Below are 144,179 nucleotides of genomic sequence, written 5' to 3'. Positions count from 1 at the left end.
TAGTTCACTGATTACTAAGATGTCGATTCTCAATCTTGCCATCTCTTGCTTGACCAGATCCAGTTTACTTTGATTCATGGACTTAACATTCTAGGTTCCTATGCAATACTGTTATTTACAGAAGACTTTACTTTCACCACCAGACACATTCATAACTGAGGCATTGTTTCTGCTTTGGCCCAGCTTCTTCATTCTTTCTAAAGCTATTATTAAGAGTAATTGTCCTCTGCTCTTCCCCAGAAGCATATTGGAGACCTTCAGACCTGGGGGTGTAGACCCTCTTCTTCTGATGTTATATATATATATATATATATATATATATATATATATATATATATATATTTGTCTTTTCATACTATTCATGGGATTCTCCTGGTGAATACTGCAGTGGATTGCCATTTCCTCCTCCAGGAGAAGAACATAGCTCTCTGTAAACCAAGGATTGAACCAGCTGGCAACTTTGTCTTAGTTTCTAAAGCTGTGGGAAATAAATGTCTATTGTTAAGCCACCCGGTCTATGGCATTTTGTAACAATGACCTGAGCTTACCAAAGGAATGAGCTAATCTTTGTAAAGGCTGATAAGATGTGGAAACCTCTTTGTCTCCAATTTTGTTTTCAGGGGGAAAAAGCATGTTTGTTAGATTAAACTAGTGAAGTCAATGGGGCTATACTACACATTCTCTAGAAGGAATCATGAGATCTCACATTCTAGATTACTTACTTAGGTGGAAGAAACCCACTCTGTATTCAGAATTTTCATTGTTTTAATTTCTATGGGAATTTTTCAGGTCTGAAATGAAGTGAACTGCCTTCATTCTTTTTTCATGGACAAACACCTGGAAAATGGTGTCTTTGACAAATACTTCTGGGCTAAACTACTTGGTACTGAGCAAGTGGATTCTGAGCAAGATCAAATTTATTGTAAAAAAAAATAATTGGTATATATGCTTGTGGTTTAACTATTGGTAAAAGAACTTGACACAAATTGAGATATAAAAAAAAAAATTTGGCACTGCTAATGTATAATGTTAGGATATTTCCCTGGTGACTTACATGGTAAAGAATTTGCCTCCAATACAGGAGACCCAGGTTCAATCCCTGGGTCTGGAAGATTCCCTGGAGAAAGGTATGGCAACCCACTCCATTATTCTTGCCTGAGAAGTCCCATGGACAGAGGAGCCTGATGAGCTGCAGTTCATGCAGTCACAAAAAGTCGGATACAACTGAGTGACTAGTGCTTAACTAATGTATAATGTTTGAGAAGTGGGATTCTTGGTTTAGTTGATTGGTAGCTGGCTGTTTTCTTTTATACTATGGTGCAATTCAGCTTTTTATAAGAACCCAGATTGTTCATATTTTCTATAACCCCTGCTATGTGTGTACATAGCCTAGTGTTGGCATTGATAAAATTAGCACATGGAAAAAGAACAAGGGAAAAAAATTCCAGTTCTAGGAGGAGTAAATTATCAAAGAAATTTTATCTCTGATTGAATTAATTCTTGGGGTAAAAAAAAATACTATTAATAAAAACCTGATAATAAGGCCTAAATAGAATCAAGTCACAGAATGCAATCAAAATACTAGGATAAATGAATTAATGCTAAACGGATATATCACCAAGGAAAAGTCTCAGGTCATGAGGAGTGTGATTTAGGGATGAGAAGGGCAATCATACACTGCACTTCAACAGTCATCTTCCTTTCTTTTTCCTCATTGACCTGCATGGTGACTGAGTGGAGTTGTAAGTGCTATTTTGGAGCACTTTCTGCTTCTATAGATATTTGGAATTTTAAAGTTTTGAAAGTAGAAATGTGGAACAAAATAAAGTTTACAAGACTACACGCAGTATTCCAGTTTTACCCACAACACTGGGTTATTACTTCTTAAAAATGAGAAAGGTGATAATGGATGTGGATAATTGTGGAGAAACTGTACTCACCAGACTGCTCCTGCTATTCTATCAGTAACTAAGGGGCTAAGAAAGGTCGTGGGAGGACTAGTGGACTAAAATCACTTATCTTGGGGATGTGGTCCTTAAATACATGATAATAAAAAGAAAATCTTACCTCTTTTTAGGGGAAGTATTATCCCTATGAAACACACATGAGATCAGTGAAACAAAATGTGAAGTTTTCTTTGAATTCAATTAATTACTTTGAATTCAGTAACACTCAGAAAATTAATGACAACAGGCTAGGATGAAATCTTGGAAAATACAAGGTGTGAAACACAGGTCATCAACCCACATTAATTAGGAAAATCTTTGTAAACATTTTAAGTAAATATGAGCACATCTACAAATGTTTATTGCTGACTAGTGGCTGGCTCTTTTATTTATATCTCAACCAGTAAAAAAAAAAAACAACAAATGATGTGTGGCCCTAAGTCCTCACCCTGAGCATATTGATATTGATAGATGCCCACCTTTAGCACCACAGCTAGTTTCATGGTGTCACCTGCACAAAGACTGTGGTGCTTCAAATAAGAAAATACAGTTTGAGAGAGAATAATTTTGCTGTGACTGTGTTAGCATATAAAATTATTTGAACAGAATCACTGAGTTCATAGAAATATAGTTGCATGGTCCAATAATTTAAAAAACGAAGACAGTTTATTTCAGGTGGAAACAGCTTTTTCTCAAAGAATATCTCTTCTTAAGTGTCCTTTAAAACACATTCTAAATTCAGAGGAGAAAATCTGCAGCAGAAATTTTACAGAGTTACTTAGGCTTAGCTACACATACACATGCACAGAAGAAACAGGAAAAGAAAGAAAAGACAACAACTGCTTCCGTCAGAAAAAACAAGCACTTTTTCCCCCCTTGGTGTCATGTCTTTTGGATATGTACTGCCTTGGGAGAAATGTATAAATCATTTTTATACATGGAACTGTCTTAGAAAACTAGAGATTTTAGTACAAAGAAAATCAATTTGTTGAAAGAATGCCCATGTGAGTACTCTATATACACAAGAGAAACTTACAAAGATCCCCTGTTTTACAGTTACTGATGTACATTAGCAAGTGGGCTTACAACTTCTCCAGGCCTGAGTTACACTTAGTATTACAAATAATATTATAACAATGCTGAAAATACTGATACAAAACCAGCTTTAAGATGATTATTTTCCAAAAAAATATCCTTCCTTTTAAAATTGAACTGTTTAATCCAAGTTTTCTTTTTGAATGTTTCAGCTTTAAAAAAGGTTTTTTCAAGAAAATACTAGCATTTAAAACATCTCTTAAAATGTCTATTAAATGACAGATTTTCTTAAATAGATTATTATTTTTACAAAGTATAATTCAAAAGTCTATCTTCCAGGAAAGCAAAACTATAAACTGCCAAAAGTCCAAATCAAAAACATTATTTGTGATACATAGTTCTTCCATATCCTGGGAAAAAATCCTTGATTATTTTACCGTGCTAATTTATTTACAGACTTCAAATACTCTAGTAACACACACCAACTTTCAGGACAAATGAAGCTGAATTCCACAATTAATAATCATTAATTTTTCTATCATTTCATAAATACTGTTCAGCCCAAAATGCCTATCTGAATGAATTATTATAACGTGTAAAAGTATAGCTGCGGAATTTTAGGATTGGCAGTGTCATTAAGCCCCAAGCAGACCTGCCAGTGTGCATTATTCTCTTTTGGGCAGAATTACAAATACACAAAAGAAAGAAAAACATTTGGCAAACATTTGTCTTGGATGCACATGTGTTCTCCTTTGGAAAACCAAAATTATAAGTACAGTGTATCCACTAAACTCCTTACTCTTATCAATTCTAATCAAAGTTTGAAAAGTGGTCAGAATTTAATAGTTAAAGCTAGCAAGGGGATATCTAATGCCTTTTCCCCAGAGCTCAAATACACTTCTGCTTTAGGAGATGCATTTCAGCATAGCTTTAATTTTAGCAGATTAGTCAGATGCCATGCTAAAATGGCTATCCCAGTCCCTTTATTCATTTCATGAATTCTGTCTGTTAGAGTGGCAAGGGACTCAGATCATGCAGTAGGTATGACAATTTCAATTTACATAAACTATGCCCTACTATGGATTCAGTAATTAGCTTTTATCTTTGTGTAAGAAAAACTGCTGCCCTGATTCCTACTGCGTCATTAAATAATTATTAATTTATTTATATAGCTTCATATAGCTCTACTAATTAAACATAAAGAAATTATTTATCTCGTGCATTTGCATATAAAACATTACACCTTGTTTGTTAAAGAGACATATTTTGCCATCAAATGAGTTCAGTATTCCTGTCAGAGATTTATTTCTAAGATCAAATCACCAAAGTTTCCACATATTTTACTTTTTCCTGTAAGTCTAGATGACTGAGTATACAAAATAGTGTAAACTGGGCTACCAAGAAACTGACTTTCTGTTCCTCAATTCATCATGTGGTCATTGATATGGGTTAATGGTATATAAAGCAAAACTGGACACAGATAAAAAAATTAAGTGAAAAATACACTAATACAAGGAAGGTGAAGTAAAATAATTTTCTTAGAGTGTCCCTTTCCTCACATTGTAAAAAAAACTAAGGTGATAGAACCAAGACAGTGACTTAAAGAGTGTAGCATGTCATGCTTTCTGCATCATTTGACAAAATTTAGCCAACATTCCCACCTCAGTGTCCTTATGTCATAGTACTTCAACATCAATAGCCAAAAACTAAAGGCAAATTTTTTCAAAGATCAGAGCTGTCATCCTCTATTTGGCTAGCAATTACTCAGTCTGAAATCCTTTGTGAACTAGTGTGAACTAAACATTTAGAGGATAAAAGAAAAACTATTTTCCCCCATAATCGTATGGCAAGATAAGCTTGACTGTATGTAATAGAGAGACAAATGCATCTCTGGGTTACATGCAAGCAAGCTTCATTCTTAAATAAATACACTACCAAATATAAGACTTTAAGATCCCTCTTTTTCTCTTTCTATTAACTATGTAATTTAAAATTTCTTACAATTCCTTTATCTATTTATTCCTCACATCTATTTTCACAGTAACACCATTAAGTGAACAGAGTGCTATTTGATATTACCTTCTGAAACTTCAATGCATATCAGTGACTGATGAAGATAAAAGATAAATTTCATGGCCTGTATAAAACAGCGAGATGGTCTCATTTATTTTACATATAGATAATGTCTCCAAAGCTATTAAACCTAATTCAATTCACATGCTTGAACCCTCATTCTAAAAAAAAAAAAAAAAAAAGTACAATTCTTTGTTTATAACTAAAACTAAAAAGTAATAAGAAATACATGAAAATATGAACATGAGCTATGCACGAGAAACACTAACCATCTTATCCTACCCGGAGACAGGAATAGGGGGATTTCATTACCCGTCCTGCTGGCCCAGAGTCTGCAGCTCAGTTGTGTGTAAATTGTGATGGAGGAAAACATTTTTCCTGCTGTACATGTGTAAAGAGATTGGCCCTCTTGGCGGCTGTCCAAACCTTCCTGTAAAGGTTGAATGCTGCCGGGCTGCAGCAGCTTGGTCCTTTGGTTTCTCTGCGAACGTGGCGAGCCCTTCCGTCTTAGCTGCTGGCTTCATAGAGTTCTGCCCTACAGTGGCCCGTACATTCTGGGCGACTTCTGTTGTGAGGGTTTCATAAGTTCCTCTTGAGTGTTTGATAACTTCAACTAGTTCTTTGTCCTTCAAAAGACTGCTGAGACATAAACTGGGGAGTTGGCAGGCCTTGCTTTTGTAGGGGCTTGCCTGGTCCGCCGCTGGGTATCTAAAATGGTCCTCGGTGGGAGTATGCATTATTTTTCTGTCCCTTGTGTTGAGATTTTGGCTCACAATTCGATTTCGATATGTAGCCTGTGGTAAAGATATGGAAAAGAAAAGATGCCTTCAAAAAAGTACCTTCACAGCATACACACAGAATACAGAGTGGTTTTCACATTTGCTTCCAAAACCCTAAGTTTTCAACCAGACTTTGAAAAACACCAATAGAATTATCTTCTCTTTTCCATTAGATTAAATTTCCAGGACAATCCTACTATAAATAGTGGTCACATGAATGATTTAACCACTATTAATTATCTTGGCTCTAAGAATCATTTATTAAAATACTTGTTTAAACAGCAGTTTTAAGTTGGCAACAATACTGAGAGGAAGGTATAGAGATTTTTCATACACCCTTTGCCCTCATCACATTCATAGCTTTCCTCATTAGCAACATAATGGTGTTACTTTTTACCAAGGGTGAACTTACATCATAATCACCCAAAGTTCACAGCTTACCTTAAGGTCCACTCTTGGAGTAATACATTCTATGAGTTTGGACATATTTATAGTGACATATAATCATTATTATATTATCATACAGAGTATTTTCACCACCTGAAAAATCCCCTGTGTTCTGCCTACTCATCTCTCCCCACACCAATGGCAACCACTATCTCCACAGTTTTGCTTTATCAGAATGTTATGTACTTGGATCATACAGTATGTAGTCTTTTCAGATTGACTTTGTTCACTTAATAATATGCATCTAAGGTTTCTTGATGTCATTTAACACGTTGATAGCTCATTTCTCTTCAGAGATGAACAAAAAGGCATTTTGAAATTTGTTTACATAATTTCCTAAATTTATTCAGTTTTCTCAGAGAATACATGTTATTTTAATAAGTAATGAACATCAATATATAAAGCTTTGCATCTTTTGCTGGATTTAACATACTATATTTATATGAGTGTGTGCTCAGTGTTTTAGAGTTATCAATATAATAATTTGTATCAGCAGAGTGATAACCTAAAAATTTAAGAAACTAATGAAAGGTCACTCCAATGACCTACAGAAAACAGTTAAAAGAAATCTCAGCATGTGTTTCATTTAGACTTTTGGATGCATTTTATTAATCAAAATCGGGTGCATGAGTATACATCCATCTTCCTTCTCACAAGAAGTTTATACTCTAATGATAGGAATAAGACATAGCTTATCAAAATCATGTGGTAAGGGAAGCAAAGATTACAAGCTGGCACCAGAATTCCTCATGAAGAAAGCACTGTCTTCGTTTAGGAAAATATACTCAGCTAGAAACTGACTAGCTGGATTACTGCTCTGGGGCAAAAACGAAAGATTTATTGTTGCTAAAAGAAGGTGGGGAAAGTGGAGAAAGAAGAGAGAGAGAGGAAAATAGGGCCCAAGGCAATAGGCTAGTACAAAATATGCTGAAGGGCCAGTGAAAATCTCTGTGTACTTGACCTCTAAATGGCATGATTTTTCGGTACTCAACTTTTCATTGTTCCCTAGAAAGCCATTTCTCCAAACCTGATCTCTACTTTGAGCCCTAATTTACTTATTGAGACATCATCACTTTGGCTAATTAACATTCCTAGTCTGACACACACACACACACACACAAACTTGATCTTGACTCTGCACCTTATTCTTAACCCAAAATTCTCCTTCTCAATAATGGTATCATTATCAGGCCAATACCTATAAATCACCTTTGCTTTCTGTTTTTCCTCATATATCCTGTAATTCAGTCCTTGCTGATACACCACAAAGAGGGAACCTCAGCTCAACTGCTTCTCCTATATCCGGTCTAAGCCTCCTGATCCAATTCTCTGGTATATATTAAGCATTTAATAAATATTTGCTGAAAAAATTTTCTCTGCTTGATATGTTTACAGAGGATGTACATAAATATGTAAGTTCATGAAAGAATGGAACAATCACACATAAGCTATAAATTACTTCTTGTTCCTATTTATATATAGTGCTTTAATTACTGCATACTTCTTGGCTCAAGGAATAAATGACTTAGAAATAATTTTCACTCTACCCAAAATTCAGTAAGAAATATGGTTTGGTACAGTGGTGCTTGTTCAAAGAAAGACCTCAATGTGACATTGCTGCTGAGGTTTAAGAAAAAATGTAAGGTAAGCTGCAAGGAAAGGACTTTAAACCTTTATTACAGGAGAGGGGTTTAGGTGCAGGAAGTTTTTGAAATCCAAAATACAGTTTCCCTAACTGCTATAAATACATCCATCATTTCTTCACCACCCCCATATGGCAGTGACCTTGTAGGAGAGACGGAGTGGAAAGAAAAGCCTATTTCAGGAATGAGGAGTTGGCTGTGGTCTGTAACAATCCCTTCTCTTTAACCATTTCCTGGGGACTAGGAAATATTCTATTAACACTGATAAATATGATTAAAAGTAACTATTCCCATTCCTTTATTTTGGGCTAATTACTTTGCACCCATCTCATTTAGTTTTTCTAGCAACCCTATGCCTTAAATATTATAATAATTACTATCTTATAGAACTAAGTCTCAGAAACTTGGCCAAGGTCCCACAGTGAGTAGATGTAAGAGCAGGATTCAAATCAAGCTTGCTAATTCCCATGCTGGCTCTTGTCACTGTAATCCTTTGCTGCCACTTGCAGTGGGTAGCTCTGTAGCCAGGAAGACAGACCAACTGCATTAGGCTTGTCATCTTAGGACACTCCACATATCTTAGGATCCAGCCATGTCAGCCTCTCAACTTTGCAAGCTCAGAAAGCCAGTGTTATGTATGTGTCGCTCATCCTGGCATGAAGTAAACTATTGGCCCTGTGCATACCCAGGGAGAAATCTAAGATCACATGAGGGAATGTGCATACAGACAAAACCTGCAGGTCTCTGAAGGGGCAAAAGACCTGGGAAGTCACTGAGACTGGAGACAGGGATATAAAAGCAGGACAAGAGATGTCCAGTCAATGCCAGGGATTCTAGCCGTGTATTGAGAGCCACATAATGAAGTGGATAAGCTTTTCCAATAGCCAGACAGATGGCAGCCTGGGATAGAAAGGCCTATAGGAGCATTGGCATCTCTCACTTGGGGAGAAAACAGCCTGTGCAAGTCTGGAGGACAGCTGGGAGGTAAAGGCAAGCTAAGCTGGGGATGCAGGAGCAAAAGCAGGCACAGCTCTTTGAGGTGCATTGACTGACCAGCCAGGCAACTGTACTAGAGACTTAGCCACAGCTGATTGGACCATGTGACAAAAGGAGCTGGGCAACGATCAATCAGACTCTCTGAATTCGACCTAAGAAACATAAAGAGTGGCTGGTCAGATGCCACATGCATGCAACTATCTGAAAGGTTATTTAGAGGGTGGGTCAGAGAGTCTATAAGTGCCGCACATGGCCCAATTTACAGGAGAGCACATGTCTAGGACACAGCAAAGGAAGCCCCAAAGAAATGAACATGGCTCTGTCTCCTCAGAGAGAGATGGGGCGGGCAACTCATATTACGATTCCCAGTGAGGATAGGTTATATCTTGCAGTTAAGTCTCTATGACATTCCTCTCAGTCTTGATATCAAAATCCACTTTTTATGAGCTTCTTAGAGTAGATTTCTTTTCTTACTAGCAACTTCTGACTCAGGTACTGATTTTTGAATAAGAATGCCATTGTATTCATGAACAATGGAACAATCCTTTCCAACAAGACTTCTTCTGTCCACATATTTGGAAAATGGACTTAGTAATCAGAATGTGGCTTTGTGATCAGGGTATCAGAGCCCAGGGTGTTGGTCATCTCATATCGGCTCAGGCTAAGGAAGCAGATGGAGAATGCTCCTTCCTCAGGAAACAGAGAGAAATGAACAATCTTTGAGCACCTACAAAGGGACTGTTAGTTGTTACATAGCATTACATCATTTAATTCTCACAACCTTATTATTTACTTACAGAAAGAACCTGAAGCTCCAGGAGGTTGACTAAACTGCCAAAGATCAAAAAGCTAAGAAGAAATTCAGCTGGGAATCAAAATCAGGGCACTTTTCCTTTTGAGCACCTTATCTCCCAGGGACCAAAATACTATTAGCCACTCGTGACAGCCCTGGACTCTTCGGGAAGGGTGATGGCTAATGTTATGTGTCAGCTTAGCTGGACCAGTGTTTGATGGTTGAGCAAACATTATTTTGTGATGGTGTTTTTGCAAGAGATTTACATTTAAATCTTTGGACTTTAAGAAAAGCAGGTTGTCCCTCCATGATGTGGGTAAGCCTTATCCAGTTAGTGGAAGGCTTAAATAGAGTAAAGACTGATCTCTGAGCAAAAAAGGAATTCTTCCCTCTGATAACCTTCACACTTGAGCTGCACCATTGGCTCTTTCCTGGGTCTCCAGCTTGGCAGCCCACCCTGCAGATGTAACTATATAAACCTAGCTATAGTTAACCTATAGATATAGATATTGATCTATCTCTCCTATTGGTTACATGTGTCTGCACAACCTGAACTAACATGGCAATGATGAATAACTACTGCTTAGATTCACTTTTTAGTCTGTATGAGTTCGGCCATTTCTTCTACCATTTTTGGGCTCATTAGAAAAGAGCACTCCAAACCACAAAACAGGATATGTTACAAACACTCCCTTCCCTTGTATATTAAATCTCATTAGGTCCCATGTTAAAGAGTGACTTTCCTGACCTTGTCTTCAGATTCCAGCTTAGCTCAGTGTTTCGAATAGTGGGAATATATAAATTCACCAGGATATTACTTGTCATACTTTAACACCAGCAATAATAAGTACTGATTCTGGACCTATATTCTTCAACACCATCGCAAATCTCCATAACCTCTATCCACACACAAATGTCACTGATACTTGCAAGTGCCAGAGAGGAGATGCTAATTTGAAAACTTTTATTGGCCGTAATTTGTCTGAAGGTGATGAGCTGAATTACAAATCAACCTAAAGGTGTGCTTCAGCTCTCATAAGTATACAAAACTGTTGGAAAGATATGGGGAGGGTGAACTGATCTGAAATCTTATATATATTCTATTTTGAAACATTATTTTCAGTCAACCAGTAACTCTTTTGGAGGGAAGACTGAAGAGTATATGGACAATATTTATTAAAATTATATTGTGACTCTTATAACAGTGATATTATTTTTGACAGTGATATTATTTAGACTACAAGAATGCCCATGTTTTAATAAGGTAAAATTAGTATTAATAATAATAAAATAATAATTTCATATATTTCAAAATAAAAGGCAAGCTTACAAAAACTTGAGTGATATAGTCAAACAGAACTAGAAGAAATACTGTACTATATGGTGGTTTACATTGGGAAAAAAAAGGGGTGGTAAATTAATAAGCAAAGTGTTTAAGAAGGTAGAAAAAGGGTAATAGAATGAACACAAAAAGAAGGGAAGGAAAAAAATTTTAAAACAAAATCAGAAATTACTAAAAATAGAAAACATACAATCAAATGACCACAAAACCAAAAGAGATTCTTTGAAAGGCTAATAAAAAGATAAACCTCTTGCAGTCTTAATCAAAGAAGTAAACAGAACAAGAAAAATAATAAGTGAATATTATATCGTAAATGAATTAATGGAAAGGATGCGTGAGTGCGTGCTTAGTCACTCAGTTGTGTCTGATGCTTTGTGGCCTCAAGGACTGTAGCCTGCCAGGCTTCTCTGTCCATGGGATTCTCCAGACAAGAATACTGGAGTGGGTTACCATTTCCTCTTCCAAGGGATCTTCCCGACCCAGGTATCAAACCCAGGTTTCCTGCATTGCAGGTGTACTCTTTACCATCTGAGTCACTTGGAAAAGGGTGCTGCTGCTGCTGCTGCTAAGTCGCTTCAGTCATGTCCGACTCTGTGCGACCCCATAGATGGCAGCCCACCAGGCTCCCCCGTCTGTGGGATTCTCCAGGCAAGAACACTGGAGTGGGTTGCCATTTCCTTCTCCAATGCATGAGAGTGAAAAGTGAAAGTGACCTAACTATAAATCCAACATAGATTTCAAAACACATTGAGAAATAATATGAATGAATATCATGCCAATAATCCTGAAAATACACTTGAAAGGGAATTTTTTTCCAAAAAAAATGTCTAGAGAAAGATTATAAATCCTAATTAGACTAATAACAAATTTTTAAAATTGTGTCAATGATCAAAAATTGACCCCTCCAAAGCCATGAGGCCTAGATTTCCTAACTTTTACTTTGAAATAATCATGGATTGCAGAAAAGTTGTAAAAATTGTTCCTGCATAATCTTCACTCAGCTTCCCCTACTGCTAACAATTTACATCACTACAGTATAATTATCCAAATCTAGAATTGAACATTAGTGCAATACCTAAAAAGGTATAGACTTATGGAGAACTTTACTAGTTTTCCCAGGAATATCTTTCTGTCTTGGGATTCAATCTAGTAGCCCATATCACATTTCAGTTCAGTTCAGTTCAGTTCAGTCATTCAGTCATGTCCGACTCTTTGCGACCCCATGGACTGCAGTATGCCAGGCCTCCCTGTCCATCACCAACTCCCAGAGTTTACTCAAACTCATGACCATTGAGTCGGTGATGCCATCCAACCATCTCATCCTCTGTTGTCCCTTTCTCCTCCTGCCTTCAGTCTTTTCCCAGCATCAGGGTCTTTTCAAATGAGTCAGTTCTTCACATCAGATGGCCAAAGTATTGGAGTTTCAGCTTCAGCATCAGTCCTTCCAGTGAATATTCAGGATTGATTTCCTTTAGGATGAACTAGTTGCATCTCCTTGCAGTCCAAGGGACTCCCAAGAGTCTTCTCCAACACCACAGTTCAAAAGCATCAATTCCTCGGTGCTCAGCTTTCTTCACAGTCCAATTCTCACATCCATACATGACCACTGGAAAAAACCATAGCCTTGACTAGACGGACCTTTGTTGGCAAAGCAATGTCTCTGCTTTTCAATACGCTATCTAGGTTGGTCATAACTTTTCTTCCAAGGAGTAAGCATCTTTTAATTTCATGGCTGCAGTCACCCAGTTCGAACTGTTGCTTCCTGACCTGCATATAGGTTTCTCAAGAGGCAGGTCAGGTGGTCTGGTATTCCCATCTCTTTTAAGAATTTTCCACATTTTGTTGTGATATATTGCATTTAGTAACCATATCTACTTAGTCTTCTCCATCTGTGACATTTTCTCTATCTTTTCTTGATTTTTATGACTTTGATATTCTTAAAAAGTGCTGGTAAGCTATTTTGTAATATGTCCCTCAAATGAGTTTGACTTGTGTTTTCTTGATCAGACTGAGCTAATGCTTTTGGGGCAAGAATATCCCAGAAGTCATGTTCTGTCTTTTTCAGTCTACCATACACTGAGGGGTGTGTGATATCAATACGTGTTATTGTTGGTGACTTACTACTCACTGTTGCTGGGGCAGCTTTGGCCCTTGAAGCCTTCTTGATGGCTGCAGGATGTGGCATTGTGGTCCTGGCAGACTCTGGAGAAAGACATTCTTGCAATCACAGGATTTCCTTCTTCCCAGAGCAGAGTGGTAAATGCCACATTCTGCAGCCATCAGGAAGGCTTCAAGGGCCAGAGCTGCCCCAGTGGAGTTAGGGTGCACCCAGAGGGAGCGAGACAATGAGTAGAAAGATGTCAGTGCAGTGCCAAGATGCTGCTGATTGGCTGTGATTCAGGGGTCTTTTGCAAAAGGGCTGTCAACTGTTCTTCCAGAGGCTGCATCAAGAGCCTGGGTGCCAGAGTTAGAGGTGGCAGTCAGAGGAACTGTGGCAGCCAAGGGGAACCAGAGAGAGTGTCACCTTCCATATGCTCAGCCACCAACACAATGCCTGCCTTCATCAGGATGCTTGTCCATGTGGCTACAAGAGACAGAAGAGAGAGGGGTACCAGAAACAGGGTGAGCAAGAAGTCCAAGCAGGCCTAAGGGAGGGGGCACTGGATGCTGTAACCCTTCACTCCCAAGCATCAGCTCTCAAGAAAAGTTCTTATGTACACACAAGAGGACATGTTAAAGAATGTTCACATCAGTATTGTTTGTCAGAGAAAAAATACACTTTAGTCGTGTAATAAAAAACAGATGGCACTGGTATTTGAATGAATTACAGCTGCACATATTAACAAGAAAAAAAAATCTCCAAAAGATTAAAATAAAAAGTAAGTTACAAAAGGCTACTTAGAGTATGATGTTGATTATATAAAGTTTAAAATCTGCAAAATGAAACTACCATTTTGGATGTATATATGACTAGTAAAAGCATAAAGACTTACCTGAGAATGATAGACATGAAATTCAGGATGATGGTGTTTTGGCAGAAGAAAAACAGAGGGGAATGGGGTCAGGAAGGTGCCAACTGTTTGTAAGATTAAACCAAGAAATGGGCGTAGTGAGGCTCTTCATATTCTTTTAATGCCTTTTTATATATATAAAATACATTATTTTTCAAAAAAGAAATTTAAAGGTTTATAGTTTATTATTCTCTCTACTTTTCTGGAATTTGGAGTTTCTTCAAATTAATAAAATACCATATTTTAATATATACTCTATATGCATCACTTCCCCTTTCATGTCATCTGTATTTTATTACTCATATGAGTTGAAGGGAAAATGGAATTATTTCAAACGTAGTGAACCAAGGCCTCCTCTGCTAAGAACCAGAACTTGAAATAAATTAGGTTTGGTTCAGTCTGGAGTATTAATTGGATTTAATTATTTATAAGCTAAGTGTCATATGGGTCCATGAAATTTAAAAGAACTAATCACATTTCAAAGGGCATTGAAAACCATAGTAAATGTAATAAAGCTGTACAGTCTAATTATCAGCACATTATCTGAGAGTCTGTGGAGAAAGTGGCCTATTTGACATTCTAGATACTAGCTCAGACTTTTACATCAGACTGTGTAATATCATTTAATACTCGTGGAGAAGAAACAAAGATTTTACACACACATGCACACACACACACATACTACAACACATATTTCATAAGGATACGTTCATATTTAAAGACATATCAGATGCATTTGTGGATGATTATCTGGGGGTGAATAAAGATGAATAGGTAAAAATAAAAAAGTATAAAACTAGAAAGAGGCCTCATGTGGACTGGTAATAATTTGCTATGAATGGAGTAAAATTGATCCAGCTCTCAGCACTTGAGATAACTGAAAAAAAAAAAACAAAACACACACTTAAAAAACACAACCAAAAAAAACCACACACACACACACAAAGCGACCTGGACCTTAAGTTACTTAAAATATAAGAGAAAAAAATATTTCATAATATAAATGTGATAGCTTGTAAGGTGCTAAGCACTTCTGAATTCTTAGTCAAAGAAATAGTAATTGCTCATTACTACATGCTTCAATACTTTGGCCTCAGATAGCAAAGAGCTGACTCATTGGAAAAGACCCTGATGCTGGGAAAAGATTGAGGGCAGGAGGAAAAGGGGTCAACAGAGGATGAGATATTTGGATGGCATCACTGACTCAATGGACATGAGTTTGAGTAAACTCTGGGAGATAGTGAAGAACAGGGAAGCCTGGTGGGCTGCAGTCCATGGGGTCCATGGGGTTGCAAAGAGTCAGACGTGACTTAGCGACTGAGCAGCAACAACAATGTCTCTTTAATGCATTTGTTGACCCTAATGCATTTAGTAATTTGGTTACCAAACATTTTTTTTCCCAAAAAGGGGGAAAGACTATCATAACACATTCAGTGGAAGATATATCATAGTTTATACCATTCTTCATGCATTTATCTCTTTTGAATGAATGTCACACTTGGCTCCAAGTGAAGAACCAAGGCACACAGGTTAGAGAGAAGCTATGGGGAGAAGAGTGAGCTTTGAGGAAGGATGTTGCAGCCCTGGCATGAGTAAGCAGGAACTCCTCTTTCATTTTGGTGTGAAAAGAATGTAAAGGTAAATATCCAAGTGATGCTACACGTGACATGTAAGGATACAGGTTGCATGAACACCTGATCCTAGTTATATTAACCAAACAGAGTATTTAAACCAAATCATTTGGTTAATGTGATATGACACTAACCGTCTGAAGGGATACTTTGGAGATTTCTGTGTTAAAATGTAGGTTTGTTTTCAACAAGACAGAACAGGCTCAATACAGTGAAGTTTTATTCATCACTTATAACATGGTCCGGGGTCTCGGGCTGTCCCTTAACAGTTTCTCTCCAAAGGGGGACCCAGAGATCTTAATTTCTTCATCTAGAACACATGGTATCCAAGGGAAGAGAGAGCTGGAGGGTTTTTGGAGGACATTTTAGGACCCAAAATGAAGGTGGCTTCCATTGCGCCCCCTGCATTTTACTGGGTAGAAGCCAGTCGTAGACCCCGCAGCATAACTGCAAGGAAGGCTGGGAAAAGCAGCACCCCCACTCCCCCAGCATCCAAGAAGAGCAAACAGAATGAGGAATGCCCTTGCTATCTCTACCAGACAAGTGGTATCAGGAAAATCATTGAAGAAATCAGAAATCACCACCTTTGGATGCTTGTGACCATATCTAATACGTGACCACTTATTTATAGACACCAATGTTAATCATTAAAACAATTAATCCTGATTTTTCAGGTTGATCTCAACAGCAAGTCTCAGCATAGAAAGAACAAAAGTCCAGCCTAATTTCCCCCTAGTCGTGCAGAGGCTCAGGAAAATGGTAGAATTATTGGTGCTCCTAATGAGCCTGATCTGATAATAGTAAATAAACCTTATACTACAGTAAGGTCCATTACTCTGTATCTCTTGAAGTATAGTTTTAAACCCAACGAGGTAATCTCATTTAGTTGAAACAAATTCAAAATTCAACCATTTATTTTGATATGAATTTTAAAAAGAAGAAAGAAAAGGAGCAAATCAATTTTATATAACAGCAAAACTGAAAAAAAACAATACTACTGCCTGGCCTCCCTTTGGCCTCCATAAACCTCAGAGAAAAAAAATAATCAATATATTAGGAATTCAAAATGGCCAGAAAACCAAAAGAACATGTATTTCAACAATATCTGCAAAAGCCCCGTGAGTCAGGGAAGTGCCCTCACAGCCCTCCTCACTTACAACAACTGACCAACCTAGAGTCAGAGAGCCTCACCATCGAGGGTGGTGCTTCTTAACCCTTTTGGCTTCATGGATCCCTTAGCATTACTGCTGCTGGAACTAATATCACTACACTTATGACTCCTGTTCCCAGCTTGCATTTATTGATTGAGTGCACTCTGCTCTGCACTTACACAAACTCTCTATCTTAATGCTCAAAACAGCCTAGTGTGAAGGAATATCATGATGTCCTTCTGTTTTAATTGGAGGATAATTGCCCTACAGAATTTTGTGGTTTTCTGTGATACATCAGCAAGATTCAGCAAGATTCACCTATGTCCCCTCCCTCCTGAAACTCCCTCCCATCTCCCTCCCCAACCTCCCTCCCATCTCCCTCCCCATCCCACCCTTCTAGATTGTCACAGAGCCCCTGTTTGAGTTGCCTGAGTCATACAGCAAATTCCCGTTGGCTATCTGTTTTACATAAACTTCCATGTTACTCTCTCCATATATCTCATCCTCTCCCTCCTCCCCTCCCACCATGTCCCTTGGTCTACTCTCTATATCTGTTTTTCCATTGTTGCCCTGAAAATAAATTCATCAGTACCATCTTTTTAGATTCCATATACAATATTTATCTTTCTCTTTCTGACTTATTTCACTCTGTATAATAGGCTCTAGGTTCATCCTATCTCATTAGAACTGACTCAAATGTGTTCCTTTTTATGGCTGAGTAGTATTTCATTGTGTATGTGCACCACAGCTTCTTTATCCATTCATCTGTTGGTGGACATCTAGGTTGCTTTCATATTCTAACTATTGTAAATAGTGTTGCAATGAACATTGGGGTACATGTGTCTTTTTCAATTTTCGGTTTCCTCAGGGTATATGCCTAGGAGTGGGATTGCTGGGTCATATGGTGGTTTTATTCCTAGTTTGTTTTTTTTTTTTTAAGTTTTATGTATTTATTTTTATTTTTCAGCTGTAGTGAGTTTTTATTGCAGCACATAGCTTTCTCTAGTTGCAACAAAAGGGGGCTACTCCTCATTGTAGTATGTGGGTTTCTCATTGTGGTGGCTTCTCTTATTTCAGAGCAGGGACTCTAGCTGTGGGCTTCAGTAATTGCTGCATGGGGTTCAACAGTTGCTGCTCAGGGGTGCTAAAGCACAGGCTCAACAACTGTGGCTCAGGGGCTTAGGTGCTCCAAGGCATGTGGAATCTTCCCAGACCAGGGATCAAACCAGTGTCCCCTGAATTGCAAGGCAGACTCTTTAACCACTAGACCACCAGGGAAGCCCCTATTCCTAGTTTTTAAAGGAATCTCCACACTGTCTTCCATAGTGGCTGTATCAGTTTACATTCCCACCAGCAAAGCAAGAGGGTTCCGTTTTCTCCACACCCTCTCCAGCATTTATTGTGTGTAGACTTTTTGATGACGGCCATTCTGACTGGTGTGAGGTGGTATCTCATTATAGTTTTGATTTGCATTTATCTAATAATGCATCACTACGAACAAAGCTAGTGGAGGTGATGGAATTCCAGTTGAGCTATTTCAAATCCTGAAAGATGGTGCTGTGAAAGTGCTGCACTCAATATGCCAGCAAATTTGGAAAACTCAGCAATGGCCACAAGACTGGAAAAGGTCAGTTTTCATTTCAATCTCAAAGAAAGACAATGCCAAAGAATGCTCAAACTACCGCACAATTGCACTCATCTCACACACTAGTAAAGTAATGCTCAAAATTCTCCAAGCCAGGCTTCAGCAATACGTGAACCATGAACTTCCAGATGTTCAAGCCGGTTTTAGAAAAGGGCAGAGGAACCAGAGATCAAATTGCCCACATTCTCTGGATCATCGAAAAAGCAAGAGAGTTCCAGAAAAACATCTATTTCTGCTTTATTGACTATGTCAAAGCCTTTGACTGTGTGGATCACAATAAACTGTGGAAAATTCTTCAAGAGATGGGAATACCAGACCACCTGACCTGCCTCTTGAGAAACTTATACGCAGTTCAGGAAGCAACAGTTAGAACTGGACATGGAAAAACAGACTGGCTCCAAATAGGAAAAGGAATATGTCAAGGCTGTGTATTGTCACTTTGCTTATTTAACTTCTATGCAGAGCACATCATGAGAGACGCTGGGCTGGATGAAGTACAAACTGGAATCAAGATTGCTGGGAGAAATATCCAGAACCTCATATATGCAGATGACATCACCCTTATGGCAGAAAGTGAAGAGGAACTAAAAAGCCTCTTGATGAAAGTGAAAGAGGAGAGTGAAAAAGTTGGCTTAAAACTCAACATTCAGAAAACTAAGATCATGGCATCTGGTCCCATCACTTCATGGGAAATAGATGGGGAAACAGTGGAAACAGTACCAGACTTTATTTTTGGGGGCTCCAAGATCACTGCAGATGGTGACTGCAGCCATGAAATTAAAAGACGCTTACTCCCTGGAAGAAAAGTTATGACCAACCTAGATAGCATATTGAAAAGCAGAGACATTACTTTGCCAACAAAGGTCCATCTAGTCAAGGCTATAGTTTTTCCAGTGGTCATGTATGGATGTGAGAGTTGGACTGTGAAGAAAGCTGAGCATCGAAGAATTGATGCTTTTGAACTGTGGTGTTGGAGAAGACTCTTGAGGGTCCCTTGGACTGCAAGGAGGAGATCCAACCAGTCCATTCTAAAGGAGATCAGCCCTTGGTGTTCTTAGGAAGGAATGATGCTGAAGCTGAAACTCCAGTACTTTGGCCACCTCATGCGAGGAGTTGACTCATTGGAAAAGATTCTGATGCTGGGAGGGATTGGGGGCAGGAGGAAAAGAGGACGACAGAGGATAAGATGGCTGGATGGCATCACCGACTTGATGGACGTGAGTTTGAGTGAACTGTGTGAGTTGGTGATGGACAGGGAGGCCTGGCGTGCTGCCATTCATGGGGTTGCAAAGAGTCGGACACGACTGAGCCGCTGAACTGAACTGAACTGAATGGCTACTGATTTATCGCCATATTTCCTTCAACCATTTTTTTTAAACACCTTTAAGTCAAAATAGAGGTGTCATTCTTTTTTTTTTAACTGCTTAGTTGAAATATAACTCACATACCACATAACTCACCAATTTTAAAGCCTATGGATTCAGTGATTTTAGTACCTGCACAGAGTTGTACAATCATTACTACTATCTAATTTTAGATTATTTTTGTCTCTCCAAAAATGCTCCACAGTACTTCCCTGGTAGTCCAGTGTTAAGAATCCACCTGCCAATGCTGGGGAAACAGGTACAATCCCTGGTCCGGGAAGATTCCACATACCAGGGCATCTGAGCCTGTGGGTTGCAACTGAGCCCTGACGCCACAACCACAGAAAGTCTATGCACAGCAACAAAGACCCAGCACAGCCAAAAATAATAGGATAAATTATAAATAAACAAAGCCAGCCTTAAAAAATGCTCCACATCAATTCCCCCACCCTCCTACCTCCTGGCTATGGGCAACCACTAATCTAGTTTCTGTCCCTACAGATTTTCCTATTCTGGGCATTTCATATAAATAGACTCATACAATATATGGTCCTTTGTGACTGGCTTCTTTCACTTGTCATGATGTTTCCAAGTCCATCCATGCTGTAGAATGTATCAGAACCTCATTTCTTTGAGTCATGTTTCATGATATGCATATACTGCATTTTGTTATCTAGGCATCTGTTGATGGATATTTAGGTTGTTTGTACTTTTTGCTATTAAATATAATGCTGCTTTGAACATCCACATATGGTATTCTGTGTGGACGCACATTTTCATTTCTCCCAAAAATGGAATTTTTGGCTTATAAGGTAAGTAATTAAGTAAGTGTTAGTCTCTCAGTAGTTCCCGACTCTTTGCGACCCCATGGACTGTAGCCCACCAGGCTCCTCTGTCCATAAGATTTTCCAGGCAAGGATACTGGAGTGGGTTGCCATTTCCTCCTCCAGGGGATCTTCCCAACCCAGGGATCGAACCCGGGTCTCCTGCATTGCAGGTAGATTTTTTACTGACTGAGCTACAAGGGAAGAGGCCGGCTTATAAGGTAACTCCATGCTTAATTTTTGAGGAAATTCTAAACTGTCTTTCCAATTGAGTGTACCATTTTACACCTTCACCACAACGAATAAGAGTTCTAATTGCATCACATTCTCAGCAGTGCTAATTGTTGTCTGTCTTTTTATTATAGCCAACCCAATGTAGCTCACTGTGGTCTTGATTTGCATTTCTGAATAACCAGTAAGGTTGAGCATCTTTTCATGTCTTATTTGCAGAAATCTATTTAAATCCTTTGTCTGTTTTTAAAATTGGGTATTTCTTTTTATTGTTGAGTTATGAGTTCATTGTATATTCTGGATACATTTCTTTTATCACATATCTGATTTGCAAATATTTTCTCTCATTTTATGCTCATTTTTTCACTTTCTCAGTGGTATTTTTAAAAAAACAAAAGTTTGTAATTTCAGTGAAATCCAATTTATCTTTTTTTTCTTTGGTTGCTTGTGCTCTTGTGCTTTTGATGTCATGTATAAGAAGTTCTTGCCTTATTTTTTATAAAAATATTTTTAAACAAACCAGAATCATATTAGAGGAAGCATTTTGTGTCCAGCTTTTTTTCATATTATACTTTCTCATGTGTATTTTCACCTAAAATTTCCCCCAAAATTTTACTTTAAGATTATGCTATAAAGTTTTATCAAGCCTTCAGAGATATTACAGGATTGGAGAAGACACTGGAAAATATTGCAAAAAACACTTCAAACTAGCAAGTCAAATCTCTAATACAAAAAGTTTAATAACATTTATTTTTAAAGTAATATAATTATGTTACAAAAATGTAGAAAGAAGAGAAAATAAAAATAGCCTTCTCGCCCTAACAGCCCCATCATTATCATTTTAATGCAATTTATTCTGGCACTTTTTAAAAAGCATATCTCTGAACAATTACAATCATACAGTATACATACATTTGCATTCTACTGTTAAAATTTAACACACCATAAGATTTCTTCCATGTTTCTCCCTAGTTTTCATAACTGTCATTTTTACCAGCTGCAGAATATATCAAATGAATGTACTATATAATCCACATAACTATTATTTTATTAGATATTTAGCATTTTTTTCTGGGACATCTACTTCCTTTTTTCCCCTATTATGAGTGATGCCTAGAATTAATGTTTTCCTGTTTATAGCTGCTTCCATGCTTGGGATTATTTTCTTAGGATACATTCCTATAACTGGAATTGCTAAATTGAAAGTTATACTTTTTTGTGTCTCTTAACATTATATTGCCAGATTACTTTCCAAGAGGTTTGAATCACTTTGAAATGCTTCCAATTGGAAGGACTGATGTTGAAGCTGAAATTCCAATACTTTGGCCACCTCACGCGAAGAGCTGACTCATTTGAAAAGACCCTGATGCTGGGAAAGATTGAGGGCAGGGGGAGAAAGGGACGACAGAGGATGAGATGGTTGGATGGCATCATTGACTCAATGGACATGGGTTTGGGTGGACTCCGGGAGTTGGTGATGGACAGGGAGGCCTGGCGTGCTGCGGTTCATGGGGTTGCAAAGAGTCAGACACGACTGAGCGATTGAACTGAGTTGAACTGAACTGAAAAGAACTTTTACATATCAATATGTATTCTAGTAAGAAGGAGCTTTGAATTCTTTCCATTTTATACTACAGTCTCTATTTTGCTCTTTAAAGTAATTTTACATGTAGCCAATAAGTCTCAAGGAGTTCCTTTAGATAAGCTATGAATTTTAAAACTAGCCCACATTTTTATTGTGCTACAAAAATACATGCTAAAGGATTTTCACTGCGTGTTTTCATGCCTTCACGAAGTACTTTTCTTTCATCTGATTATTCACATGCTGTTTTCAATGAATACCAACGACTTCTATTTGGCATTCTATTTCTTAGTGAGAAGGTGGAATCACCACATCCTAGTTATCATTATTATTCCATTAAACAGGTAGTCCTTGGAGACCACAAGGATTTGTCCAGTTACCTGCAGTTACGGTCAATCATCACACCCAGAACTAATGCACAATTAAGTCAAGTCATAAATATTCTAATTCAGATGTCTATCTTGAAAAACTGAAGTTAAGAAGGCATTTGGGGCAATTTCAGAATACATTTTTTTCCTCATTGCTTTTTAAAAGAGCCCATCAAAAGTTTACAAAATGTTATCCACTTACTTACCACTTAACTTTGGGTATTTTTTAGAAATTTAGGACACTCTGAGGGGAGGCACTTATTTGAATCAAAATGAGGGCATTTATCGGTTCCACTTCTCCTCCTCCATTATTATATTCATCCATCACTGTGGTGGGTTTCTTCTTTCTCTCCCTGATACTCTTTTAATCTCATCCAGATCTCTGTTTCTACTTTATTCCCTCCTTTTGGGTGCCCTTCCTTTTATCTTGCCCTGACCTTTCTCTGAACACCACCAAATGTCTAGCTGCACCTCTAAGTTATCTTACTTTTCATATTAATGTTTGTTATCTTAATTTTCATTGCTTATCAAAATAATTCACTCCCGTGATAGAAACTGGAAAAACACAAAAAGTAAGAAGAATCGAAAACCACCAGTTCTTCCAACAAGTAACTACTATTAATTCATCACTACATTCCCTTTGTCTTCTTCTCATTAAAAAAAAAAAAAGGACATTAGCGGCTTCTCTGGTGGCTTTTTCCAGTAGTCATGTATGGATGTGAGAGCTGGGCCATAAAGAAAGCTGAGCACCAAAGAATTGATGCTTTTGAACTGTGGTGTTGGAGAAGACTCTTGAGAGTCCCTTAATCAGTTCTGAATATTTGTTGGAAGGACTGACGCTGAAGCTGAAGTTCCAATACCTTGGCCACCTGATGCGAAGAACTGACTCATTGGAAAAGACCCTGATGCTGGGAAAGATTGAAAGCAGGAGCAGAAGCGGCCGACAGAAGATGAGATGGTTTGATGGCATCACCAAGTCAATGGGCATGAATTTGAGCAAGCTCTGGGAGTTGGTGATGGACAGGGAAGCCTGGTGTGCTGCAGTCCATGGGGTTGCAAAGATTCAGACACGACTGAGCGACTGAACTGAACTGGTGGCTCGGTAGTAAAGAATTCGCCCACCGATGCAGGAGTTTGATCCCTGGTCCAGGAAGATCCCACAGCTGCAGGGCAACTCAGCCCTGTTGGCCACAACTATTGAGCCTGCGCTCTAGAGCCAGAGAACCGCAAGTGTTGAGCCCACAGGCTGCAGCGACTGAAGCTCAGTGCCCTTGAGCCTGTGCTCTGCAGCAAGAGGAGCCGCTGCAATAAGAAGACTGAGCAATGTGATGAAAAGCCCCCGCAGCAGCAAAGACCCAGCACAGCCAAAAATAAACAATGTTTTTAAAAAAGAACATTAAATCAGGATCTTATTAGCTATATTTTCTGTCTCACTTTTCTTCACATTTCATCTACAAGCATTTCACCTCTAATTTATCTAAAATGGAAAACAGCATTGAAGAGAAATTGAAATATACAGAAAAGAAAGAGGAAAATGAAAATCACTCAGAGATGATCACTTTTAACATTTTGATCTATTTATTTCTTTACTCTTATGTACATTATTACAAAAGCTGGATCATACTTTATATATATTTTTATAAAATACTGAATTTTGTGTGAAAATTTTCTATATTTCCTCAACAAACATTCGTTGAGTACTTAGCATGTCCTGGTTGTTGGCCAATATAGAGGAGGGGACAGAAAATGTTTTTACCTTCACAGAGCTTACATTCTAGTGAGGAGAGAAAAAAGACAACAAGCAGACAAATAAGAATAGATATGACATCCTGAGGGACAGGTGCTATGGAAAAGAAAGCAGAGTGAGGGGATGGAGACCAATATAAGGGTGCTGCCTTCCTTGTAAGGGGTGGTGAGAGAAGGAGGGCCCCCCCCCAAGGAAGATGATATTTTAGAAGACACCTACATAAACAAAAATAAATAAAAAATATAGTGTTGTTATTTTCACTTTGCCGACCAAGGTCCATACGGTCAAAGCTATGGTTTTTCCAGTGGTCATGTACAGATGTAAGAGTGGGACCATAAAGAAGGCTGAGCGCCGAAGAATTGATGCTTTTGAATTGTAGTGCTAGAGTAGACTCTTGAGAATCCTTTGGATAACAAGGAGATCAAACCAGTCAATCCTAAAGGAAATCATCTCTGAATATTTGTTGGAAGGACTGATGCTGAAGCAGAAGCTCCAATACTTTGGCCACCTGATGCAAAGAGCCAACTTCTCGGAAAAGACTCTGATGTTGGGAAAGACCGAAGTCAAAACGAGAAGAGGGTGGCAGAGGATGAGATGGTTAAATAGCATCACTGACTCAATCAACATGAACGTGAGCAAACTCTGGCAGATAGTGAAGGACAGGGAAGCCTGGTGTGCTGCAGTCCACAGGGTCACAAAGAGTTGGACATGACTTAGCGATGGAACAACTATAAATTATTATTATTCTAGATTTTTGTGTTATTTGTGGCGTACTTAAGCTTTTTAATTATTTAACTTGAGATTTTTCCTTTACATTCTAAATAAATATCTGCCTTTATCCCGACTTTGTATTCTTTTTCTTAAAAAGGACCCCTAAATTGTATGGGCACCCGTGCTCACAAACTGCAGATCTGTGGTTGGCAGTGCTCTCTATGAGGGAGGCTGGCAGACATAACTCTTTAAGGGAGAATGGGGTTGGGCACCAGTCCTTAGACTGTCATACTGGTGGGTGGTCACTGACTTCGCAGACTACAAGCCCAGCTGGCAGTAGAAAAACCCAGAAGCAGGTTCACATTACATAATTCTGGGCAGGTTTAAGGTCTGGACTGGGAATTCCCTGGCAGTGCAGTGATGAGGATTCAGGGCTTTCACTGCTGTAGTCCAGGTTCGATCCCTGGTCAGAGAACTAAGATCTTGCAAACTGTAGGGGTGTGGACAACATAAAAAGATTTGGGGCCACAAGTATATCTGAAAGTGATGCTGAAAACAAAAGGACGGGTTGAATATACACATACAGCAAAAAGTTACAGCCACCTCCTGCATCACCCCAGCTGACGGAGCTTACTCAGTTCATTCTCTGAGCTATTGCTATCAGCAATTCACCTTCCTCAGACACCTCTGTATTTTTTTTTTCAACACATCAAAGTCTTCTGAAAACCCAGTGTCTGCTTGCATTCAGATAAGACCCTCTATGCCTTCATGTGTTAGTTTATTTCTTGACAGAAGAATTTTGAAACCCAGACCAATTTTCTTCCATGCCACAGAAAGCAGAAGGTTTGAAAGCATCAGATGATGACAGGAATTAAAGTCTGAGTCTGCCGAGGTTTTAACATCCTGTTAGAGGAGACATTTACTTGGCAGACTCCCAGTCTGGATGCCACGCGGAACTCTCAAGTGATACAGCAGCCTTTGAAACATGCTCTGCATGTGCTGCTTATTCTATGGTCTGGAAAAATAGAGTGCTGGTATTATTACTGTCACTTACTTTGCTGCCTTTGAATATTAGAGCCACTGTTCTATTAGCTACACGGATCCTGTATTGCAGTGATAATGTGGATGGATTTACATATATAGCTCCCTAGAGAATGTTTTTTAGAAACAATTTTCAGGAGAGTTAAAAGTAGTAATAGATGACAAGCAACTTGATTACTTAATCAAAATGAAAAATGACCAACATTTTGGAGAATAATGTTGTTTGAAAAATGTCTTTCCCTTGATTTTTCCATTTTCCCAGGCTTGTTTCCATTCATATAAAAAATAAACACCACACTGCTGAAGCCTGTAATACTCAGCTCATTTCTGAACTCCAGCTGCACTTTAGAACAATCTGGAGCTCTCTGCAACCTATCAATGACAGGACTCCATCCCCAGAGACTCCAGTTCAGTTGCTTTGGGGTGGGGCCCTGGCTCTGATAGCTTTCCAAGCTCCCCCAAGTTGTTAATCAAGTGTTCAGGATTGAGATCATAGAACCTGGGATAAGAGGGCATGAATGGTGATCTACCTTTTTCCCAAGAAGTGAAATAGCAGAAAATCCAGGTGATTGCAGAGAACTTAGCCTCAGGGGTTACCAGCTTCCAATGACAGCATGCTGATGTCATCTCTTTCTTCCTTTTCCTCATCATGACATACTTAGGGTTTGAGGTAGGAGGGTATCTGGGGTCCATGGGGCACAACACTCAGCTCAGGCTGTGAAGGTGACTGTCATAGAAAACATGCCCTCCTTCTAAGCAAAATACTCAGAGTAAGAAGACAGGGACCTGAAACTATCACAACTATCACAACAAAGTGGATTGGCTACACACCAATACAAAATGTTTGGGGAGTTAAAAATTAAATTTAAATTAAAAAAGAAGAAGAAGGCACAGACCAAGGCTTTACTGTTAAAAATGATGCCGTGATAAGAAAAGGAAGGTCTCCATAAAAGAATCCGGGCAGCAGGGCGGGGGTAGGGGGGTGGGAGGGGGCGCATTTCACTGGGAGGAGGACTCAGGTCACAAAGCACAGGGAGCAAGGAGGATGCACGAAAGTGATCCTGAGAAGAGTTCCTGGAAGTCTAGCTACTGAGGCTTGCAGCGAAAAGCTACAACGACAGAAAGGGCGGCTTCAGTTAAGTCCAGAGTAAGAGGTTCCAGGAGGGAGATCTGACCTGGGCTCATTACTTGGAGACAACTTCATAATGTTGATGGATGAGAAAAGAAAGTGAAACTCCACAACTTTTTATTCCTGTTTATTCCATTAAAGGAGGTAATCACTGTACTGAAAAGGCTAGGCTGACTTTGGGTTAGAAAGAACTGAGATCAAAGATAGAAAGTTTAACTGAAAAAAACAGTCTAAGCAGCTAGGAAATTTCTATTCAAAAAGAAAGTAATTAAAATGGAATTTTAAAAATAAAATAAAACAGGAATAAATGGATTGGTGGAATCTGGCAGAAAAGTAAGGCATCTGAACACATTTTGAAATTTACCATATGATAAAAGTGGCATTTCAGTGGAGAAATGGTAAATTAATCAAAATGATGTCGGGGCAAGTGGCTAGTCATTCTGAAAAACAAAAAGCTGGATTCCTACTTCATTCCTTATGTTAAAATAAACTTGAGATGTATTTTTAGATACCAGAAAAGCAAAAGTAAAAATGATGATCTTGGAGAAGAAAAGAATTTTCTGAATCTATATAACTATATGGGGACTACCCTGGTGGCTCAGCGGTAAAGAATCTGCCTGCCAATGCAGCAGACACAGGTTTGATTTCTTTTTTGTTGTTGTTGTTGTTTTTAGCTGTCTCATTTAATATTTGCTTTTCTTTATTTTTTTTAGAAGTCTAAGTAATACTTTATTTTTAAAAATATAAATTTATTTATTTTAGTCAGAGGCTAATTACTTTACAATATTGTATTGGTTTTGCCATACATCAACATGAATCCCCCACGGGTGTACACGTGCTCCCCATCCTGAACCCCCCTCCCACCTCCCTCCACATACCATCCCTCTGGAGCCTATTATACAGAGCGCAGTAAGCCAGAAAGAAAAACACCAATACAGTATACTAACGCATATATATGGAATTTAGAAAGATGGTAACAATAACCCTGTATGTGAGACAGAAAAAGAGACACAGGTGTATAGAACAGGTTTGATTTCTGATCCAGGAAGGGCCCCTGGAGAAGGGCACGACAACCCACTCCAGTACTCTTCCCTGGAGAACCCCATGGACAAAAGAGCTTGGTGGGCTATAGTCCGTGGGGTTGCAAAGAGTTAGACACAACTCAGTGAATGAATACACGCACACACATGTATCTGTATACACATACTTATATACATATACATACACACATAAAAAGCATGCTACATGTCTGTTTACAAACCAAAAAATCCCCTAAGAAAATGCTTGGCAAGATACATATTATAGTTAACAGTTGTTATTTTGGGGGCATGAAACCAGAAGTCAATAAAGTGAAACAGTTTCTCTTCTCTCTCTGTTCTTTTTCTATGTATGTATAATATATACACACACACACACACACACACGCACACACAAATATATATATACAGAGGGAGACATATAGGTAGACACAGATACACTAAGTTCATAACTAAATACATATTTTATCTATAATATAATATATTTAATATGTATTTAGGTATTAGTTGATTTAGTTTTACAGAGAAGTATAGAATTTTTAAAATTGTAAAAAAAATCAACATTGGTCAAGAGTTTGAGGGAAAGCAGTTGCTTTCTCTAAATAATTTCGGATTTTTTTGGCCCAGACACGTTTGCCCCCAGGTTCCTGAAGGAATGGGTGAGTGAAGTCACTCAGTCATGTCCAACTCTTTACGACCCCATGGACTGTAGCCTACAAGGCTCCTCTGTCTATGGAATTTTCCAGGCAAGAGTACTGGAGTGGGTTGTCATTTCCTTCTCCAGGGGATCTTCCCGATCCAGAGATTGAACCCAAGTCTCCCGCATTGCGGGCAGATACTTTACCATCTGAGCCACCAGGGAAGTCCAAAGAATGGGGGACATGGCTAAATGATGATCCAGGAAAGGGAAGACTTACTGAGCAGGCATTATGCTGGGGAGTTTGATACTGACTAATGGGACTTAGAAAGGAAGCCATAATTGCTAGAAGCAAGGATCACCACTAAAAATTTTGTTGGTCATGGCAGAAAGTAAGGAACCGTGGGTCCTATCTGAGCTGTGCTACTTACCACCTCTGTCAGCCTTTATACATTACCTAAACTTCCTGAGCCTCAGCCTCCTCATTACAATATCATGGAGTTGTGTGAATGTTGTATGAAATGGTTCTAAAAACGCTTCCCATATGTAAGGGACTAGGCACAGGTAAAGGATTATTAGACTATTTCATCAGAGGAATGTGGTAGACACAGCATACCCAGACCTCAACAAAACATCTGACAGTATCTTCCACTGCATCTTTTAGGAAAGGTTGGAAAATACGAGCTGGGGGCTGGGACAAGTGAGGAACTTGCTGGATGGCTGTACCTGAAGAAGCTGAACTATTGGATTGATGGGAAATTTCTATTGGCCTGATGCAGCAGTCTAGGATACACTCACTATCTTTTATAGTGTTTTAATTCTCATCAGAGCTGGAAGTGACATGAAGTTAAAGAGAGAAAACTTGTCAGAGACAGAAACGGAATATAAAATGTCCTCATAGGCTAAAACAAAGAATTTTCAAGATGGAATGTAACTAGGACGACTGTGCTTTACAGTTACACTCGAACTTTAAACACCTGGGGGATTAAGGGCACTGACCCTTTGGGGAGTCGAAAATAGCATTACAAGATTGTCACTTACAGTTGGCCCTCCACATCCTCCAATCCTCCATATCTGTGATTCTGCACCCATGGATTCAGGAACCATGTGGATCAACCATGTAGCACCTTAGTATTTATTATTGAAAAAAATCCATGTATTTGAACTGTGAAGTTCAAATTAGTGTTATCAATGGGTCAACTGTACATCAAAAATAAAATGTGCAAAGATCTTTTAAAAATATATAAATCCCAGAGCTAGCAAGTGTTGGGAAAACAGATTACTTCAAAAACTCTTGGTAAGAGTGTAAAGAGGTATGCTACTAAAAGAAAATTAACAATGTATATCACTGGCCTTTAAAAAACAGACTTTTAAAACAAGTATATTCTTAGACTCAAAAAGTCACTTTTGAAAATGTGTAAAATATATAAAATAACAAAATGAGAAATGTCCATCCCAGCATTATTTATGATAGAGAATAGCTATGTATAGCATACATTGATACATTTAATGGTATGCTATATAAAGGATATATAAATAAAGGGTAGTATTTACATAGGATAAAGTACTATAAAGCAGTGATTCTCCCCTGGGGATAATTCTTCCCCCAGGGCACATTTGGCAAAGCCTGGAGATATTTTTGGTTGTCACAACCTGTGGGGAAGGGGAGATGTTTCTGGCATTTAGTGGGTAGAGATCAAAGATATTGCTAAAAATCCTACAATGTATAGAAAATTTCCCCACAATAAAGAATTATATATTCCAAAATGTCAATAATGTCCAAAAATAGTGTTGAGAAACTCTGGTATATGGTCTTTAAAAATAATGAGGAGAAAGAATATCTAATGGTACAGGAAAATGTTTAAACATCTTCTAAATATTTTCAGTTATAAAATACTAAGAGATTTCATTTGTGTGTGATTTAAAAAAATGGAAGATGTAATCAAAATAATCAGTAGTAACTGATGAACAGGGCTATGAATGATTTAAATTTTCTTTTGCATGCTTTTCTTCATTTTCAAAGTTTCTTATAATACATGTAGTATCTTGAAAATAAAGAAAACTATTCAATGAAAATTAACTATCAAGGTCTTTTCTGTGAGCGATGTGAAAAAGTTTTGATGGTGTTTGCTGACAGTGAGTCTGCAATTTTAGACTAGATTAATGATATATCCTATAAGATCTGGAATAAGGGATTCACGGTCCTCTCATCGCTGTGCTGGCCAGGTCTCACCTGGACTCTAGGTCCAGGTATCACATTTTGTCGGGAATGTGGAAGATGTATATTTACACTGCCTATTTATAGAGGGAAATTGTGTGTGTGTATTTTTCTATTGATTGATTTAGTAGAACTGGTGATCTCAGTCTGATCCAATAAACTGAAACTTCTCCTCAGGTAGCTCTAGGGTGACTCCTTAGATAAATATTCAGTCTTTCAGAGGCCCCCTTCTTCGTGAGGCATGGACAAAGTGAAAACCAGGCAGAGGGACCGAGATCCACACCAGGTCCTGCGGGTCCAGGCGCCCCCTGCTGGTCTAGGCTGCACCTGGCATGGCGGCTGCTGAGGGGCGCGGGGTCCTGCTCTGAGGTGTTCTGTCGCTATCCGCTCCGGAAGCTTTGGCTCACGGCACCTTCCTTTCTTTTCCAGTCCTTCCTGGGCACCACCTCGTTCCTGCTGGCGCTGTGGACCCCTGAGCTCAGTCTGTAAATCTCGCTGAGGTGACATTCTCTGGCAAGAGCATCAGCCAGACTCAGCCCACTTCTATACCCCTCAGCTGGGGACACAGGAGAAATTGGTCTCAGCCATAAAGGACACAGGGCTGCCTAGAGAGAGTTAAACTCAGGCCCTAGTTGTTAATCTGGGTCACTAAATTATGAGACATGGTTGATGTAATTTCAAACTTTTAAAATTGTAAGTTACATTATACCCTTTACCTAGATTTACCAGTTATTTACCTTCTGTCTCTTTAGGCTTATCTGTGTTTGTTTGCACATATTTATTTTTTTCTGAGTAATTTGAAATATTAAAAATCTAAGAAAAATTCACATATAGATAAGATTATTCTAAAATTTGTATGAAAAGGTAAAACAATTTTGAAAAAGAAAGGTAGTGGGAGAAATCAGTCTACCTGATTTCAAGGCTTACTATATAGATACCAGTAAATAAGACTGTATGGTGTTGATAGACACAGATCAATGAAACAGAGAACCCAGAAATAGAACTCTGTTAGCTGACTTTTTACAAAAATGTAAAAGCAATGCAGTGGAGGAAAGGTGGTCTTCAACAAACGGTGCTGGAACAACTGGACATAGGTAGGTCAGAAATGGATCCTGACTTGAGTTTCACATCTTTTCTGAAAAATATTTATTTAATCTATTTATTTGGCTGCACCAGGTCTTGGCTGCAGCACACAGGATCTTTGATCTTCATTGCAACATCTGGGTTCTTAGTTGTGGTATGTGACATCTAGTTCCCCAATCAGGAATTGAACCTGAACCCCCTGCATGGAGTTTTAGCCCCTGGACCACCAGGGAAGTCCTGAGTCTTACATCTCATATAAAAATTAACTCAAAATAGATCACACATTTAAATGTAAAACCTTAGGGAAAAACATAGAAGACAATCTTGGGGAACTAGAGCTTGATGATGAGTTCTTCGATATGACACCAAAAACATGATCCCTGAAAGAAAAAAAATTGATATATTGGACTTCATCAAAATTTAAAACTTAAAGACCCTGTTAAGATGGAAAAAAAAGAAAGATATAAACTAGGGGAAAATATTTACAAGGACTAGTATCTAGAATACACACACACACACACACACATACACAAAACCTCTCAAAACTCAACAGTTAAAAGAAAACAATCCAATTAGAAAATGGGCAAAAGACACAGATAGAGATTTCACTGAATACGATACACAGATGACAAATAGATAGATGAAAGAATATGCAGCATCACATCTTTAGGGAAATAAATGTATAGTAAGACCATAATGGGAGAAGGCAATGGCACCCCACTGCTGTACTCTTGCCTGGAAAATCCCATGGATGGAGGAGTCTGGTGGGCTGCTGTCCATGGGGTCGCTGAGGGTCAGACCTGACTGAGTGACTTCACTTTGACTTTTCACTTTTGTGCATTGGAGAAGGAAATGGCAACCCACTCCAGTGTTCTTGCCTGGAGAATCCCAGGGACGGGGGAGCCTGGTGGGCTGCCATCCATGGGGTCGCACAGAGTCGGACACGACTGAAGTGACTTAGCAGCAGCAGCAGCAAGACCATAATGAGATACTACTACACACTAGTTAGAACCGCTAAAACTACAGTAACAGCAACAACAATAATACCAAATGTTGGTGAGGATGTGGAGAAATTGGATCTCTCAAAATTACTGGTGACAAAGTAAATGATACAGTCACTTTGGAAAAGTATGGCAGTTTCCTTAAAATCAAACACACACATGGCCCAGCAATCATACTCCTGAGTAATTACCCCAGAGAAATAAAAATTTACATCTATACATAAAGCAGCTCTATTGTAATGGTCCAAAATTGGAAACAACCAAAATGTTCCTTAATAGGTAAACGGTTAAACAAACTGTGGTACATCCATACCACGGTATCCTGCTCAGCACTAAACAGGAAGAAAATATTAGTACATGCAACAACTTGGATAGCCCTCAAGAGCATTACACAGAATCAGAAAAGCTAATCTCGAGAGATTATATGTTGTGTGGTCCCATTTTTATAACATTCCCAAGTGGCAAAAGTACAGACAGGGGAAAACAAGCTAGTGGGCACCAGGCTTTAGTGGCGAGAGGGAAATGGAGGAAATGTGTGGACATCAAGTGATATAAGAGAGAATTTTAGTGGAGCAGTTCTGCATTTTGATTGCAGTCCTGGTGATGCAAATCTACACATATGATAAATGGCATAGACATAAGGAATTTCAAGGGACCTTAACAGCCAAAACAATCTTGACGAACAAACGTGGAGGACTCACACTTCCTGACTGCAAAACTTACTACAAATCTCCAGCAAGCAAAAGAGTGAGATCGCAGCCTAAAGGCAGGCACACAGACCAATGGGCTAGAATACAAAGCTCAGAGGTTAAATTCTCACATACATGGTCAAATGATTTTTGATTAGGGTTCCAAGACTGTTCAATGAGGAAAAGATAGTTTTTTCTACAGATGGTGTTGGGGAAACTGGATATTCATATGCAAAACAATAAACCTGGACTCATACCTTACACTTGACTCAAACTGGATCAAAGTCACAAAGGTAAGACATAAAACTCTCAGTAGAAAACATAGGAGAAAAGCTTCAAACTCAGCAATGATTTCCTAGAAAAAGCACAGACAACAAAAGAAAAAATAAATCAGACCACCAAAATTAAAAACTTGTGTGCACTCAAAGACACTATTAAGAAAAGCAAAAAGAAAGACGATCCACTGAATGGAAGAAAATATTTGCATATCACATATCTGATACAGGATTAATATCCATAATGTGTAAAGAACTCCTACATGGAAACAACAATAACAAAACTCCACAAACAATCCATTTCAAAAATGGGCAAAGAACTTAATAGGCAGTTCTCCAAAGAAGATACACAAATGGCCAAAAAGCAAATGAAATATGCTCCGCATCACTAATCATTTAGGAAATACAAATCAAAACCACAATGAGATACCACTTTTCGGCCATTGTTGTTCCGTTGCTAAGTCGTGTCTGCCTCTGTGTGACCCCATGAATTGCAGCACGCCAGGCTTCCCTGTCCTTAACTATCTCCTGGCGTTCGCTCAAACACATCCATTGAGTCAGTGATGCCATCCAACCATCTCATCTTCTGTTGCCCCCTTCTCCTCTGGACCTCAATTTTTGATGGCTATTATCAACACACACACACAACCCCAGAAAATAACTTTTGGCAAGGATGTGGATAAATTAGAACCTATGTGCATTGCTGGTAGAAATTTAAAATGGTGCAGCCACTATTGAAAATAGTACTGTGATTCCTCAAAACACTAGACATAGAATTACCATGATCCAGCAATTCTACTTTCCAGACGACTGAAAGCAGGGACTCTCAGACAGATGATTTGCACAATTTTGTTCACAAGAGCATTATTTGAAATAGCCATAAGGCACAGATAGCATAAATGTCCATTGACAGGTGAGAGGATAGATGAAATTTGGTGTATTCCTATGATGGAATATTAGCCTGCCTTAAAAGGAAGGAAATTCTGACATATGCTATAACATGATGAACCTTGAAAACATCATGCTTAGTGAAATAAACCAGACACTGAAGGACAAATATATGCTCTAGCTTATATGAGGTACGTAGAATAGGGAAATTTATAGAGACAGAGAGTAGAACGGTGGTTACTAGGGGCAGGGAGGAGGGGGATATGGGAAGTTCTTGTTTAATGAATATGGAGTTTCAGTTTGTTGTGATGGAAACGTTCTGGAGTCGGATATTAATGATATAATGATATGAGTCCGCACAACAATGTGAATATACTTAGTGCCACTGAACTGTATAAACTTGAAAAGGGTAAATTTTATGTTATATATATTTCATAACAAAAAAGGCACTCACACACACACTTCTCAGTTGCAGTAACCACATTCCCAATACTCAATAGCCATATGTGGCTAATAGCCACTATGTTGGACATTCTCAGCCTAAAAAAGGATTTGGGGGCAGGCATGTATTTGGTAGGAACATAACAGTAATTTGGTTCTCACATTTAGCTCAAGGATATCAGTTCCATTTTTCCAGCCTTAAAATAATAAAATAATTGTTGTTCAGTTGCTAAGTCATGTCTAAGTCTTTGTGACTCCATGCACTGCAGCACGCCAGGCTTCCCTGTAACTTCACCATCTCCCGGAGCTTGCTCAAACTCATGTCCATTGCGTTGGTGGTGCCATCCAGTCATCATCCTTTGTTGTTCCCTTCTCCTGCCTTCAGGCTTTCCCAGCATCAGAGTCTTTTCCAATGGGTCAGCTCTTTGCATCAAGTGGCCAAAGTACTGGAGCGACAGCTTCTGCATCAGTCCCTCCAATGGATATTCAAGGTTGATTTCCTTTAGGATTGACTGCTTTGAGTAAACAGCAAAAACATACCTGCAGGGAGCTCAGTTCTAACCAGCAATGTCCAGTCACTGTACCTGGGAGCCTCTTGGGAACAGGACTGGCCCCTCCTCCATTCTGTGTGATTTGGGCAAGCCATGTGAGCCCCAGGCTTCACCTCCTGGTGCTTTCTAGATGAGATTACACATCTTTGCACCTTGGAGGAGCAAATCTGTTCCTGAACCCAGAGTGCCACCTGCCTGTGCCTGGCATAGAAGAGTTTCTGGAAGCCAAACATCTCTAGAAAAGGAGGGTTCCACATGGGGAGATGGGAAGGGCTGGGGGGCCAACCCTGGTTAGTGCTGATGGGCAATCACCTATGGCGAGAGGCACAGGGGGCCACAGGGTAAGGCAGACCAGGAGGGAGTGGACTGGAAGCAATGACCCAAAGGAGAGAAACTGAGGTGAAGGTTATGCCAAAGCCACCAGAATGAAGACTGGAAATCCATTTTTTCCTAACTCATACCCTTGCTTTTTGCAGAGAAATCATCCAGCGAAGGTAAGATCTAGGGAAACTGAGGGGATAATGGCAGGTCCTTGAGTGAGGGTTAGGGAGTGGTCTGGGCTGAAGATTGGGTTCCCCAGGTGGTTCAATGGATAAAGAACCTGAAGACCTGGGTTTGATCCTTGGCTTGGGAAGATCCCCTGGAGGAGGGCATGGAAACCCACTCCAGTATCCTTGCCTGGAGAATCCCACAGACAGAGGGGCCTGACAGGCTATGGTCCATGAGGTTGCAAAGAGTTGGACATGACTGAAGCTACTGAGCACACACGCACACTGTACTGAAGACCAGTGAACCCCCAATGAGCCAAGCATGGGAATGAACCAACCATTGGGAATGGGACTAACCCAGGGGCCATGCTCTAACCAATCTACACAGAGCTCAAGAACTGGGGCATGGGGGGAGAGGCAGGGGGTGGGAGAGTGGAGGAAGGGAGCTCTGTCTGCAGACGCAGCTGCCCAGAGCTGGGCTGAACTTGCTCCAGTCATGCCCAAAGTCATAGCAAACACTAGACACTCTGACAAGGGCTCCATAACTACCAAATCCTGCAAATAAAGAGTGAAAAGAATGCCATTTCCTGATGCTTTCAAGTTCTCACACAGACGCCAACCCAGACTGTGGAATAAGAATGAAAGAAAGCCTTGTGCTTTGAATGTGAGCACCAGTGGCCGTCAGCCAGGGCGTGGCTTTTCTCAGGTATTAAAAAATGCAGTTAAAAACATTTTTGGAGACACAAATACGTTTCTCCCATGAATACTCCAAACAACTGTTAAGCATGCCCATACGCGCACACACTCTCACAAGCCCCTTGCAGGAGAAGGTATATGACATTCAGCATCAGGATTAAATGGCTCCTTGTCTGATAGTGTATGGCACCAGGGGAGATCAGTAAAGATAAACATGTGCTTCTTTCATATCCGCTCACCTGGAGGGAAACCAGGGGCCACTTTAAAAAGTGGGTGCTTAAAGAAAATAAAAGGTGACCTGGCAGTGGGTGGACTGGGAAGTTGGGACACTGCCCCAGAACAAGGGTTTTCAAAGCCTTCGGGCTCACTTAATAGCACTATGTGCAGTGTCAGCTCGTCAAGGCTCCCATCCCTTACTGGGGAACCCATCAGCAGGAAAGCAGGGGCTGCAAGAGAGGGTCTGGTCCAGGAAATAGGACTGTGCCCACAGGCTAACTCCCCCATAAGGCCACCAAAGTGTGCTGCCCAGTGTTGCAGCTCCGGAGACGCCACCTCTGAACCACCCCGAGGAGTGCAAGACCGCTGCAGAACACTGAAGTCCAGACAGCGGAGCGAGGCTGCTCTGCTTCCTGTGGAGAAGGACCATGGCTCTGGCAGAAGTGCTAAGCTCAGGGCTGTTGCTACTCATGCAGGGATACAGAGAGCAGGCCTAGTGGGAAAGACAGTCAGGAGAGAGATATGAGAGTGTCAGAGTGAGGCCTGGATGGTGCCCGTCCATGAGAAGCATGCTTGCAAAGATTTGGAGGTTGCTGTCGTGGGGCGAGGGGAGCTGGTTTACAGACCAGCATCTGCACACTGAGACTGTGCCCCCACATCCCACACACCATCCCTTCCAGCCAGGGTGAGGACCAAGCTGCTGCACAAAGCGCCCCCCTGCCCATGCTGGACACTCCCCAGTCCACTCTAGATGCCCTTCCAGCCTGGGCTTGACCATTGCACCATCCCCTGGAGTGGAGACTTAGTCTTCTTTAATGGGAGAGCTGGGAGGGGATGGAGAGAGGAAGACAGTAATAGTCAGAGAAAGAGAAATATGCAAATACATTCCAGGAAAACACACCCAAACTAAAACCACAATGATCCAGAAAAAGCTAATGCTTGGTTCCCATAAGCTTCACAATCCCATTTTCCTGACCATCCTAATGCATTTCCTTCCCCTCCCCCCCCAAATCAGTCATTGTCCAACAGGCTATCTCGTGATCCGATTCCCCTGTTCTGCTCTCCAGTGGCTGACTGGGGCCAGTATCCCTGCCTCCCTCCTCACCTGCCTGCTGCAGGGTCTCTCCTGGACAGACGTGACCGAGGAGTGGGGCTCCCTGTCCCCCAGGAGAGGACAAAGAAGGAGACAGGAAACGGCATCCACCTTCGGGCTCCGCAGAAATAACCCACACCACCAAACAATCGGTTGAGTTTTATTTCAAAATTGTACAAAACGGCCATACGCGGCTATAAAAAACTTCGTCTTCAGAACACGTGGAAATTCAGAAAGAACAACAAAACAGGTATCGTTCACAGTGTAATGGAAAAGCTTTCTCTGAGGCAGAAATTACAACTCTTCCTTCTTCTTTCCGAGTCTCTCATGGTCTCCCTCCCGGAGCGTTCGGATAAAACTGGTAAATCCCAGCTCCTGTAGGGAAGGAGGAGAGACGAGGACCTGTAAACTCCTGTAAGGCCCTCCCCTCCCGCCCCTTCCCTGACCCTCCATGTGCTCACACTTCTGGACACAGAGAGGCGCCTGAGGGGGTGGCCGGGGCCATGTGGGCAGCATTGGCTTGACTATGGAGAAGCCCTGAAAAGTGGGAGAGGAAATTCTCCCCGACCCTGGAACCCTGGAATTCTCCTCTGCCCCTACCCTGCTCTTGGGCCAGGACTTGTACGAGAACCTCTTGGGATACCCTTCCAGCTGGGCTGAGCCTCGCCTTCTTGGCTCTGAGCGTTGCAGCTGACTGTGCTATCTGGGAAGCCCCTCCGTGGCTGCTTCCCTGCCCCTCAGCAGGCAGAGCTCGGGGCAGTGCCCCCACCATGACTCACCGTCGGATTGGTGTCATACTTCTCCACAAACTTCCCATAGTGGTAGTAGTGGAAAGTGGGGTAGGCCTTGACAGCCTCCTGCTGACACAAGTCCTTGTTCTTCTCTTTGACGCAGTCAATAGCGGCACAGGCGATCTGCAGGGAGCAAGAATGCGAGGCTCAGCATGGGGGTCTCCAGTCTGAGCGCTGAGGCCTGGACCCTCTGTGTGAAGGTTGCACCCGAGGCCCAGATCCTGTGATTTCTGAGCTCCTCCCCAACAGCAGGGACACAATGAACCAAAGCACCCCCAGCCCATGCTCCACTGAGGCCAACAGCACTTGGCTTTTAATTTTCCAGGCAGACAGGTGAGGAATGCCCTCAGACTACCCTTTAAAATCAAGAGTACAATGTAAAGGAAATTAGGACTTGAAAGCATCTGTAAACACTACAAGTTTGTGATACTTTCTGTGAGGCACTGTGAGACTTATTCATTCGTCAGCTAATATTTCCTGAACATCTTTTTGGGGAGGCAGTGTAACACCAAGGTCAAGAATAAGAGCTTCGAAGTCAAGTTTTCCATGTGTAAGTCTTGGCTTGGCTGCATATTAACACTTACAGGAAGTCACTTAGCATCTTCATGCCTCAACACCCTCATCTGTAAAATGGAGATAGTACCAATACCCCAGCTATCAGGATATCCTGAAGACTGAGTGAGATAAGTCAGGGGAGGTAAAGGGCACATGGTCAGAGGTCAGTACACACTAGCTGCTGTTAGAGGCACTCCTACTGGCCCAGGACACTGGCTCTGTCCCCAACAGGAGCTCAGAACCTGGTCAGGGAGCTGGGTAAAGGGGCAAATCCAAGACATGGCAGGAGGTGTGTGGAGGTGCTCCACGGTGCCAGGATGGCCTGCAAAGGGGTTCAGAAGCATTCTGCAAAGTTTGCCCCCTTGGCAGAGGACTGATGGAGGGGGAAAAGCAGATTCCATCCTGGGGAACACATTCCAGAACCCAGGACAGAGTTCAACATGACTAAAGCAAACAGGTTTTGGCCAGAAAGAGATTCCTAAATTGGCCACTGCCTTCTTCTTGCCCATTTAACAAATTCCACATGCTGGGCAGTTTTTCCTTATTTATTGCTCTTTCCCTATAAGAGGGTACAAAGCAGACATGGGGAACTTTTCTCCTGTTGAGGGTCACAGAGCAGCGGGGGAGAGAAGGCTGATTAATGGCAAGAGCAATCCACAAGCGTTACAGAAGAGGGGTGGGATTGATGAAGCCAAGCCTGCTCTGGATGCTACGAGCACAGTGGTGACCTTGACAAAGTCAGCCATCGAGCAACTGACATTCTTACTACAGGAAGGCAGCACAGACACATAACCAGAGAGATCACTGTGGAGTCCAAAGGATGCCCTGAAGGAACTAAGAGGGTGCTTGGGTAGACCACGGCCAGAGGGGCTGCCTTCCCCAGGATGGCCCGGGAGGCCTCTCCAAGGAGCTAACATTTGATCTGAGCCACCAGTGATAAGGCAGCCAGCGGCACGAAGGCCCGAGGGAAGAGCACCCAGCTAGGACCAGCCCATGCCAGGATCCAGGTGAGGAAAGGGCGTGGCGCCTTGAGGGCCAGAACGCACTCAGGAGCCCACACAGAACTATGACTGTGCTGGAGCTTTAAAACTGCTGAACAGCCGTCACTCACAGGGTTCTCTGGCTGCTGGTTATTCACATTTGGATGGAGGCCCCCTTTCCAGGCAGGAGAGCCCTGCAGGGCACCAACAGTCATGCTTATTTACCTGTGCCCAGGCGAGCAGGGCTGACAGACAGCGAAGAGCGAGCCTTGCATTCTGCTTACCAGTCACTTATCCCCCACTTACCCACCCTCAAGCCCCCTTCTACCTCCTCGGCTACACAGCATTCTATACGATGAGACCTCTTAGAGCAGACTCTGCAAACTCTGCCCACAATCGCTATTTGACTCTCAGTCCTCTTCTGTTTGGCCCACAGGGAAAAAAAAAAAAAATCTCACTCAGTCGCCAACCTAGAGAAAGAGCCCAAAGATTTTCATATAAAGTTTGGCTTTCCAGCTTTTCTCTAAAAGCCAAATCTGAGGGCACTTGCCCTGCATTCCCATAGGCAATATGTGGCTAGGAGAGTGGGGCAGCTGTCTCCTTCAGGCAGGGTCAGCTTGCTGCCTGTCTGTGTCCACACGTAGCAGCAGGCTTCTGAGAATTCCAGCTCATCCCCTAAAGCCCTTCCTGACTTATTTAGCAATGTGAGGCAGAGGCTCCTCTGGCCATCTTCAGGGCTCCGTTTCTCCGGGCAGGAGCTGAGCGGCCGGCCGGGTGGGAACCGCGCACCCGGGCAGCCCTCGTCTAGGGGCCGTCGCTCCCCTGCTAGGCTGTGAAAGTGCTTAATGAGCTTTGCTCCGGGCCGCTGCTCTCCCTGCATCTGCTTTAAATTATGAATTTAATTTGTATACATTCCCTGGAGCTGTGGGAAATGTAGTGTATGGTTTTATAAACTGACTAAATAAAAAATGGGTACTTATTCTGAATCCCCTAATATAGCTGCCAGTTACATATCCAAAGTGCTTCTTCCAGCTGCAAAGGCTCCTCAGCTCTCAGTCTCTATAGCAGAAGGGGAGACAAGCATGAGCCCTCTACAGGAAGTGGCTTAGACTCTCTGGAAAGAAGGCAGCAAATAAACCTCTCCACATCTATCCCAATTTCACCTCAGTGCTGCCCCCCTTATACCCCCTCAAGATTTGCACCCACTCACCCACAGCACTGAACGCACACTAACTTCTAGATTTGTTCCACAGCAGGTGGCTGTCGGTGTCCTACAGCGTCCTGTCCGTCCAGCACAGAAATGATGGAGAGGCTTGAGGGCACCTCGCCTGGCTTCCTCGACCTCCGAGGGGGGCAACTCTGTCCCTGCTGAGGTCTCCAGGGACTGAGCCTAGTTAGCCATGCAGTGATTTGCTCCTTAACACACCTGCATTTGGCTTCCCTTCCTCCGTCCCCTCCACTGCTCCCCAAGACCACCTGCCCAGAAAGCCCCTGCACAGGAGTCCAGGCCTCAAGTCCACTTCTGGGAGACCTCTGACAATGCCTATACATTCGGTTCTGATGCTGCCCCTTTCCATCTGGTAGCTTTGGGCTAGTCACTTAACCTCGCTGAGACTCAATCTCCTCATCTGTAAAATGAGAGAGTAATAATACCGAGGTGACTAAACTACTGTGAGGACAATGTAACAAAAGGCTTCAAAAGTAATATCAGCAGAAGAGGAGGAGCACTTAGGAACTATCAAACATGCTACCCAGGTCCTTCATCCAGTCAACATCTACAGAGATGTCAGGCGTCGAGGCTGGGGGGATTCAGGCGCAAATGAGGTCTCTGTCCTCAGGGAGATCTCCCTTCTATGAACTCGAGGGACGACACAACACACACCACACAGCCAGAGCTAACCTAGCTTCGCCAGCCAATCACAGAGGGGCTCCCGCTGCTCCAGGGCCTGCTCCTGGGATGACCTTGCACCTGGCCGGGAGCTGTGCTGAACTGCTGACCCCTCACCCCCAGGCTGGGACACTTTGCTGAGCCGTGAGAGACAGGCCCCACTTTGCCAGGCCAGTGGTCAGCCTTCCACTTGAGATCCTTGTCCTAACGGCCACCTCCAGAACGCCTCCTGTTCCAACACTAACACTGTGTGGCCCTTTCTCCCCCCAGCACGTCAACTGCTGAAGTCCCCAGTAACCTCCTGGGAGGGGAGGCTCCCCAGTTAAAATATGAGCTGCCTCATGTGGCTTTATTGATTCAGTAAAATAAATCTCTGCAGGAGCTAATATTGACTTTAGCTATGAAAATGGAAGTGAACAACCAACTGCATATTGATTGGGGAAGGAACAGGGACAAGCTTCTGGGTGGAAAAAAAAAAGCAATTCTGCCTCACAGGTGGCAGCACGGGGTGTCAGGAAGAATTGGGAGTCAGGAGACCCACTTCGGGCTGTCAGTGACACACAGGGTGTCCCTGGGCAAGAGACACAGCTCCTCCTTTCTGGGCCTTCATCCCTCAGGAGGAGGAGAGGGCTGGACAGCCCAGCAGTCCCTAAACACCAGCCTGTGGTCAGCACAAATTCCTGGAGCCATCCCCCGAGGCTCTGATCTGATAGTTCTAGGATGGCACCCAGCCATCACGGCACCAGCGCCCCTGGCTGAAAACAGGATGCTTCCTGCTGGTACTGAGAGCCGTCTCCAGGAATGCTGGCCTGCCAGCTGCCTGGGACAGAGAGCTAAGTGTCTTCCTGAAAATGAGTGAGGGCGATGCCTGGCTTGGAAGGAGAGACAAGGAATAACAGGGGGAATAACTCTAGGAAAAGGTCAGCAATGTTACTGGCCCAAGTTAAGATAATTAAGCAAAGGCATATCAGTATCTCAGAGAAGGAGGGGGTCACCATGGAAATGAGACCCCTGTGCATCAGCAGGGGGGATGGAGAAGAGAAGGAACAGCCCTCAGCTGCCAATGGCGGGCACAGCCAGCCTGGTCTCATGAGGACTGGTGTGATCCCCTCATGGGCCCTGGAGACCTGAGCAGCCAAGGGGCGGGGTGCCCCCACTCCGGTCACCCTCCTGTGTGCCCAGGGAGCCAAGTGTTCTGGGTAAAAAATGATGGGAGCTGTGTTGGAGAGACTGCCAGTCCAGCTCTGGTCCTGGGGAGTAAAGGCCTCCCTGAACCAACCCACGCCCAGCCCTGCAGGGATGAGCAGCCTGGGATGAGCTGGAGCGGCCAGACTGGGAGCAGCCACCCTGCTCAGGTTGAGGGTGGCAGAAGTGGGTGGAGGGGTGAGGGAGACATAAGACAGGAAGCACCTCCCTGCCGTGCCCCTCTCAATGCAAGCCAAGTGGCAGGGAGAGGACAGAAGTATTCTGGTCCTTATATTCCTGCTTGATGGTGAAGGGTGCCTCAAGGGCACAGGCAGGGCTCGCAGGTGACCATGGGGCTTCCTGATTCAGGGACGGTGTCTGGAGCCTGAGTCCTCCCACATGTGCCTGGCTTCCTCTGACTCACTGTTCCTATACAGCTCTCACCACCCCATCACTGCCATCCTGGGGCCAATGCAAGGCGATCTCAGCATCTGTATCCCACCTGCCCCAGCTGCGCCTGACAATTCCACCTGGAAAAATAAGGCAGAGATGTACTGGACTTTGGATTTGGGTGTGTGTGAGTGTGTTTGGGGAGCATTTCAGGGGACAGGTTCCTACGATGGAGTCCCAGGCTGGGAAGAGTCTTTGAGACCATCTAAGCACTGTGACTTTAGAAGAAGGAAACGTTGAGACCTGGAGAGTCTTACAGCTCACGCAGCTTAGCAGCAGCCCAGATGCACCAGCCTGAGTTCCGGGGTCTTCTCGCTGCCATATGCCCCCACAGCCTCGGAGTCTGCCTGGTCTGCTGGAGCTGCCTGGGGGAGTGCCTGGGGCCCCCTCCCTGTGCTCTAAGCCGATCTGCAGCTCTAGCTTGTTAATTTTCTGCTTCATCAGTCAGCAGCTGCAGGAGCCTTTCACTTAGGCGGGATGAGGCTCCGTTCCCATGGCCTTGCTCTCCTCCACCTTGGCCGCCTCCAGTTGACTTTTGTGGGATATTTTTATTTGTACTTTTAATTACACAAGTAGTGCATGACTACAAATCCTACCGTAAAAAGATGTGAGCATTAAAAAAGAATGAACAAATGACCCCTTTACCACCCCCTCCTTCAAGGAAGGGCTGTAACGGTTCAGTGTATCCCTTTCAGTCGATTTTGCAGCATAAATGCAGCCAGCTCTATCCTGCCTTCTAAAAAGGATGTCCTGGTTGCCAGAAATCCCTCTGTCTCAGCAGAAGCTGCTTGGGGAGGGCAATATGAACAGAAGGGAGGAAGGTGTGGGCACTGGAGTGGGAAGCTGGAGGCGGGACAAGAGACGAAGAGGAAGGGTGTCCTTACCTTACGGTCATCTTTGAAGGCATCAGCAGCGGCAGTGAAGTGTGGAATGGCCTTCTTACAGTGCGGGCACCCTGTGTGAGAGGGAAGGAGAGAGCCTTGCACATGGAACTTCCAGAGAGGCCTTTCCAGGAGTTCCTCTCCTCCCAGCAGACTTCAGGGTTCATCTGACTCCCACCGTCGCACACCCACAGTCAGGGTTCAGGTATCAACCCCACCACTGAACCCTCCATGGTGCGTCTGCTGTCCACACGAGGTCTCTGCAGGAGGCCTGTGCCAGTGTGAGATTCACACTGGCCTGGGACCTCCCACTCCATGCCCACCCCCAAGGCTGGGGGTGGGGGACACAGACACTGTGGTCTTGCTCTGCAAGCTCCTTGCACGGAGGGCTGCCCTCAGGGTTCAGAAGAGCCTGATCCAGGGTGCAGCGGGAGCTTCGGGCTTCGAAGAGAAGGACACGTGCTCTGGCTCTTCGGAGCCTGTTATGAAGCTCCTTCTTGTGCCCCAGTGACAATGGCAGAGCTCGTCACTTCATGACTGAAAAGGTGCATGTGGGAAAGTGGAGGGCGGGAGGAAGCTCTCTGCCTGACTCAGGCAGCTCATAAACTGCTGTCGAGCCCCACATTCCCCCCAGCCCTCACCCCCGGACCGAGGACCCCTGGTTGTCATGCTGTCCTTCCACTCCTGCCCTAGAGTCCGCCTGAACTCTGGATCCAGGAACGGGAGCATCGAGGTCAGGCTAAGAGGAGGAGAAGCTGCTGGATCCCTGCCGCTTCTCAGGGCCTGGGTTCCCGACTTGGGGACGAGGACCACAGCTCCAGAGGCCCTGAATGGGACAGTGGCAGGTGTGCTGCCTCGAGCCCCTCCGGTTCCAGTGACAGGTCCCCGGCATGGGGCCCACCTGCGTGCAGCCTCTTTCTTCTGTCTCAGCAAGCCCGGGACACCGTCCTCCAGGAAGGAAGCCCAAGAAACTGCAGGCTGCTCTGGCCCAAACCTGCTTTCCTGGCCTTCCCCTCAGCTTTGGTCCATTAAAACCCAAACCCACCTCTCCCTACCGCTCTCCAGACACTGAACCCAACTGCCAAGAGAACAGAACTGCTTTGAGGGAAGGAGTTCCCTGACTGTGGTAATTAATTCTGATCAAATCACAGGTGGGAGAGGCCAAATGCCCCCTGGGGAGCCCGGGCTCCAGCCAACTTCTTGACCGACAGTCGGACCAGGCCTTTGGGCCCTCCCACGGCCTTGGGGAAGCCAAGGCAGAGAACAGAGACAGCCTGGCTCATCTGCTCTCTCTCTTTTTAAAATAAGGTAATAATGACTGACATTTCAAAGGGTTTTGTGAAACCAAATTAAGGCAGAGCTACAACTTTGATCTGAATTTAGCACCTGAGCTGGTTTCTGAGACGGGCAGAACCACCCATATGGCCTGGCTAGTGGAGTGGCCAGCTGGCCCCAGAGCAGCATGGATGGCGGTGATGGGAGGATTTTCCCAACGTCCATCACAGGAGTGGAGAAGCGAGCTGGGCTGGTTACAGTTACACCACAACTGAGACAAAGTACTGAGCACAGCCTAACTCATGGCAGATGCCAATGGCAATTATAAGAACATGGTACTAATCTGACCCAATAGAGAGAAGAATGGCTCAAATTCATGCAAATATCAATACTACAAAGGAATGATGGTATAGAGCTTCCAAAACATTTAAAGAGAAAAATATACTGGTCGAGAGTTCATCAAAGTGTGCCCTGCAGTACCTAGAGGTCCCCTGTGAGTGGCACGTGAATGCCCACTAAGACATCAGGCTGGCTGGAAATAAGCTACTCCCTTCCCCCAAATCTGGTATCACTAATTTCTCCTTTTTAACTTCTCTGCTTACTGAAAGCATAAAGGTCACTGTCAATTTAGTGCAAATTCCTGCTACCATCAATTTAAAGCATCCAGGCCTCAGATTAATAGCCTTCTGCTACATCTCATTTTCTCATTATCCAAAAGAAAGAGCATGGCAGATGAATAACTAGAGGGGAGGTTGTTTTAGAAAGGGCATGAAGATGTTCCCCAGACATGTCAGGTGGGCCAGAAGAGGCATGATTTTTTAATATGGGCTCTTTAAAAAGGCACCACCTCTGTGTTGCAGGAAACTAAAGCAGCCTCCCAGAGTTGGGAGAGAGAAACAAAGACCAAGGACAGGACAAAAAATTCCAATTTCAACTCAGCCAAGCTGGCTTAAGAGGGGCGGTCACCATGACCAGACCATTCAGAGCCAACAGAGGGGCCTGGAACAGGAGAGAACAACCAAACAGCAGGAGCTGTGCAGAGACTATGGAGGGAGGATGTGAGGGGAGGTGGGATTGGGGGACAGGGCAAATGGGCGCCTGCTTTTTACTTTACACCTACCTTTATCAGGTACGTGACCTTTCTGCAGTATTTAGATTCTTTACATACAAATTAAGTATATGTTGCAGTCCATGGGGTAGCAAAGAGTCAGACACGACTGAGTAACTAACCCTTTTACTTCACTTCACTATACGCTACCTATAGGATAAATAAGAATATATTATTTTATTGCTATTTTATTGCCAAGAAAAAGAAATGCAAAAAAGGCAAAATAGTTGTCTGAGAAGGCCTTACAAATAGCTGAGAAAAGAAGAGACGCTAAAGGCAAAGGAGAAAAGGAAAGATATGCCCATTCGAATGCAGAGTTCCAAAGAATAGCCAGGAGAGATAAGAAAGCCTTCTTCAGTGATCAGTGCAAAGAAAGAGAGGAAAACAACAGAGTGGGAAACACTAGAGATCTCTTCAAGAAAATTAGAGATACCAAGGGAACATTTCATGCAAAGATGGGCACAATAAAGGACAGAAATGGTATAGACCTAATAGAAGCAGAAGATATTAAGAAGAGGTGGCAAGAATACACAGAAGAACTGTACAAAAAAGATCTTCACAACCCAGATAACCATGATGATGTGACCACTCACCTAGAACCAGACATCCTGGAATGCAGGCCTTAGGAAGCATCACTACAAACAAAGCTAGTGGAGGTGATGGAATTCCAGCTGAGCTATTTTGAATCCTGAAAGATGATGCTGTGAAAGTGCTGCACTCAATATGCCAGCAAATCTGGAAAACTCAGCAGTGGCCACAGGACTGGAAAAGGTCAGTTTTCATTCCAATCCCAAAGAAAGGCAAAGACAAAGAATGTTCAAACTACTGCACAATTGTACTCATCCCACACACTAGCAAAGTAATACTCAAAATTCTCCAAGCCAGGCTTCAACATTTCCTGAACCATGAACTTCCAGATGTTCAAGCTGGATTTAGAAAAGGCAGAGGAACCAGAGATCAAATTGCAAACATCTGTGGATCATCAAAAAAGCAAGAGAGTTCCAGAAAAACGTCTACTTCTGCTTTATTGATTATCCCAAAGCCTTTGACTGTGTGGATCACAACAAACTGTAGAAAATTCTGAAAGAAATGGCACACCAGACCACCTGACCTGCCTCCTGAGAAATTTGTATGCAGATCAAGAAGTAACAGTTAGAACTGGACATGGAATAACAGACTGGTTCCAAATCAGGAAAGAAGTATGTCAAAGCTGTATTTTGTCACTCTGCTTATTTAACTTATATGCAGAGTACATCATGAGAAATGCCAAGCTGGAGGAAGCACAAGCTGGAATCAAGACTGCCGGGAGAAATATCAATAACCACAGATATGCACTACCCTTATGGCAGAGAGCAAAGAAGAACTAGAGAGCTTCTTGATGAAAGTGAAAGAGGAGAGTGAAAAAGCTGGCTTAAAACTCAACATTCAAAAAATGGAGATCATGACATCTGGTCCCATCACTTCATGGCATATAGATGGGGAAACAATGGAAACAGTGACAGACTTTATTTTCTTGGGCTCCAAAATCACTGCAGATGGTGACTGCAGCCATGAAATTAAGATGCTTGCTCCTTGGAAGAAAAGCTATGACCAACCTAGACAGCATATTAAAAAGCAGGGACATTACTTTGCCAACAAAGGTCCGTCTAGTCAAAGTTATGGTTTTTCCAGTGGTCATGTATGGATGTGAGAGTTGGACTATAAAGAAAGCTGAGCGCTGAAGAATTGATGCTTTTGAACTGTGGTGTTGGAGAAGACTCTTGAGGGTCCCTTGGACTGCAAGGAGATCAAACCAGTCCATCCTAAATCAAATCAGTTCTGAATATTCATTGGAAAGACTGATGCTGAAGCTGAAACTCCAATACTTTGGCCACCTGATGAGAACTGACTCCTTGGAAAAGACCCTGGTGCAGGGAAAGATTGAAGGCAGGAGGAGAAGGGGACAACAGAGTATGAGATGGTTGGATGGCATCACCAATTTGATGGACACGAGTTTGAGAACGTCCAGGAGCTGGTGATGGACAGGGAAGCCTGGCGTGCTATACAGTCCGTTTGGTTGCAAAGAGTCGGACATGACTGAGTGACTGAACTGAACTGATTTTATTGCTGAAAACATTTTAAAGATTTTTTTCCATTAGGTAGTCCCCTCCCCCCTGCCCCTGTCCAGTGATGAACACACATCTCAAAGCCTGGAGCAGAGCTCAGGGCAGGACATGGCAGCAAGGGAGATGGGAGACTCCAGACACCAAGCCCTCTGCCAGCAGCTGAGTCGCTCAGCAACAGGCCCTGCATGGATCACATTTAGTTATTTCTCATTGGGAAGGACTGTGAGACTTTTGAGGTGGGCAGGGACCAGGCCTCTTTCCCAGGTATCCTGGGTCCCAGACATGAAGCACAAACTGTTACTTCAAGGAGGTCATTAGCACCCCAGCAGGGTAGGTGTCCCCACTGAGGTCTGGGGGCAAGGGGAGAGAATTTGGGGAAAGTATTCAGTCTGCAGTACTCTCTCAAGTCCACCCCATGGCTGGTCAAAGACTCTTTCTCCAACCAGGTTCTCACCAGGTGCTGGGAAGTAACTACCATCTGAATCAGGATTGTGACTAAGGCAGGGTATCAGCCCAGGCCGCGAGAAGGGCTCCATCATCACTAACTTGCTGCCAAGCCTCAGGCAAGTCAGGCATCTCCTGGTCTCAGTGCTGCACCCCCAACTCTGCCTGGAAGGAAGACAGCTCCTTAAGATCTACAGTCTTCTGGACTTACTCTCAGGACAGAGGAGGACAGGAGGAAGCTCTGCAAGGAACTGAAAGAGCGCAAGGCCCACTTGCAGAAGAAAAGGCACAACCAGAGGAAGCGTCAGCCACAGGAGGGCGGGGTTGAAGGCTAGGCCAGGAGGTGACCTGCCTGGACAGTGAGAGCTGAGCAGCCCTTCCTCACTGGAGAGGAAGGGACGGGAGGCTAGAACTAGACTGAGCAGCCTGCTTCTCTGCGGAGCGCAGCTTTGTTATCCCCATTCCATTACACTAAGCTGTAACGTGGGGGAGAAAGGGCAGAGCAAGAAATTCAAGAGCTTTTCCCTTACGAATCAGTGAACAACTTTAAAATGGGAACACACACAATTTGAGATCACAAACACCTACATCAGCAGACACGTCATCCCCTCAACTTAAGCTTTGATTAAAATGGGGATCCTGGTGGGGAGCTCTGAGCGAACGTGACTGAACTTCCACCACAGCTTCAACCCCATGGCTTCCGAGCCACTCAGGAAGGTCAGGGAGAGGAGGCTGGGCTGGCGGTGCTCAGGAAGACAGGGACACAGAGGCCTAATGAGGCGGGCTGAATTCCCAGCTAATAAGTGCCAGGGTTCAAAGGTGAAGTCAATGGCTGGAGGGATGGAGGGAGCCAGAGGGGAGGGAGTCCAGGGACGTGAGGTGGCTGAGTAATCATTAATACAAGGCAGGCCCCAGGCACAGGCAGAAGCAGAGGGCTTTAGGACTATTGTGAGAACAGAACCCAACCGAGCTGGCCCTGGATTCTGAAGGACCTCAGCCAGGAATGAAACTAGAGCCCTGCTCACAGCAAAAATGGCCCAGAGTTGGCGTGCGGCTGCCCAGGTCCCTAGGAGATCCCTCACCCCATCCTTCACCCCTCGGTGAGCGCCCCAGCGACTTACATGGGGCGTAGAACATGACCAAAGCGTGCTTCTTCCGCTTCAGGCTCTCCCGGAAGTTGTCCCCAGCCAGATGCAACACGCTGGTCTGCTGCTCTTCCCAGGCGGGGTCTGGGGGTGGCGGGGACTCGGGGCTAAAGGAATTGGAATGGTGGGGAGACAGTCACTGGGGGAAGTGCTTCCACCACTGCCCCAACCCCCAGCCACTCAGGGGAGCACATAAGAGAAAATCACTTTGCGTCCTTTCCAAAACTGAGTTCAAATCCTCAGGTTAAACAGAAAGAAAAGTGAACTGTCTGCAAAGATTCCCTCCAAGGAGCCTCTTGAGAAGCCATTTTGTGAAGGTGTGAAGGACCTGAGCCTGCTCTGGGGACAAGGAGTCTCTCCAGTCGTCTCCTCGCCCTGGGGAGAACCCCAGCACCTGGGCGCCCTCTTTCCCCGCTCCTGCCTCTTCTGGTACCCTAAGCACTCCACGATCCTCTGCTCCCGGGCCTTTGTTCTGGTGGAGAGAGCATGAGCCACAGAGTGAGGTAGGGTCTGCGTTCAAATCCAGATTACCGATCACCTGTGTGACCTTAGGTTAGGTTACCAAACCCTTCTGAGCTTCCATTTTCCTTTCTGTTAAATGAGTACAACGATACCTACTTCCTGGGGTCCTTAAGAAGAGCAGAGACAGAGAATGTAAAGCACCTAGTCGGTCAAGCAACTAACAGTCGCTAAGAGCCTGTAAACGCTCATAAAGGACAGGCATTCGAGAAACGTTCACAATTTTTCAGTCTACCTTTGTCCACTGGTTCCCTCCACTCTGCCTCACAGAAGTATAGATCTCTAGGGTCTTTTAAAGCCCTTGCTGCCCTTGACCCCCTTCCTACAATCGTGCTTCTCTCTCCCTTCTCTGAGAAGTGGCTCTGGGGAGTGGTCCAGAACCCACGCTGCCACATCCACTCCCTGCCTGCACCCCCTCTTCTCCTGGTGCCACACAGCTCCTGCCCGCCGGACCTCAGGCCTCGTACCCAGCGAGGGCAGCACAGCGCAGTGTCAGCTGCCCCAAGTTCACACTCACCTTTCAGAAGCCCTCCTTCCAGGCACCTGCAGAGACCCCACCCACCTTCCCCAAAGCCCGTTCTCTTCTTCTGGTTCCATCTCCACGCTCCTGCAATTCTCAAAAGGTTTCATCCATCTGCGTGGCTTCCATAACCCCCTAAGCTCAGGATGACTCGAGCCCTGACCTCTCATCCAAGCCCATTTCCAGGTGTTTTCCCAGTATTTCCACCTGGAGGTCCAATCCCAACAAGATTTAGAACTGTTCCCCTTCTTCCACACCTCCCAAAACAGTTTTCTTCCCCACCTTCTTCATTTGGTTAATGGCACCCCTGCTCTTGTGACCAAGACTGGCCCCTCCCAGCCTTCCTGTCTTGCCCTGTTCTTTGCCCTCCAGATCTCCTCATACACCCTGGGTTCCTCAGCTGACACCACCCACCAACCCTCTGCTCTGTCCCAGGATCCTGCTTCCCTGGGCTGGTCTGCTCGTGGGCACATCTTAGTCACCTGATTGGGTCACTCGTGCACAAGCCTACAGGCACCATCAACCTAACCCGACACCATCTGCTCGCCCTCCTGCTGGTGGCCTCAGCTCCTCATCATCTCAAAGCATCTGCTGTTAAATGATGCTCTGCCTGGTGGATTCTTTTGAGCTTCCAAAGAACCACAATTCGTCCCGAGGAAAGGCACTTTACCTCTCTGAACCAAGGAAATAGGGATAGGCTTCGGTAGGATCTGAGTATAAAATGGGGCAACAGTTATACAAGCATGCTGCCAAGGCTGGGAGGTTCCAGCACTTAGGTGGTAGCACCATCAGTTACTGCACCACATGAGAACTGGCATCAAAAACAAACAAAGCTTCCTCTGAGTATTTCCACACACCATGCACAATAATCCAATTTAATTCTCTGAACAAGTCTATGGGAAAAGTATTGTCTCCACTTTACAGATGGGAAGCTGGGGCTTAGCAGGGTCAAGTAAATGGCCCAGGGTCATGATCTGAGTGCAGGGTTCTCAGACTCTGAAGCCCATGCTCTTACCCTAGTGCTTTTTCAGGCGGTGGCTAGGACAGGAAGGACAGAGACCCTCCATGCTCACTATCTGTGTCCAGTCCTCTGGACCAAGGATTGGCAATGATCAATCCTCTGGTTCCCCCAGCCCTCTAACCACAGTGCAAGCACCAGGGACCTCACCTGAGCCCCTGCCCTGCTCAGACCTTCCCAGGGAACTAGCCCTGGCAGCAGAGCAAGGCCAAAGAGGTAGGTGTGAAGAGCAACCTGCCTCCTGCACCAGAGGACCAGCAGAGACAGCATCTCATTCCTCTTGGAGATGAACCCCTGCTCCCTCTGGTCCTAAGACAAGGCCTGGCTACTCTGAGCATCTACCCCTAGCGACCAGCAGGAGACTGGAGGGGCTGAGACCAGGACCTGACCTGTCCACTCACCTCTTGCCAGGAGCCTCTCCTAAACTGAGTGGTAACTTTGCTCCTGTTCCATAAGCTGGTGTTTCTCAAAACCCCATCACTGATTTCTTTCATTTACATTTTCCGAATCAAGGGTTCAGAATCTGCACTTCAATAAGCATACCAACACCAGGTAATGTTTACACACATCCAAGTTTGAGGACCAGTGTTCTGACAAAGTAACTGCCCCTGGATGCTGCTATTTCGCACAGTTCTCGCGTCACTGGGTGACTCTCACTCAAGTCTTGGTTCTCATGCAGGCATGATTATGCCACACCAGGGACCTCTGCAAAGGCTGGAGAGTGTCTTCTTTGACTTTACCTTTCCGTCAGTGCAGAAATGGGGCGGTATTCTCAAATATTCAAGTTACGTATGGGTGTGTGTCCCCGGGGGAGGGGTGAGGATAGGAGAAAGCACTTGCGTGGTGGCGGGGGGAGAGGCTACTAACTGCAGGTTCCAAAGTCCTCGAATGAATAATTGCAAGGCTCCTCAAGATGTTTTTTTGGACTTGCAGGCTGCCATGGAGTAAACTGTGTCCCCTACCCCAAATTCTTATGCTGAAGTCCTAATCCCAAATACCCTAGAACAGGACTGTATGTGGAGAGAGGGTCTTTAGAGAGGTAAGTTAAAATGAGGTCATTCAGGTAGACTCTCATCTGATCTCACGGGTGTCCTTTAAAGATGAGGAGATTAGGGCGCAGCTGGCGGAAGACCATGTGAGAACACAGGGAGATGGCCACAGAGAGGCCTCAGGGAAAGCAACCCCCCCCCCAGCCGCCGAAATTTTATCTGCTCTCTAGAATTGTAAAAAAAAACAAAAAAGAAAAAAATTAACTCCTGCCAGTAAGCCACCCAGCCTGTGGTCCTGGCAGTGGCAGCCCTCACAAACTAATACCCAGACAGAGGGAGCTCTTCAACCCTTTCTTTTCAACCCCAAACCACCATGGGCCACCCCAGGGACACTACTGAAGGCCCAGAATTGGGCCCCTGGAGTCCAGCTCTGGATGTGAAGAGCTGGGTTTCCTTTGTTCACTCACAAGGAAAGCAATAAAGTGTATATGATGAAACCTGGGGCTAGCACACTGGGGAAGTCTGTCCTAACAGAGAAACACATGGCTTCCTGCAGCTGATGCCACCACACCTAGAAAGGTTACTGTAACCTGCTGGATGCAGACATGGGGTCAGCACACCCAAGGTGCCCTAAGGATTGGGAAGCCCTATCTGTCTTGGCTCCCAGGCCCTGAGCCAAGGTCAGCGGCTCCTAAGTTTACTTCATCTCCTCAAGGCCCTGTCCAGTGGCCGACAGCCAGGGACCAGCATGTGCTATCGAGACCATCAGACTCACTTTCGCATCCACTCAATGAAGCTCTTCTTTGTTCTGAGCGCAGGCACGGCATGCTTCTCTCCATTCTTAAAATATTTGAGCGTAGGAAACTCGGAGATGTGGAATCGTTCTGCCAGGGCCTTGTTGACGGTGGCATCGACAGCTGCAAGGACACCAGAGCTCTGGGACGGGGGAGAGGCCAACCATGCGTGACACCCTCAGACGCGGTGCTGGCAGAAGAGGAGCCCGGACGCCGGCCCCAGCCCACCCCGGGCCTGTCAGAACCTCACGGGGCGGGAACTCCACACATGTCCACCCGTCTCATCTGTGGCCTGAGATGAAGCCTTTTTATCACCCCCATCAACCAGGTGGAGTAGACTGCGGCTGTTCCCAGTAGGCAAGGTCCCACAGAAAAAGAGCCATGGGGCTTCATCCCAGAGCCCAGGGCCTTGGCAGAGGCCACCTGGATGGGTACCTCCAGTACATTTCTCTGAACCAGACCCCATAGTCCGAGCATGCTCCACCCCTGGTAGGAGCCCAACTGCTTGACTAGGACACATCTACTCGGGGACAGAGACGTCCTGCAGGGCTCCATGGAGCTGGCGAGCTGCTAACAGAGCTTGCAGGGGAAAGCTGTCCTAATGGTTCGTATTACTGAATGATACGAATTTAGTAGAGAGCAACGGGGGAGGTTAAGGAAAGAAAGCTTACATCTCCTTCTCCGTGGAGGACTTCTGCTGCATTCTCAAATTCTGGCTTCATTTTCTTACAGTGTCCACACCCTGTGGGAAGAAATCAAGAGAAACCATCCCCATGGCATGGAGGCTCCAAGGATGTCCCCTGCCTCTGGAAAATGGCTGGGTCCTAGTACTAGATATCAGGGGTACCCAGGAGAAAAGAATAACAGTACCAGCTCAGAGAAAAGAAAGCTTTCACCTGATCCATTGGGGGTGGGAGGGGCACAGAGGCAAACATGAATCAACTACATCAACGATACTGGTGATATGTATATAGGTCCCATGTGCCAGGCACTGCTCTAGGTGACTATCTTTATGACAGCCCTACAAGGTCTGAACTACGTTATCTCCATTTTACAGATGAGAAAACTGAGGCACTGAGAGGGTGGATGACTGCTCAAGGTTACATACACAGCCACAGGTCACAGAGCTGGGCTGAAAGCCCAAGCAGTCTAGCTGGAGGCCATGGCCACCAGCAGTGTGTGCTTCCTAGCACCATGCAGGCAGAAGTGAGCTGGGCCCTGAACTGAGAATAAGAATTCACAAAAGCAAGAGAATGGGGAAAAAATCAAGTTCTGACTGTCCCCACAAGGGAGGTGGTATAATCTGACAAGCACTTGTCATTTCCAAACAAACCATTTTTCTTGGGATAGATTGCTTTGCTTTGCCCTCTTCTCCTTACAACCACTTGAATGCAATAATGTTATAAATAATAACATTTGATACATTAAAATGAAGCATCAACCACTTTCTGTAGGTGATAACAGGACACTTTTAAATTGCTTTCATTTTAGCAGAAAGAGAATTTTCTAGCATCTCGGCAAAAGGGGCTACGAGGCCAGTAGGACCAGACTGGTTCAGGCTGGAGACCACTTTCAAGGGAAAGCTGGCTGGGGTGGGTACACACAGACAAGGCTAACTGGATACAGGGATGTGACCTGGACTTCTTGTGGTATGTGCTACTGCTTGAGATGCAGAAAAGCAGTTCTAAGACATAAGTTTATAATGATAAAGGGGAACTTCAAGAAACATCTCAAATAAACAACCTAATCTATCATCTAAAGGAATTAGAAAAAGAAGAACAAGCAAACTTAAAGGTCAGTTGAATGAAGGAAATAACAAAGATCAGAGAGGAAATAAATAAGACAAAGACCAAGAAAACAATACAAAAGATCAATGAAACCAAGAGTTGGCTTTTTTAAAAAGATAAACAAAATTAATAAACCTTAGCCAGGCTCACTAAGAAAAAAAAGAGGACTCAAATAAATAAAAGAAGAGAAATAACAACCAATTATCAGAGATATGAAAAAATCTACCATGGTTATACACCAAAACCTAGAAAAAAATGAACAAATTTCTACAAACATAATCTTTGGAGACTGAATCAGGAAGAAATAGGCAATCTGAACACATTGATCACTACTAGTGAAATTGAATTCATAAAAAAAAACAGCAACAACAAAAAATTCAGCAAACAGAAGTCCAGGACCAGATGGCTCCACAGGGTAATTCTACCAAACATGTAGAGAAGAGCTAATATCTATTCTCCTCAAACTAGCTCCTCAAAATGGAAGAGAATGGAACACTCCCAAATTCATTCTACAAAGCCACCATCACCCTGATACTGAGACCAGGTAAAAGCACTACAAACAAACTGCAAACTGATTTTCTGATGAATATAGATGTAATATACTCTCTATAAAATATTAGCAAGCCAAATTCAACAATATATATAAAGAATCATACAGCATGATCAAGTGGGATTATTACAGGGATGAAAGGATGGCTTAATATCTGCAAATAAATCAATGTGATACAACATATTAACAAAAAGATCATGTCAATAGATGCAGAAAAAGCATTTGACAAAATTCAGTGTACATTCTTGATAAAAACTCTCATCAAAGCTGGCACAGAGGCAACACAACTCAACAAAATAAACACCATTCATGACAAACTCACAGCTAACATCACACACTCAGTGGTGAAATGCTGAAAGCCTTTCCTCTAAAACCAGGAACAAGACAAAGATGTCTCGCACCACTTTTATTCAACACAGTCCTAGCCATAGCAATCACACAGTAAAAGAAATAAAAAGCATTCAAACTGGAAAGGAAATAAAATCATCACTATTTACATATGACATGAAAGAAAACCCTAATGTCTCTACCAAAAAAACTGTTCGAACTAATAAATGAGTTCAGTAAAGTTGTAGATATAAACTTAATACACAGAAATATGTCGTCGTCTTTATACGAATAACAAACTATCAGAAAGAAAAAGCAAGAAAACAATCCTGTTTAAAAACTGTACTGAAAAGAACAAAATATCTAGGAATAAACTTAAGGAGATGAAAGACCTATATTCTGAAACCATAAAACAATGATGACAAATTGAAGACGGTACACAGAGATGGAAAGATGACCTGGGTTTGTGGATTAGAAGAATTAATTACTTAATTATTAAAATGTCCATACTACCCAAAGCAATTTACAGGTTTAATATAATCCCTATCAAAATGCCTATGACATTTTTCACAGAGTTAGAATAAATAATCCTAAAATTTATATGGAACCACAAGAGACCCTGAATTGCCAAGGTCATCTTGAGAAAAAAGAACAAAGCAGCTGGAGATATCACATTCCCTGACTTCAGACAACACTACAAAACTCCAGTAATCAAAACACTATGGTAGTGAAACAAAAACCGAGATCAATGGAACAGAATAGAGACCCCAGAAATCAACCCACTTAGGATCAATTAATCTCATCTATGACAAAGGAGGTAAATTTATACAAAGAAAAAATGACAGTCTCTTCAATAAGTGGTACGGGGAAAACTGAACAGCTGAATGTTAAAGAATAAAGTTAAAACATTTTATTACACCATATATGAAAAAAAAACCCAAACAGAGTCAAGACCTAAATATAAAACTTCTAGAATACAAGTGGAACACTGACAAATTGTAGTAAAACTTGTTTGGATTTGTCTCTTAAGGCAAAAGAAACAAAAGCAAAAATAATCAAACATAAATTAAACCTAATTAAACATAAAAGCTTTGTGTAGCAAAGTAAACCACTGACAAAATGAAAAGACAACCTACTGAATGGAAGAAAATATTTATAAATGATATGACTGATAAGGGGTTAATATACAAAACATAAACAGCTCATATCACTCAAAATCAAAAACAAACAATCTGTTAAAAATGGGCAAAAGACTTGAACAGACATTTTCCCAAAGACATTGCTAATGATTAGAGAAATGCAAATCAAAACCACAATGAGATACCACCTCACAGCTTTCAGAATGGCTCTCGTCAACAAACAATGAAAGTTGGCAAGAAGTAGAGAAAAGGGAACCTTGGTACACCATTGAGAATATAAATTGGTGCATTCACTATGGAAAACAGTATGGAGGTTCCTCAAAAAAACTAAAAATAGAACCGTCAAATGGCCCAGAAAGTCCACTTCTGGGTATATATTTTGAAAGAAAAACAAAAAACCCCCACTAATTTGAAAGGATATATGCACCCCAATGCCCATAAGCAGCGTTATTTACAACTGCCAGGATATGGAGGCAACTTGGCCAACTCATGCGAAGAGTTGACTCATTGGAAAAGACTCTGATGCTGGGAGGGATTGGGGGCAGGAGGAGAAGGGGACGACAGAGGATGAGATGGCTGGATGGCATCACCGACTCGATGGACGTGAGTTTGAGTGAACTCTGGGAGTTGGTGATGGACAGGGAGGCCTGGTGTGCTGCGATTCATGGGGTCGCAAAGAGTCAGACACAACTGAGCGATTGAACTGAACTGAAGTGTCCTTGAACAGATAAATGGATAAAGAAGAGGCAGTACATGTATACAATGGTATATTATCCCACCATAAAAGTAATAAAATTCTGCCATTTGTAACAATGTGTATAGATATAGAGGGTACTATGCTTAGTGAAGTCAGACAGAGAAAGACAAATACTCTATGTTAATCAGTTATATGCGGAATCTAAACAATAAAAGAAGCAAATGTTTATAACAGAACAGAAGCAGACTCACAGATAGCACAAACCAGAGGTTACCAGTGGGGAGAGGAAAGGGAAAAGGGGCAAGATAAGGCTATGGGATGCAAAGTTACAAACTACCATGTATAAAATAAGCAACAAGGACAGAGCACAGGGAAGTATGGCTATTGCTTTGTAAAAGCTTTAAATGGAGTACAGTCGATAAAACATTGAATCACTATGTTGCATACCTGAAACTAATATAACACTGTAAATCAACTACACTTTAATTAAAACAAAGAGAAAGAACTGGGACAAAAAAAGAAAGGAAGAAGACACACACCAGTATCATCAGAGGAGCCCTCTCACACACACCCCCTCCTCCCCAGAAGCCACTGGGCCATGCAAACAGCTTTCCTGCCTCCATCTGAGCACTTTGGCTAGGACAAAAGTTCCTCTTTCCTTCAAGGTCATTCCTGCAGAGCTCAGCTCCACGTGGCCTTGAGACACACATTCGATTTCTGTCTGTTTCAGCTTCCTCAGTCTACGCACACTTTGTTCCTCCCAGTGACAGAGGCCCCACAGTGTCTACCCTAGCTGCAACTCCCCAAATACAAATGCACACACACACACACATATATATATAACAGAAAATACAGGGGCCCTACAGTGTCTACCCTAGCTGCAACCCCCCAAATACAAATACACACACACACACACACATATATATAACAGAAAATACAGGGGCCCTACAGTGTCTACCCTAGCTGCAACCCCCCAAATACAAATACACACACACACATATATATATAACAGAAAATACAGGGGCCCTACAGTGTCTACCCTAGCTGCAACCCCCAAATACAAATACATACACACACATATAACAGAAAATGCGGGCCAGTGTTGTCAAGCCCTCCTCTGGAGAGTGCGCTCAGGGGAAGCCATGAGATGACTCGATGGACTAAACTCACTGATGGAATCCAGCCCAGGGAGTGGCCACAATTCTCAGCTGCGCTAACATGTTGGTGCTTCTCAAACGAGCCCGAGGAAGAGGGACACCTGCGGGTTCATGGTCTGACTAGAGTCCACTTGGGACCCCAGTGAACCATAGAGGTATCAAAGTCATCACAATATTAAAATATAAGAACATTATTCTCCAGAGCTGAACATTTAGTATGATCAGAACCCATATGCACTTTATAAACAATTGAGCTACAAAAGTATCTTTCATTTTGTTTTGATAAACTTTGTTTGGAACTGAAAATGTGGTTTCCCCACAGAAACAATCTTCTACACAGATTCTATGTAGAGCCTCAAGAAAGACCACAAAAGCCCATTTAATAGGATGTTCCTGAAGCATGCAGAGCACAGCATTATTTCTGTTTAAAGCATGCAGCCCACAGTCCAGCTTGGGACTCCCCCACAGGCCTCTCCCTGCAGGCAGCAGCCGCCAACAACAGCCAAACAGAGAGCATCCTCCTCTGGTCTGGGTGGACTCTGGGCTTTTTGGGGTCACTAACATTCTTGAGAATTTAATGAAAACTTCTCTTTCACCTCTCCCATATTGATGCACATATAGTCTATATTTATGAATAACTTCAGAGGGCTCTGAATGTCCTGACTGGTTCACAGACCCCTGGTCTTACAAGAGGCCAAGACAGGGAAGGGCTGACTCCGAGGCAGTCACTTTCCCGTAGCGGTAGGGGTAGAACAAGGAGCTGTCTACATAGGTGTTAGACTGAGGTTCCCTTCCATGTGGATCCCCATGTCTAGAGTAAATCAGATATTCTAAGGAGGATTCTACTGACTTAACATGAATTATATTGACTTAAAATTTTTTTTTTATCTGACTAAAATAAAAGGAATAAATCTCTCTCTGGGGTTTACAGTCAGGAGGGTCTACAACTCTTAGAGAAATCCACAGGCCTGCCTCCAGGCTGAGAACTCCCTGCACCCTGCCCCGAGGTGACCACCCCCTCCCCGCCACTACCCGCAACTCCCAAGCTGACTTCCCCTGGGGTGGAGGGGGCTCACCTTGCATGAAGAGACATAGAGAAAAAGAAGCTCACAGGCTCTGCCCCTGCTGTGGGGTCTGACACCCAAGAGTTCTCTCTGCCTTCACCCAGAAGAGCAGAAGGAACGAGGCCTGGGCAAGCCTCAGGAGACTCGGGCTTCCGGCTCCAAGAGGCCTCCACGGCAGGCAGGAAGGGCAGGAAGGGGATGCTCCCCTGACCACCCCCTCCTCCACCAGGATAAGAATGTGATGTCAGGCAAGGGCTAGCAGGGCCCATGCTCAAGGTGGGCAGTGGAACTATGTGAGAGTGAGAGCAGAGAAGACAAAAAAGACAAAGTCACTCACAGAAAACCATTTTTTCTTTCCAAAATGCACCAGTCAATGAGGCAGGACCCCTGAAGATCAGCGAGTTCACCCTCATACTTTTGACAGACTCAGTCCTTTGATGCTACTGCTCCCTGGGGAAGCAAACGGACTCCACATAGCCCGCCAGCCTCTATCAGCGGCAGGCTGGAAGTGGACTCCTGAGATGGAAAACTAGCTCACAGGGAAGAGGAGCTGTGATCGACCCGTGAGGCCTGCTCTAGACATGGGAGGGGTGGCTGGAGGACACGCGGAGGTGACAGACTGTGGCGTGCACACACGGCTCTCCTGAACCTCCAGCCCCGTCTGTAGGACTCTACCAAGTAATAAAAGGGCTCACTCTCTCTGCACTGGCCCTCCACACACTGTCTCAGCAGCCTCCCGAGACACAGGATAGAGATCATATCATCAGAAATGACAGCTCTGGGAGATGAAGTGATAAACTGGGGGTGGGTTCCCGGGGCCACAGACAAACAAGATGGGATTACAAAGTAGGATTAGAAGGCTTCTGGCTGGAGCACACTGCGACCACACAAGCCAGTCTTTTTCCCGAAGTTCTGTCCACAGCCCCCAGCTCACTCCATCAGAGCCTCAGCCCTGATGGACAAGGCCTCTGCAGACCAAGTGTCCACCCCAGCTCTGGCCCAGCCTTTGACTCTCCAGTTCACTTCAGCTCCACTAGACCACCTATTTCTCTTTTACTGTTAAAAGACGGCTTATTCATATACTCCTATGGTAGCTCATTTTGCAATGCCCTGTGACCGTTAGATTGCTGTCTCCTGATATTTAGGGGGTGATCAGGGCATCTTTTCAAATCATAAATCTTATCAAATTCCCTTGGTCAAAACTTTCCAATGGCTTCCATCACACGTAGACTGAAATCCAAACTCCCTCCCACAGCCACAAACTCCACATAATCAGACCTTCCTGCCTCCGACCTCAACTCAGGGAGTGTCCCTCTGTCCTCTACACTACAACCCTGTGACCTCTTTCTGTTTTCCTATCTCAGCAAGCTCATTTCTACCCTCACAGCTCTTAACGAGCTATTGCCTGGAACACGATCTTCCCCCAGGTCTTCGTATGGCTGACCGCTTCACATCACGCAGGCTTTAGCTCACATTTCACTTCTACAGAGAAATTCCCTGACCACCTAACCCCAGGGAGCCTCAACCCATCACATTCATTTCCAACAGCCTGTTTATTTTCTCGACTGTTCTCCAAATAGCTGGAGTAATCTGCTTACTTGAACCCTCCAATCCCCCAACTGGGACGAAGCTCTCTACAGAATGATCTCACTTAGTCTCACTCCCCACCACATCTCTGGTACTGAAGATGGCATCCCATACACACTTTGTGAATGAATGGCTGTGTTGTTCAGGTTTAGAGCAGTGCATACAAGGTTGAACTGAATCATTCATGCCTGGCTGAGGAGGGGATGGTCAGGAGAGCACCTGCTTTCTTTTGGGGGCAAAAGCCACACCAGTTATTAGGTTGACTAAACCTCTATTTGGTAAAACCAGCAGCTACGTCATTTACAATGTGCACAGCCTCACCCCCCGCCCCCCGAATTTATACACTTCCGTGCTCCTTACTAGGTCTGGAAAACATCTTTGGAAATCTTCAGTATCTCTGGATGTTGTCCTGAAGTTTCCCATTCATTTCCAAGAGTTCTCCTGATAGCATTACTGGTTTTCACTACTAGCCGCTATTCCCTCTGCTCCCTGAACAAGATACAAAGGCTAAGCAATAAACTTCTGTAAACAGTTTGGGTTGAGGAAACCAGCCAGGCCCCTGGGAGGAGAGCTGTCTGGTTGAGCAAAGGTCTCCCTCGCTGGCAGCGCCTGCCCTGGGGAGCTGAGGGTGTGAGTGGTGACTGCCTGGACCCCAGCCTCCAGGACGGCTATGTGGATGGGACAGTGAGAACTCCGGCCCGCTGCATTTTACTGTCCTGACTGCGATTTGATGGGCTATTAAGTTTTACTGCCAAACTTCCTTGTTGGGTTTTTATCAGCTGTGTAAGTACACTTACTCCGATTTCACGACCTGGCAAAGAGGCTGCCCAGCAGCTCCGTGACCACACGCTTTTCTGGCTGTAGGAATGCTGGCCTCCTGTCAACCTCAGGCCTTCGCATTCCTCTGGATTCCATTAACTTCAGTTACACCTAGGATTTTATTACAGACCAGCAATGGAGACTTTCCTGGTTCTTGTAACCAGAATCTTCCAGGGGACCAGATTATTCTAGAAAGCTCCCTAGTACCTGGCACTCGATAGGAACCTGGATTTTCCTACCCACATTCCTGCTGCCTTGCCTGGACCTTGGCTTGGACAAGCCAGGGAGGTGGGGCTCCTAAAGATGCTAGCAGAAACACTAATGCTTTAACATTGTTACAGCTCCCCCCCTCCCCCCCCAACCCCAGAGAGACCTCAGGGCTCTTTCGAGGCTTCCAGCTGTACCTGCACCAAAGCTAACTGTAGACACACAGACACTCTGGGGCAGACACATCCTGATGAATGGCTCATCTTTCCCGTTTAAAGAGAAAGCATGGGATTTTTTTTTCCCCCTTTCTTTACATTATTACAAAATGTAAATGACAAGCTGTAAAATTTTTTCTTCCAGGCTTCTATCCTAAGGAAATAATCTGACATGTGAACAAATATTTATAGATGAAAATTGCCCTCTGCAGCATGATTTATAAGTGGAAATACAGTAAACAACTCAAACCTCCAGTATTATGAGGCTGGTTAGGTAATTTATGGTGCCATTATATAATGGAATATTATGTGACCACAAAAGCATGAACAAATAAGCATTTTTAATAACATTATCTTCTATTATCTTATGTTAAGAAAAATATAAATGAAAAAGCATGGAAAAAAGAACTTAAAATGAAATCCCTTCCTCCCCCTTGGCAAAACAAATGAAAAATCCAGATGAATTAAAAAACAAAATGAGAAAAACAAAAATATCACAAAATAGATGCATGCTAAGTTGCTTCAGTCTTGTCTGAATCTTTGAGACACTATGGACTGTAGCCTGCCAGGCTCCTCCGTCCATGGGATTCTCCAGGGAATCCTGGAGTGGGTTGCCATGCCCTCCTCCAGGGGATCTTCCCAACCCAGGGATGGAACCCGCATCTTTTGTCTCCTGCACTGGCAGCTGGATTCTTTACCATTAGCACCACCCAGAAGTCTTAGGACACTATTTTTATATCCCGGGGATGGATATCCCAGAGGTCAAGAGGGAAAAGGCAGGTTCTCAGAGGGCTTGGTCCTTGCAGGCTGTGGCCCCTAGGACCTGGCTTTTTCCCTGGCCCTACCTTTTTGGCTAATGTGACCTCTGGCAAACTTCTCAACCTTTTGGGGCCTCCCTTTCCTAAGCTGTAAAATGGAGATAATCATGATACCCACTTCACAGGACTTGTTGCGAAGATTAAATGAGCTCATATATGGCAAGTGCTTAGAGCAATGCTTGATCCACACCAAGTGCTCAATAAACATTCTAGCTTGTATGTGACTATAAAAATGTAATGCTGTTGTACAATGAAAAGGCAGCATAGACAAAAGTAAGCAACAGACCAACAGGGAACATCTGGAACACAGAAAACAGATAAAAATGAATAACCCTAAGTATGGAGCTCTAGGTCAAGAAGAAAAAGACAACCCACCGAACAACGGGCAAAGGGAATGAACAGTTGGTTCACAGAAGAAATACGAAAGGCTGATTGCCGCATGAAGGGATGCTCACTTCCCTGGAGGCCTGGGAGCTGTGGACAAGTTGTCCCCTTGCCCCATCTAGCAGGAGTGTAAATGGCTGACAGTATTCAGGGCTGGCGAGGATGCAGGCTCTGTCACGCACTGCTCACTGGGTGTGGTGAGCCCTTCCTGGAGAGAAGTAGGCGGCATCCATCAAGGCTCAAACACACTTACCACAGGGCCTAGCACCCTCCCTTCCCGGAGCTAACACCTCTCCACAGTTAGACGTGTTCCCTGATACATTTGTTTATAAAGGTTTACTGCATTGTCTGGACAAATCCTGGAGATAGATGTCTATGATGGGATGGTTTAAAGTCCAAAGCATACGTAAATTATAAAATACTATTTATTAGTTTAAAAGATTGTGGTAGATTTATATGCTAACGTCTTCCATTTACACAAAAATATATTCAAGACCTATATACTGATAAGTGAAAAAAATGCAAATCACAGGAAAATGGGTAAGAAACAATCCCCGTTGTTCAGGGAGAAGCATGGGAGGAAAAAGGACGGCCAACGGTCAGCACTGGTCAACCCTGAGAAGGGGGCCCGGTGGGGAGGGGACTGTCACTGCTTACACTATAGTCTATGTATCCCTTGAACTCTGTGCCCCGATAACAAGAATGTTAACATTGTTCTTAAATTATTTGTGCCCTTAAAAAATAAGAGTGATCGCACAAAGGAGTTTTATAGCAAGATGGTTACACAAATCTACATATATTAGGAAAAAAAGTCAATTTAACTTTAATTTTTTTTAAAGTTGAAAACAAGGGAAAAATAAAAAAGAAAAAGCAACTAGAAAGAATGATGACAAAAAGAACAAAGTGGCTGCTTCTGAATAATGGGATTATACATAGTTTTTTTCCTTGTTTATATTTCTCTGTACTGTCCCAGGGATCACGTATTACTTGGAGTAGACATAAATGAAGAAAGAAGCAGAAATTCTGGAGTCTGACAGGGGTCTGATGCTGAATCCAGACAGGCAGCCCAGCTCCTGAAGGCAGGCCAGGCCCAGAATCTCTGGCACACACCTGCTACTGGGAGTTATGGCAAAGAAAACCTCTCATCCTGGGCGGCCTGCTGCCAAGAAATGGGGCAGAGCTGTGGGCAGGCTGCCACTGCCCTGGGGAAGGAGCGGCAAGGGTGCTCTGATGCCCCAGCAGCCTCTCCTTAGGCCGCAGGACACCCCTGGGAGAGACAGGCTGCTCCTCAGGCCCCCTCCTTGGAGCCCCACTTTGTTCCTTCTATCTCCCCATGTGAATGACAGTTGCTGTGGGGGGTGGGGGCATTACAGCAGCATGTTCTTCCCTGTGTTAGCAGGGCTGCAGGCACAAGGACGGGGAGGAGCTGGTAGACATCACAGTGGCAAAGCAAACGGTGGAGAGAGATGAGTGACAACGGGCAGTGACTTTTCTCATTCAGAATGCAGCAGGAAGAAACACAAGGCACCACGGAGCGCTGGCTGCGGGGGTCCTGCTACCTCGCCCTCTTTAGATACTATTTACTGCTCTGCAGATCAGGGGACTGGGCCTGGGGCTGTGACCTCCCCCCAACCACTCAGAGCCCCGTGTCAAGGGCCATATGGACCGCAGAGGGGACTGGGCTCTGTCCTTGCCCCGCATGGGGCATGACCCCTCTAGGAACCCACTGCTCGCAACACACTGTTCCTTGGAGATGGCCCAGGACCTGGACAGTGAGCTCTGGGGGCACACCTGCTTGTGAATCTCAGTACCCCCTGTCCCCTTGTTGTGACTGTTCCCTCATTGTGGCCAGGCTGAGTTTATTTGTTCAATGACAACTCAGGCATTGGGAGTAGAAGCTGCAGAAAGATCTGTGTGGGATTTCTCCAGGACTCCAGCTGGGAGGGAGATGGAAGAAAAGGCTGAGATGGGAATTGCATGGCAGGAAAGCTGGAAAAGAGGGTAAAGAAGCAGGGGGTCCATGGAGGTGTTTGATAATCCCAGGCGCCTCTCCTGCCAAGAACCCAGGAGTGCAGTTCTACAGGGACTTGATGAAGGTTCCAGGCAAGTGGGACTCTGACAGAAACTAACATTGAGCACTTCCTCTGTACAAAAATAACACGACAAAGAGGGACCACGGCTCTTCTTGGGAATCTATACCAGGATCAAGGTTAATATTCTCTGTACTTTCCTCTGTTATCCCTTTATAAAGCATATATGCACTCCCTTTTTAATTAGCAGAAAATCATAAAGATAAATTCAGCTTTATAATTTGACTTCCAGTATTTCAGTCTGTGGGGATCTTTTAAAACCTTCATGCAGTTGCTCAGTATTTTAACTAGCTTTCCTTTCTCTAATTCTAACCCTCGTAGATTTGAAAGTCTGCCTTTTTTTTTTTTTAATAACTTCAACAAAACTGCTGATTAAAAAACAAGTAGCACCCTCTAGACAGAACCAGGCCAGACTCACAGTCACATAGCACCAAGGGGAGGTGTTCCCCTCAGGGTGTCCCCACCCTGCCCAGTTCTCCCAGTTGCACTTGGGAAAATAGCAACTCACCTTTGATAAAAGAAAGACATACTAATCCATCAACCTGGCAATCCTATACCAAGAAACAAACCAAGCTTATATGACAATGCTGAGTAGAATCCATGGTCTTCTATGTTGATAGATCCCAACTAGTGTTCCTAGGTCTCCAAAATGGTCTGTTTCTTAACCACTCCCTATATGGTCTTGGATTGGCACCTGTAACACTGTGATTTCCAGAACTCATGTTTTATTTAATATTTGCTTGGGAACTCTGAGGCAATGCAATCTCTGGCCTCCTGACATTTGTCCTTTTCTCTAGGTCCCTCAAATATCACAGAAGTGGTCTCCTGATCAGGGTGGGTTCTTGGCAGCACTCCAGCAGAAGATACACACAGCTAGGCAACTAGGGGACCCTGCTGTCTGTTAACCTCCTGGGCTCAGATTCCTCTCGAAACCATGTGCATTCCATCCCTTCTAAACCCCAGGCACCTAGATAGAGAAGGAGGACTCTGTAGAAAGATTATTTAATGTGGAGCCACACGCATCAGATGGAATTTAAACGGGCAGTTCCTCAGGGAGCTTCACCTTGGGCTTCTGCCCTGGTCCTGTCACTCTGATAGTCCAGCAGAAACACACACACACACACGTGCACGCGTGCGCAGGGGACAGGCAAACACCTTGTTAGAGAATGTAGGGTCTGTGATCTGCAGACACCTAACAAGCGAAACTCCAATTCTTTGGCCATCTGATGTGAAGAGCTGACTCATCTGAAAAGATCTGATGCTAGGAAAGATTGAAGGCGGAAGAAGAAGGGGACGACAGAGGATGACATGGTTGGATGGCATCACTGACTCAATGGACATAGGTTTGAATAAACTCCAGGAATTAGTGATGGACAGGGAGACCTGAGGTGCTGCAGTCCATGGGGTTGCAAAGAGTCGGACACGACTGAGCGACTGAACTGAACAAGCAAAATCTCAGCTCTATTCATTTGTTAAGTCTGAAGCTGGAACAGCCTCAACAGGGCTGGTATTCATAATACTCATTCACAATGACTAATGGGGAAACAAAAGGCTGCCATCTGGTTTCTAGTTCTCATTTTCTAATTTAGCTCTCAACAGCCTCATTTGTTCATTTTCTCATTCATTAAGCCCTTACTCTATGCCCACAGATGACTTAGATGGGGAAGTGATGATCACTCTGGTTCAGGGAGCCAGGTGGGTACATTGCAAGGGGAGAGGGCAGGGAAGAACTCAACAACCAGGCACCGGGGCCCAGACCCTGCCAGCATCTGCTACTACAATGAATTCTTGCAACCTAAGAGTACAAGAAAGAATACAGACAAAAATTTTCCCAGTTTGCAACCAGGGTTCTATTTTTTTTTTTTTTTTAAAAGGGCTTAATAAACAATTGGGTTTCCCTAGTGGCCCAGCAGTAAAGAATCTGCCTGCCAGTTCAGGAGATGTGGGTTCGATCCCTGGGTTGGGAAGATGCCCCGGAGGAGGAAATGGCAACCCACTCCGGTATTCATGCCTAAAAAATTCCATGGATAGAGGAAACCTGGTGGGCTGCAATCCAGGGGGTTGCAAAGAGTCGGACATGATTTACGGACTAAACAACAACTAATAAACAATTATTAAACAATTCCAATCTATCAGGTTCATGTTGTTAAGATTCATCAAAGGGGACACATACTCTTCATGCTGTGATGCATAAGGCACTGTTCAAACCACTCTGTAATATTCCAGGAGCCAGAGTAGAGGGCTCTCTCTGGCACAGAGTAGAAGCACCAACACGCAGGGTGAAGTTCCCAGGAAGGAACTGAAAACAGTGAGCCCGGGCTCTGCCTCTACCACTGGGGCAGGAACTGGGGCAGGGTGAGTTCAGCTCTGGATGCAGCCTGACTTCCCGTAAGACTTGCTTTCAATAGCAAATCTGAGACTGGCCAGGAGAGTGTATCTCAGCAGGGAGAGGGCTGCCGTGCTACCTGGCGGATGTTCATTCATCAGGGTTCCTCCAGCCACAGGGACTGAGCCTTGGCAGGGCTGGGGTGACATGCTCCTAGGGCCCTCTCTGTCACTGCCCTTAATCAGAAGCCCTTTGAAATTTGGGTTTTTTTTTAAGGGTTTTTTGGGGGTCATTTTTCAGGAGAAAGGCCAATAATTTTCCTTTGGATTCTCTTCAGAATTTGGCACTTATAAAACGGACTTGGGGAAATCCCCAGGAGTGGTCTACTTATGAACAATTGCTAATTAACCAAACCCCTGTGATACTGCAGGGAAGCTGAGTGTGGCAAGGCCAGGGCTCAGTGGTATAGGACTCAAAGAGCAGTGAGTGCCATTTCTCTACACAACTGTCTACTGGTCTGTAAAGTGGAGTTAATCATATTTGCTTTGCAGCACTGTGGGTGAGACAGAAGGAGATGGCCCTGTGGGCAGCCACTTTGTCACCACAGAGCAAATCACAATCAACAGCAGAAAGATCTCTATGACTAAGAGAATTGATAAAGTAATCTCTCACTAAAGATGCCTCTGTGGACTGGCAATTATGACACTGATCTGTGAAGAAGTTATTTTTGCTTCTTCTCCTCTTTCACAATCCCTTACCCACCATCACTGGGCCAAAGAGCTGGCAAGAAGCTATAAGAGAAGAGCACCCCACACCTGTACCCTGTCCCAGGGTGCTGGGGACCCAGCTTCGTCACCCATTCGGATGGGCCCGCCTCTCCCAGAAGCTGCTCCCAGGAACTCTGGCCAGGGATTGTCATCCCTTGTTCACCTTTCCAGGAGCAGCCTTCTCCCTCTTAGAAAGGAATTACAATCCATTTCTATCCTTCATGGGAATAGGAAGGACACTGGCCTAGAAAAATCCTGAGCTATAGGGCTGTTGGTCAATATTGCAAACACTTTACAGGATTCATGTTTTTCTTCCCTTGATCCACAACGGCCACTGCAGGCCGTAACAGACACCAGGTGAAACAGAAAGAAGGGGTTCTAGGTGCTGTGGGGACTGAGGCTCCAGCCCTGGCTTCACTGTGCCCTTTCAACTACTGGACAAGACACAGGCTCTCTCAGGGCCTCAGTGTCCCCACCTGCAAGCTAAGGGACGACTGCTGCTCTAGGTAAACAGCTAAAGGCTCAGAGAGGTGTCCACTCTGAGCCGAGGGAGAGAGGCTGTGGCGGGGAGGAGCAAGGTTCCACTCACATGGGGCGTGGAACATGACGAGCACAGAGGAGTGTTCCTTCACAAACTGGTCAAAGTCTTCATCGCTCAGGTGATAAACGGAGCCGCCCTCATCTGCCCAGGGAGTCTCGGGGACCTGGGGCTGTGGCGGCTGCGGACTGGAAGACCAAAAACAGGCAGAGCTCAGAGCACACTCCGGGGCCAGTGAAGCCCTCACCCCCACTGGCTCACACAGCCTGCTTCAGGGCTCCCCGCGACCCCCCGGGGGGAGCAGGGGGTGGGGGACTCCTCGGCCCTGCCCACCTCCAGCATCCCCTCAAGAGCCCAGAGGTGCTCAGCTGATATCCTCTGGCAAACAGTGGCTCCCAGCTGTGGCTCTCTAGGCAGGTCAGGAAACCTCCCTTCCTCCCTGTGATCAGGGTGGGGTGGGGGGATTCATCAGCATCTAAAACTTTAGCCAACTGGCAAGAATATAAACTATGGCAACAAAGAGTGACCTCTGACAAAGCTAACTGCTGTGCTGAGTGCTGCCCACAGGGTGAGGGGTGAGAAGCAGAGGGAACAAGAGGGGAGGGGTGGTGGGTGAGGAGGAGAGAGAGAGGCCAGGTGTCTTGAGAAGCACTGGTGGGGGGTGGGGGCTGAGAGGTGTTCACTAACCAGTGTGGGAGGAGGGTTGTAATGAGAAAGAGTGGGGCCCAGGGGAACAAGGCTGGGGGCTCCCTAACCATGAGAACATACACTACCGTAGGAACCCTTCCTCAAGACCAGGAACAAAGTTCCCTAGTTCTCCAGAGGCGGAATGCTCAAGCAGAAAAGGCCAGTCTCAGAGGTCAGGTCACATCCCTGTTCCCACCATGAGCTGCAAAACCTCAGGCTGTGGCCCACCTCCCTGGAGCCTGCCCCACCTGGGACAATTGTGTGCTGACATTTACATCACCAGCTGTTACAGTGGGGGAGGCTCACAGCTGCCCTCTCTTGCGTCAAAGCCAAGGGTAAGCCTGCCAGTGACACAAACTCCCTGATGCTTTATGAACACCTTTGCCAGAGCCACCTTAATCATTACTTTGGAAAAATACCCTTTAGGATGACAAATGTGAAAAGACAACCATTGCTTCCTGCCTTTGAGAGCCTACAGTGAAAAAGAAAAAGTGCAAATTTCCAGCGGTCAGGACTGACAAGTCATAAGAACAATGTGGCCCAAACAGTGGAAGCTGCTGTCCTCTCGTGTGGCTGACGTGGTGGAACCTGCCACCTCCACCCCATGGCAGAGCCTGGGTCTGACAGCACCTTCAGAAACCCTCTCTGGTGCTCTTGACTAAGCCCCACTGGTGGTCTCAGCAATGGGAAGTAGCCAGGACAGGGTCAAACCACTCTGAGCCCATGTGCATCTGACATTAGATGGGGCTGATGGCAAAGTCAAGCTTTAGAATGAGTCACCACCAGCCATTCAGCATTCCCAACACTAGGAAACCTAGGCTCCCATACACAGACTCAAGATACCAATTCCTGAAAGCATCACCAATTCCACTTCAGGGAATTTATCTTTTCAATATGCCTGGACATGGTCAGAATTATACATATTCCAAGGTATTTATTAGAGATGATTTGTTATAGCAAAGACTGGAAGAACCCAGTACCCACTGGTATACGAATTGCTTAGGTAAATTGCAGTCCATCAGGACCCCAGAAGGCTGAGTATGGTGCAGGGGGACAAGGAAGCTCCCTACACTCTGATGTAGACAGCAGGGTCAGACCCAACAGGCCATAATATGCTAACTTTTGCATAAAATAGAGAGAGATAAAAAAATACTTATTCATATTTGCATGTGTCTGCATAAGGAAACTAATTAAAATTTCTACCTCTAGGGGGTGGGAGGGAAAATAGGATGGAGGAAACAGGTAAAAGGAAGATGTCAATGCATAATTTTTAAGTATCTTTTAAAAAATTATTTAAATTATGTGAATGGAATCGATTCTAAAATTAAAATAATTTTTAAAAATCCAGCAAGAGTACACACATAGAATGGAGAAGCCATGCCTTAGTGGCAGCGCAAGTAAATGAAGGTGACTGTATTTCTAGTTAAACCTAGAGGAGGACGCACTCCAAAGCCACTAAAATAACATCACAAGAGCTAAAAAAGAAAAAGGTAATGAACTCACAGGAGCAAAAGCAAAGACAGAAAAAGAGGTCAGCGCAAATTTAGAAGCTAGAAAACTGACTTGGCAAAAAGATTTTTGCTTTTCTTAGAAGACAGAAACCAGAGGTGCTGGGTGCTCAGAAAGGGCAGGGACCCAAGAACTACCCCAATATGCAAAGGCTCCAGAGAACCACAGGCTCCTCTTGAAGCGGGGCTGGGGCACAGCGCTGGAAATGGGAGATCTTGGGATCTCCAGCAGCCCCTCTCCCACCCAGTGGACAGTAGGAAGTTTGCTTTCTGGAGGGGCCTGCAGACCTAGGCACAGCGGTAAGAGGGCACAATGACTGAATCGTGCCCTTTACTGTGTCTCCCCTTAAAGACAGGGGCTCCCTCTAGATCATCTCTCTACTTCCTGCGCCTCCCACAAAGCAGGTACCCAATAAACACTCTTTGAATCAATCCGGGAATGAAAGAATGGTTGAAGGAACTGGAGGTGTCTAACCAGGAGAAAGAAGAGACAAGGGGAACATAATAGTTTTCTTCAAACATTTCACACATTAGCGGGAAGAGAAAGTAAGATTGATTTTCTACAGCCCCATAAAGGAGAACCAACACCAGATGGAAGCTCTAGAGAAAGAAACTTCAGCTCAACAGAACTAAGAACCTCCTATCTATGCAGATAAGAGATAAAGAGCCAGACTAGGAGTCAGAATACCTGGCTCTGAGTCATTTCCTCCACCTTTCAGCTCTAGGGGCTGAGGCAACCAGTCCGACTTAAAACATCTATCAACATACGTGCAGGCCCTTCTTCATCTGCCCTGCAGGTATATCTAGACAGACAATGGCCTTGAGATACTTTGTAAATGTATAAAGTACTACCCAGGTATCCCTAGACATCACTCATAACCTAAATCATAAGAATCACTCAAACATGAGTGGGCCCTCAAAATGAGTCGATGTAACTGCAAAGGGTTAATTTTAAATTTACACAGGATCTGCTTCAGTGACTTTAACCCTTTTTTGTTATAACGGCCTGCCTCCTGTGAAGGACTGTACGGAAGTGAAACTAACACAGTCCCCTCCCTGCCTGAGGCTTGCCACTCTAAGGGACATTTGCAAGGATTGAACAGTCTTATTACTTTATTTCCTCTCCTCCCCCTCATCTTTGATCCGTAAAAGAGCCTGGCAGCCAGGCCCTGACAAGATGGTTATTTTAAAGCGCTAGTCTGCCACCTTCTCGGTCAGTTGGCTCCCAGATTAAAGTTTCTTCACCTCAACACCTCATCTCTTGGAATCACTGGCCTGTCGTGAGGGAAGCAGAGCGAGCTTGGACTCAGTAACACCGAGGCCCTGTTCTCTAAGGTGTTCAAGCATGATCAGTAACTCCACCTGTCCTAGAGATAAAGCAACACTTAAAGGGAACTGCTGGGGGCAGGTTCACTGACATTCACATTCCCTTACCATCCTGTGACCCTAATTCCCGGACTCTCCAGGACCGCGAAATGCACACAAAGCAGGTCCTTGCCTGAGGGAGGTGCACATGCCAGAGACGAGAAGAGGCAACTTAAAGCATGACAAGTCAAGAACACTTTGTGTTTATTTCCAATCCACTTCTGCTTCGTATAAAAATACACAGGCAGAACTGGGTAGCCAGGTCAACACTGATTGCCACTAGTGAACACTCTACCTGCCAAGCCCAACTCAACGGCATGAAATCTGCAAAGAGTGGAATGAGCAATGCAGCTGCTGGGAGCACAGAGGGCACAACCACCAGGATCAGTGCAACCACCCCAGAGCCCCCGGCCGCTCCGACACAGGGATGCCCTGCCCTGCCCACTCGCCAGAGTCACATGTCACAGGGCAGGATTTGGCCCTTCTCTCCTGGGCTTCTGAGAGTCATCTGGAAAACTAGGAAGGCTGGACCATCCTCCTCATCGTTCTGTATTTAGCTGCCATAAGCCATGAGCAGCCAACGGAGAGGCCCAGGGAAGAAGTGCAGGGCAGCAGGAAAGGTGGGATCACTTCAACCCACAAACCAGGATGTGGGGGAAACCTGGTAAAGACTTAAAACACCTGATATCAGGGAAAAACACAGAGCAGGCTATCTGTTGGGGGGAATCTGTAAGAAAATGTCAAATGCCACAATACATTATTCTTGGGTAGTAGGGTAAGGGGGCCACTTTCCCCTTTAACTAAATATTTGAGTTTTCCAGTAATAATATACCTCACTGAATAACCTTAAAATCAGAAAAGACTTTGAAAAAAACAACTAGCTACCTGGAAGCACAATGGCACTCCTAGAGATTGTTGGGGCATGAGATGAGGCAGTCCATGAGGGATCCTTCAGGAAGCGCCTCTCTGCCCCCACCATGCTGGGAGAGTGGGCTATGGTCCTGCGTTTGGAGGAGCTGCTGCCCAGGGGTACCCAGAGGCTGCCTTCCCTTCCCCAGAGTTACCCCATCAACCTCAGCGTGGAGACTGCACACCCAGGGTGAACCAAAAGCTGCTAACAAGGTCTCCTTTCCATGAGGGGCGAGGAGAGGAGAGGTGGGAAGTGGGGAGGTGCCAGCCCAGGACAAGGTGGAGGAACCAGGCTGGGGCTGTGTGTGGGGTGTGGACAGAGCGGTGGGTTCCCAAGGGGAGAAAATAACCTGTCTCAGAGCCCCCACTGACATGCTCCCCTGGTCTAGGAGAGCAAGCAGTTCTGAACACTGTCTGAAAAAATAAATAATAAACCTTATGCATTTTGAAACCAGAAAAGTGAGTGCATTCTGAAACAAGAAAAGGTTAGAGAAGGGGGAGGGAAGCAGACAGATTTTATGCTCTGGTGACAAATGAGATTGCCATTTGTTGAAACCTTCTCCCAAAGCAGAGCGAGATATGTCTGGCTGGAGGAGAGGACATGCTTATTATCAAATGAAAAGGAAAACAGGGGTGTGAAAGCCCAGGTTAAGACAATGAGTACAGAATAATGGGGAGTTGCCTTCCTGGGCATGGGCTGGATTGAAGTAAGAGATGGAGACAGAGATGTGGAAATGCTTCTAAGAATAAAAGACAACAGGCAAACATGGTTTGGCTGTGGTATTTTATCTCCCAGGCCCCTGGGAACCCATGGAACAGAAGATTGAGAGTTTCAGCCTTCAGAATCAAACCGTTTGTTTCCTGTGGATTCTGGCGTTTTTGTTTTTTTTTTTTGTACAAAATTTATCCTCCTTTCTCATTCTGAAAACACACATTTTCAAGCTCCATGTCTTTGGATAACTAATTCTTTAACCCTGTGCCCATGTAGTAATAATGCCAATAAATTTCCACCATGCTGGCATCTGGGTAAAAAGGGGAGGGCTCCAGCCAGAACTCAGGGGAGCTGCTGCCCGGGGCCAAGCCTGGCCCTGCCCCTGTCAGCTGCAGGAGCTTGGACGAGCCACTACATCACTCTGCTTAGTTACCTCATTCATGAAATCATGAAATAAGGATAATAGTATCTGTTCTGAGGATTCCTTAAAATCCACAGAAAGTGCTTAGAACAAAGTCAGGCACAAAGTGGAGCCCCCAAAATACTGCTATTATTCCAAGGACTGTGCACAAATAGCTGCACATGGGCAATGACTGGCAGAGCCCAGAGCAGGTGAGTGCTTGGGGTGGATCAGGGTGGTCAGAACTCCAGCCATGAAGAAGGGGGGTGGGGGAGACAGACTCCCCATCCAACACACTGGTCAGGGTCCAAGCATCACACCAAAGTCACACGCCTAGCATGGTGGGGGGGCGGGGCGGGGGGGGGGTTTGGGTTGTAAGGATCTAGTCACATTACAAACAGGATGACAGGGTGCTATGAAGCAGCTCTGCAGGGACGCAAGGTGAACCGCAAAGCAGTCAGCAAATCTAAGGCATTAGGACACTTCCTAGCTTCACAGCACCTAATACAAAGTGTTATGTTTAAAACAAGCATTCGACTGACAACTCTATTTTCAGAGAGACCTGCAGCGGAACCTCTCTCAAACCTACCATCCTGAGTGAGAAATGCTTCTATCCATCAGGTAGACAGTAAGGGGGGGGAAAAAACCTATCTGAAATGCAGTCATCACAGCAAGTCACATGAAATTCTCCCAGCTTTCACATCCTGCACTCACAGATCCCTCACCTAGATGCCACCCACAATCAGCTGTGTGGGCAGCAAGAAATGGTCCTTTCCTTCCTCATTCACTCTCCAACTGCCAGGCAGAGCCCTGTGACCAGGGAAATACTGGGGCCCGGCAGATGCCCCTCCCTCTGGGTAACCCCACCAAGGCAAATGCCAACTTACTTCTTCAGCCACTCCACAATGTCCTCAGCTGTGGACCCGTAGCTGTCATACTGGAACAGAAACCGTCCTTTCCTGTGAAATGTGGGGAGAAACCATGGGCTCAGCCAGCGGGCAGACACCGTGGGGGGAGCAGCGTCCACAGGGAGGCAGGGGACTTACTCGAAATAGCAGATGGTGGGGTAGCCACGCACGTTGTACTCCTCCTTGATGCTTTCAAATTCCGAGGGGTAGACATTCATCCCGGCCAGCACCTGGGAGCAAAGGGAGAAGAGACCCGTCCATTTGCTGCCCGCAGATGCCCTTCACTTCAGCCACACACGGCTCGTTCAGCTGTCCCACCAGAAACAGATGATGGGGACTGAGCCTCAGAGACTGATGCGTGCAGTGCAGAGTGGAGCAAGGCACGCCAAGCCAGCTGGGAACAATGCCCGAGCGCTCTGGAAAAGACAGGCATCTGGGCCGAGGGTTGCCCCCCAGACAGGCATTCCCACCTGCCTGCCCTGCAGGGAGGATCATCCCAGAGCAAAACACAGTTCTGAGGACTGAAGAGGAAACCTGGCCTCGTTACCAAGCTCAACCAGGTCCGAGAGTAGGGCCACTGCCTCCCAAGTTCATACTATGCCTCTTCTCTGCCCATGTCAACTAAGGGTGGACTCTTCACTCAGTCACTCCACGGGGACACCTGTCTGTCCACCCCGGCTTCATGCACCACATTCTCAGATTACACAGCTCATGTGGCCAAAGAGGGTGCGTAGTTCTCAGGACGACCCAACCTGCCTGACTCTGCTCCCTCCAGACCCTGTTAGGTGACCTGTGGGTGACCATCACCTATGGCCTGACCTGACCATCATCTCTGAAGTCTGAACACACTCTGGGTCCTGGGGTCCACATATACCAACACCCCTGAATGGAAAAGGAACTTCAGTAGCTGTGTTACCGACAAGACTGTATACTAAGAGCAACCCAGAATGAGTCCCCAGGAGCTCCTTTCCCAAAGCAGCAACTTTTTCCTGTAGGGCAGGATCAGGTGCCCGGAAAGAGGACTTTGGCTCTGTCATCACAAGAGAACAAAGCACGACCAGATGCAGGAAGACCCCCACAAAGCCAGGTAGCATAGAGGGGAGGGAAGAAGTTCAAAAAGCCAGGAGTGGTTAGAGAAGCAGAGAGGAGAAACCAGGAAGTAGAATTTTGCTGAGCAATACATAAGGAGGCATATGGAGAGAAAACGAGGAAGAGCAGTCTCAGTGGACAGTGAACTTGACTCAGAAGACTGCTTCCACTTGGCAGTCGTGTGACCTTGGGCAAGTCACCCTCCCTGAGGTTCCTTGTTTGGAAGATGTGGTTCAGGAGAAGATCATTGGGTTCTTAAGAGAACTGAAGGAGATGACCCAAGTCAGAGGGCTTCCCTGGTGGCTCAGATAGTAAAGAATCGCCTGCAACACCAGAGACCTGGGTTCAATCCCTGGATCAGGAAGACCCCTGGAGAAGGAAGTGGCTACCCACTCCACTATTCTTGCCTGGAGAATCCCACAAACAAAGGAGCCTGGTGGGTCACATGGGGCCACAAAGAATTGAACACAACTGAGCAACTTAGCACAAAACTGTTGCTCAAATTCATCATTTCCTACCAAATTCTCGGTGGTGGGAATCACCTGGGCCTCTGGCAGCTCCATCCCGCAAGGCATCTAAACATACCAACCATTTTAAATACCCAGCAAAGTTTCTGGCGTAAAGCAGACAACAATGCTGCTGCTGCTGCTGAGTCGCTTCAGTCGTGTCCGACTCTGTGCGACCCCATAGATGGCAGCCCACCACGCTCCGCCGGCCCTGGGATTCTCCAGGCAAGAATACTGGAGTGGGTTGCCATTTCCCTCTCCAATGCATGAAAGAGAAAAGTGAAAGTGAAGTCGCACAGTCGAGTCTGACTCTTAGAGATCCCATGGACTGCAGCCCACCAGGCTCCTCCATCCATGGATTTTCCAGGCAAGAGTACTGGAGTGGGGTGCCATTGCCTTCTCCGAGACACACAATAAATGCTTGCTAATCTGATTTTTTTCCTCCCATCCCATTTTGGGGTGCTACAAGGAATACAGGGAAAATAAACCTGAGATAGATTTACTAGAAGCTCTGCAACCCTCTAAAAGCCCTTCTGCTCATTTCCCCAGACTGATTCAGCAGCCAGTTCCAGTAATAACTGTCTACTTTAAAGTTCTTTTTTTATGTCTAATTGATCTCCTCATTGTCGGTGCACATTCACCACAAGATTAATCTTCCACATCCTCCTCTTTCATTACATCACTTCCCTGCACAAAACTCTTCAGTTCCACTGAATGGAGGCCAACATCTAACTCCACACTCAAAGATCATATGGTCCCTATCTCATTTTTTAATTCTTTTTTCCTACAAAACCCTTAATTGTACATTTGCTAGGTTCTAGACTTTTTATTCTCCCAGGAATGACACAGTCTGAGATCTCTGCTCAGGGAGGCAGCTGGACTCTTGGCCGTCTCGGGCACCTTGAAGATAGAAATGTACCACAGTGTGGGCTCAGGGGTCAGGATGCTGGGTCTAAAGTCTAACTCCCCTCTCAGCAGATGTTCTCCTTGAACAAGTCACAGTTGCGTCTGCACCTCAGTTTCCTCATCTGCAGCCCCGGCTTCTGGCTTCTGTGAAGACTAAATGAGACAGTGCGAGCAAAGTATCTACAACACTCAGAATCTGTTAGCTGTCACCAAAAATATGAATACCACTAGGAAGCTCTGCAAATCCGCTTACATTCCCAGAGCCCACACGGTGCTTTCTTGGCACCGACTCCTGAGTCTTCTAGCCCTGTGCTCAGGTTGCCCACACCCCATCTCTTGGCCACCACAGAAGACGCATCCATCTCTTGCTGCTAAGTCGCTTCAGTCGTGTCCAACTCTGTGTGACCCCATAGACGGCAGCCCACCAGGCTCCCCCGTCCCTGGGATTCTCCAGGCAAGAACACTGGAGTGGGCTGCCATCTCCTTCTCCAATGCATGAAAGTGAAAAGTGAAAGTGAAGTTGCTCAGTCATGTCCGACTTTTAGCGACCCCATGGACTGCAGCCCACCAGGCTCCTCAGTCCATGGGATTTTCCAGGCAAGTGTACTGGAGTGGGGTGCCATTGCCTTCTCTGATCCATCTCTTAAGGCAAAGCAAATCCCACCCAGAAGGTGGCCTTTGTCAACCACCTTTGCTTGTAATGAAGTCTTAATTCTCTGGGTTTTTGCAGCAGTTCTGACTACTTTGGGGGCATTTATTAGTTAACGAGGTAATTATGTTTTGAACAACTACTGACAAGCACTTTTTGGAGTTTGTGATTCCAAATGAGGCAAAAGTGACCTCAGCCTGCAGAGGAGTGAGGGCTGCCTGACACGGAAACGTGTGTGCTGGGGGTCGGTCAGCTGGCACCAACATGGCCTTCCTCCTGTCCAGCCCATGTCCCATGGTTGTGGGGACAATCACAGAAGAATCATAGAAACTCCATAAAGCAGGAGCATGTGAGCGAGTAGTCAAGGAGGGTAAGATTTCCACAGACATTCCAGAAAGAGAAAACAGAGGTAAGACAAACCAAGATGCGGCTCAAGAACTGGGGACACAAGAAGAGAAGGCAGTGAGAGAAGGCAGGCAGGTTCACTGGGGCTGTGGACCAGCCTTTAGTGTCTAAGAAACCAAGACTTTATTCAGGAGGTGCTGGAGAGCTCCTGGGGGTTGTAAGGGGAAAGCTGTGGGGTCAGGGAGATAAGAGAGCAGTCACAGCACGCTGGGTGGGTTCAGTGGGGTCTGACCCAGGCTGGTGGGCAGGTCTCTTCTCGGATAGAGGATGTATTGAGGGGGAGATGGATGGTGACAGCCTGGCAGAGGAGCCTGCGGTGCTCAGGAGGAGGCATGGAGGAAAGCTGGCCGCCTGCCAGATGGAAAGACACTGAATTTTAGTAAATATTTTAGACTCCCTGCATCTGGGACCCAGGGAGAGAAATCCAGACCAAGATGTCAAGCAAGCAGTCCAACACATGGTACTCGAGCTTAGAGACTCCGTCTCCATGGAGCTACCTCTTATGAGCTATCGACACAGATAAAAACCACTGAGGGACAGTCCACAGAAGACAAGGAGAGCACAGTGCCAGGCCCTCATTCCAGTGCATTACTAAGAAAGAAAAGAAAGTGGAAAGCAGAACCCTCGGAGCACTCCATGCAGTGAGTGGAAGGAACAGCAAGCACAGAGCAGCGGGCTGGGGGGTGCCCATCCCTGTATCTGTGAAGTGTCTGCAGGCTACAGAGCTGTCCCCGTGCACCAGCCCGTTCACTCTTCCAACAGCCCGGTGAGGCAGGCAGGGCTGGTGTTATCATCCCCATTTTAAGAATGGGGAAATGAAGCCTCCAGGGCTACTTGCCCAAGATCTCCCAGCCAGTTAGTAACAGCCATCAGCAAAGTCTGCTCTGCACAAACCTGTTGCCAAGACCAACCCATTTCACCATTTACACCCAGATGGCCCATCATGGCCAAGGTTAACAAAAGACTTGGCGTGGACGTCGATAACTGGCAAGGCTGGGAAGTGGAGGTGGGCAGGCATGGGCTTGTTCTGGCAGCTGTGCTGGCTGCTAAGGGTGTCAATCAGCGGGACTAGATGGGACAAATGCGATGACTCAGTGACAGCAAAAAAGAAGAGGAGGATCTGAGTTTGGAAAATGGCAAAGGCTGTGCATCCCTGACCCAGCCTGGCTTCCACCTTAATGACATCATCAGATTGGATGCCTCCCAAGAAATCTGTTGAGGAGGAAGGTTTCTAACCCCTGCCACAGACAGGGCCAGCCAAAGAGGGCTCAAAGATGACAGAGATGAAGAGAAGATAGGAGGTGCTAACCAGTGGATTTCAGCAGTGCGGAGGGGGTGAGCTTTCGATTTCAGGGAACAAGCAGTCCATCTCTGCCCCAGGTTTGAGGACAAAAAGGAATCCACCCCTCTGGCTGCCCTGTTCCTGGGAGGCTATGGCTGCAACCATGAGCCCTGGCCTTGAAGGACTTTCTGAAGTAGGTGATGTTCATAGTGGGGAGGACCCTTCCCCTAATGGAGCTAGGAAAGGTGAAAACCTTTCAAAAGATACTTTCCTAAGAAACCAAGGGGAAAGAAGAGCAAAACAAGCCCCAAGTAAGAAAATACAGAAGCAAAGAAATGGATGAGTTCACATAACACAGAGGCAACTAACACCTGGTCAAAGTTGGGGTCAGTCGGCCAGACCCTCTGACCTGGGCCCAAACAGGAGCAGCGAGCATGGTATTATTTTGTTTTGTTTTGCTCTTTCTTTCCTTTTTTGGAAGCAGGTACCCTTAACAAGTAATCCTCAGGGCAAACATTGTAGAGACTAGTGTGAACCTAGTATGAACTCAGGGCCAGAAAAGAAGGCCCTTGTTCCACAAACATCCTTCCTCCTTTGCCTCTGTCCCTAGGAACTGATGCTCTGACTTCTTTTAAAAAGGAGAACATCACTTTTAATGTAAACATACAGCTTAAAACAAAATGTACTCAGGAGTGGTAAGCCACATGCCCATTCTTTCATTCATTAGGACATGTTGGGCTTCTACTCTGAGCTTGGCCCATACTCTGTACTGAAGAGATGCTTAAGAAACTCATCTCTCAGTTAGAAAACCTCCTCATAATTAGTATCAACTGCGGATAAAGTGACTCAGAACATAAGCAAAGATGAGCAGACAAGACCATGCAATGCAGGGACAGGCTCTGGGGGACCATGGGAGGGGCCAGGAAAAATGCTTTTGGCAGGGAGATGCAGCATTGGCTAGAATCTTCCAGAAGGTGCTAGAAATTGGCCCCAATTCCTTACCTGCTTTGATGGGACTGGCTAGCTAATTTGTGATCTGACTGGGGCTGGACCAGAGTTTGGAGGGTGAGCTGAGCAGTTGTCTAAGTGTATGTGGGTAAGAAAGTGAAAGTCACTTAGTTGTGTATGACTCTTTGCAACTCCACAGACTATAGCCCACCAGGCTCCTTCGTCCATGAGTCTCCAGGCAAGAATACTGGAGTGGGTTGCTATGCCCTTCTCCAGGGGATCTTCCTCATCAGGGACTGAACTGAGGTCTCTGGCATTGCAGGCAGATTCTTTATCATTTGAGCCACAAGGGAAGACTATGCGGGTGAGAACTTGTGGGTAATTAAGTCTTTCCTTCAGGTAAAATCATCTTAAAATGTGGTATCTATTGAGGCCCCAAAATGTGCAGTGAAACTTCCCCAGAGTGAGGTATGTGTGCCACAGGGCCAAACGTCTCCAGGCAGCTTGCTAAAAATTCATTAGTGAGGAACAAGCAGGACCCTGGTGTCACCCCAGAAATGAGGTCAGAAGAGAAAGCACATGGCTCTTTGCAACCCAATCCCAGGGCTGGCTAGCAGAGGCCACCATTTAAACTTTTTAAGTTGACTCTGAAAATCACCAATTTGATCCATAAAGATCAGGATGAGTTTTAAGATCTCAGAACTCCTGTAGCAGGACTCTGGCCTGCCCCACTGAGATGGCACCTCCCGACTACCTTTCAGGAAAGGCATATGGACTTTTCCACGCTCCCAGAGGAGCCAGCAGTTATTTTTCTGTTGCCAGCAAAAAGCAAAATAAAAACAAGCAAAACACCCAAAACTAACCAAACAAAACCCTCAAAACATCTGTGGCTGGGGGTAAGTGTGAAAATGGACAGACCTATGGCACAGAGGAGGTAAGCCTGGAGAGGCGGCAGGAGAAACACAGAGACGAGCAGGGTCAGTGACTGATGCTCAGCCCTGGGTGAGGTCTGGCCGCCCTGGCCTGCCCTCCTTCCTCACTGACCATCCTGGTCACTCCTACTTCTCTGAAGGCCCGTTTCCTCTGTGGCTCGCCTTCCCCTTCCTGTCTTCCAAAGGTGGGTGACCCTGAGATGACCTTGTCTCCTGTCCACTCCCCCTGCATACTCCTTCAGAGAGCTGGTGTGTTTGGGTCTCCAGCTCCCCACCACCTTGCTCCACTGCAGTCCCGACATCCCTCCTGCCCCACAGACGATGGCCTTCCTGGTCCCTCCGGAACCATAGAGCCCTACATGCCTGGGCAGGAGGCTGCCTCGTGGGCCCGCGTGTGCTCTGGGCCCACCACCGGGGTCGCTGTGCCTCTTTCTTTGCCACTAGGCTGCCCAGCATCCGGAGCCTCAGCCTGCCCTGGAGCCCAGCCCCCAGCATTGTAGACCCTGATGGTCTACAGTCAGCCCTGGCCTCTGCACACCGCAGGGCTTTCTGCTACCGTCCTGGCTATTTCATCACTGGCCTTCGACAGGCCCCAAATTCTCCTGGTCCCAGAAATCTGGGGAGTCTTCAACATCCACTGAGGATAGGTCTCTGAACCACACGCCAGGGGCAGCAATAATAAGTCCTTCTCATGATTTTAAAATGTGCCCTCTCCCCTCCCCCTGCCATCTCCCCAAGTGAGAGGGAGAAGTCGAGAGCCAGCAGCCAGCCCTGCCTGGCCCCTGGCACCTCACTTACGAACTGGCCCCGCAGCTGGGTCGCAGCCTTCTGGAAGTGTGGCATTATCCTCTTGCACACGCTGCACCCTGGTCACCAGCAGGAGAGAAATGAAACGGTTACAATGGGCCCCATGCTCAGCCCTCTCTCCCTTCAGGCCCACCTCTACCAACAAGCATTTATCCCACTTCCAGAAGCCAGGACCGCCCAGGCTCTGGGAACACACAGGCTCAGAGGCAAAGGCCCCAGTCCCCAAAGCGGACCAACTCCACGGCATGAAACAGGACCCAGCCGAGCAGGCCCTCAACAGGTGCGGGACTGTCAAAGCTGACGCAGCTGGGGGAGAGCAAAGCACTGAGTAACGGAGAGCGGGTGAAGAGGTCAACAGGAATCCAGAGAGCCAGGGGAGCGCCTGCTTCAGGCACAGCTGAAAGCCTCCCCTCGCTACCCAGCCGGGGGCTGCAGATGAACCTGGAGCAAATGCTATTAGGAGGGAAAACGTGCAACCACACATACAGTGGCTTTGGGGATTTCTTGCCTCTTTTCCTCCATTAACAGGTAACCATGCCATGACAGGAGGCAGCCGAGCGCTGGCCAGGATCCAACGCTCCATTCGCCTCTTCGGTCGGCCTGCCCAATGACCCTGACAGGCCACCTCCTCTCTCTACTGCCCCTCCCGGCAAGCGAGGGAGCTTGGAGCAGACGGCCTCAGGCCCCTCCAGCACTGACACTGGCGTTCATTCCCTCTGACGTCTCTGGCTCTACCCCCTCTGGTCCATTACGGTCACACTCCTCTCCTGGGTGGTGAAGCCCCCAAACCTGGGGGACTCAGGGCCCCCAATACCCAGTACTACCTCAGAGAGACTCTGATTTAAACCCGCCCCTTCCCTTCAACGAGAACAAGCCACATACAGGCACTGACCCCACAGAACATGAGCCCCAGTTTCCTCAGTCAGGAGGAATTCTGACACACAAGGCCGTTACTCTTCCTGACAGCTGCTCTGCTGCAAAACAGGCTCTGAGATGCTTCTGAAGGCCACAGACACCAAAGCTACCTGGAAGCCCACGTCAGTCTGGACGTCAGCTCGACACAGCACAGTGGGGACAGGGCCACGCAGCAGCAGGCTGACAAGCTCTGATCTACGTTTAGCTAAGGCCTCAGCAGGCCGTGGGCAGAGCAACACGGCTCAGAGAGGAGCACACACCCACTGGGCCAGACACAAACACTGGAGACCGTGAACAGCTCAGAACTCCCCGGGGACCACTCGAATCTCCCCAGCACCGCATCTACCAGATGAGACGCAGTGCAGGATATTCTGACGTGAAACTCTCAAAATGCCCACATCCCCTCTGTGACGTTCCTGCCCAGCAGACAGACAGACATGCAGACATGCCAACACATCTGGGCTCAAGTTTATGCCATTAGTTCAGGCTCAGACTCAGGGGGACATGGGAGCTGCAATGAGCTCAGCCTACAGCATGGTCCCTCAGTGTCTGCCGGCAGAGGACAAGCGGCCCCTCTCCCCAGCAGCTGCCACCACAGTGTGGTACCCACCAGCACTGGGAAGGGAGGCATGTGACACCTGTCAGGGGGCTTTGTTCCCACTGTGGGGATTCAGGGAGGAGAACGGAAACTGAGGAGGCAGTGCCAGCTCCCTGGGATGTCCAAGCTCCATGAGGTGGATGCACGTGGTAGGGATGGGAGGTCATGCAGCAGAGGAAGGAGCTCGGCTCCAGGGAGGCTGAGACCCAGGTCTGCGTCTCCCCTGGACTGCTGCTGGGTGACCTGGGGCTAGCGGTGAGAGCAGTCTGAGCCTCAGCTTCCCCATCTGTAAGGCAGAGGGCAGAGTCAACACCTGGGGGCGGGGTTGGGGGGTTGGGGGGAAGGACCGGCACCAGGAGGGGGAGGCTCTGCCAACACAGGGCCCAAGAGCCCGCCTCTCAGTTCATGGTGGGGAGACACTTCCACCGGGAACAGGGATGTCAGTCGACTTCCCAGGAAGGAGGATGATGGGGGCACACTTGAGCCTTCCACCCTCTCTTTAGCCAGTGACTTGATGAGATGGGGGGGGGGAGGCGATCAGACACCCACTAGGGCACATTCTGCAGTCTAGAACTTACTGCCTGTCCTCAGAGCTGTGGCCTCTCTCCCCCAGCTCTGCCTGTCTGTGACCTCAAATCACATTATCCCCCGTGACCTCTAAACGAATGGTAAGTCGGCCAGCTGTCCCCAGGGTGGAAATCAGCAGTACCAGGTGAAGAGCTTATTGGCAGGGGAGAGATAATGGAAGAGTAACAGGAAGCTCTGGGCCAGGTCAGCTGCCACTTGAACTTTGCCAGAAATAGAGCAGGTATGGTGGTCCTTATTTGAGTTTACCTTTCAGCTGACATGACTGGGAGGCAGGGAAAGAGAGAAGACTAATGACCACTCTCAAACCCCAAAGCTTAGAGCACCAGCCCATTCATTTTCCCATCAGTTCAGTCAACAAGCATTTACTAAATAACTTCAGTAGGTCCTGGGGACACAGATTTCTTGTCACAACTAAAAGTTCCCACTGGATCTGGGTTCATTCACCCTTCAGTTCAGTTTAGTCGCTCAGTTGTATCCGACTCTTTGAGACCCCATGAATCACAGCACGCCAGGCCTCCCTGTCCATCACCAACTCCCAGAGTTCACTCAGACTCATGTCCATTGAGTCAGTGATGCCATCCAGCCATCTCATCCTGGGTCTCACCCTTCTCCTCCTGCCCCCAATCCCTCCCAGCATCAGAGTCTTTTCCAATGAGTCAACTCCTCGCATGAGGTGGCCAAAGTACTGGAGTTTCAGCTTTAACATCAGTCCTTCCAATGAAGACCCAGGACTGATCTCCTTTAGGATGGACTAATCACCCTAGTTGTGATCAAAGGAACAGAGTCCTGAAGGACTTCCCAGTGAGGGATCTGGTGACTCTCAGGAATAAGCTGAATTATAAGGCCACAAGGGCTTGACAGGATCAGTATAAGAGCACAACAGCACCCACAGAATCTGGGGGTAACTGGGACCCAGAAAGCCATCCAATCTGGCCCTCACAGGTGTAAACAGCTCCAAGTTTCCTCCCTCCCTCCTCACTACTAATAATTCCGTAACACCTACAAGAAACCTAGCTTCTTCTGTCCTAGCTTTCTACTCTAGGAAGATAATTCTGCTCATAGTCCTGCCTCCTGTGATGAGGATGGTTGCCCTGCCAGACAGCCTGGGGAGGTGCTGTCAGGGGGAGAGGATGGCACATGCACTTAGGTGCACATCGCCAGGGGACCTCTCTCTGGACTCCTAGATCACTACACTAAAGCCTGCCCAGTTGTACCGTGAACCTGCCTCATGGCATGGACTGCATACTGACGTCACTGTTTTAGTCTCATTTAGCCAATGTGTTGAGACTGGAAGCGTTCTAAGATGAACCAAAAGAGGCCCATCCTCAGGAACTGTGCGAGCAGGATAATTCCTGAAGCAATTCACAGTTGGGCAGGCCTCATAGCTTAGTTGGTAAAGAATCTGCTTGCAATGCAGGAGACCCTGGTTCGATTCCTGGTTTGGGAAGATCCTCTGGAGAAGGGATAGGCTACCCATTCCAGTATTCTTGGGCTTCCCTTGTGGCTCAGCTGGTAAAGAATCCGCCCACAATGCAGGAGACCTAAGAGAAGGGAAAGGCTATCCACTCCAGTATTCTAGCCTGGAGAATTCCATGGACAGACCATGGGGTTGCAAAGAGTCAGACACAACTGAACGACTTTCACTTTCATGGAGAAACAAAGGGCTTCCCAGGTGGCGCTAGTGCTAAAGAACCTGCCTGTCAATGCAGGAGACCTAAGAGACCTGGGTTTGACACCTGGGTCAGGAAGATCCCCTGGAGTAGGTAATGGCACCCCACTCCAGTGTTCTTGCCTGGAGAATCCCATGGACAGAGGAGCCTGGTACGCTGCAGTCCATGGGGTTGCTAAGAGTCAGACACAACTGGGCGACTTCACTTTCACTTTTCACTTTCATGCATTGGAGAAGGAAATGGCAGCCCACTCCACTGTTCTTGCCTGGAGAATCCCAGGGACAGGGGAGCCTGCTGGGCTGCAGTCTGTGGGGTCGCACAGAGTCGGACACGACTGAAGCGACTTGGCAGCAGCAGCAGGAGCACATGCACACAAGGAGAAACAAAAAGGGGTGACACCAAGCAGAGAACGTTAATAGACAGAAAGCTCAGGGATTACAGTGCAGGCCACCCGGGCAGAGCCAGATCTAACAGGAAGTGCGACTCCAGGGCCTCTTCCCACCGGCAGGCACAGTCCTGGGGTGAGGTGGGGGGCCGAGCAATCCAGGAGATAGGGTAGGGAGGGAGGTGGGAGGGGGTTCAGGATGGAGGGGACACATGTATACCTAAGGCTGATTCATACTGATGTATGGCAAAAACCACCACAGTATTGTAAAGTAATTATCCTCCAATTAAAATAAACAAATTTCAAATATATATACACACACACACACACACACAATATATATATATCCCACTTCCTGTTGTAGTTAAAAAAAGTAAACAGAACCCTATGCCACCCACTCAAGCTACAGACATGTCTGGACACACCCACCTCCCATCACACACACCTCTCTTGCTCGGGCCTTTAGGTCTTTGCTTTTCAATCCATGGGTAGGGACAAGTCAGACTTCAGAGGTGGCCCAGATGGGGGAGTATCTGTGGCTTGGAGGACAATTGCTCCATTCCATAGCTGCAGCTAGAAGGCAGCCACAGACAACATGCTGTGAAGAGCCACATGAAGCGATGTGGCTGAGTTCCAACAAAAATTAATCTACAGAAAAGGCAGCCAGTCCACAGGCCATGATTTGCTGACCCTTTATTAGAGGGTTATGAAACAGTAGGAAAAAACAATAAAAAAGAAAATATCAGGTCTTCCACATCTGGTAGAGTGGATGGCAAGCAGTAAGGAAGGGTAAGTCTGGTTTAGTGAATTTTTGCAGCTTATATATAGTTTATATACTTATGGTGTACAGGGCTGCAGTATAAAATATGCTTGATACTACAAACACAGTCCAAAAGTGTGAAAACCACAGCTCGGATCCAGCCCCTTTCTGCCCTCTCAGAAATGGAAACTAAGGCACAGAGCGGTGAGGACTTGACCAAGGTCACCTAGCGCATTGATGACACAGTTGGAATTAGAACCCAGGTCTTCTGCTCACCAGCTCAGGGATCCTTCTGCTGTTCTCATGACCTCTAGCCTCATACAGAGACTGAACCCCAATAGTGGGCCCCTTTCTCCTTGGTCCTGATCCCTCAGCCCTCCCAGCTGGATGTGTGGCTGCCCCGAGGCCGGCCAGGCTCTGGATGGTCAGCAGCAGTAACCACAGACAGCATGCTGCACAGCTGCCAGCCAAGGGCTTCAGGCCACAGGAGGCAGAGGGCAGGGAAGGTGGAGGTACCTGGAGCAGATGCCGGGGGAAGGGGACAGAAGGATGCCAATGGCGGTGAGAGAAAAACATGTGGATGGAGGGGCAGGGCCAGACGAAAAGGCACAGACAAAGAAGAGAGGTGCAGGCAGAGAGACGGGGTGAGCACAGCAACTAGGCAGGCCTAGGTGTTCCAAAGGGAGGCCGGGGGCTAGTGTTCCGTCCCCCTCACAGCCACAGCAGCCCCGCCCAGAGTCTGACCGTCCAACTTGAGTGCAGAGGAGAAAGGCACTCACACGGAGCATAAAACATCATCAGGATCGGCTTCTCTTCCTTCTTCAGGAGCCGACGGAAGTCCTGAGGCACACAGAACATCACAAGTCAGAGACAACACAGGACAGAGGCAACAACCCTGGGGACCCTTGTGGGTGGAGTGCGGCAAGCACTTCTGAAATCCCACGGTCTGACTCAGGGGATGGAGTGCAGTACAGATCCTAGCAAGTCAGGGGCTGAAAGGCCCTCAGAGACCATCTATTCTAGCTACCTCACAGGTTACAGACAGAGAAACTGGGGGCCCGAGGGGACAAATGGCTTTCCCAAGGCCACCTGGCGGGACGAGGTAGTTGGGACCAGGTTACCAGCCTTACTTTCAGCTCCCACTCAACAATGAAAACACTGCAAGGAGCCAACTGGGCCCCACGAGGCTGGCTCTTGTTCTATGATCTACGGCTCTGCTATGGTGGGTGCTTGTTTTCATGGAGGCTCAACTTGGCCAGGCGGGGATCTGCTCATCACACAACCCAGGCTCACCCAGCCCCATGAACTTCCCCAGCCCAGCCCTGTCATGCCACCAACCATCCAGGGCCCAGAAGACCATGGCGCACCCAGGAGCATCCGGATGAGATGCACCCATCCCCAGGAGGCTACAAGCTAAGTGGATCATTTGCATTTGTAAAACCCTTAGACGGTGCCTGGCTCGTTATCAGGCAATATATAATCATTTGTTAAATGAATATAATAAATGTAGAAAGACAAATGGTCACAACAATGCTAATGGAGAGACTTCAGCGCAAAGCAGGGCAGGAGACTTTTCTTCCAACCAGTCAATGATGCTCGGGAAAAAGCAAATCTATCAAGGACTGTGGAGTAGCACCATGACAGAGCACATTCTGATTAAAATAAGCTCCTCTAACCAGTTTCCATGGAAGAAAATTAGAGGTTTTTCTCTCTTGAATAATGAAGAAAATAAGAGGAAATTTCAAAATGCAGGCTTCCTGGCAGCAACAAGGCATTAGGTAAATAGATGACGGTACATCCTACACAATGGACTACTACCACAGCATTAGAAACAATGTAGAGGAATATTTAATGTCACAATAAGATGCGCATGTCACATTAAGTAAGGGGGGAAGCAAGTGGCAAAGCAGCATATAAAATGTAATGCTTATGTGTGTATTACACTGAAAGCCTGAAGGCTACAGAAAATACTGGCAGTGAGTATCTCTCAGTAGGCAGGGATGGGGTGATTTTTTTTTCTTTTATGCTTAAGCTGTATTTTTTAAATTTTCAACAATGAACGTATATTAGTTATAATTTTTCAGTAAGAGAAAAAAGATTAAAATATTTTATGAGAATTTAAAACATTACATAATCAATTCTGATAATGTTAACTCTTATTTATATAGCTAGAGGGTAGAGGCACCCATTTGAAGAGAATCAGTAACCAAGATCTTTGACCCTGACTAGGAGTGGAGGATGCTTTGAAAATGATCTGGAATCCCCGGAGCTAAAACTGTTAAAAAGATCTGAGAAGAAAAGGTTTTCCTGAGCCTGCAGCAATTTGGTTTCATACCCTGAACAGTAACAAATATCATATTACATTCAAAGATGCTTAATTACCTTCAAATAAGTGTGGAAATCTTAAGTTTACAAACAGAAGTCAGCAATTCAAACCTGAGTTTGGAACTTCAGTTATTTTATGTGTGGATTTTATTAGCACAAAAGCAGTTAATATTTCTACATGAGAGAAAATAGTACACAGTATAATAAGAGGACTGCCTACAGGCGTGGAAAAGATATCTCTGCTTAATATTTCTAGTTACAGAAGAGCAATTTTAGGAGTTTCAGGACATGAACATTTTGGGGGAAGGAGGCAGCAGGCAATTGCTTGTCTGAGAGGCTTTAAAAACACATATTATCATAAAATCCTCCCAGGAGAAACCATCGGTTCAGGCTGTCTGTCTTTTCATGGCTATGGGCACAGGAGCCACCACCTCCGGACACTGGGCCCGCCTCCCCTCCTCCTTCTTCTTCCAGCTGATGACACCAGCACTTTCTATCCCCAAAATGTTGATGCCCAGCGCCTTAATTCGAAACACCCTTCATCTGAAAGGCCCACTTGGTTATCTCATGATGATCACACATGATCCCTCCTCCAGAAAGTATAAATGGCATCATTTCCTTCTGAGCTAATAACAAGCATCAAGAGTCAATGATTTTAAATGAAAAGGGAAGGGAGTCAGAGGAAGATAAAAGGTACGTTTTATCTTCTCAAGATAAAACGAACATTCTCCCTCCATCTACAAAAAAGCACTGCTTGCTGCACAGGCCATTTGAAATGTGACAAAGAAGTTCTTGCCCATCCCAGTGGGAAGGCGCAGTCAACCAAGTAAGGCATACATGCGCACATGATAAAAACATAGGCACCCGTGGACAGAGGCACCTTTAGGTCATGTGTGCACATGATAAAAACACAGGCAGCCATGGACAAAGAGGCACCTTTAGGTCACATGTGCACATGGTAAAAACATAGGTACCCGTGGACAGAAGCACCTTTAGGTCACATGTGCACATGATAAAAACATAGGTACCTGTGGACAGAGGCACCTTTAGGTCACGTGTGCACATGATAAAAACATAGGTACCCATGGACAAAAAGGCACCTTTAGGTCTTGTGGGGCAGGCTTCGAAGGGAAGAGGTTCAGGGTTGTATGCAGACTAGACTTCAGAACCACCCTTCCACCCCCCACCCCAGCCAAACCCAGAAACTGAACTTGTTCAGAATTAACACAGTGACCCAGAATTGTAAAGACCTGACTCAAGTCTCTGAAAATCCAACCCAAACCTCTCAAATACTTTTAAACAACAACAAGAAAAAAAGCAAACACAAAATCCACCTTAGAAATAATGCCAAAAAACACAAAGGCAACAACCACATTACATAATGAGAAAGAAACATTTAAATGTCCCTATAAGGAATATGTACACATGTTAAAATACATTATATAAGGCAGTGGAGAACAGAAGAAGTCCCAGGCAGCTAATCTGTTGTTTCCATCTCGGAGCTCGGAAGGGAAACCAAATGTCAAGGCCTGGCCCCTTGGAGGTTCCACAGTATCCCTACTTCTCAGTTCCTCAGTCATCTCTGCTGGAGGACCCTGGTTGGGAGGAAGCTTCCAAAGCCCATCAGAATTGACATGGAAAAATTACCTTTTCATTGTCAATGTGGACAACATCTTTGGCTCCAGGATCTTCCTCCCACAGTGGGGGCCCTTTCGGATCCTTCAGAAAGGCCACTATGGACTGAGGAAAAGGAGAGAGAAGGGAAAACTCATTTTAGCCAGGAAAAGAGGAAGTGAGGGGATCAGGAACCTGCCCCATCCCCTACCTGGAGACTACAGTGCCTGAAAGTGGAAGCATGCAGCCTGTGGGCAAATGACTGGGGTGTGCCATGCCATCACCCACTGGCAGCACTGCTAAGCGCCCCAAAAACGCACCCCACATGACACTCACTCTGGTCCACTGACACCTACGATGCTTCTTCAGGGACAAGAGAGAGGAAGTTCGAGACAACTAGCTGGCTTATTCAAAACAGAGGCACATGCTTCTAATAAATTCTCTTCCAGAAAGTCTCCCTGATCAGTCTGAATAAAGGTCTCCAGTCCCGGGCAATGTAAGATACTTACACATTCACACAGCCATTAAAACTGTCAATGGCATAAGCAAGTTAATCACGCCTGCTTGTAACCTGCTTGGTATTTCATGATCTAAACTGGTTTGGGAGTGCATTAAATCCTCATCATCCTCTCTGGGATGCAGGTGGGAAGCCCCCCAAGGCAGGGTGCTCATAACTGTGGCCCCCTTGTTGCTGGACTTCTCTCCTTAGAGATACTTTTCTAGACGGACCAAGACCTTCAGGATAAAGGGCTTAACTAGCCTTTGTCTTGTGGACAACTGACTCAGCTCTCTGCTCCCCTTGGGCAGGACACACATGGAGCAGGAATGTTGGGGGGTTGGGAGGACAAATCCCTCCGCTCCCCTCCCCACCAGCCACACGGCAGAAGCTGCATTCCCTTGGCTTTCAAACAGTCATCTTGAGAAATGCCGCTCAAAGCCTGTGAGAGCCAGGACCGGGTATCAGAAACCAGCTGAGCCTCTATCCCTCCAACCCTGGAGAGGTGGCCTCCTTGTCATCAGACGAGCCCTCAGTGTTCTGCAACTGGATGCAAGATTCCGTGACATCTGCCTGCTTTGAGCATGCTCCTGTGAGCAGATGATGAGCTGGGTGTGCCATGTGTGTGCTGGGGAGGGAGGGAGGTCTGTGGTGAAGACGGAAAAACCCGAGTGAGGCAGTGAATCCAGCCCCCCACCGGTCGCACACAGAGGACCTGGGAGGCTCGCTATTTCTTAGAAATTCCTTTTTGGAAAGAGCTCTATGGGAGAGTGGGAGACAGCCAGGACTTCGCAGAATTTCATTCAGATAGTGGTCCCTGTCTGTCCAAACAGAGCTATGAAATGCCTGCTGGCAAGAGAAGATGGCTGTTCCTACCAGGCAGAGGCGGATCAGCCTTCTCTCAGCACCTTGTCAAAGCTTCACTGGGATGATAACAGCCAAAGTGAGGCCAGCAGGGCTGCCCTGAAGCCACACTCACCCACAGCCACAGGGCACGCCCATGAGCCATGTGATTAAGATGCTTATGGGAGCCCACCCGCCTGCTGTTCCAGAAAGCTTGGTGCAGATGCTATCAACTTAGGGTGCACCGTGGACCTCAACAGTCTGTGCAGCCCGAGACTCATGGGAAAACACTCCCTCCAATGTATGTATGCACACAGTGTCTAGTGATAAGGCCCACAGCTTCCAGGAGATTCTCAGTAGGATAGGAACTCAAAGTAGGTTGGACCTACTGCCCTGGGGCGGGGGGTGGCACTCCTGGCCTGTGCCAGCACCAGCCGAGTTGAAGTACTAGCACCCCACCCCTGCCTCGGCGTCAAGGCCCCTTCTGAACAGTACAAGGGGACAGCAACAACAGCCAGACTGTGCCCCCACCCTGCCGGGGGACTCCTCCATCTTTCCAGAGATAGAAGCTCAGGAGAAACCCTGAAGGGAAAACGGACCCGAGACCAAGGAGGGCTTCGCTCACAGCTGCTCCCCCTGAGAAGCTGGAGCTGTCGGGCAGCCATGGGGAGCTCCACCATCACACACGCCTACTCTAGAGAACGCCAGGGACTCCTCCCCAGTCCTTGATGGCCCCATGGGCTTCAGGGACCCTGGGACAAAGGATGCCCTCTCCCTACCTAAGACCTTGACCCTGTACCATGCTCAGCCACTTCTCCAGCTCCTTGATGCCAAGATCACAGCAGGATGGGAGCGAGCAGATCCCATACACTTGGTCTTTGTGAGAAGGTGGACAGAAGCCAGGACTCGGCCTCCCCGATCCAGGCAGGTCCAGACCACCTACCTGGGTGTCTCTCCTGCCACTGCAGTTCTGAGAAGCTGCTATTCCCTGCTCCTCAAGCCCAGGACAGACGCCTCAGAGGGCCAGCTAAATATACACTGAACACAACCTCCAGACACAAAACAAAAAGCCCCACCACCTCTATCAGCAATGCCCCCACACCACCCAGCTTCCACATCTGAGGAGCACGTGTTACCACTTCAGCTGACATCTTAACACAGAATAAGAGGGGTTAAGCAACTCTAGTTGGTAGAATTATCTCTAAGTATCTAAGTGGGTGTTAAGATGATGAGTAATCAGGCTGAGTCTGTATTAGGTAAAAGCTACGGCAACTTAAAAAAAATAAGAGTTAATGGATAAACAAGAAATGACCAGGGAGGTAGGGGGAGAGAGGCAGAGGGAGAAGGGCATGGACAGCCACACAAACAGATGGACAGACAGAAAAGAATGGAAGGAAACAGATGGAAAGAGAGAGACAGAGAGGAGCCCAGGCTCTAATGCAGTCTAAGCAGGAGAATCAGAGAGGGTGGGTTCAACATATGCTGCGACAGAAGGAACACATGGCCCTAGCCAGGGCAGGGGAGGCCGCCTGGACCAGAGCAGGAGAAGAATGATCTGAGGAAGGGAACACGGAGGAGGAGAACCAAGGGCAATGGAAGGACTCAGGCCCCAGAGAGCTGCCAGGAGAGACAGGACAGCACCTGCAGGGCAGAGAATCTCCATTCTTATTTTCACTGATGCTTTTCTATCTCTTTTTGAATCGGATTTGTAGCCAAGAATGGGTCAGTGACGTGGGCATCTCATCTGGACCAAGCTGCTGCCCTGCCCGGGAACTGCAGGCTGTGCTAGCCTGGGCACCGCTGGTCCCCTCAGGCCTATGGGCAGCCCCCAGGGACATGACTGCAGAGGTGAAGGAGGGCTCTGGACCACAGTTGAAGGGAGACTCTGGCCTCTGCAGAGGAGGGATGATGTCAGACGTCTCACTGGACAGAGTGATGTCAGATGTCTCTCTCACTGAAAGAGTCACAAACTGTCTACAAAGCGGCAGGTCATCCCCACTGGTTTCACAGCTACAAACTTCTCCAGGCATTCTGCTGACCTATGCTCTACAGATGAGACTCCCTCAGATCATTCGGAAAGGCATTTGTGCACTCTGCCCTTCCTCCTCTGCTGAGAACAAGGCAGGGAAATTTACCTTAAACGTCACAGCTCGGTTATATTCAGTATGAAATGCACCATCTCTGTGAAAACGGGAGAAAAAGGTGTTAACTTTAGGATTGGTTATGAAGACATGGGCTTCCCAGGTGGTGCTAGTGGTAAAGAAGCTGCCTGCAGGAGACAGAGAGACTTGGGTTCGATCCCTGGGCAGGGAAGATTCCCTGGAGGAGGACATGGCAACCCACTCCAGTATTCTTGCTTGGAGAATCCCATGGACAGAGGAGCTTGGTGGGCTATGGTCCATAGCATCACAAAAAGTCAGATACGACTGAAACGACTTGTCACGCACTCACGTGAAGACACTTAACCTTTTGGTTTCCTACAGAATCTTAGTAAGATTCAGCTGCTGAACACAGCTCAAGTTTGTTTTTAAGAAATAATTGTAAACACACAAAAAAATCATTCTGAAATAAAATTAATCTCACTAAAAACTGCGGTTTGCAAGAATACCAATGAAAGCTTTCAGCATTTATTTGGAAATTGGAAAAGTCTATGTGTACTTACTGGTAATGGAATAATTCAACCTTTTTGTCCTTCGCACTCAGGTCAACTTTCATCTTCTTGCACAATTTTCTACTTTCTGCGTCACTGAAAGACACAAATGTTGGGGAAAAGACACTTGTTACCTAAAGTCCTCGTGAAGGTTTTTGACAGAGGAAAATCTGCTGGTGGCCTAAGAGTAAAGGAGATAACTTGGGATTCTCAACAGCAAGTGAGGCCCTCACTACAAATGAGTTCTCAGAGAACTGGAGGAAGGAGGGAAACCAGCAGGATCAGGACTGATCTGGAAAGACAGAGGCAAGCAGATGGGAAAGACATATCACTGCCTGTAAGGGGCCATCTGGCGGATCTGGACAAAGTAAGTTCCCTAAAAGCTTAGTGGGCAGGTGGTACATTGTAAGAAAAACCAGCTCAGGGGAGTGGTTCCCAATCCTGGCTGCTCATTAGAATCACCTGGGGGAAGTTTTCAAACATGCTGATTCCCTGACCCTCTCTCAGACCATGACTCAGAAGCTCCACCTGTAGCCCCAGCGAGTTTTTCGTTTTTTAACCTCTGACATGCGGCATGTGCCACCACCAGACCAGGGTAGGAGAGAAATGTTCTATGATGTGGAAGGAGTTACAAAATCTGATCAGGTATTGATAAAAGCCAGAGAGAGAACTGCGAAAGGTTCAGTGAGGTGCTGGCGTCTGCAGGATCACACTCCTGCAGCTCTTCTAACGAGAAGCGTCGGCCGGGTGCCATCCACTATTCCCCAAGTGCTTATGCATGACCCCTCTAATCTTGCTTCCCGTTCTGTTAGACCTCTGATCTCAAAATGTGGTCCCTGGACCAGCAGTATCAGCACAGCCCAGGAGCCTGTCAGAAGTGCAAATTCTCAGCCCCCTCCCAGACCTACTCAATCAAAACACCCAGCGGGTCCTCATGCAACCCGTGTTTTAAGGAGGCTCACAGGTGATCTGATGCCTGCTGCCACCCTGCCTGGCTCTCCCTCATCTCTCCAACCCCTCTCCCACCCCCATGAGGCTTGGTTTCCCCTGTGCCCTGCACCAGCCCCCTCATAGACCTCACCTACTCTCGCAGCCTCCCTATGACCTCCCTATGACCTCACCACACTCAGCCAAGTCTTCCCAACTTCCCAACCAGAGGCAACCAGCTACCCCACTCATACAGCCCTGCTCCTTATGCCAGGACCCTCTCCCCACATCTCAGTGGACTCAGTGAGGGTCTCTCAGCACCCCCACCCTGCACCAATCCCAGCTGACTACACTGCATGAGAAACTTTGTTCTACCTGGTATGACCACCACCTGAGGGAAGTCCTGTCAGCTCCCACCTGTTCACCTTTGACAGCCATCAGCTTCACACAGCTGTGCACCAGCCCTGGAGCAGATGGACTAATTACACCATTCAGCTCAATTCTAAAAGCCACACTCACAATGGACAGGCAACACTATGGAACCTCATTTCAAGTGTGAATATGCAATTTGCAATTCAAGAAGCATGTCTTACTGGCCAGGTGCGTGGGTTGGACAGGGTGTGTCAGGGACCCCCCTAAACCTCCAGACCATCCGTCCCTATGCAGTCCTACTTGTAGCAGCCATCACTGTAGCCCCTGCAGCTTCCAGCCACAACCCCGCTCCAGCACACAGCGAACTCAAGAAACGCACACTGATCTCAGGAAGGAAGGCTAATGACGCGGCCATGGCTGCTCCCCCAGGGAGGTGAGGACCTTTTAAGATAGGGAGTCCAGAGAGGACAGATAAGCTGGGGTGCGGAGGGGACCCAGAAGGGCCAAGAGAGTGCATCCAGGGGCCCTGTAAGGTGCAGCCACGAAGCCACGCACCCACTGACGGTGGTGATTACCATCTAGTCTGCCCGTCCCGCACGTGCTCTGTGGTGAAGCCACATGGACAGGCAGCAGGGTCTGTTTGACATCTGAGTCTGAGGCGCCCTTTCTGTGCCCCAAGGAAGACGAGAGGGCTCAACTGGGATGTTTACAACCATTCCCTTGGCACTTTCCCTGTTTGGCTTTGTTCTGCTTCATGCAACGATTTCTGGGACCACCGACTGTCCACTCAAACATAACAACAAATAGCAGCTATGGCAGAAACCAGGTCCAGCTGCCCGCGGCACCCTTGCCCTACACTGGCATCCAGCAGGGGCACCCAGACTGCAAGGCAGCCTCATACCAGCACTCTCCTCGTGGAGCCTGGCTGGCAGCCTCTTCCTATGATTTTATGAAGCAGAGAAAGGAGAGACGGGGCCTAGTCTTTGCTACCCCAACCCCGGCCAGCTGTGCGGAAAAAGCCTACTCCTTGGAAAAAAGCCTTGCTGTCCCGGGGAACCCAGGCCAGGCTTAGGAGTATCCCAAAGCAGCTGGGTGGAGCTGGGGGGTGGGCATGGGAGTTCCTCACAGGCATGCCCAGCCCCGCCCACAGCCAGCCTATGACCCGATGACTGTCCAGCAACCACAACTCCATCTTGGCCACAGGATCCCTCAGGCTGACTCTGCAACCCTCTCCTCTCCTCTGCTCCACACACCTCCGCCGCCCCTGTCCCCCCAACCGCACATGCACACGCACACGCACGCACGCACGCACGCGCGCCCGTGCGCGCACATGCGCAGGCACCCAGGGCAGTGGGTGGGGAGCCGGCTTCCCAACCTCTCCGAGCACCTCTGTTCTCAGATCCCAGTGCCTCAGCCCCCCTCATCTGGCACTGCCGCCGCCCTTCCCCACTGGCTCTCTGCCCTTCCCCCAGTACGTCCACTGACTGTCACCCCCATCAGAAAGGTTTGCTCCACCAAGCCGATGGCTTTGTTTTGTTCATGGCTGGTTCCCCAGGGTTACAGCGGCTGCCGGCACATAGCAGGCGCTCTATAAATAGCCTGAGCGAGTGAGTGAGTGATGCTGGCTGTCGTGCTGGGATGAGGAGCTCATGGCTGGCTCTCTGGGCTCTGCCTACTGAGCTCCAGGAATCCTGCCAGGTGACAATTCCTGACAGTGCGCTCTCATATCAGCACCCCCACTTCCTACGATTCTGACTCTCAGAGTGTGTATGTGTGTGTGTGTGCACATATGCACTAACTGTGCAGTACACTAAAAGTCGTAAGAGTTCAAGAAGGGGAGAAATTACCCAAGCTCAGGGACTTAAAAGGATCTGGGTTGATAGATTTTGCAGTTAATTGTGCGCCGCCCTTCCCTAGCCAATGACTAATGCTCTGGCGGGGAAGGAGACAAAGGCAGACAGCAGGGAATGAGCTGCTTTGCTGGGATGAGAGGGAGGGGACAACCACAGAAAGTGGCTGGCCTTGCAAAGGTCTTCACCTGTCATTCCCCAGACTGTCCTGCAGGAACCAGCCTTCTCTGCTGGCGCCTCACCGTCTTCTGCCTGATTACTGGTTACTCACCCCCTGACCTGCCACATCCCCTCTTCTCCCGCCTCCCTGGACTCTGCTCTACAGAGAATGTGGAGGAAGATCACTGAGGCCTTTTCACACTTCCCTCCCCATCCCCAGCCCAGACAGACAGCCCAGTGTTTTTGTTCGACTTTGTTGCGGGTCGCTGGCCAGCAGTGCAGAGAGTGGCTGCAGGTACACAGTGCTGTGCTTACTAATCTGCACGTGCAATGAGGATCATTCAAGAGACCCACCAGAGATACAAGGTGAGAGGGTGAGAGCAGGAAGAGAGAGAAGTAAGGTGCTGGAGGCTCGGAAAGTGGGTACCAGACTTACAGAAGTCGCAGCCTAAGTAGGAAACCCTCCCGCAGTGGCCGCAGCTGCAGCGACTGGGCATCTAGGTCTGGCTCTGCCACTAGCCAGCCTGTGACCTCCAGTAGGACCCTGGTTCCCCAGCTGCAAAATGCAGAGTTGTCACACAAGCTGGACAGAGCTTTCCATCCTTCTACGGGATCAAGTATTACTAAAACACCAAGGCAAGCTGCTTGTATCCTGACGGACAAACCAGGAGCCAGAAGCCAGGACAGATGGTGGAGATTCAAAAAAAGATCTGAACCTCCATCATCTCTCTCCTAACTCACGACCAGATCCTCGCTTGGCCAGGCAACAACCTTACATCCACTCAAACCCTGGGCAGCCTCCTGCAGCAGGCAGAAAACAGATTATAAGGACCCCCAGCCTGTCTTGGACACTGTGTGCCCTTGGCCCACTCAGCCTTCCTGGGGTCCGTTTCCCTACCAAAGAAGAGACCCCATCCACTGGGTCTGACACAGCAGGATTCTGAGCAGATGTACCTGTGACCCTGAGGGTGGGAAGGAGAGGAAAGGTGGGACATGTTCCTCCCTTCAGAAACATGAAGAAAATGAGAGATGAGCGAGTGAGCAAGAAACAGCATCAGAGTGACTTGTGGAGGACAACATGGAAGGAAGGGGTTGGCGGACAAAGCTGGGAGGCAGAAAACAGCCCTGGAAGAGCTGGGCCTCCAGTTTGCCAGGACCTGGGGGCCTGGTCTTTAGCCCTGCTGACAACAGGACTCCCACAGCAGGATCCTCCCAGGTCTGCCTGTCCTCCTGGGTACGACCTCAAGAAGGCACCTGATCGAGTATGAATCACCCAGCAGAGCTCATAAGAGAGACAGGATGCAAGAAAGAGGAGTGTGTCATCCCATCCTCCACCGGCTTCCCCAGCCCAGCAGTTCTGGAGGGGATATAGCACCCTCAGGAGAGCATGGCAGCATGCCAGGAGGTGTCTGAAGCTACAACAAAAGCATGACAACCTCTTCTGGAAGCCCACTTTATATCCCATGGTAATTCAACATGCTTACATGTAAAGGAGCAAATAATTTCTGGAAGAAAACATGGGCTTCAAAATATGTCATGCCTGCCCTGGCAGGCCCCCCATCTCGGATCTGGGAAGCCAGTGCCGCTCCTGGGGAAAGAGCAGATAGGAGAATGAGAGCGGGGGAGAAGGGAAATGCTGTAACATAATGACCTTAACCCTCGGGAGAAGAAAGCAGCAAGCGCCCCATAAGGCTGCCTCGGCCCAGTGAGAATCAGCCCCTGGAATTAGCACGCCGGGCACAGGTCCTGCCTGCTGGCTCCAGCTTCGCTGCCCAGACAGCAGCACTCCGAGCCAAGGCTGAGCCCGATGCCAGGCTGCAGAGCACGCAGGGAATACCAACTCCCTCACACACAACCCACTTAAGAGCTGAACAAGTACCACCAGCCAACCCGAGTGTGGCTGCCGAGATCTGAGCCAGGAGGTAGAGTGAGGGGAAGGGAGAGCTGACAGGTCCCTGGACGGAGGCCAGAAAGCCTACAGACACCTCAGAGCAACAAGTTACAGGCCCGGGACCTGGGAGAAAACCAGCAGAGAAGGGTGTGTGTGGCTGTGGGTGTGCAGGCAGGGGTAGGGAGGAAAGAGCCTAAAAAGCAAGGAAAAGAGAAGAAATATCCACATAGAGAAGAGAGGAGGAAAAAGACCAAAAGAATGGGCAGGGACCAGAGACAGGAAGAGGCAAGAGAAACCATCAAAGGAGGAGAGGGGAGAGAGGCTGAGAGGGAAGGACAGGAGGGATGTCAGAGGCAGACACCTAGGATGGGGAGAGACATGAAGACCAGAAGCCTCCCACACACTTACATGAATACATGGGCCTTCATGTGCACACATACAGGCACCTATGTGTACGCACATAAGAGCCTGGTAGCTTCCAGAATGTTCTCAACCAGGCTATGTAGGGATGAGAGCAGCTTAGAAGATTCAACTCCATATTTCACACAAGAGCAGACTGAAGCCCAGAGACGGGCAGTGACTTGCCAAAGGTCACACAGCTATTCGCTATCAGAGCCTAGGCTCAAAGCCAGGGCTCAAACCTGCAGTCCTACAAGTTCCACAGCACCCCACAGTTCTTAAGGGTCCAAACAGAACAGCCCGTGCACTGCGGCTGACTCATCTCTCTTCAGAGGCATCCTCACAATGACCAACGGGTCCTCACCCAAGGAAAAGCTCTTGAAAACAAATACATCATCTCCCTCCCTCCGGCTTCTTGATGCCCTACCAACCTGGCCCAGATGAAAAATAAGGAGAGTAGAACGGGATCTCAGATTTAAATTCTATTCTACAAAGAACTTTCATTTACCTGATCCTCACCATGGACCCAGAAAGAAAGCAGAGTATGTATTACTGTCCCATTTTACAGATGAGTAAACAGATTCAGGGTAAGCGACCTGGTCAGGGTCACTGGGCTAGTAAGCAGCTGAGCTGACCCTTCAGCCAGGGGCTGTGTCATTACTGCACACACTCTACAGACTCCCCACCCTGGAGCACTGTCTTCTCTTCCCTGGATGCCCCCTGGCCCCCTCACCTGCCTTCTAAAGGAGGAAAGCAGAGGGGCCATCATCCCACCCCAAGTCCCAGCATTCCCATTCTGCCTCCATCCCTTCGCTGGCAAGGTGGGACGCAGAGGTGGGGAACCACACACAGCAGGGCCCACGCACGGGCAGCCGTGCTCCAGCTGTTCACCTGTGGTCCCCCAGTCACACGCCTGCAGAGCAGTGGAGAGCACTCGCCAGGGCATTTCTGCCCTTCCATCTGCCCACCCCAGGGGCATATCATTCAGACTCACGAACACAGCTAAGTGCTGTTAGGGCGACGGTTGAGAGCTGTCATCACAGGGCTTGGAAAGAACACACTGGGTTCCCCTAATGATTTATGGGGCACGTTCGGAAATCCCGGAGCAGGAGCAGCTGAGCAGAAGGGGTTCTCCAGCTCACATCCGTGGGGATCTCCCTGTGTGATGGTGATCCGTGCCCTGCCACCCAGGGTGGCCTGCACAGACCAGAGCTCCCAGTTCTATCCCTGTGGTTGTTCTGGGGAAGATTTAGTTGTATCCTGCTTCTGATATTCTGGCTTCCAACATCATCCATTATAGCTCCATAATCCACCTACTTATCTAAACTTTTAAAAGCTACTTAATATTTCAGCTTATGCCTCCTCTTAGAGGCATGAGTTGAGTAGCAATTATGTGAACAGTCAACCCTTTGTCTTCAGGTTACCTCTTTAAAGTCGTAAGTTGCCCCCTAGATCTTCATCTTAGAACATCAAGTCACAGGATTCTCTCTCCCAGTGGCACTTTTTATTGATTCCAGACATTATGTCTCCAAATGAGCCCCCAGTTCTCTTCTTAGTCTGTCTTTACACACTAAGCCCAGCCCCACACAGTCCTGCCTGTCCAGGGAGCAAGGCAGGACTGTCACTTCCAGACTGATTGGCCAGACAACCCGCGGGGCCACACCACAGGGAGCTGCCTGCAGGGAAGGCCAGGGCACGTGACAGACCTGGTCCTCTGAAGGTGTGCCCCAAGTCTGAACTCACCTCCTCTGTGAAGTTTTCTTCAGCCTTTCTAGGCAGAATGAATGAAGTGACTGTAAGCACCTGGCTAGATGTCTGCTGCCTCCTTGCACACTGCAATCCTCAAAGACACTACTAGCCAGGTCTGTGCCTCAAAGCACAGAGTAAGTGCTCACGTGAATGGACCCAGGCAGATGGGGTCCATCCACCTAAACCAAGCTCTTCTGCCCACTTCCGCCACCTACAAGCCTGGGAAGAACTCCCTGTGATGAGGCTCCACTGGCTTGGTATGGACATTCCAGAGCACCCTATCCCCTCTAACGGGCTCTATCACTTTGCCAGTCACACAGAGCAGTCCTGGTGAAATACAGGAGACAGAGACACACCTGGGAGACAAGAACACTTCCAGACCCACTTTGAACTAGAAGTAACCAACAACTGAAATCTCGTCAACTGTTTAGTGAGCCGTCTGGTCCATTAAACTGGTGTTTGAATCAACTGGGAGGTGCGAGGCCAGACAGGCGCGTGCACACGCACACACACACACAGACACACACACACAGACAGACACACACACACACACACACACTACAGCAAACACCGCTTGACGAAGACTTCTTCTGGTCTCATTCAGTGCTTTGTCAAAATATGACTCTCTATCAGTTCTCTCCAATGACAGGCAGGACCCGCTTGAGGCTACCAACTTATAAAACAGTTGTGTCCCAGAAGTTTATTTGCAAAATAGCCACTGAGAACTTAGGTTGAAGAGGGAGAAGACTGCACTGGAGTGGAGCCCCTAACAGCTCATGGAATCCACAGAGTGGGAAAGGGTTTGTGACTCAGGCAAGGACAGAGATATTAAAGGTTACATAGATGCTTATGGGCCATGCAGGAGAACTGCCACTTTCCCAGGAGAGTCCCACCTTGTCCTCATACTAACAAAACTGTAGTACTACCTGTGATCCTCTCCCTTGCTCTTCCCAAACTCACGTTCCCAATAAACCCCAAGTCCAGGTGAAGACCCAGCGGCCCTGGGAACACCTCCTGTCCTCGATCAGAAGGACATGTAAATGCTGGTGTCCACCCAGTGCAGTGCCTTGCAGGCAGACAGTGCTCAACAAACGTGCAAAGAACAAACCTATTCTTCCCGACCTTTTCCGTATGTTTCACTGTCTATGTGTCTTTGCTCTGTTTTTGCCAATCTATGCCCAATTGGGAACTAATTATGTGACAAGAGGTGTATGTATATAAATCCCAGCAGCAAAAGTGCTGAATGTGGAGAGATGTGGCAATTATCCCTAATGAGGAGAAGGAAAGGAAGCCAAGAACACCACAGACTTAAAACTCCCCAACGGAGAAGGATCTGAGCAGTTTAAAGCGCCCCCTTTGCCACACTCAGAAGGGGCCTCCTGTGGGCTGGCGTGTGATTCTGCCCCCGTGACACTGACACAGAGTCTCTGGGAGGAGGCAGGGGCAGCAGGAGGAGAAGAAGCTCACAGCCTTGTCATCGGGACAGGTTGGGATAGGGACACAGGCCAGAGGAAAGAGCTGGAAGGACGCAGCCACCTCTCCAGGACTGACCCGTGTGACGGAGCCTCCTCGGAAGCCAGGGCAACAGACAGGCCTGCCAGCTGACTCCCCAGTTGTGCCCTGTGGGCCCTGGAGACCCCCGTGAAGCGCCTGGGCTGCGGGTAAGGCACACAGTTCTCAACGCAGACTCCCCCCATAAGCAAGCCCACCAAGTGGCCCTGAAAACCATCTTGCCTCTTCGGGCATCAAGGCTCCTTCTGCCACCCTCTGGGAAGACAAAAATCAAGTGCATGACAACAGAGTGACAAGTGAAAGTACTATGCGAAAGGGAAGAAGAGGGTGGGCAAAGACAGGAGGGGGAGCTACGCCTACCCTTCTCCAGCCCATAGCGGTCCTGCAGCATCACTGGGGGGTTTCGGGGGAGGGCGTGCTTCAGCAGTTGTCTCTCCATCATACCTCCTCTCCCAGAATATCAATCGGGAACAATTCCCACCCCACCCACCAGAGCCCACCCCTCGCCCTCCAGCCACCGTGTCCCAGGTCCCCAGGATCATACCCACAGTCCACCCAGCAGATGGTGCCTTGTCCTTTCACTGCCTGGGCTACAGTAGACAATAACTTGAGGTGACTTTCAGCTGCAGCTTCTGTAAAATAAATAAATAAATAAACACCTGCACCCAAGCACACTGCCCCCACCCCTGCCATCTCGCCTCGGGCAAGGAAGGACGGAGGCCAGTCCTAGAGGCGAGGTTCTTAGCACCAGCTAGAATACATCCCTGTGGGCAATGGTTCTAACTGAGGACCATCCAGCTCTTCTTAGAAAGCCCCGCTCCCGCCACCCTCACAGACACAGAACCCATCACCCCTCCTTCAAGCCACGCCTCACACCTCACTCTGCCAAGTCTCTAAGATAGATCCTCAACTCGCTGTAGAATCTCTGACTCATTAGCTTTCTGGGACATATTTTGAAAATTCTGTAACCAAACAATTACAGTTCTATAACTAAGCAGGCAACGAGTCTGCTGGTTCCACGCTTGCCTGTCCTGGTGCCCAGCCTGGGAACTGACAAGGGCAGGGACCAGACCCTTTCCTTCACCTGTGCGCCACACACTCACCTAGGGGCTCTGCACAACACAGTGATTAAATGAGGTTTACTTGTGACTCTGGTCTCTGATGGACCCACACTAAATGTACCCAACTCACTCTCACAGCCTGTTTCCCCAGCCCGGCAGTACCCCGGGGTGGTCGGCTGCAAACCACGGACTACGCCTCAGGGCCAGGCGGAGTGAGCGCGAGAAAGGAAGAGGTGTTGGGGCAGAGCCCCCGGAAACTACGGTAGGGGGGCAGGCTCTTAGACATGGAGCCCCTGTGTCCAGGATCGCCATGCCACCAGCCTGCGGCGCTCCACTGCCTGGTGGCTGTGGCCAGGCTGTCACGCTCCCCCATTGTCCCTGTCAGCTAGCTCCCTGGAAAGGGGCCCCATGCAGACACGGTGGGGACAGCAGGCTGCCGCCCTCACCCGCCAGAAACTGCATGATATGTTCCAAAGCCAAGCAGAAATGATATCTGAATTATTTGCCTCCTCAGATCTCCTTTTCTAGTGTGGATAATGGAAGCTGTTTGTGAACACAAAGCCTGCTGAGCCTTTTATGCAGTGAACAGAAAACATCCTTCAAGAGCCCTGCACAGAGCCACCCACAGAGGCCCTCCCTGAAACCCCCAGGCCAATGGCAGGGCGGTGGGGGAGGCGGGGGGGGGGCAGCCGAGGTGGGAAAGGTCGTCCTCACCCTTCAGACTGGGATCAGGAGGCAGGGGAGGGAAACTTGAGTAGAGCACATAAAGCCTCATCCCTAAGCCTGCCTTTCAGCCATGGAAAGGGAGGCACTGGCTGGGACGAGGAGGGGAGAGAACCCAGTGCTCCTAAAGCCATGGGAGGCCCCCAGTGTCAGGATAGGCCTGGGCCGGAGGCAGGAAGGTAAAATGACCACTGGGGTCCAAGCCCAGAGATCCAGACCAGGGAGGAGCCAGGTGCACAGGGCTGCTGAGAGCTCCACTGCCAAGAGGCAGGGACAGAGGTTGGGCCAGGGCAAAAGAGAAAACAAGAGCGCTCCCAGCCCCGCAAGCCATGGGCTAGATACCTCACCTTCCCACTCTCTACTCTCCGCATCCTTTCCTAGTGGCTGAGCCTCCCGTCACTGCAGACTTTGCACATTCTTCCTGCCTCCAACAGAGGAGGCCAGGCAAAAAAAGGGGACTGAGGGACCCGCCCTAGCGTCCACCACCTGGTGGACCTCAGGCCAGGCAGCTCCAATTTCCTCACTCGTAAACTGGACATCACCTGACAACCTGCACTGCCTCCTCATGCTGCTGCTGCTAAGTCACTTCAGTCGTGTCCGACTCTGTGCGATCCCACAGACGGCAGCCCACCAGGCTGCCCCGTCCCTGGGATTCTCCAGGCAAGAACACTGGAGTGGGTTGCCATTTCCTTCTCCAATGCGTGAAAATGAAAAGTGAAAGTGAAGTCGCTCAGTTGTGTCCTACCCTCAGGGACCCCATGGACTGCAGCCCACTAGGCTCCTCCGTCCCTGGGATTTTCCAGGCAAGAGTACTGGAGTGGGGTGCCATTGCCTTCTCTGCCTCCCTCACGGCAAGGCAGCAAATAAGAGTGTGTCTCAGAAGTTCCTTGAAGAGCCCTTCTAAGAAGGTGAACTTATGTGAAGGGGTGTGCCTGGGGAAGAAAGTGAGCGTGTTCCTGGGTGGGCTGACGACCCCCCCAGCTCCAGGGGCACCTGAGGATGTTGAGACACGCTTGTTCAGGGCCCTGGAGCCCAGGCCTCAGGAGCGACTCTTACTGTCCCCTGCTTCAGTTTCCCCCTATTCCCAACAGAAAAACAACCCCTGGGAGTGTGTGCCAGGCCCTTAGAAGGGCCAGCACATGCCGGGTGTGTGGAGGACACAGGCCTCAGGAGGAACACGCATCCAGAAGATCCATCAGCACCACCACCTCCCTGCCCCTGCCCCAGGCTGGGTGTCGAGGATGAGCTGCTGAAAGAGCTGTGCCGGAACTAGCCCCGACTACTGGCTACTGCTTCTCTGGGGCACAGGAAACTTGGCATCCTTGAGGGCAGCAAGAACACTTAACTCTGCTGGAACAGCATCAAGTCAGATGTTCGAAGTCGCAGCCAAGAGCTGAGCAAACCTCTCCGTCTGTGATGCCCTCTCCAGCCTCAAGGTCAGAAGAAGCAAACCGCTATTTCCACCCCACACTGAGCACGGAGCCCACTCCAAACTCAGTCTTCTGTTCTGACCCCAGAGCAAGAATGACTGGGGCCAGGCAAGACCAGGATTGCCAGCCTGGGTGTGTGTCCCCATGCCTGGGGCAATTCGGCTGGAGACAGGCTGGCCCAGTCAGTCAATTAATCCACAGCTCCGGTGAAGTGTGGCCCTGGTGGAGCTGGCCTGCTGTCCAGCAGCCAGAGAGTCCATCCTGGGTGGTCACTGTCCTCTGGCCTCCTTCACACACATTTTGTCTCCCTCCTGAGGCTCTGAGGGACTCCAGGGGGCTTTTCCTAAGAACCCTGGTAAAAGGGAACTAAAATAACCTCTTAGGGAGCCAAGCAGCAGCACTAATGCCTCTTTGTCAGGACCCTCGGTGAGCAGTTTTCAGTCCTGGGGTCTCTGCCTCCCACCCCTGCCCCCTCTCCTTCCTATCCCACTGCATCCCTGACCACGGCCCCAAGCCCAGGAGAGGCACTCACCAGATTTGGAGTAAAGCACCAGTACATTATTCCGGGTCCTGAGAAGTTTTTTCAAGTCCTTGGGGTCAGAGATTCTCTCGATGAGTGAGGAGAACTTTGCGGAGGACAGCCACGTCGGCAGGACCACCTGGGGACCAAGGAGCCAAGGACCATGAGTCCCGAGTGCCAGCCGGCCCGAGGACAAGAAGCACCCCCAGATGCATTGCCCCTAGGCACAGCTGACTGGGGAGGGATAATGTACACCCCTCCTCTCTACCCGACACCTGCCTTTTGCCTCACCCCCTCTCCAAACCCCAGGCAGCACTAGTGGTAAAGAAGCCGCCTGCCAATGCAGGAGACCTGGGTTCCAACCCTGGGTCAGGAAGATCCCCTGGAGGAGGGCACGGCAAGCCACTCCAGTATTCTTGCCTGGAGAATCCCATGGAAAGAAGAGCCTGGAGCACCACAGTCCATAGGGTCACAAAGCATGGGACGCAACTAAAACAACTTAGCGCTCACGCACACCCTCTCCAAGTAGCACCCCTCCCACAGGGACTCTTCCAGCCCATCCCAGTCACCAGCTCACCCTTCCTCTTCGTGCACTTTCTGTATGAGGCCATATGGGCTGCATGAGTGCAGAAGCATGCTGCATGGACATTCCTGCCACCCTTTCAATCAAGACCTCTCTGGGAGGTCAAGGTCTGGACCCTACCCTGCCCTCAAATGTCACACAGTGGAGCAATGTGAAAACTCCATTCCGCCTAGAAGCACCAAAGCCCCAAATCCACAGAGAAGTATGATCACCTCTTAATGTGATCCCATTCAGGTGGGTGAGGGGTTCTCCACTTTCCCCACTTAGCCAATGTCTAAGGAGACCAGCCAAAAGAAACAAGCCAATGCTGCCGCAGAAAATCCTGAACACCTTGGGCCCTGGAAGTGCCAGGCACTGCTGCAGCATGAGAGGTGGTCTGGAAGCAGGAGCAGGGAAGGGGAGGCTGTTAAATGTCTGAACTGAACTGTGACACAGCAGAGCCCCTCACCCACACAGCCGGCCAACAGGCCCCTGCACAGCCAACAAAGAATACCGCGGTTAACACCTGGAGCGACGGAATAAGAAACGCTCCGCCAGGAGACACCAGGCAGGGTGCAGACAAACTGAACCTTGAGATCACCCATCTTCTCTAGGCCTCTACCCCCTCAGCACCTTCCCCTCCCTCTTCTAGAATGTTGCTAACCTACTCCCCGCAAGAGGGTTATGGAGGAATGTGGTAAGAAGAGGCAACTACAGATTATCCAATGCACTTGATCTTATAGATCAGTTAGTTTGACCAAAGTTGCATAGCTAATAAGAAGCAGGTCCAACATCTGAACCCCTGACTCTCTATATGACCCCAGGTCCTCTCAGGCCACTGCCTCTTTGTAGCCAGAAGTCTTGCATTGAGTCTGAGCTCTACTCAATAGCTAAGATGCCCAGGCAACATCACTCAACCTTCTACAGACTTAGTGCTTCGCATCTGATGCAGAGATAATGATACCTCCCCTCGTGGGACAGCTGTGAGGATGAAAGGGGGTAACTTATCGAACATGCCTTATAAATCATACAGCACTCTAACAGTATCAGTTACTGTAATATATAATATAAATTTCCATCTCAGCAGCGTGGAAGGCAGAAATGTGCCATACTCTAGTGTTCCTAAATATAATCTGCCACTGGATGCAATTTAACCTTCTCCACAGAGTAAAACCATCAGAAGGAGTTGTCCAGGAATGATTTTTCCTTTATTCTGCCCTGGCAGGATGTGTGCAATGCCTGAGGACCCCCCGCCTCCATACAGCAGCTTTGAGAGTGCACCAAAAAGTCCATTCCACCTTATTATTACATGTTATTCCGGAAAGGTCCATAACAAAATGCACATGGTTAAAGGGAAAAAAGAAAAGAATCTGTCGGAAAAACATGTTGATGCTGCTGTTTTTAATCCTCAAATAACCTGGGTAGTCAATAGAAACAACTGCCCTTGCCCAGTGCCTCAGGACTCTGACCCACAGATCAGCATTCCTGAGAGGCACCTGCATTTCTGGACTGGGGGGTCAGGAAAGGGGAAGGGATGGCGGACCCTGTGCCCACCTGCCCAGGCAGCTCAGCAGCATTCAGCTGGACTAAGTGACAACAAAGTGTCCACAGCAGAAACCACAAGAGCACCAAGTCTCAAGGCTTATCCACCGCTTCCTTCCTAGAAAGCCCAGTGAATCCCTCAGGTCATCTAACGATTACATTCTAACCAACAGCTACTCTCAGAGTACACAAACCACCAAAGCCTCTGCCCCAGCGTTCACCCTCACAGAGCAGACAGCTTCAGGTCTACCAGAAATACACTGAGGCTGGGGCTTAAACGCAGCACTGTCTGCAGCCAGCCTGGTTAAGAACTCTTTATGGAGGGTCCACCTCCTCCTCACCTTGCCCCATCCCTACTCCACTCCCTAAACTAGGAGCACCTGCCCCTTGAAAGCCCTTAGGATATGTTTGTCCAACACAAGAAACATGACACACACGACTGCCACACTCTTGACCTTTGCAGAGGTCCTCCGCTGGGAGCATGTTACAAGGGGAGTCTGTGACAGCTCCTGGGAGACCCAGAGGGAGCATGGAAACCAGACAGACCCAGGGCAGTCAGGGAGGGTCTGGGCTGGAGAGTGGTAGGAGAGGGCCGGTGGGGCCAGTCCAGGGTGGGCGGGGTGGGACCTTGAAAGCCTGGCTCGAAAGCCCCATCTGGCTGTGATCTCAGACTGGGCAGTCGCCAGAAGGCTGGAGGTGAAGGGACTCCCCAGGGGGCCACCCAAGTAAAGAGAAATGGTTCAATCCACGAGGCTCGAGATAAAAACAACAGAACTTAATGACTATTCATCTGTAAGCAAGGGAGGAAGAGTAGAAGCCAAAATGACCCAAATGGAACAAGAATCAAAAGTGCAAGAATGGAGAAGCAGAGGAGGCTTTTGTCTCTATTGAGAAAGGTGACAATAAGCTTAGGCACAGATACGTGGACAAGATACCCCACCGAGGTGTCCTCCAGACTGGAGAGTGAGACTCAGTGAAGTCTCAGAGGTCAGGGTCCAGAGGGAGAAGTAAGGAGGGGGAGGAGGGACCAGGAGAAAGGTCGGGAAGAAGGCAGGAAGCACCACATCAAGGCAGACCAGGGAGGAGACACACAGGCAAGGGCCGGGCCAAGTGCAGTGGGAGGCCAGGCTGCAGAGAGAAGCACACACGCCGGAGGGGCACAGGCAGCCGCAGGGTGGGGAGAAGGGTGGGCTGTCTCCACCGAAGGCGGGGAGCCGCATGGACGTTTGCGGGCACAGGAGAGGCAGGATTTGCCAGGAGAGGATTTGAAAGAAAGGGAACAAGAGGAAACAGTCAGGACAGGTAGATCCAGGGGTAATCAGGGGACTTGGTGTGCAAAGAGCTCAGATGCTCACTTGAGTATCTCTGAGGAGGGTAAGAGGCCCCTATATATGGCCTCAGACAGACCCTCACCTTAGCAAGCAACCACAGGGACAGGCAGGAGCACGGCCCTTTCCTCACTCCTCTAAATGCAAGGGGACTCTCCTCCAGCCACGTAGCATTCTCCTTTCTCCTCTGCTTCAGTCTATCCCAACCTTTCCAGCATGTACACTCTTTCCCTGCGTTAAGATGCAGCTCCAGGGAGCCCTGGATAGCCCTGCCAAGAGCCTTCCTGCAGACTTCACAAGTCACAACCCACAAACCTTGATAACAATAACTAAGGCAAAAATAACAGTGTTAGTGATGCACAAACTCTGTTTTGTCAAGCCCTCAGAGGGGGACAGGGCAATGCATGCGGAGGAAGCCAGCCACCTTCTGAGCCAGCCATGGAGCTGTTCCTGGGTTTGGCAGGCAGGCAGGCTCTTTACATCCTAAGTCTTTCACTTTGGAGGAAGAAGAGAAAAAAATCCCCTTCTGTTGCCTGTGCAAACTCCTTCTGACTTTCCCCCAATAATTGCTTTCTTTCTGCTCGCCAACCCCAGCCTTCACAGTATTTCCATCAGGGCTGAACTACTCCACTGGCTGGGCTGAGACCCATAAATCCTCCCCTGGGTGCAGGGCAGAACACACCTGGGAAGGACATGCCCTTCTTCTACTGCTGGGCAACACAGGCCCCAAAACCAGGTCCCACTTGCATCAGAGAGCCAGTGCCACCCATCAGAGTACTGGTCCCCAGAGCTCCCAACCCCTGTCACAGCACCCTTCTCAGAACACCAGGCCCCAGCATCAGAGAAGCAGCCCCCTCCACTCAAGCCCCTCCCCCAGTCAGAGTATAAGACACCTTGCAGAGCCCAGCAGCCACTCAGGGTGCCCGACACAGAGGCCCTCACCCCCACCCTCTACTACAGGGGAGGCAATGGGGTCGAGGACATTGGCTTCTCCCCTCACCTTCTGAATAGGTGTCTGCCCATTTTAGGGCCTGCCGGACACAGGGGCCTCCAGCCAAGAAGCTCGCTCTCCTCCCTCTGTGGTCTCACCACCCCCAAGACACATGGGAAGAGCACTGTGTCTGGAGTCAGACAAACCTGGGCTCAAATCCAGGCACTGTCATTTACAGGAGAATGATCTGAGGGGTTACGAGTGTCACTTCCCTACCTATAAAGGGGAGAAGATAATACTGACACCTGCCTTGCAGTGTTGGCTGAGGATCAAACAAGGGGGTTAAACTACACAGAGAACCTAACGTTATGCTTGGCACACAGCACACAAGCCTTGTAATTATCTGTATTAGCACTATTAGTGAGACAAATCACAGGCAGAGCAAGGACAACCGGAGACCCAGCACCACCTTTTCCTCTTCAGGGCCCTGCCTGCAATCAGGCAGGACAGCACATCCAAGCAGGAAGAAACGTGCACGTACACAGATCCAGCGTCAGCAGCAAGAATAACCACCCGTCTACACAGCGAACCAGACCCACAGGCTACACAGCACACGGAGGATGGTCCTTCCTGGCTTTGTGCCCATCTGCCCCTCTGGGACAAATGGGCACTAGCCTCATCCTACAGATGAAGAAACTGAAGCTCAGAGAGATTGACTTACTTACCAAGGTCACACAGTAGGTCAAGTCACAGAGCTCGGGCCTCCCAGATCCTGGCCAGAGGTAGTGGCTTACCTCTACCCCACAAGCTCCCTAGACTCACAGCACCTCAAGTGGCCCCTTCCCAGAAGCACCTCCTTCCCGCGGTTGGGGGAAATCAAATCAGCCAGGAAAAGCCAAAATCTTCCAGAATGGGCAAGGAGGGTCCCAGCAGGGATTTACACCAACTCTCTACTTCCTGCAAGCCCAGAACACCTGCTGTCCGCCACCCTTCCCAAGACCCTGGGGCAGTCAGCCCAGATCTGCGGTTCATCAGAGGTGTGTGCAAAATCTGGGCTCCCTTCTGCCTCCTCTCATTCTCTCTAACACACCGCATCACAACTTCCGCTCTCTTCACTTAACCTCACCCACCAGACTAGACACAGAGTCATGCAATTCTGGAAGATAACAGGATCAGGCCTTGCCACATTACACCCTCAGCTTTAAAAAGCTCCGGATCTCTGGGGTACATGCCAGCACCCTCACATTCTCTATAGCCCAGGAGGCTGTCTGTGATTACAGATTCACCATTCAATGCAGATCATGAAGCCAGAGGTATTCAATTATGTAAAAGCAACTTGCTAAAGGAAGAAGAGTTGAGGACAGAAGTTTAACATTTAGGAAAAAGAGTGGAGGTGGGACTTGACCTTCTTTTTGTTCTGTCACCTGGAAAAAAGATAGCCTTCTTATGTTCGGAGCTGTGAAGAAACTAGTTTAATTTAGTGTAGCCCACATCTTACTCAAAATAGTTTTGAAATGTCAGAATCTAAGTCTAGACTCTTAGAAAGCTGGTGGTAAAGCGATCCAGGAATAAGGTTAAAAACAGATGACCTGAACCCCAGGTCAGAGAACCCCAGCTGGCTGAGTATTTGAGAGCTAGAGGTTTGGTAAAAAGAGTCAGAGACCCAAGTTTTGTGCTGGTTTTGATATTTACTTCCTGTGTGGCTTTGGACAAGCCATGCCTCCTTCTCTGTGTCTTTCTCTGTAAAATGAAGGGGTTGAAAGTGATTTCCAAAGTCCTTTACAATTATGCTGCTGCTGCTAAGTCACTTCAGTCGTGTCTGACTGCATCAAGTATGGCCCTGTGGCTAAATTCCAGCCCCAGGAACATAAACCAAAGTGTTATGCAGCAACTTTTAGGAAGTGTCCCTAACAGACAGTCTAAGAGTTTTCTTAGTCCCTTCCTCCTTTCTGCTCCCTAGAATCTGGAAAGATGGCTGGAACTCAAGCAGCCACCTTGAGACAATGAGGTGGAAGGACTTGCTAAAGATGTAGAGTTATCAAAATAGAAGGCACCTGGGACTATGGTACCACAGAGGAATATGCTGGCCCTTGAACACCCCTTTCCAGACTTCTGTGTGAGTGGAATAAAGAGTCTCTTTGAGGCACTATCATTCTGGGTTTTCTGGCACACATCCAAATAGATCTTGCGTGCCTCCTGAAACTCTAACTAGTAAGAAATATTAACAACTACTCCAGTTGGGATGTTTCAAAGCATCTAAAGCATCAAGTCATGCATTATACTTTAGATCAACTGCTACAAGGAAGGAGACAGACTATCAAGGGTTTGATTTACTGTGCTCCTCCTAATTACTCGAGTTTCACTGTGCCTATTCCCATCCCAACTATCTTGGTCACCTGGTGATGGCTACCCACAAATGAAAGAAAAACCAATAACTCTTCAGTTTCCCCACAACCTCAGCCCTTTACTATTAATAGAGACCACTGCAGGGGACCAACAGGCCAGGACATCCCTCAGAGTTGAGCTGGGCTGGTTGGTTTCCAGATAGAAGACTCCTCTCGACATTTCTCCATGCCGTCTCCAGCCTCCAGAGCCAAGAACTCAAAATCTCCTGAGGCTGCTCAGCACGCTGGAGTCCGGAAGGCTGTGGAAACTAAACATGTTAATGCACAGAAGCCCATGTCCTACCATTTCATCTTGGATGGCTCCAGTCATTAGAAAGTTCAAATCCCTCCCCCTCCCAAGCCATTCCGCCAGCCTACCACACTCTGAAGACAGCAAACACATTCACTCTTAGGATTCTGTAGGTGAAATTCCCCAATCCTTATGTGCCCCCAAGCCCCTCAAGGTCCTGAATGGTCTGCCCTAGACACACCCATGCTCCCAGTTCCCAGAGCTATCCCAAGGCCAGGAGTGAGGTGACAGAGCCTGAAGGGAGTAACGTGCCATATTACACTATAATTTACTTTTGGAAATAAATATCTATGCTTTCATAATTCAAAATACAGGAAATTAATCTCAACAGAAATTTTGATTTTTGGATCACAGTTTTAAAAAAAAAGTTGAGAAACACCATTAGTGAATCTCTTAAAATATGACACCCAACTGTCATATAGTGCTGGCAAAGACTTAAGCCAGTACAATTCTTTTGAAAAGCTATTTGGCACAATTAATCAAGTATCTTAAAAGCATTTCTGCTCCTCCACGTGGTAATTCCACTTTTGAGAATGTGTCTCAAGGAAATTCACAGAGATTCTGACACATATGTGACTCACTCATTCCTACTCATAAGAGTCAAAAATTGTAAACAACTTGAACATCCAACATCGGGGGAACCGTTTCTTAGAATAAACCACTTGACAGGAGGAAACAGGAATTTAAGTGATGTTTTCAAAGATGGTGCAGTGAGAAGATATTTGTTTTAATGTTAAGTTTTTAAAACAGAATTTTAAATGTACATGGTATGATTACAACTATACAGCCAATTATGCTAAGAAAATGACCGGAAGAAAAAGAAATTCACCAAAGGCTTTGCCCTTGAATAGATTTTATTCTTCTCCTTTGTGTATTTTTCTAACCATAACAGGCATGCCTGATACAAATACTTTTTTAAAATTACCATCATTTGGCTACCATCATGGAAACAATTAGCAATCTCCAAGTATTTCTCCACTACAAGAAAACGCAACTTTAGAGAAATCTGGCAGAAACCTCAACCAAGGGACCAATGTTAACACCACCAGGAATGGGTCAAATGAACATATGTTTCCTGACAGAAGGTACTGAAGGGAGGGAGACATCATCCAAAACAAAACTGAGGGACACTCTTCAAAAATGCCAAGGTGCCCGAAGACAAAGACTGAGAGAGTGGCCCAGATTAAAGGAGATTAAAGAGACGTGATAATTAACTTCAAATTCCAACATGTGATTCTGGATCAAGTCCTAAGCCAAGAGCTACCTTCCTGATTTTGACGGTTGTTCTCTGGTTATATAAGAGAATGTCCTTGCCTCTTAAGAAACAATAAAGTGTTTATGGGACAAAGGAGAATCGTGTCTGTAAACTTTATATATGCAGAGGGAGAGTATGATAAATGTGATAAAGTGTTAATATTTGTGGAATCGAGTGAAAGGAAGATGGAAATCCTTTATACTCTTCTTGCAGCTCTTCTCTATCTCAAAATTAGAGTTAGGGAAAAAACACCTAAAATAAGAGAAAAAAGAAAAAGAGAGAGATGCCCAGAATACAACCAAATACTGCCCCTCCTCTTTCACAGGCCTCCTGATACCCTCGACCATCTATCCAGCGTTCACTGGCACCTTCCCAAGCGAGAGCAGTGCTTATCTTCCCCTCTTCACTTTGAGCGGACTGACTGCTGGCTCCTCTGTTCACCTGACACTGTGTAGTTTTTAATAAGAACTATTCTACAGAATCTGCAGAGAACTCTGCATGCAACGCATACCTAGGATGGCTCTGACGAGAGAGAAAAAGAGAGCGAGAGAGAAATGTTCATTTTTAAATGCAGGTAATTTATGCTCCTTAAATGGATAAATTGTAAGCATCTGTTACCAATCACCATGGCTAAATACCCTCTTCACAAGGAGCTAAGGCCTGACCTCAAACCAAGTTTGAAGATTTCACCACTGATATTTCTCAGTGTTCAAAAGTCCACCACCCAGCAGCCTTTGAAATAAAAATGAACACTGCTTGGATGGCACGTGCGTGTGTGTGTGTGTGTGTGTGTGTTTGTGTGGCAGAGACAGAAGCTAGGCCCTTGGAATGTGGACCCCGACTAGCTGCAGCTGAGGAGCTAAATGTGCTAAAGAAAGAGAGGGAAACTGGAAAGCACTCAGCTGGGATGGAACCCAACCCGAGAGAGGACTCTCTCATCCCAACACCGAAGGTCTGGGGACGAGGCCATGATCACTGCAAGAGCTGTGAGTTTAGAGTGTTCCTGTGTGCCCAGGAGCCAGCAAAACTGCTCACATGACTGTCCCAGCTCATTCTCTTGATAAGTGAATTAAGTAGGTACTTTCATTATACCTGGTCTATAAATAAGGAAGCCAAGATGAAGAGTTAGAAACTTGCTCAACATTACCCAGCAAGTAGGTAAAAGAGCTCTGACTAGGACCCAAGGTGAAGTGGAAAGACCAAGAGCCACACACATCTCACCACTTGCTCCCATGAATGCAAAGCCAGGGTATGTCTTATATTTTGCTTCCTTTAAAAACCACACCTTTGACGTGGGCTCCACAAGTTTCCCACCCATTTTCCGTGGCACAAACGTGGCTGTCAACAAGGAACAATTCAGGGGCAGGACGACTGATCCAAGAGCTTATAAAAACAGGGTTTTTTTATCCTGAAATTGCAACTGCAGTGCATTTAACCAGGACTTAAGTCCCTAAAGCTTTTAATGTTGTGGAAAACCTCTTCAAGAGCCAAGAGGGCTCCAGGCTGCTGCCAGCCTGGTGTGCCAGGCCTGCTAACGAGGAAGAGCTGGAGGAGGAAGCAGAGAAGTAGGCAGCAGGGCCCGAGGAAGAGCAGGTGAATTCCCACTCCGGAAACCCAACCCTGTCTCAAAGCTCCATTAATTGAAAAGAAAATAACAATTCAAGGGCTCATGACCCATGAGATACATCTGTGCTTTGATATACAGTATCTCATTCAATCCCCTAAAGCTGAGAGTTGAAATCACTATTTTCTATCCCTCAGGCCTTAACCCAAGAGCAGAGTTATAAAATCGCTTCAGTGGGTTACCACCAGCATTTTTTTAAATAACAGTAAGCAGGAACCATCAGTGTGTACACTGGTAGCAAGACCAATTCAGTGGGAAATCTGCATCTGTTATGTTCATATATAGATATATGTACTTGGTTATAAATGTAAAATGCAAAACTGTTCTTGCAGGAATTGCAGTAAAAATGTTTGAAAACCTGCTGTAAACAATCGGTGTGGGAGGTGTACTATCCCTACTTTAGAGATATGAAAACTGAGGTTCAAAGAAATAAAGACACTCAACTTAGGTGAAGCCTAAAACAGCAGAACCGGGACTCAGAGGTCTTCTAGGCACAGATCACAAGCTCTTGTCTTTGCCTGTCAATGCACACACTTCCCACTGGTGTGCCTCAAGCTCTCTCCACTCCCCAGAGCTCCACCCAAACAAGACCCGAGAGGCCAGCAAGTCGGCTTCCCCTTCCAATCTAGCTACTGAGCGCAACCAACTGGAAAGAGCTTCAAGGACAGCGGGAGCCATCTCTTCTCTGCTACCTGTTGTGCACAATTCCCTCATTGCCCACAGAAAAAAGCAAAAACGGCACATGCTCCAGCCGAGTGAGTCTCACAATGTCACTGGTGTATGTGGCTCTTATCATGGGAAGAAGTTGTGTCATGCCACTCGGCCCAAAGAGACAACTCTGGCTGGCAAGATACTGTCCACCACGTAAAATTAATGTTAGCTTGTAAACGTCTCTGGTTTGTAGCTGTACAACAGCAATAAGTAAAAGCTTTCTGGAAAGATAGCTTCCTGGGCCTCATCCTTAAAGAAAATCATCTTGTGGATCTGGAGAGCCCAAGAATCCATCTTTACACATACCTCTTTAAGGTGGTCGGAGTCACAGCTGGGTTGGAAGGCCACTAACCCATTTTTCAAAAACCTCCTCTCTGGACCCCATACCATTCCCCACTCCTTCACAGCCAGAGTTTTCCACCTCCCTCCTCCCCGTCTAAGCAGTCCTTAGCATCCTCAGATCTGCCCCCACCACCAAAGAGGCTCCTGGTGGAGGTTTGGCAATGACCTCCATGTGGCTGACCCGATGGGCACCTCCACTTCTCCTTTTGCTCAGCCCCGGCACAACACACTTGGGCTCCCTTCCACCTCTCCCACAACCCTTACTGTCTTATTTGTAAATCCACTGCCACCATCCTGCAAATCCAGAAGTTCCGCAGGGGGCTCACTCAGTCCATCTTCTCTACCTGCCCTATGCCGTGCCCTGGGGTACCCCACCTGAGCCGCACCCCTACATTAACATCCCCATCCAGACCTCCCTTCTGAGTGCCACAACCTCACATCCTGCTCACTCCATGGCTCTTCAACAGGGATCCAGCATAATTTTCAAATTTAAAAGCCCAATTTTCACGCAAAGATTGAACATATTTCAAAGTGTTATCAACTCAATAAGGGGCCCACTAAAATGACAAAGCTAGGTCAAAAGAGGATGTAAGAAAGAAAAAAAAGGTTAATAAAAATATATTTTTAAAGAAGTTATAGGGAATTCCCTGGTGGTCCAGTGGTTAGGACTCTAAACATTCACTATTGGGGGAACTAAGATCCTGTAAGCCCACAGCCAAATTCTTTAAAAAAAGATGTTATAAGAAACTTAAATGTGATCAATGAAAAAAAAGTATGATATGATTGCTAAAAGAGATAACAAGCCAGTTAATATCCTGAACAATCTCTCTTCCCTACCTAACAGAAATCATCTGCATCCTAAGTTTACAGAGTATGGGTCCTAAGGAATAAAAAACACAGTGACAATCCCTAAAACACTGGATGCCCCTGAGGTGGGCTTCCTAGACAATGCTCCAGCGTGACAGTAGAAAGTCACAGAATCATATTTAATTTCCAAGTTTGAGGATAATTTTTTTTACACTGGGGTCTGTGAATTTGGATGAGATCTTTATTTTCACTAATTTCACTGAAATTTAGCCTTCCCTTTATTAGGAATGTAGGTAACCAATTACAGTAGCACTGACAATGTCCGTGACTCTGTCACCAATAGAAATCACATCTTCTCAGCACAAGAGGATTGCTGCAGACATCTATGCCCATCACTACTTATAATTTACAGAAATTATCAACTCTGTCACTAGATCTTCCTACATGATGCATTAAAAAAAATACGTACTATTTTGTCACAATTTGTTAAAATATTTTGATAACTATTTCAATATCACGGGTTTCTTCTATAATCCTATGCATACTGTTTTATACATTTAAAAACATTTTTTTGAGAAAGGGTCCATAAGTCTTCAGAGAGGCCTTTTCTGACGCCCTGCAACAGGGTAGGGACCCTTGTTACACACGCTCTAACCACTTTATCTCCCTCCTTCTAGCACTTCCTACTTGAATTAAATAATAAATTAGTGGCCTCTCACCAGGCAATGGGAGGAAGGGATGGTATCCATCCTTTTTATCAGTTTGTCCCCAATGCCTTGGCACAGTATGTTTGCTTCATAAAAGAGTCTCATGAGGTATCTGTTAAAAACAAAAAAAGATCTGTGGAATGAATGAACATGATATATGCAACATGCAAACGGTGGTCCATGTTCCTTTGAAATAAGGAGCATGTACAACACCCTGCCCAGGACCCAGCCAGGTCAGACTCCTTGGTGAGAGCAAACCTGCTTGTTCCTCGGGAGCCTGCCCTACTTGGCCCTAGAGCAGAGCTTTCCAGCCAAGCCCACGACTTGGCTCAGAAGCTATATCACCCTTATGTTTAAGCCCCAGCGTAAGCCCTCGACCTCGATCTCCATTAATACCTTCCAAGGCAAGGATTAAAGGATCTACTCACAAATTAAAGACATCTGCTCATGCCAAGGGGTTAGAGGAATGGTGGGATTCTTTGCAGTGATGGATGCTCTACTCCTGCCCCGGCCAGCTGTGAGGAGCAGGAAACCCTGAAGCCGGGCACAGGCTCACGACCAGGCCATCTGGGCACAGAGCACACATCCAAGCTGGGGGCTCAGTATGATCTCAGGGAATAAAAAGATGCAAAAAGGCTATTCCAACCCCACATCCCCACCCCTCACCACATAACTGCAAAGCTCATTATTTAGAAGTGATTGTAAACTGGTGAATGGAATGAGGCCCTGATGGACGTTACCTAGGGAGTAGCGGGGACAGTTACCTAGAGCCCTGCAGGGAGGGTGATGAGAAGGGCGAGGAGGGTGGTCAGTGAGAGCCGGACTGCAGCCCTGCCTCCTGTATTCAGGCCATCAGGGAGCTAAAGAACAAGGATCACGGACACCCCAGGTAAATGACTGGTGCTGCTATTTCAGAAAGCAGCACCTGCCAAGGAGGCTGCTCAGTCAGATGACCCATTCATCTGTTCTATGCCCTCCCCTTCCAGGCCATGCCCATCAATGGTCTCTCTCTCCCCACTCTCTCTCAACTTACCCATCCCTCTCTTGAAGTAACCGTACTCAACCAGCTTATCTTACCCAGCTTGTGTGGGACACGGAACTACACAGACGTGAGATACACCGAAATACTTTGCAAGCCCTCTACAGTGTACCAGGTGTTTTATAATTCTCGTCGACAGGTCAAATGGGAAGCCACAGACTCAGGTCAGTGCTGCAAGATGGGCAAGGCACAGTGCTCCTTCTCTCTCCTGCCAAGATGCCAGGTGTGGGGGAAACGAAAGGAGGGCAAGAAGACCACCAAAGTCTGGTGATGCAGAAGAACTTAGGCTCTCCTACACCCCGGGGGTCACTCTCTGGTCCACTGTCAGCCTCCCAAATCTACTACAACCACCAAGGGAAACACAAGAGCCTCACAGAACAAAACCACAAAGCTGGGGCAAACCCTCCAGGGAGGCAGTGTGGTTGGTATCTCCAGTCTCAAGAGAGGATCCACTTTCAGAAAAAAGGGGAAAAGCAGAGCACTTAAACTCTTAGCCCTTCTGTGTACACACACCCACACCTCCCACCCATCAGGAGTCTCTGAAGGGCCCAGTGCAGACGGGCAAGGAGCCATCGGGACCTCGGCTCCAGCGACCCATGATGCAAGAATCCAAGAATCACGGTACAGCCCCCTACCCACGGCTCACAGCCTCCATTCACAGCCCCTCTGGCCCTTCACTGCCTTCCTGGCACCCATTCTCCAACCACCTGAGGTGCCTGCCGGCTCCTATTTATTGGGTGTGCCCATGTGCCATGCACGATGCTGGGTGCTCCCTGTATTATTTCTGATCCTTTCAACTCTGCACAATGGGTATTATCACCACTGCTGACAACAAGAAAATAGGCAGGGCCCAAGGTCACACAGCTCCTGAGTGTGGCTAAAAGCTCATATTCTTTCCATAACATCACACTGGACTTCATCTTGTAGATAACAGAGAAGAAAGTAAGAGGAAGAAAGTGTTGTTTTGGGAAAATTAATCTAGTCTCTCCCGCTCCAACCCAACCCTGCACTGTGGCCTCACTGTTCTTGTAATTAAAAAAAGCAACTTTCATCATGTCTCTCCATTGTCTACAGATTTGAGTCCTGAAAGCTTTGCCAGGCATCTAAGGTTTTTTTTTTACTGGATTCACTTTTCTAGTCTTATTTCCCCAGCCCCAGACTCAAATCCTTCTGTCCATCTAGCATTGTCCATTGCTCCTCATTGCCTACAATTCTGTCTTGGATTCCCTGCCTGCAACACTGATTCCTTTCAGCAAATATGGACCAGGGATGACTGCATGTCAGGTTTGGGCAAGGTGCCAGCACCCAGAGGATCCCCACTGTCACAGAGCTCAGGGTCTGCCCTCCTTGTGAGGCATAAGCTAGGGCCCTTCTCTGGTCGCTGGGTGCCCCAGAGGCTGACTCTGGACAGGATCTACAGCACCCTGTTTGCCACTCCTAAGGCACCTGGCCATCCCCCCAACTCAGGTGCCAGTTCTGTTTTAACACTTCCTCTGCAAAGTGCTTATTTCTGTGGGAAAAGTGCACTCCAGGTTCCAAGCAGTATTATAACTGGCAATTAGGCCCCCAGGCCAGCCCTCAAGAGCCTATTAAATATATAATGGTGTAGAACCTAAATACATATACACTAAAAGCTCTGCAGGAGAGACGGGGCAAACACCTGCTGCTCCCTGCACCTCTGCCCCCTGTCCCACCAGGTTCTGAGCTTCATGCCACCCTCAGGGGCAGAGGCCTGGGCAGTGGCGTGGGTGGAAGGAAGCAGGTGGGAGCTGGATGACATAGATGGAGTGGGAAGAATGTCCATCTGTAATTCAGGAGCCTGGCTCTCACACCGCCTTGTCTTTACAAACTAGGCGGCCTCACGTGGGTGAGTCCCTTCTCTCTCAAAGCCTCATTTTTCTCTTATAAAATCAGAGAATTTTGAATTAGGTCAATAGTTCTCAGACTTCTGAAGCTCACAGAGTAGCAGGATATATTTTAAAATATAATTTAAATACATATTTTAAAATATGTTTAAAATATATTATGTATATAACATACATATCTGAATTTAGATTTTTATCAATCGAAGGCTTTTTTAAAAAAAATCACAATACAGTATCACTGCTTTCATCTGTTTTTCCAAAAGGACACTCTAAGCCACTCCCCCAGCACCGTCTCAATATGGATACCATGCCAGAGAAATTAAGTTTTTAAACTGGAAATAATCAGAATCATGAAAAAAAAAGAAAAAATTCACCGTTGTTATTTTTCCCATTTGTCTATGAACCTGTCAAAAGGTCATCACAGGCCCACTCTGGGCCTCAGCCTGACACTGAGACGCTTGAGCAGGGTGAGGTTGCGTTCTCCCAAGTTCTGGATGGAGACTATAGGACAGTCAGCATGGACGGCCTGAGGAAGGGCTGACTGCAGGGAGGAGTTAAATGGGACAGCATGAAGGGCCAGGCAGCTGCAGGGGTGGGGACAGGACAGCCTGGTCCCCCCAGCTGCAGGCCCCAGGCACGGACACCCAGCCTGGAAGGGCTAGGACCAACTTGTCCAAGTGTTGACTGCACCTCTTTCCACATCACAGTGTTGGAAGACTGGGAGTCCCCAAAGAAACATTTTTTTTTTAAGTTCCTTTACTAGCTTCTGATTAAAAGCTAATGCACATTCATTAAATTCAAGAAAACTTGGGAAATATAAAAAAAGCTTAAACAAAGAAGTAAGCAAAAGTCACCCACAACTCCACCTTCCAGAGCAATCACTGTTGACATTTGGATGTTCGGCTAATCCCTTGCCTCTGTAGCTAGAGCTTCAGCCACCCTGGGATTCCGTTTTGTATCCCGCTTTTCCCCTAATTATCATATACAAGTACTTTTTCATGTCCTTAGACAGTCCTCATAAGCATTATAAAATATTTTGAAAATAAATACAGCATTCTAGCAAATACATACATCCTTTATAAACATCACTTTCCATGGTATGGGTAGGGCTACAAGTCATTTAAGCATGTTGCTATTGTTAAGCATGAAAGCCACTTGCATATTTTTGCTACTGTAAAAAATAGGATGTGTGTACATCGCTGTCCATGAATCTCTGTAGACTCCTTCACACTTCTTGGGTCACAGCCCAGAGCCCTGCACATATCAGCTCTCAGTAAATACTGAGTGAACAAAGAAACTCAATCAACTCCCAGGAGCTGGGGAACCCTTATCACATGGACACAGTTTATATTTACAGAGGCCCATCCTGGTGTCCGGGCTTCCTCAGTGGTTCAGTGGTAAAGAATCTGCCTACAATGCGGGAGCCACAGGAGACATGGGTTCGATCCCTGGGTTGGGAAGATCTCCTGGAGGAAGGCACAGCAATCCGCTCCAGTAATCTTGCCTGGAGAATCCCATGGACAGAGGAGCCTGGCAGGCTACAGTCCATAGGGTCGCAAAGACTTGGACACACTTGAACCAACTTAGCATAGCATGGCACCCTGGTGTCCACTCACCACTTGTCACTGACTCTACACCTCAGTCTCACACCTGCTAAGCCAATCTTGGGCTTGGGGAAAGGAGAAAATGCCAGTTCCTTGCTGATGACTCCCAGGTTCTACTGCTCTCAGCAAACCTACCCACTCTCCACACCTCCCGTGGAGGGCATCAGCAGATCTCAGCTGCCTAGATGACTCCCACATTCGCTCCTGACAGCTCAACGCACCTCTCAGGAAAGTCGTGGCTGACCTTCCCTCTAAATTAATGCACAGCTCTCCTTCAGTGGTGCTCCCAGACCTTCGAGTGTGGGTATTCACTCCTCTGTCTTTATTTGCCCACAAGACTGACTTCCCTGCCCAACTCAGGGCAACACGGGAGGGCAGAAATGTGTATTTTGCCCTCCATCCCAAATCCAACCCAGTGCCAGCCAATAAATGAATGTTTGCTGAATGAAACTTCTTTCTGGTCAGAGTCCCAAGTCTTTCATTTTCACAAGAGGGAAAAGAAAGGGGAAGAAGAAAGTAGACCTCCTAAAACAGACTGAGTTCAAACACCTTTCCGGGATGGCACTGGAGACGGCCCCCTCTGCACAGTCCAGCAGCCCTGCCTGGCCCAGAGACCACCCAGGCCAACTGGCTGAGGGAACAGAATGAAAACAGAGCATCAGACAAGCCTAAACAAACCTGGGCAAGTGACACTGCCCCCTCCAGCCCCGCTTCCGAGAGGGAGAAACAGATCTAGAGGGGCAGGGGCAGCTTCCTTTTCTACCCACTTTCAGACAACCAGAAACTACGGGGCCACTCCTCACTGGTGATCCCAGAAGGGCACAGTATTGAGAGCTGGAAGTGTTTAAAACAACTCAATCCACACTCCATTTTTTCTCCTCACTCGTTGTCCAGCATCCTTGCCACACCCAAAAGAAAAAAAAACAAAACTGGAAAATCCAGGTTGGAAAGAGTGCCAGCAGCAGGAGTCTCTCTTCAGGAGCTTCAGGAAAAGAAGGAGCCAAAGCTGTCCTATAATCAGGGAGACCAGAAACTAGGAGAGAGGTATGGAAGGAGACCGTATCACACACCCACGGGAACACCAGGGCCAACCCCGGGCCCTTGGGGCTGTGGACACACCCATTCCGACCTCTCTCCGCGATGCCCTGAGGTACACTCTCCACCCTCAACCCCAAGGGTAGCAAATTGCCCCGGAGATCCCACACTCCCATAACCCTGGCCCGTCCCTCCTCCCCTCTTGTAGGGTTTCGAAATTTAGAGCTTCCTCCTCCAATTTGTCATCCGATCATCCTGGCAACCGTGCGGGGGGTGGAGGGAGAGTGGTATCTAAAGCGTCCCCATTTCACGGATGAGGAGACTAAGTCACCTACATTAAAATGATAGGCCGCATCACAAGCCAGAAAGTGGCTGAGGTTCCAGCCAGCCTCAGCTGGGTAAAGGAGCAGAACTCCCCGCCCCGGCGACCCCACCCGGCCCAGCCAAGTCTGGCCAGCGGGGGCTGCTCTGGAGGGCAGTCCACGTGGTGGCCGGCAGTTTCCCGGCTGCTCAGGGCCAAAACCAGGAACTTGGTGGTCCTAAAACAAGGTTTTCGGCAGTGCAGGTGCCAAACATCCCCTTCCTGCCCCAAACTCACACAGGTGCAGGGCCCCGAGTCTGGGGCGCAGTGCCCCCGCAAGCCGCCGGCTTTCCGCCCTAGCCCATGGCCGCGCCCTGACCTGCACCCCCATAAAGTCGTGTCCACCGCGCAAGCCCCCAGCCAGCGATCTCCCAGCGCCCCCGGGCTCCCCCACCCCGGGCTCCTTTCGACCTTTGAGCGCCGAAGCACTCCGCAGGGAGGGCACGGCGACCGCCCCGCCGCCTCCCGCAGAGCCACCGGGTCCCCGCCTGTCCAGCACGCATGCCTCCACCCAGGCGACCGGAGGCATCATCTCCCCGCAAGCCCCGGGAGCAGGGAGCTTGGACCTGCACGCCGGGCGCACGTGCCTTCCCGGCCCGAACCCCAGCGCCACAGCCTCACCCAGACCGCCAGCGGCAAGAGCAGCCACGCCGGCACGACCCGCGCCATCCCTGCTGCCGCTGTCCCCAGTCGGCTCCGGTCCCCACTCGGGCTCCCGCGACCGCAGCTTCGCCGGGTGCAACCGCCGCCGCCACTTCCCAATTGCTCCCCGCCTCCGAGTTCCCGGTGCCACGTCTGCCAAAGCATGCGCACCACGCTGGGAGAGCCTGCCCGGGAGAAGTGCGTGCTGGGAGTTGTAGTTTGCAGCACGGCTGAACTTGGCCCCCTGGCCAGGTAGAATCAAGAGCCTAGTGCGGTATGGTCAAGGTCAGAGTAAGGGAAGGCAGTTAGTTAATTTGGGTGGTTACTCTGTGCCTAGAACTTTAGAAAAAGCATGTCCTTCGGCTCACAGAGAAAAATTTTATTTTCCCCACTTTGAGGATGAAGAGGTGGCCCAGAGAACTTCAGTCATTTGACCCAGATTACACAGCCTGCAAATGGCACAGTCCAGTTCTGCTTGTGGAGGCCCGAAAAGCCCTCATCCCTGCCTCCCACCTACTGTTCCTTTTCTGCATTCAAGAAACTTTTATTGACCTGTTGGAAAACAATTTGACATTTCCTCAGAAAGTTGGATACAGATTACCATATAAGCCAATAACCACATTCCTGGGCATGTACCCCAAAGACTTGAAAACAGGCATCCAAACAACTACTGTTACACAAATGCTCATTGCAGTGTTGTTCCAATAACCAAGAGGTGGAAACAACCCAGGTGTCCATTGAGAGATAAATGGGTAAACAAAATGGGATATATTCATACAGCAGGATATTATTCCATCATTAAAAGTAATGAGCTACTGATGCATGCTACAATGTGGATGAAGCTCGAAACTATTATGCTGAGGAAGAAACAAAATATGCCTATTGTATGATTACATTTTTATGAACCATCCAGAAACAGGCAAATTCAGAGGCACAGAAAGTAGATTAGTGGTTTCCTGGGGCTGAGAGGAGGAGGGATTGGCGAGTGATTGTTCACTGGGTGCAGGATCTCCTTGGCGGGTGATGAAGATGTTTTGAAGCAAGACATAAGCGATGGTTGCACAACCCTGTGAATGTACTAAAAGCCACTGAATTGTACACTTTAAAATGGTTATTTTTTATGTTTTGTGAATTTTATCTCAATAAAAAAAACCTTTATCGAACCGATTCATGTGCTAAAACATTCATGCATGGCATCAGTTACTCATTCAAGAATGTTTATTAAACACCTACTATATTCTGAGGCTTGAGATGGACAAGGATGTACAATCTAGGATTGATAGGTTATAGCTGAAAGAGCTTTTCATACTGTCTGGAGGTCCCAAGTTCAATGCCTAGAAGTCGTCCTTGATCCATCCTCACTTCTCAACAGGCCCGTTCAACCCATCACCATGTCATGTCAGCTCTACTGCCAAAATATTGGATTGGCCAAAAAGTCTGTTCAAGTTTTCTATAAGATGTTATGGAAAAAATCCAAACAAACTTCTTGGCCAACTTAATATCTCTCTTCTGCCACCTCCCAAGTCTAAGTTACTGACATCTCACCCCATGCGAGGGTAAGGCTGCTCCTTCCATTTGCCTGCTCCTTCCTCCCTTTACCCCCTACAGTACAGTTGTTAATGTCAGTTGGATTTTGTTTGCCATTTCCTTGAAACCCTCCAATGGTTTCCCATTGCCCATAAAATGAAATCCAAACACTTCCGCATGAGCTGTGAGCCGTGAATGGTCTGGGCCTGACCTCTAGACTTCATCTACTGTCTCTCCTCTATGTTGTCTACTTGGCTCCAGTTACACAAACCATTATTTCCTGCACATTCCCGGCCATCAGAGCTGTTCCTACTTCAAGGCTAGTACTTTTCCTGCCTTAACACTTTCCCTGGCCCTTGGTCCAGCTGCCACCTTCTCATCCCTTCAGGGCTCGCCTCTATGTAAGAGAAAGGCCCTTGGAGCAACCCATTTAAAGGAGGCTTTACCCTCTCCACCCCAACCCCTTATTCTCTAACTCAGCTTCCATTGTTTCTTTGCTAGCACTTGCCACATTCTGCAATTGCTTCTTTAGCTGGTATGTTCATTTTCTGTTGCTACAAATGGGATATAAGTTTCACATCTCTCTTGTTAACCACTTAACTTCAGAGCCTAGCCTAGGACCTGAGCCTCAGGTGGTTTTTGGAATTCTTTTTGATGAGTAACTGAATGATTGAATGAAGTAACGTGTTGGAGAATTTCAGAAATTCCTGAAGCAAGCTGGGACAGGGCTTCCTCTGCCTGCTCTGCATCTTCAAGCTCATGATCTACAAATGATGATGGGAGCGTAAATTGGTTTGACCACTTTGGACAATGGTGCATGTACAAAACCATACCAAGATGTTCGTAGCAGCTTTATTCATAGCAGCTTGTTGGGGACTGAATTTTATTCTTTCTCCACCACTGCCCCCCTCCCCGACCCCGCCAAGTTCATATATTGAAGTCCTACGCCCAGTACCTTAGAATGTGACTCTATTTGGAGATAAGGCCTTAAGAAGTAGTTAAGTTGAATGAAATCATTGGGGTGAGCCCTAATCCAACATGGCTGGTGTCCTTATGAAAAGACAAAGGAAAGGAAAGATTATGTGAAGACACAAAGGGAAGGTGGCCAGCTACAAGCCAAGGAGAAAGGTCCTCAGGTGAAATCCACCCTGATGATACTTTGACCTTGGACTTCTAGCCTCCAGAACTGTGAGAAACTAAATTTCTGTTAAGTAACCCTAACAAACTAATATAGGGGCAAACTGAAAACTACCCAAACGTCCTTGAAAAGAAAAGTAGATAAGTAAATGATACTCTATTCGGCAACAGCAACAACAACAAAAGAACAAAGTACAGATATCCACAGCAACATAGATGAATCTCCAAACCCTGATGTTGAGCAAAAGTAGCCAGGCATGAAAAAGCACATACTGTATGATTCCATTTATCTGAAATTCAAGACAAGCAGGCACAATCTCTGGTGATAGAAGGAAACTAAGGTTCCCAGGGTCGGGGGAGGGAGGGGAGAAGGAGAGATCAACTGGGAAAAAATATGAGCAAACCTCTGGGTGCTAGGAATGGTCTATATTTTGATTAAATGACTGTTATGTGGCAGTCTACATATGTAAAGACTAATTTATTAATTGAGCTATATGCTAAGATTTGCATACGTTGTGCTGTGCTTAGTTGCTTAGTAGTGTCTGACTCTTTTCGACCCTGTGGACTGTAGCCCACCAGGCTCCTCTGTCCATCAGGATTCTCCAGGCAAGAATACCAGAGTGTGTTGCCATGCCCTCTTCCAGGGGATCTTCCCAACCCAGGGATCGAACCCAGGTCTCCCACATTGCAGGCAGATTCTTTACCGTCCGAGACACCAGGGAATATTGGAGTGGGTAACCCAGCCCTTCTCCAGAGAAACTTCCTGACTCAGGAATCTAACTGGTGTCTCCAGCCTTACAGGCAGATTCTTTACTAGCTGAGTTATCAGGGAAGCCCTTGTACACTTTACTATATGTAAATCATACCTTGATTTTTTTAAAAGTTCAAAAAATGAAGGGTAGAATGAATCAGCTAATCTTCAGAATCCCTTGTATCTCCTGAGTCCAAGACTAGCTAAAAGCTCCTGGGTCCAGAGGAGGGCTGAACTCTGTAGCGATATGACTGCCAAAAGGGAAAGAGTCCAGGAGAGGAAGGAAGGAAGGAAGCCACGCGCCTGTGAGCCGGAGAACCAGAGGGCAGGGGACTGAGAGGGAAAAATAAAAACTGCCAAGAAAACAAGCCATTTCATCCTGCAATCGAAACAAGCTAAAATGAGATTTATGTCCCTTCTGGGAATGTTTAACAATTCTAAGCTTCGCTCTCCTTGAAATATTAGGAGAATAGCGCAGGGCAAGTGCTGTCCCTCCTCCATTACAGCCCTCAATGGAAACCATCCATTCTCCAGCAGCAGCCCCACGGGGCCAGCCAGAGAAACTTCCCGTCCTGAGGTTTACTGTGAATTGTGCCGCCACCTGATATTTGTGTAGCCAGTTCCTCTCCATCATCTGGGCTGAGATGAAGACTAGCACGAAGACCATTTTCTGGCATTTACGTATGGATGAGAATTGGCCAGACCAAAATAGAAGGAATGCTGAGTCAAAGAAGCCAGACACAAAAGAGTATATTCTTTTGTATAATTCCACTTATATGAGCTACAAGAAAGGCAAAAGTTCTGTTTTGTTATAAGTCAGAATTGTGGTTACCTTTGAGGGAAGGATGTGGGTAGTCACTGGAAGGGGTCTCTTGTGATTCTGGGGTTCTGTTACTCCATTCTGAGTACAGGGTACCTGAGTATGTTCACTTTGTAAAACTTCATCACACACTTTCATAGGTTATGCAATCCTTTCAGTTATATTTGAATAAGAAGTTCATAGGTTAAAAAAAAAAGAGGAGAAATGAGATGGAGGGAAAAAGAAGTCAGCACTGCATAGGGATGGTGGAAGGAGGGGGAAAGTCTAAAGATGAGATAGCTGGGAGATCATTAGTAATCCCTACACCTGGGTGAGAAGCTAGTCCTAGCAGAACACCCCATGCTCACAAGCATTTGCCTCTGCTCATTGAGAGATGTCACTCCACCTGCACCCCCCCCCATTTTGGCTGATACCCACCCATCTTGGGTAACCCCTCCTCCAAGAGCTTCCCCTGACACTCATCATTCTCCCACCAACACGCCCAGCAGTCTGGGGCCTGTGTCCCTTCTCTGTGCCCCCACGATTTCCCATGTGGAGTGAGGTCCTTAAGAACACGGACTGGGATGCATTACAGAGACAGGAAGTAGAACAGTAGCTTCCAGGAGATGAGAGGAGAGGGGACCTAGCACTTAGTGTTGAATAGTTACTGAACTTCAGTGCTGTGCTCAATCACTAAATCAAGTCCAACTCTTTGCAACCTCAGGGACTGTAGCCCATCAGGCTCCTCTGTCCATGAGATTTCCCAGGCAAAAATATTGGAGTGAGTTGCTTTTTCCTTCTCCAGGGTATCTTCCAGACCCAGGGATCAAACCCACATCTCCAGCATGGGCAGGCAGATTTCTTTACCACTGAGCCACCAGGGAAGCCCAGAATTTCAGTGGACTGATGAAAAGGTTTTGGAGATGGATAGTGGTTGCTCTACAATATGAATGCACTTAATAGCATTGAATTGTAGACTTTAAAATGGTTTAAAGTGGAGGATAGATTTTTCAACAAATGGTGTTGAGAAAATGGACATCTACACACAAAAGATTGAAGTTGGACCCTTACCTTGAATGATATACAAGAATTAACTCAAATGGGTCACAGACCTGAACATAAGAGCCAAAACTATAAAATGCTTTAGAAGAGAATACCGGTGGAAAGCTTCATGACTTTGGATTTAGCAATGATTTCTTGGATATGAAACCAAAAGCACAAACAACAAAAGTAAAAATAGGTAAATTGGACTACATCAAAATTAAAAACATCCATGCATCAAAGGTCACAATTAACAGAGCAAAAAGGAAACCCACAGAATGGGAAAGAATATTTGCAAATCATATATTGAAATAAAAGGCACTAAAGTAAGCCAAAACAGAGGCCACAGTTTGAATATAACCAGAGACCTAATGCTCATAGTCACATGTAAGTGTCCTGATTTTCCCAAAAAACTGACCTTGACCTTAAACAAAGCTTAAGCATTCTTCATGTCAATGTGATCTTATGGCTTCCTAGCCAATTACCTACAATAAGCAAGCTTATGCAATGAAAAGAAATGTGAATTTCTAAGAACCAGTCACAACTAAAAACAAGGTATTCCTCATTCATGCTTCACAAACTGAGTTGCAACTGGTGAAAACAAGCTTCTGAGGTCTCTCTGTTCTTTAACAGTTTACTTCTCGCTCAATAAAATATTCATATCCAGTAAAGCTGTCTGGATATTTTTTGACAGGGGTAGATATCCAGAATGTATAAAAAACTCCTTCACCTCAACAGTAACAACAAAAACCAACCTGATTTAAGAATGGGCAAAGAGCTTCAGTAGTTCTCCAAAGAAGATATACAAATGGCCAACAAGCATATGAAAAGATGCTCAACATTACCAATCAATAGGGAAATGCAGACTAAAACCGCAATGAGCTACTACCTCACATCCATTCAGTTCAGTTCAGTTCAGTCGCTCAGTCGTGTCCAACTCTTTGCAAACCCATGAACTGCAGCACGCCAGGCCTCCCTGTCCATCACCAACTCCCGGAGTTCACTCAAACTCACGTCCATCAAGTCAGTGATGCCATCCAGCCATCTCATCCTCTGTTGTCCCCTTCTCCTGCCCCCAATCCCTCCCAGAATCAGTCTTTTCCAACGAGTCAACTCTTCGCATGAGGTAGCCAAAGTATTGGAGTTTCAGCTTCAGCATCAGTCCTTCCAAAGAAATCCCAGGGCTGATCTCCTTTAGAATGGACTGGTTGGATCTCCTTGCAGTCCAAGGGACTCTGAAGAGTCTTCTCCAACACCGCAGTTCAAAAGCATCAAATCTTCAGCGCTCGGCTTTCTTCACAGTCCAGCTCTCACATCCATGCATGACCACTGGAAAAACCATAACCTTGACTAGAGGACCTTAGTTGGCAAAGTAATGTCTCTGCTTTTCAATATGCTATCTAGGTTGGTCATAACTTTCCCTCCAAGGAGTAAGCATCTTTTAATTTCATGGCTGCAATCACCATCTACAGTGATTTTGGAGCCCCAAAAAATAAAGTCTGACACTGTTTCCACTGTTTCCCCATCTATTTCCCATGAAGTGATGGGACCAGATGCCATGATCTTCGTTTTCTGAACGTTGAGCTTTAAGCCAACTTTTTCACTCTCCACTTTCACTTTCATCAAGAGGCTTTTTAGTTCCTCTTCACTTTCTGCCATAAGGGTTACAAGCAAACCCTCAAAAAACAAGTGTCATCAAGAATGTGGAGAAGACCTAAAAGAACTTCAGAGATCTGGGCTAGAGTATGTCCTTCTAAATGGGGTATAGAAGGAATAGCTTAGGGGTCTGCCCCTTGTTTCTGTGGCAGACCTGGAAAGAGTGTCCTTGGCTATTGAATAATAACTAGTAACTCATTATTGGATATTGATTGAACATAGACTCATTGCAGGGCCTCCCTCTGACATTTCGTTTAAAAAAGTATCATGTTGAAAGACCAGTCCTCAAGCTAGTAAGAGTACTTCCTGCTTGTCCTCTCTGGCATTGATCCTCAGTTCTTCCCACGGTCTCACCCCCAACCCCTTCCTCCTCCCTGTCCTGACTCCATCCAGCAGGATGTTTAAACCTGAGGTCCCCCCAAGCCGACCCCTCGGCCTTCGCTTAGAACAGTCATCTTCCCTGTGTGACTGGGTTCCCTCTAAGCCCCTAGCACTCTACCTAGCCATGTCCCCCTGGCCTGAACCCCAGGGTGAAACCACAGCAGCTGATGTTGTGCTTTGCACTTCTTTGTACTGGTCAGGTCTCCTAGATCATGTCCCTGATGTCTCTGTATGTTTTTCACCTTCTTTTTTTCCTCAGGACTTAGTTCTCTAACTGGCTTCAACTATAGGGCCCCAGGCTTGAGCTCATTAAAAAAAAAAAGACTTGCTAAAACTAAATCCAGAGTTGACCTTAGATGATCCGTTTTCTTCCTGAGCAACAGCGTTCACCTTACTAAAGACCAAGCTTGTATCTAAGGCCAAGTGTCAAAAGCCAGGATGTCCTCACATCCTCTATCTGGTGGGTTCACTCTTCTGTTGATAGTTACACTTATGAATCAACACCTTGCCCACATGTGATGAGAAACCCAACACCTTCCTCCACCATACACCTCTGGAGAGTCCCTAGAACCATCTCAGATGGGTTTCCAGGATGAGAGCTCTGGTATCTGGCTTCCACTGAAGCATGTAAACTCACTTTGGTTTCTATCCACCTGGTGCTGACACAAACATGCTGCAGCCACCCTTGCCTTTGATTGTCCAAGGCAAGCACAAGGATACAGCCGAGTTTTATTGAAGGATTTATTGATTACGAAGGAGTATTACATTATCATGCAACTACTAGGCAATACCACAAACAGCAAATGACCTAAATGGGATATATAATAAAAGCTCACTGCACACTCCATCCCAAGGAGCTCCTTGCTGGCTAAGGCTTCTCAGAGCCCCTGCCCACACCCACACTGTGCATCACCTGTCTTGGGTTTCTGGCACTGAGCTCCTGAAACTCTTGGAATTCCCTGAGTGGTGACAGAAGTGCCTTTTGTCATCCATAAGAGCCTCTGTGGACCCCACTAGAGTTTATGCTAATGAGTGACTCAGGGTGGGCCCCCTAGAAAGCATCTAAATAGAACAGAACCCATCAGTAAAAGGGCTTCCCAGGTGTCACTAGTGGTAAAGAACTCACCTGCCAATACAGGAGACATAAGAGACATGGGTTCAATCCCTGAGTCGGGAAGATCCCCTGGAGAAAGGAATGGCAATCTACTCTAGTATTATTGCCTGGAGAATCCCACAGACAAAGGAGCCTGGCAGTCTGCAGTCCATGGGGTCACAAAGAGTTGGACACGACTGAGCAACTAACACTTTCACTTTCATCAGTAGAATGACAAAACACCTGATTACAGAGTGGGAAATTACAGCCCCTAACCCAAACCTCCAGAGAGAGGTAGTGAGCTGGAGCTGCTGCTGCTGCTGCTAAGTCACTTCAGTCATGTTCGACTCTGTGCGACCCCATAGATGGCAGCCCACCAGGCTCCCCCGTCCCTGGGATTCTCCAGGTAAGAACACTGGAGTGGGTTGCCATTTCCTTCTCCAATGCATGAAAGTGAAAAGTGAAAGTGAAGTCGCTCAGTCGTGTCCAGCTCCTAGCGACCCTGTGGACTGCAGCCTACCAGGCTCCTCCATCCATGGGATTTTCCAGGCAAGAGTACTGGAGTGGGTTGCCATTGCCTTCTCTGAGTGAGCTGGAGACTGAGATATAAAAACTCTTGAACAATAAGATTTCCAAGTTGGTGAACACATTGATGTGCTGGGAGGATGATGCACGTGGAGAAGAGCATAGAAGCTCTGTGCCCTCACAAATACTTTGCCCATTAGGCTGTAACAGAGTGGAATCCTCAGATATGCTGATGACACCACCCTTATGGCAGAAAGTGAAGAGGGACTAAAAAGCCTCTTGATGAAAGTGAAAGAGGAGAGTGAAAAAGCTGGGTTAAACTCAACATTCAGAAAACGAAAATCATGGCATCTGGTCCCATCACTTCATGGGAAATAGATAGGGAAACAGTGGAAACAGTGTCAGACTTTATTTTTTGGGGCTCCAAAATCACTGCAGATGGTGACTGCAGCCATGAAATTAAAAGATGCTTACTCCTTGGAAGAAAAGTTACGACCAACCTAGATAGCATAGTCAAAAGCAAAGACATTACTTTGCCAACTAAGGTCCGTCTAGTCAAGGTTATGGTTTTTCCAGTGGTCATGTATGGATGTGAGAGTTGGACTGAGAAGAAGGCTGAGCGCCGAAGAATAGATGTTTTTGAACTGTGGTGTTGGAGAAGACTCTGCAGAGTCCCTTGGACTGCAAGGAGATCCAACCAGTCCATTTTGAAGGAGATCAGCCCTGGGATTTCTTTGGAAGGACTGATGCTGAAGCTGAAACTCCAGTACTTTGGCCATCTCATGCGAAGAGTTGACTCATTGGAAAAGACTCTGATGCTGGGAGGGATTGGGGGCAGGAGGAGAAGGGGATGACAGAGAATGAGATGGCTGGATGGCATCACTGACTTGATGGACGTGAGTCTGAGTGAACTCCGGGAGTTGGTGATGAACAGGGAGGCCTGGTGTGCTGCAATTCATGGGTTTGCAAAGAGTTGGACATGACTGAGTGACTGAACTGAACTGAACTGAACTGAAACTTAAGTACAGTGTTTCCTGCATCCTGTGAGTCATTCTAGTGAATTAACAGGCCTGAAGGTGATTGTGGGAACCCCCAAATATGTAGTCAGACAGAATTGTGGGTCTCCCAGGGACTCCATTTCTAGCTGACATCCAAAGTGGAGCAAGGGAGTGAGCCCTTAACCTACGGGGGTTCATGTTAAATCCGAGAGTTGGTGTCAGAATTGAATTATTGGATACCAATTAGAGAATCAGACAGGAGTCCTTCTGTGATGGGCATTGTCTTCTGAGGTGTGTGTGTTTGGAAGATCTACAACTATGTAGGTCTTGGTGGGAGTCAAGATTCTGCCTCATATTAGAGGAGCCCCAAAGGCTGTGTTGCAGGCAGAATATGGGCAGGTGTTCCAAATCAGCCAGTCAGCTGCTTAGGCCAGAGTGACTATGTCTCTGGAGCAAATGCTACATAAACGCAGGGAATGTTTACAAGAGGAGGACCCATGCTTGGGCAGCAGGTCACATACCCTTAACCAGTTGTTCCTTGGTGTGACCTTGGCTGAGTATCTTGCTTCCAGCCTGATTTTCAAGTCTGATCCTCTACCTGTCCTATAATGGTTATTGTTTAAAAACACATCCACAGAGTTTTGATACTCCTCTCTCCAAGAGCTGGGGCTCACTGCCCCCTGCTCCTGAGGATGGGCTAGACTTAGTGACTCTCTTCTTATGAACAGAATACGGTGGAAGTGACAGCGTATGACTTGCAAGACCAGGTCATGAAAGGCATGGCAGCTTCCTCCTGACACTCTTGTTTGGATCCCTCACTGTGGGGGAGGCCAGCTCCAATGCCATGAGGACATTCAGACAGTCTCGTGGGAAAAACTCATATATCAGTACGGGGGATAAGAGCCTCCTAGCAATAATTAATGAAGTACTGAGCTTTCCTGCCAACATCCAAACAAGCAAGCCATCTTGAAAGCAGCTCCCCAGCCCCAGTCAAACTTCAGATGATGGAAGCCCCACTTGATGTCTTGACTAACAAGCCTGAACCTTCCAGCTGAACTGCTCCCAAATGCCTGACCCACAGAAACTAGGAGATAATAAGTGTGCATGGTTTTTAGCCTCTAGTTTTATGGGATAATTTGTTACAGAGCATCAGTAGCTATTACACTTCTGGATACACTTTTGGAGCCACCAAAAAGCCTTCCAATGGTTTCTTTTTCTACATAAATTATCCAGTTTCTGTTTACAATCAAGAGCCTCGACTGGTACTACTTATGTACATCTTCCTTGACCCCTGACCCATGGCCCCAGGCTCACACCCTCCCCTTTTATCAAGCAGAGTAGTTCAGACTCAGGTTACTCATGTCACCAGCCTACCCAGGTTACATCCGGGAGCTTTCACTTCCTCACTCAAGCAGGCTGTCCAAACATCTTCTTAGCTGCAAAATCAGTCTCACCACCCCTTGAGAAGGCAAACGCAGCTGCAGACCACAGGGGCACTAAATTGCTTCTAGCCTGTCCTCTCCCGCAAGCCTTGCCGCCTGCCTTTTCCCCTCATTATCCACTCCTGGCTCCCTTACAACATGATTCCTGTGGTCTTGTCCTTTCTGGAAACTGTCAGTTTCCTCAGCTTTGCCCATGCTGCGTGTCTGCCCTATCCCTCTTGAGTGCTCTCTCCCTATTTTCATTCTCTCACTTCCTGTCAGGCACCCACTGCCTTTTCTTCCTCTTGCTCTCCTTCAGCCGCCTTGCCGTCTCTGCTCTACAGCCAGCTACTCTCCTGAACACCAGGACGTGTTTCTTTCTGTTTAGTTACTCTAATTAGCTCTGTCACTGGTACATTGGCTCAGGGCTGATGTGTGAGAGCCACTCAGCTCCTCTCCTGCCTGCCTCCTTCCATTTATGGTATCCTCCTCCCTTCTTGAAACCAGTCTCAGATCCCCAGTCCTCCTTGACAGGTCCGTCTCCTTTACTGCCCCATGTCCTCAGTTGCTGAGTTCAACCGCATCCTTTGCCTCGGCATCCCTCACCTCTCTCTCTAGTCACTCAGGCTCTACACACCTCTCAGACTGGCCTTTTGCAGTAACATCCCTCTTTATTATCCCCGCTGCTTCCCATCCATGTTCCCCCAAGTAATCTCTCCTCCATACAGCCTCCAGGGCAATATTTCCTCAGGAACAGTCCTTATCCTACCATCGCTTCACTTGGAAACTTTCTATTATAGTCAACAGTATCAAGTCCCAACTGCATGTGAATTATTTATGATTCTTTGCATAAAACCTAGTGGAACCAACATGTGCCAGTTTAAACTGAAAATGGGATTTGATGACATAGCTACGGGTGGGATCTCACAGAACTCATGGGCAGGAATGCAGCCAAGCCTCAGACCTAGAAGACTCTCAGGACTCCATGGTGTTTTCTGACAATGCCTTCTCTGCCTTTTTTAGCATCTGCCCCTCCATCTCCCCTGCAGACTCCAGCTCTCTGGTGCTCAGTCACTTGCAGAAGATGCCTGCCTCACAGGAACCAGGGTTTCTTCTTATTGACACCACTCAAGAGACCACTCTCCAGGGGAAGGGAGTCTTTTGGTCCCAGTTTCCAGTTTGCAGGTATGCTAGTGAAAAATCTTCTGCTTGCAAATGATGGACACCCAACATAACTAACCACGGCAAAAATGTCATTTATAGGCTTTGATAAACAGGCTTTGGGAAGGGTGGGCTTGTGCGAGGCCTGCTGGGTAGGAGGTTACAGAGACTGGATGTCATTTCTCTCTCTATTTCCCAACTCTGCCCGCGAGTGTCCTTTTCTTGAGGTAGATCTACTCTACCTGGTACCCATACGTTAAAGGACACTAGTGACACCTGTTTAATCTTGCCACCTGAGAAGACTGGCTCTTTTCCACAAATTCAAATTTAAGAAAAATTCTTAGAGTGGACTTGAACTGATCCAGCTTGGGGCATGACTCCATTCATGGGTTGGGTGAGAGGGGCACTAGATAAGGGTAGAGGAGAAAGCATAGACTTTGGAGTAAGACTGCCTGGGTTTAAATCCTGGCTCTGTTACTTATTAGCTGTGTGGCTCTTCGTAATTAACCTCTCTGTGCCTCGGTTTCTTTGTCTGTAAAATAGGAATAACAATAGGATCCATCTCATAGATTGCTGCTAAGATTAAATTCAGAGCACTTAGAGTAATGCCTACCACATGGTAAGACTCTAAGTGTCAGCAATGATGATAATGATGGTGATAATTATGACAACAACCACTTCAAGGAGGATGAGAGGAGACACATTCTTCTTGAACCATATGCTTGAGACAGGAGGAGAAGTTCAACCAAAGGAGTGTGTGTTGATTTTCTAGGGCTGCTGTAACAAAGTCCTGCAGACTGGGTAGCTTAGGATGGAAGTTAATTGTGTCAGCTCTAGAGTGTAGAATCTGAAGTCAAGACGTGGGCAGGGTGGTTCCTTCGTGGGCTGGGATGGAGAATCTGTTCCAGGCTTACCTCCTTACTTTTGGTAACCTTAGACATTCCTTGATTTGTAGATGTTGGTTCTCTTGCGTCTTCATATCTTTCCTTTGTATGAATCTGTCTCTGTGCTTTATTTCCTCCTCTTATAAGGACACCAGTGTTTTAGATTGGGGCCCATGCCAGTGACCTCATCTGAATCATCTGCATAAACTCTGTTTTCAAATAAGGTCACAGTCACAGGTCTTGGGGGTTAGGACGTCAGCATTATTTGTAGGCGGGGGAGTGGGAACACACATGAGGGTGGTTTAGTCACTCAGTCGTGTCTGACTCTTGAGACCCCCATGGACTGTAGCCCGCCAGGCTCCTCTGTCCATGGGATTCTCCAGGC

At 46.8% G+C, this 144,179-nt stretch overlaps 1 protein-coding gene across 1 annotated transcript; it reads right to left on the bottom strand.

The window, feature by feature from the left end:
- On the bottom strand, positions 38,947-130,585 carry PDIA5 (protein disulfide isomerase family A member 5). Its single transcript, XM_018045711.1, has 17 exons — positions 130,400-130,585; positions 111,384-111,510; positions 108,182-108,269; positions 98,791-98,874; positions 98,264-98,309; positions 94,823-94,915; positions 91,630-91,690; positions 85,926-85,993; positions 78,549-78,640; positions 78,390-78,461; positions 71,973-72,109; positions 56,121-56,191; positions 55,431-55,591; positions 51,586-51,716; positions 45,536-45,606; positions 39,582-39,716; positions 38,947-39,177 (listed from the first exon to the last, which is right to left on the bottom strand). Exons 1-17 carry the CDS (start codon positions 130,583-130,585, stop codon positions 39,097-39,099), a joined length of 1,704 nt encoding a protein of 567 aa, XP_017901200.1. The 3' UTR covers positions 38,947-39,096.

The sequence above is a fragment of the Capra hircus genome, chromosome 1 (genome assembly GCF_001704415.2).
Source record: "Capra hircus breed San Clemente chromosome 1, ASM170441v1, whole genome shotgun sequence".
NCBI classification, from domain to species: domain Eukaryota; kingdom Metazoa; phylum Chordata; class Mammalia; order Artiodactyla; family Bovidae; genus Capra; species Capra hircus.
Note: the sequence above shows the minus strand (reverse complement) of the source record. Positions and strands in the feature narration are given on the sequence as shown.

What these genes read in the sequence shown, in the direction of transcription:
- PDIA5 (XM_018045711.1), bottom strand. Translation starts at nt 130,585, where the DNA reads ATGCTTTGGCAGACGTGGCACCGGGAACTCGGAGGCGGGGAGCAATTG. An exon ending in ATCTGCTGGGTGGACTGTGG is followed by an intron (nt 98,875 to 108,181) that starts GTATGATCCTGG and finishes TGTGTCTTTCAG; the next exon opens with TGACGCAGAAAGTAGAAAAT. An exon ending in TTCATTGAGTGGATGCGAAA is followed by an intron (nt 51,717 to 55,430) that starts GTGAGTCTGATG and finishes CAATTCCTTTAG; the next exon opens with CCCCGAGTCCCCGCCACCCC.